The sequence below is a fragment of the Anser anser genome (assembly GCF_964211835.1).
Source record: "Anser anser genome assembly, chromosome: 16".
NCBI lineage: Eukaryota > Metazoa > Chordata > Aves > Anseriformes > Anatidae > Anser > Anser anser.
This window is the reverse complement of record NC_139737.1, coordinates 2114950-2236428: the sequence shown is the minus strand read 5'-3', so window position 1 is coordinate 2236428 and position 121479 is coordinate 2114950. Positions and strand designations below refer to the sequence as shown.

General features: G+C 50.0%; 3 protein-coding genes and 2 long non-coding RNA genes across 20 annotated transcripts; 1 reads left to right on the top strand and 4 right to left on the bottom strand.

Moving 5' to 3' along the window:
- Positions 1-6599: 6599 nt before the first annotated feature.
- On the bottom strand, positions 6600-17690 carry LOC310882518. The gene is made up of 3 exons (XR_014572997.1): positions 17631-17690; positions 15233-15342; positions 6600-14865 (listed from the first exon to the last, which is right to left on the bottom strand). It is a non-coding gene; the product is annotated as an uncharacterized lncRNA (long non-coding RNA).
- Positions 17691-21930: 4240 nt separating this feature from the next.
- LOC310882515 (uncharacterized protein) lies at positions 21931-68754 on the bottom strand. Of its 5 annotated transcripts, none has more exons than XM_083801378.1 (9): positions 68738-68754; positions 59752-60053; positions 57860-58047; positions 57719-57778; positions 57180-57488; positions 56342-56417; positions 56053-56139; positions 34366-55355; positions 21931-23712 (listed from the first exon to the last, which is right to left on the bottom strand). In XM_083801378.1, the coding sequence occupies exons 2-8, from the start codon at positions 59760-59762 to the stop codon at positions 54911-54913; spliced, it is 1176 nt and encodes a 391-aa protein (XP_083657504.1). In that variant the 5' UTR covers positions 59763-60053; positions 68738-68754; the 3' UTR covers positions 21931-23712; positions 34366-54910. The 5 variants fall into 5 exon arrangements, with proteins under 5 accessions (XP_083657504.1, XP_083657503.1, XP_083657507.1 ...); XM_083801377.1 differs by lacking the exon at positions 68738-68754 and adding an exon at positions 64813-66286; XM_083801381.1 differs by lacking the exon at positions 68738-68754 and having other exon boundaries at positions 57180-57485; positions 59873-60966.
- Positions 68755-74064: 5310 nt separating this feature from the next.
- Positions 74065-81436, bottom strand: LOC310882517. Its single transcript, XR_014572996.1, has 3 exons — positions 78608-81436; positions 77797-77926; positions 74065-75500 (listed from the first exon to the last, which is right to left on the bottom strand). It is a non-coding gene; the product is annotated as an uncharacterized lncRNA (long non-coding RNA).
- Positions 81437-81610: 174 nt separating this feature from the next.
- Positions 81611-88496, top strand: NPBWR2 (neuropeptides B and W receptor 2). Of its 4 annotated transcripts, none has more exons than XM_083801383.1 (3): positions 81611-82867; positions 82955-83659; positions 84158-88496. In XM_083801383.1, exon 3 carries the CDS (start codon positions 84781-84783, stop codon positions 85777-85779), a length of 999 nt encoding a protein of 332 aa, XP_083657509.1. In that variant the 5' UTR covers positions 81611-82867; positions 82955-83659; positions 84158-84780; the 3' UTR covers positions 85780-88496. The 4 variants fall into 4 exon arrangements, with proteins under 4 accessions (XP_083657509.1, XP_083657510.1, XP_083657511.1 ...); XM_083801384.1 differs by having other exon boundaries at positions 81611-83153; positions 83528-83659; XM_083801385.1 differs by having other exon boundaries at positions 81611-83153.
- A 6571-nt stretch (positions 88497-95067) lies between these two features.
- OPRL1 (opioid related nociceptin receptor 1) lies at positions 95068-114861 on the bottom strand. 9 transcript variants are annotated; one of them, XM_083801173.1, is made up of 5 exons: positions 114781-114861; positions 108664-110362; positions 107425-107706; positions 98357-98712; positions 95068-98094 (listed from the first exon to the last, which is right to left on the bottom strand). In XM_083801173.1, the coding sequence occupies exons 2-5, from the start codon at positions 108876-108878 to the stop codon at positions 97571-97573; spliced, it is 1377 nt and encodes a 458-aa protein (XP_083657299.1). In that variant the 5' UTR covers positions 108879-110362; positions 114781-114861; the 3' UTR covers positions 95068-97570. The 9 variants fall into 9 exon arrangements, with proteins under 9 accessions (XP_083657299.1, XP_083657300.1, XP_083657302.1 ...); XM_083801174.1 differs by having other exon boundaries at positions 107425-107678; positions 109141-110362; XM_083801176.1 differs by having other exon boundaries at positions 107425-107731; positions 110091-110362.
- Positions 114862-121479: the final 6618 nt, after the last annotated feature.

Sequence of the window (121479 nt, the reverse complement as noted above, 5' to 3'; positions counted from 1 at the left end):
GAGCCTGGGCTGGCTGGTGAAAGGAGGTCCCTGAAACGCCAGGCTGAGGTTTCACAGAGGATCAGATTTAGCGTGTGGCATCAGTCTGTCTGGCGAGGACATCTGGCTTTCCTTCCATCTGGAGTGGACAGCGCCCATTAAGATGCATCTCTGTTCCCAAGACGTTTCTGACAAGGAAGATCGGAAGGAAGATTTCATGACACGAGGAGATAAAGAGAGCCAAAATTTCTTTAGAGGAAATCATTTTTCCATCAAAGGAGAAAACAGGAGCTGAATTCATGTCTTCAGAAACGTGGTTTCTCTTTTTTTATTATTATTATTTGTTTAAAAAAATATATATTTTTTTGCTTATTTATTGGCCAAATCTCTGACAGGGACAAGAACTCAAAGTCCTCTGTCAGTTCAGGTCTCTGTGTGGTGTTAGCTGGAAAGAGAAAAAGCTGAGAAACTTGCATCAAAACAGTTCTTATGAAATGTTTCTCTTCTGCAGATTTAATAGATACAAATACTTCTACAAATACCCTGAAACTTATTCACCTCTGGTAAAACTTGGTACCTTCTCATTTCTACTGGAGATACAGAAAAAAAAGCAACACACGTTATTATGGATTTTGTGGTAATTCCTCCAATTTATCAACCAAAAAAAAAAAAAAAAAAAATTTTAAAGCAACAGAGACTTTCTCTGTAAGTTAATGTAAGTTACCCTGCTTGTTACCTGGGCTTTGCTGAGTCTGCATTCCTAACCAATGGCTTGACAACGTGGCTTCGTGACCACTTAAAGACCACAACCATGCAAAGCAATGTGTGTGACCAAGGAGAGGACACTGGGCACCTTTTCCACCAAGGCCACCTTGTGCACGTGTGGCTGCCCTGCCCAGGGACCTGCGCTGGGGTAACCCCAAACACCTTGCAAAAAAGCCGCAGAAGCAGCTGCTGGCATACCCCAGGACTCAGCCGATGCTGGAAAACTCCCAATTCCCGGGAGACCTCATTCCGTTCTGCCTCCTTCCGATCTCCCCAGGGCTGCGACGGAGCCGTGCGCCCTGCGCAGGCATTCGTCACGTCCCCGCCTCGACTCTGGCCATCTGCCACGCTGCCTCCAGAGGTGGCTGCCTCCGCTCTAGGTGAATGATGACGGCACGTCCAGAGTGTTATGGGCACTGGGCGGCTTAACACGGCTAAATAAATGTAATGAATATATATGATTTCATTTCCCCCCCCCCCCCCCCGGCCGCATCTCTACGCTGCCGTTTGATCCGATCGACGTGCCGCAGCCTCGCCGCCCGTAAGCCACACGAACGCCCCGTGTCGTGGAGCAGAGCCGGGGTTCTGGCAGGTAGGAGCTCAAGGCAAAAGAGACCCCGGTGCTGCGTATGCATGAGTGGGGAGCTGGCCGTGTCGTACATCACGCTGTGTGCCTGCCCTGACAGCTAGAGGGGCTGCGCCTTCCCATCCCAAGCCAGCCCATCCGCAGCCTCGACACCCCTGTGCACGTACATGCGCGCTCATGCTGGTGACAGCTGAGTACCCCACGGGTGCAGGCACATGAACAGGCAGAGCAGGTGTTTGCAGAGGTGTTTCTGGCTCTCGGGAGGGACAGGGGTGCTCAGGAGGGACAGGGATGCTCAGCGGACGGGTGCCGACTCCACCTCAGCGGAGGAAACTCATCCTTCACCCCGTGATGGATTTACTCCCGTGACCCAGCGGGCAGAGGTCAGGAGACCCTGGCTGAAAACCAGTGAGAAAAGGCATTTTTCAGAAATTCCTGTGGAAACATGTTCCCCCACCACCACCACCAGCTGCTGCACCTCTCCCTTTGCAGCAGAGGGGCCAGGCACAGAGATGCTCCCACAACCTGGGTGCTGCTGGGACGCCTTCCCTGGGGGTCTCCACCTCATCCCAGCTACAGACCAGGTGCTCCTCCAGCTCTACACGCTGTGGGACAACAGCCTGTAAAGCCCCCATCAGCATCCCCCGCTGCCCCTGCATGGCTTGTGCCCTCCTAACAGCTCCTTGCTGGCGGTGACTTACATCCGAAACAAAACGCACGCATTAGAAATGACTTTGACCAGAAGCACAACTTTGCACGCTCGTGTTTCTGCCCCGCTGTCAAAGCCCGTGTCCTCTCCTGTCCCTTTTGTAGGTGCACTTGAAACCACTCATCTCACAGCGAGCCCTTGCGGGTCCTCATCCTACACAAACCAGAGCCCCAAAAAGCAGGGACTGAACCCCCCTCCTCCCCCTAACCCCTCCTGCTCCCTTCCCAAAACATCCCCGGTTGTGGGGATGAGCACACGTGGGGACACGGCAATTTATTGTTTCCGTTTATACAAGGACAGTGCCCCTTCAGAAAGCAGGGGGAGAAAGGAATTAGCCGGGTGAGTTTTCTTTGCCGCTTAATTGTTCCAGCGAGGCTGAGTTCTGGGGTGGGTGATGAATCATTGTTTATGAAATATTTCTTCCAAGAAGATGATTTGAAAAAAATACATTTATAATTTATTGCAACCTCTTGCTTTCCCTGGGAACGGCAGCCAAAGGAGGAAAGTTCCTCCCTCCCCCGGCTGCCCTCCCTCAGTTCATTATCGCTATAATCTTATCTCCCGTACCCTCTCCTCACCCTTTGAATATTACATCTCCTGCTTGTGCACGGAGGTGTAGCCACGCGGGGAGGGGGGAGACTGGGAAAAATCGTCACATATTTCAGGCTGGCTCTATTTAAATGAGTTTGGGATTGTGCTTCTCGGGAGCAGATGGCCCTGGAGATAATGATGCCTGAGCAGCGGAGGCTGGAGCCCCTCTCTCCTGTTGCCATGGCAGGCCACGGGGCTGAAATGGATTCTGCTTATTAAATTTGCGAGCTCTTGTGTACTCAGGATGAATGGCGTTCAGTCATAAAGAGGCCCAGCCTCCTAACGGCGCTGGATAGTTTTATCTTGGAAAGCCAGGCACTCCAGCTCCGCCAGACGAGGGGCTCATTAACCTATTAACAGCAGCCGTGGAGGAGTTCATCCCGCGGGGCTCTGGGCGCGGGATGCTCCCAGCAGCGTGCCCAGCGCCGGCGCTGCTCGTGCCGTGAGAGCCCAGCAAGGCGGTCGATGCGCCGGGCTGGTGGGCAGCTACACGTCCCGTGTGTTTGTGTAGGGCCTAACACAACAAAGCCTCGCTGCTGCTGGGTGCCCGCGGCCCTGCTGCGGGTACTGAGAGGGGTTTGGGATCCACGGAGGGCAGCGGGGTTTGTGTGGGGTGCCAGGACCTGTGTCCTACAGGCGGCATGACCTCCGTGTTTCACAGCGAGATTACATGGAAATGAGTTTAATTCTGCACTGGAGCCATGGGGGGAACTCGGTAGGCCACAGATCATGGCTCTTGATAGAAGCTGCAGGAGGATAAAAGGGGAATATTTGAGATTTAGGGGACAAATATATTTAAAAAAAAAAATCAAAGAAAAGATTGGTCCTCCTTTCCCTTCTGATTTTCCTCTAGGACCAGCTAATGCTCGCACAGCGGTAACCCTCCTCGCACAGACTCAAAACATGGCTGGTTAAATAGAGCTGGTTGAAAAGCTTTACCTGAGAAGTTTCCTTCTGCAGAAAATGGATCTGTGCTTCAATTAAATATTTGTATATCTGCTCCAGACAAGACAGACAAATCTGTTTCTTTTGTTTTTCCAGAGCACTGGAAATGGGTGTTTCCTGACGCTCCCCCTTCCACCCAGCCCTCCCACCCAGGTTTGCTTCAAAAGATGGGGTGAAACTTCAAGTAAAGAACCAGAACTTTTTTTTAAATCAGTATAAAATCAAGTTTACTGACGAGTTGAGGTGTAGCATTGCTGGGATTTTAATTTCTGCTATTCTTCTCTGTAGAGCCACGTTTGACAAACACAGCCATGGTTTGGAAGAATGGAAATTTGATATGCAGTGAGACAACGCATGTTACATTATAATGCAGTTAACTTTGATTAACCAGAGGTTGGTAAAACAGCACTGCACTATATTTAGTTTCACATCACATTTTTTTACATGTTATTATGCAGATTTTTGCACGAGCCTTATTTCACATGCAACCCAACTCTATTTTCTCCCCTGCTTGGGGGGAATCTGGGCTCCTGCATGGCCACCACCAGCCACTTGGCCATGCTGGGTCGCGTCCTGTGCCTGCCCCGGCAGAGCTGGTGGCACCTCCCTGCCCAGAAACCTCAGGATTTGCAAGAAGCATGCCAAAGGCTGCCAGCACTGGACACTTTTTCTCTGGGACCAACACAGAGGTGCAGACCACTTGCTTTGGTGCAAGTCTTCCCGTGCCAAGAGAAGTCAGAGACCAAACGCCTGCAAGTGTACAGGAACCCAGTGATGGACTTGGTTGGGTCCATGGTAGTAAAGTAGGTGAGATATTTTCCAAGGGAAATATTCTTCCCCCATCATTAGAAAATGTTGATTTGTTGGAAAAGGAAGCATCCATAGGCCAGAAATGGGTCTGGAAATGATCTAAAACACCCTCCTTGTTTTCCAAGCCCCTCATACTTGCCTAAAAGTAAGTCATTGCATGGGGTTGGTGCAAATAATCACCCAGTGTGGGAAGACCATCCCTGCCTCTGCAAATGAAGCAGAGAAGTCTAATCCAGCCAAATCTCTTGGCATCTGATTCCCCCAACTTCAGGGGAGACCTGGAGGTTAATACACCTAATGGCAGAGGGAGGTTCGCAAGGATTTTGTTCACTTGGCAAAGCCGGCTGGATCTTTAGATTTAACGTTCCTATTCATTTCGGTGAGTGCTGAGAGGCTACATCCTGCAGTTGGCTTTGAAAATCCTGGTCTCGTCCAGGGACTCCGAACATCTCCCCCGTCAGCTGCTGGACGCACAGCAGCTTCTGCAGTTTGCTCGGCTCTAAGCTGAGCTGAAATGAAATCCCACCCTCGCTCGATACCAGCTCTTTAGAGGGCTCTGCAGACCAGAGCAGCAGAAACGTGTGCCCAGATTTTGACAGAGCTCTCAAAATACAGCCCCAGCAATATCGAACGGCGGCAATTCTGATTTCAAAAAGCTGGTTGGGAGCCCCGGGAAGGTTTTTACCCTCTTTCTCAGGTCCGGCCGTGTCCCCCAGCAGCTCTTGTGCCCAGGCTGGAGGCCAGCCACGTGGGTAGGAGGCACGAGGGCTGCTAAGCCTCCTCTGGCACCCGCACGGATAGCATCTGTGACACATATCCAGGGTCACCTTGGGAGGCTGCGTGAGAGCAGAGTGCCACAACCAGGTCTCCTGCACGCCAGGTTGGTGCCCCCACCCTGCCCCATGTCCCCTGTGGTCTGAGACCCCCCTCAATAGGGGGACAGGCAGGGGACAGGCAGCGGACGGGCAGAACGCTCCTGGGGCAGCTGCTTGCGAGCGCGAGCCGTAGAAAAGGGATTAGCTCCGTCTGCACAATGCAAATCCCCTCGATACACGCCAAGCTCCCAGGCACTCCTGGAGCAGTTTGCCCGGTCCTAACTTACAGCCTGCACCCAGGATCAAGCTTGGCAACTTCTTGTTGCAGGTACGGCCACTGGAGAATCAAAACGGAGCCTACAAATGAAAAGACAATTAGCAGATATTAGAAGGACGTTGAAAAAAGAGGCATCAGAGATGGAGAAAGGTCCCCTGGCCTCCTGGCCCTCACCTTGGGTCATATCATGAGAACAGCTCCCTCCCTTGTCCCCGTGGCTCCTTGGCTGTGTCCTAATCCCCTTGCACAGAGCCTGACCCCGGAGGGACGAGAGGCTTCTGCAGACTTCAACCCACCAAAACCCAGCCCCCAAATTGTGCAGAACCACAGGAGGAAAAGGGGACCGTAGCAGGGCCTTGCTCTTCAGAGCAGCCCCATGCCAGGCGACCATGTGCAACAGAAAGGTTCTCCACGTCCAGCAGGGGAGATTTTTCAAGGATTTATGGAGAACTGTGGCTGAGAGGCTTTCATGTGTGGTGGACACACAGGAGCTGTCAAACGGTACCTGGAAACCTGGCTGGAGCAGGGGGTAAAGCCACGTAACCCTGTACGACTGCTGTAACATTAGCATCCCTCGTGCAGCCCAGGCCTTCACATTCCTACCCTGAAATCAGCATTTACGCACATTTCCCTGAAGTGGAGACTTGTTAAATGGGAAGAGTTGGATTTCTGAATCATCGTTGTCTCTCAAGAGCTGATGCCCCATCAGACAGCTAAAGTGCTGCAAAGCTGGGGCTCCTGGCCAGAGCTGGCAGGGGCTGGGATGGCCAGGAAGGAGCTCCACCAAAGCTGCCGGTCTGGGGAGTTTGAACAAAGCCAGATGAGAGCTGAAAATCTCCTTCCCTGATCCCTGGAACGGGCTGGACATCTGGACCTCAAATGGACAAAAAGGGCAGTCGTGGCTTGTAGGAGCAGAGGGACATAGTGACTTCTCATCACCATCATTCATTATGTTCCTCTCTTTTCCATCCCTTGTCCTCTGCACAAGCAGAGCGGAGCCCAGGAGGTGCAGACACCCCGGCGGGTGCCGGACTCCTCACACTCAAGGGCTGCTGTCAGCACCAGGACCTGCAGGAGCAAGAAGGGTTTCCTGAGATTGGAGACCAAAACCCCCGTGTGCTTCCTGAGACAGTCACTTTTCTGCCCCAGGATTTATGAAGCAAACAAGGAAAAGGCACATTAGACACACTGGTAAAAGCAAGTTAAAAACACAGGGTAAAAATTGGTCTTTTCCCTCCCTTTGTTCCTAAAGAACCCATTTGGAACCCGAGATTTTTCCTGCCTGTGAATGCTTCTTGTGTCTGCCCAAAGTGGGACATACCCACAAGCAATTTTGCAAATTGAAGACAAACACTTCAGTCACGAAGCCAGCTTAACTTCACAGGGAAAACAAGAACGGCATTAACCCGGCATTCTTCAAGTAACGTTTTAGTTTTTTTTCTGTTAAAAAATAAATTACTGACTGTGGAAGGAAGAAAGGAATCATTTTGCTGTGATAATTGCAAAGCACACAAAAAAGGCAATTTTTTGCCTGACTTACATTTAGAAAATGTCTCAGCTTTTACCAAACAGCCTTGGTTACCAACAGAAAGCAAGCACTGAAATATGCAAATATTTAAAAACTCGCGAGCAAATCCCTGGAGAAGAAGGAACAAAAAGGAGCGGGGGGAAGGGGTGCCGGGAGATAAGAGATGCCGCAGGCTGGGAGCTGCCTTTCTAAAGCCTCTTGGAAGTTTTAGCTGGGGACAGCCTGGGAAAGCCATGGCACGAGGCTGTCCTCGGAGGTCCAGCTCTCACGTCAGCCTCTGCCACTCGGACCAGAAAAGCAAATTGCTGCTGCGCAGGCTGGGATGTCTGCAGCAACCTCAGCCTGTCCCTGCACTCTCTCGAAGCAGCACATTTCAGTGCTCCTTAGGCTTCGGCGGCCCCATGGCACAGAAGGGACAAAGCGCACCCCTCGGCTCTTTCCCAGCCTGGATGAAGGCTGGGCAGTCTTCATCCTATTTACACCTGGTCGGCACCGAAGGTTGCGTCACAAATCACTAGAGCTCGGGGTTTCATCTTCCCATTTAAATAATGACTTGTATTTGGAAGCTTGCATCCTGGTTGCTTTGTCTGCCCTCGGTGTCCGTGTCCAGTGGGCAGCCACCCGAGCCCCATGGGGGGGCAGTCTGCGAGCCCTGGGCCATGCCTAGGGAAATGTTCGTCTTCTTTCCTTGTTCTTTGCTTGTATATTGCTAATAGACCCCATGAACAAGGGTTTCCATTTGTAAAATGGTTTATGGGCACTTCTGGTGTTATTCTGTTGGGAAGCGACTCCTGTTGTAAATGGGAATAAACTGGGGCATGCTGGGGCCTTGCTGGGCATCAAACCTGGGCAGGCTGCAAGTTCGGAAGAGGCAAAAGGAGATATTCCTTTGCAGGATGATTAGCAGGAAGGAATCTCCTTGCACAAGGAAAAAAAAAAAAAGCAAATTCAAAAAACAACCGGAGAATTTCATGGAGGGAAAAAAAAATCCATCAGACGAGACTTTGTGGCTAATGCAGGAATCTCTGCAGCCCCGGATCCCTGTGGCCAGGTAACGGGCACGGGGGGAGGCATCCTGCTCTGCTTCCCATCGCTGCCCTGACCCGGTGCAGGTGTCCATACAGCACGTTCCTATAGGAGCGGATCCTATGGCTCCTATATGGCTCCCCTCCCGTCCTACAGCTTGCGCGTGTGCGCGGGGGGGGCCCGGCCGAGGTCTGTGGGCGGGCGCGCGTGTGCGTGCATGCGTGCGAGCCCCAGGCGCTGGGTGCATTTTCCTCCTCGCACGCTGACACGGCCTCGCTTTTGTTTGCTGAGTAAATAGAAAAGCCACGGTGGCAGGAAGGAGAAAGGCACGGCAGCGCCCAGCGAGCAGCCCCTGCTTACAATGACAAAGGGCTCTGCCACACTTCTGGGAGGAAATTTTCCTTCCAGACTTCAGGGCTCATTAAGTGAGTGGGCACAGCTAATAGGCTTTGTGTGCGAACGGCCCCAGCCTTGCAAGGTCCAGCTGTCACCGGGGCGAATGTCAAAACTAACAGCGGGCCCAGCCATTCTCCACCCCGCTCCGGCTTTAAAATTTATCTTTAAAAGGGGGAGGAGCGGGCAGGGAAAAGTAGCGAGCAATTAATGGGAGACAAAAGCAAATGGACCCGGCGGGCTGATCGCAGGGGGTGTAAGACCCTCGAGCTGGGCCGGAGGGTTGGTGGGGAAGAGAAAGGAAAACTGGGAGCCCCCCTGTCAAGCAGAAACTCGTCGCGGTGCTAAATGCAGGGGCAGGGCTGGGAGGATGCTGAGGAATTGAGGGTCCGAGTGGTCCCTCTCCGTGCCGGGCTGATGCAGCCGTCTCCCTGCCGAGCATCCTCGCTCCCCAAAATCTCGCTCACAGATGGTGACTCCGAGAAGGCGAGCACACGTCTTCCCGCGGATAAGCCGGAGGTCAGGCTCCTCCGAAGTTTAGTCTCTCGCTGCCAGCAGAAAGCTGACGAAAATATGCAGAAATAAATATGCTGCTATGTTTAACTTTTCTCTCTGTCACCCCATCCAATCTCAGCCTGCCCTGAAATAATATTTGCATGCGTTTGCTTTATCCCCCTGTCAGCTCCGTCTGGAGGGAGACGCACAAATGGCTCGTTTGAGGGTATTTGTGATTCATGTGATACATCAATGGGAAAAAGGATTTTAAATCTCCAGAACTTTTAATAGCTTACTGGGTCTTGGCACCCACAGTCCCCCAGAATGTGCCTGCTGTATATTTAGCTAACCTCGAGCTGACTTTGATTCCAGGCAGCAGCATCACACGCTCCAGAGCTTGCCAACGTTTCTTTGTTTCGCAGAACGTGCCCCTACTCCATGCCCGATTTCCCACATTCTTAAAATACCTGGGGACATCCTTTCACTTTTACTGCCGAAGACTGTTTTTCCGTGCCCCTTTGAGCCACTTGGTCTCCGCGTCAAGGAGAGATTGTGCCTGCTCAGCCTGAATTCATGACATTTACACAGCGCTTTGCTACTTCTGGGCAGAGGACATGAGGTGCAAACAGCGCGAGCTGCAAATCAGACAATTTACAAGCCAAACCCTCTCAGTTTTTCAAATGGGAAAGTGCTATCTTTGTGCAAATCCTCCAGATCTGTGTCTGAAAAAAAAAAATGGGGTTCCTGAAACGAAGGTGCTTGCAAGGGTCTGCCCTTGCATATTGGTTTAAATGGGGTCTAACCGCATTAATGCAATGCCCTGATACAACTGCAGCTCCAGGCAGTGGCTGCGCAGCTTTCCGGTGCCCTGCTGCATCCTCTGTCCTCTCAGGTGCGGAAATGCTGTGATAAAACAGAGAGAGAGACCTCTCAAGGGGAAGTTTGGGGTTAGTCTGAGGCACAAAATACAGCCACGGAAGAGGTAAAGCACTCCTGGAAGCCCTCGAGGGTCCCTGTAAACAGCACGGAAATTTTGCCTGAATGAGTCACGCGGGCGAGAGCTGGAGCTCTCAAAAGCCACAACAATACACCTTGATGGGAAGGAAGCGAGGAGAGAGAGCCTACTCCAAACACATCTGCTCAGATCCAGGGATCAGCTTGTTGCACTTGTGCGGGGAAATCTGTGCAAACAAACAGTTATTGAACGGGTCAGCTGAGCAGAGCGGCTGAAGGATGCGAACAATGCCGCGGTTGATTCGCTTAATGTATGCCAAGGCCATTCACCAGGCGAGCACCTCTCGAGGAGCCACGTGATGAACGGACCCCGTTCGCCGCTCGCCGAGGCCACGCATTTGGGATGCTGGGGGTGATTTTTGCTACCGGGAGCGACAAGGACGGCGAGGGAGCCGCGCCACTTCCAGCACCTCTGTGTCGTGGGGGTTTTGTTCTCGTTAATGCCGTGGGGGTAGGAGAGGGGGGCGCTGAGCTCCCAGCCAAGGCACGGTGCTGCGGGTCTATGCTTTGCCTCCCTGGTAAAGGACAGCCTTCAAAATTTGGGCTGTTGATGGGTTGCAATGAGCCCCAGCAGCAGAAAGTGGGCGATGGTTTCAGTGTTTCCTCCACGTGCAGCCTCAGCTCGCTACGTGCACAGCCTCCAGGTTTGACAAATTTACCCTCTCCTCTGCCCAAGGACCCTCCACGGCCACTCGCAGCTTCCCCCTGTTTAATTGCTCTTCAAGCGTGTTTGATGGATAACTTTTCTCTAAAATAAAGCGAATGGACTGTTTATGGGCCACACCAGGCTGCTGTTTGGGTTCCTTTGATGCATGCATCACAGGTTGATGCTTTTCCCCCTTGCTGATGGTTTTCTCATCCCTCCTTAGCCTGCAAAATCTGCTGCTTTTTGAACACTTGAGGTGTGAGGGTTTCATGCCCTTGGCATGGTTGGATGGTTTGTGCTCCAGGCAAGATACTAGGGAGCACACGAAGCTGCCGGGCAGCAGGTGAGCAGCATCAAAGCATCATTTTAAAGCATTACCCCCGCTCTTCAAGAACACCTGCAGGTAGGGAAAAGCAGGAGAACAGGCTGATAAAGAGGGTGAGAGGAGGAACGAGAGAAGCATCAGAAAAGGGAGAAGAGGCAGACAGACAGACAGGGCAGGATGGTGCTGCATGGCAGGGAACATCCCTCACCCCACTGCAGGGACTGTGGGGACAGCCTGGCTGATGGCCTTTGTCTGGCCACCTGGGCCCCCCCTAGCCTGGAGATTTTGGGGGCTGCAGGCTGGCCAGCCTCACCTCTTTGCCCATGCCATTGCCTCCATCCCCCTCGACGCCAGGGCCCGCCAGGATTCCCCACGCATCTGTATGCAAATCGTGGGCCGCTGGCACCAGGGGGGAACACTTTGTTCGGAGCAGCTCCGGCACAGCTGCGATGCTTCCCAGGGCCGGCCGGGCTGGAAGCAGCCCCAACATTGCCCACACTGCAGGGCTTGGGCATGGGGAAATGTCAGCGAGGGCACTGCAGGATTCCAGAGAATGAGCCCAAGATCGCCCATCCCACAGCCACCGTCTGCCGTGAGCCCCCAGTGTGTCCCCATTCACCGAGGGGTCTTGGATAGGGCCAGAAAAAAAATGCAACCTGCTTTTATAAAGCACCAGGGAAGGTCTCTGGGGAGCAGGAGATGGCACAGGACAGAGCTGAGGTTGGGAAACCAGGCTCGAATGCTTTCTGGACCGATGTGGCTCCTTGTGTCCAGCCGGGCAGCGCTGGCTGGGAGGAGACCTGCCAGGAGACACAAAGTGCAGCCTCCTGGGTAAGATAGCTTGGGTTTTCTTCACTCTCCCAGCCTTCTTCCTGAACTTTTTTTCCTGTTAGAAACACATCATATTCCAAAAAAAATCCTATTGGCTCCAAAACCTATCTATTTTCATCACAAAGTGTTTACAGGGCCCAAGTGATTAGCCAGCCCCCTCTGCAAATAGAGGAACCCACAACGCCATGGGAGCTGATTTTTCAATCTACCAAGTCCAGAGCAGCAGAAATCCCTGCTGACGCTGAAATGAGGCATTGATCCCCAAAAAAGAGAGCGGCGTCGGAGGCACTGGCCCCAAGGAGCCATCAGACAGGGGCTGGCAGGCTGAGACCCCCCCTGCCTCGCCGCGGGTTTTCGGACATGATGGGAGCCCCCAGCACAGGGTGTGCAGGGCTGGCGGGATGAGCAGGACACAGCAGTGGGCTCCTGGCAGGGCTCGGTGCCCGGCCAGCATCTGCCCTGGGCACAAACTGCTCTCGGGGAGCAAGGGGGGGGTCCCGTTTTCCAACGGAGTTGTCATTTGCAACTCAAACGGCCGCTGCCTCGGGGGATCTGTTTATTTTCTCCTTTCTGCTGGATGAGATTCTCTGGCTCAACGTTTTATAAAAGCAGATTTTATTTTTCCCTTCATCCCATGTGACACAGATGCAAATGGGGAACAGTAGGATGCCAGCTTATCTTTTATTTGTGCTTTTAGGTTATAATTGCAGTCTGAATCACTGACTTTTAAGTTACGCTACGTTCTGCCTCAGCAGAGAAAGGGAGAGGAGCGGAAACAGGGAACGATCCCTTGAAGTTCAGTAACACCAAGCAGCTTTGCCTTCAGACAAAAAGGCATTTGCAAATGTTCCTCCCGTTCGTTAAAGGCACAAACAATTTCCGTGATGAAATAATAAAGAGAGTTAATTGAGATGGAAGAAGGAAAAAAGAAAATCAAACAAGAAAGGCTGCTTTGGGTTCGGTGACCACGGTGCTCACCACTGCGGTGCCCGTTTTGCAGCTCTGATTTGGGGAGTTTGGGGTGTTTCTCCTCACCCAAAAGCAGCATTTGGGAGGCTCACAAAGCAATGCTGTCTGTCCGGATTGCCCCCCCGGCCACCAAGCAGCCCTGCCTGATGCCGGCAGTCTGTCTGTCTGTCTGTCTGTCTGCTGCCACCGCTTCCTCCCCGCTCCTGCCGGGGCTGGCGACTGCAGCCGCACCACGGCCGGCACCAGCACGGCCGCAGGAGCCACGGCTGCTGGAGGCAACGGGGGCAGCTCGGCCCCATTCCCTGCTCCAGCACTGTGTGGGGCACCTGGGCTGGGCTGGCTGCTCAGCACCTCCACCCCGACCCCTCACAGGGACGGGCAGCACCATGCTCCCCTAAATCCCCAAACAGCATCAGTTTGGCTGTGGAAAGGGGTTTTCACTCAACACAGAGCCAAGCTTCCCTTCAAAAGCTGTATGTGTTTGGTTAGCCAACCTCAGCACCCCCACAGCATCAGGTCGGGGTAATTAAAGACCTTGTGCTAATGAGGAAACCCTGGCTCAAGAGCCTAATTGATGCTTCCAAGCCCACGCCTATTGCCAATTGCCAGAGCTGGACCCACAGCCCAGGGCTCCTGAGTTAACACGTGAAATCCTTCCTGTAAATAAGAATTCCCTCCTCTATTTCCAACCTCCAGCACTGGGACAGGAGCAGACGGGCACGGGGCTGGGCCGGGTGCTGCAGGATCCAAGGGGCCGTGAGATGCAGGGGATGGGGATGGGTGCTGCGAGACGCAGGGGACAGCGACGGATGCTGCCGGCCTTTCTGCCCTGCTAAAAACCCATCCAGAGGCTCCCGGGTGGACAATAACGTCACTCGCCGCCCCGCGTGCCCCCGGCAATGACCCCGGAGGACCACCCTCCTCGGAGGTGAAGGGTAAGGCGGCCGCCCCACTAAATCAGCCCTCTCAATCTTCCCCGGACAAAGGCTGTTGGGGGGCAGCGGGTCCTGGGGGGCCGGGGCAGGGCTGGCTGGTGGGAAGCAGCACCCCAGGGTCACAGGCAGAGGGATGCGGAGGGGGAGCAGGGCTGCAGAGGGGAAGGGGCAGCTCCCCCCCGACCCCTCAGCCTCCACGGGGCTCCTTCCCCTTGGCCTTTGCTCCTCCATCGTGCTGCTCCTCCGAGCCTGGCCCTGGAAACGCGGAAACCCCAGCACGGTTCATGGAGTATTTCACTCCCGGATAATTTACGGACGCAGCATCTGCCAGGCACTGTATTTAATCTCAGCTTTCACGTCCTCCAGTCCCTTTCACAATGCGTTTGAGTGGAGGGTGGTTTTTTTTTGCTTAAAAGAACCCCCAAAAGCACTAAAAGGGCCTCTTCGTCCATTCCCAGTCTTGGGTCTGGAGCGGCTCCTCCAAGCACTGAGAAACTCGGTGCGAAGACTGCCTCGTCCCACGGGACCTCAGCCGTGGCCGAGGTGTGACGGCAGTACCGAACCAACCTTCCTTTCTCTCCTCTGCACACAGCGGGGGCTGAGACCTGCCTCATCACGTAACGCCTGCCTTGAATTAGGTTGATATTATGGACTTAAGAAGCTCCTGGTGACAGGATTGACACAGACAGGGTAAAACAGACACAGGACTTGAAAACAGAGGTGGAGGTGGGAGACAGCAAGCAATTAGGGCTTGGAAATGCCCCGGACTGCACAGCTTTGTTATCCCTGCAGATTTGCCTTCATACAGAGCAACATCAGAAGATGGAATTGGGAAGGAGATATTTCCTTCATGTCCAAAAAAAAAAAAAAAGACAAAACCCATCACCAGCAAGATCAAACCCGTTACATTTGCCAGCTAAATTTCTCATCCACACAGAGCCCGCATCTAATTGTGAAAATTAATTGTGAAGCACGCTGGCTATTTATGTGTCCTGATGCCCAGATCAGCTTTGGGCTGCACGCCTGGGCTGCGTCCCCTCTCCTCGTGTGTCCCCATCCCTGCGTGTCCCTGCGAGGTCCCTCATCCCAGGCCAGGCTTGGCACAGACCAGATGCATACTTTCATACGAGCCTCACTAATGGCCTTTCAGGTACAACATTATTATTTTCCTCTAATGGCGTGCTTTTCTCTTTCTTCCTCGCTGGCTCATAAAAGGCACATCATAACTACAGAGGGAGGGAAAAAAAAAAAAAAAAAGGCAAAAGCTTTGCAAATTACAGCAATCAGAGAGCCTGAACCATTAGGAGCATCTGGGACTGCATTTTACATAACAGTGGACACTTTCTTTGAGACAATTACAGCTAATAATGAATTAGGATTGACTGGGCTGTAAACGTTTCAAATTGCAATTCAGAGACTGTCACTCCCCGCCATCCCCTCCTCTCCGGAAAAAGCCCTCCTAATGCTCGGCACAAGCGGGCTGCCCAGGCTTTGGCACTGAGCGGCTGAGTTCCCCTCCGTGGGCTCAGCCTGGGCTCTGCCAGAGCAGGGGTGTTGTCTCCAAACATCCCGAATCCCAGTACACCTACTTACAGTGTAAACCAGGTGCTTCGTCCCCGCGTGTTCCAACTCATCCCGATTTAGGGACGCTGCTTTCCTCCAAGGACTGTATCTCCAAAGAATGAGGGAACGGTCCTAAGCACCTGGGGGAATGCTGTATTTGGGTCCTCTCTCCTCCTTCCCCAGCCCCCTGTGAGCCCAGAATCATGCCTCCAGCTCAGTTCTGTCCCAGGTTTTTGTCCCATCTGGGCTGTCATGGGGCTGGAGCCTCGTGTGTGCCCAGAGCCGAGCCAGGCAGGACCATTCCCCATCACTGGCTCAGTACCTGCCACATGTTGCAGCTTTTTATCCCCAGTTTGGGGCAGTAAGACCTTGCAGATTTAGGGAATTTAGCAGTGCACAAATTTAATACAAACTAGAAATGTTACTGCTCTTCTCACCTTGCCTCTGATGGTGGCACCGGCTCCTGCAGTGCCGCTGCTTGGGGCACAGCATTGGCATGCAGCCCCCTGCAAACCACCCGCAGAAAAACACCCCCCACACACCGCAGGAGCCGTCCCCCAGCTGGGAAGTCCCCGAGTGCCCCCGCAGAGCCAGGACAGGGTCCCCACAAAGGCACAAACCCAGCAGCTGGGTGCTGCGTGCCCGCTCTCCCGCTGCAGCTGCCCTGCGGCACAGGTAGCCGGGCACCAGCTGAGGAAGAGACATCAATCCCTTGGCTTTCACCAGAATAAAAAAACCTTTCCTGAAAAGGCAGCAAGTATAGAGAGGGAGATTGAGAGGAGGGAACACTCGCTGCTGCTCCGCTGGGCGTGCAGATGTGCTGTCAATGGGCTGCTCTCTGCCCTCTCAAAGCCCCCTTCTCTCCCGACTTGGCAGATCCTAAAAGGCCACTTGTTGGTGAGTTGGCTGCCGTCTTCACCTCAGGCTTCAAAGAGCAGTCGCCCTGGCCTGTCCTCACCCCGTCTCCATCTCGGTTTTGTCTCCCTTTCCCAGGGGGTCACCAAACAGAGGGCACGTGAAGCAAGGACCCCAAATCCTCCCGATCTCAGCCCTTCTTGGGGAAACAGGGAATATTCAGGGATAAAACAAAGCAAACTCAACCTGAAGCAAAAGAAATCCCACATTCCCCTTTCAGACAAACCCAGGAACTTTTTTATATCTAATCCTTGGTGATATCTGATTTTGAAGTGCTCGGCAAGATGCTCCACTGTCGTCAAGCCACAGAGCACAGCTGGCACCTCTTGCAGCCCGGGCCCACCTTCCCTTCCATCTAATCCTACAAGAGTTAGGACAACAGCATCTCCTTCCCTTCTTTGGGAAAGCTGAGGAGTGCATAGGAAATACAGCTGCCTATTTTATAGAGATGGCCCTCACCAGCTTTAAAACTCTAATTATAGAAGAATAACAAGGCTCTGAAGCTCAGAAGCACTTAGATATTATTTCAAGCCCACCAATGAGGAAGTTACAGCGGCTGTAATTAAACGTGACACAGAGAAGTCAAGCATTAAACGCAGGTTCATTAAAAAGCGCGGGGACTCGGTGATCCATAAAGGCAGGCCCGTGTAGTTGTGGGCCAGGCGGGGAGGAAGGCAGCACAGGGAAGCATCGCCCGTCTGCCTCCAGCACCCAGCAGGAAAACTCCGTCAGGTTGTGCGGGCCCTGAAGCCGTCTGTCTTTACTGCATGTCAAGAAAAAACACAAAACAACCCCGAAGCCTGAGAAAACAGTGTTGATACTTGGGTGCTGTCCCTCCAGCTGGTACCTTGTGCCGCCCAAGCTGCTCTCACGGAGCATCAGGCAGGATTGGGCCTGCTGGTGCTGAGCCCAGGCTGCCCGTAGGGCCTAGACTGGGGCCAGACAGCTGCCTCCTGCTTTGGGTAAGCCCAGGGTGATTTTGTAGGGGTATCACCACGGTGCATGGGGAGACAGTGGGGTGTATGCGGAGGCAGTGGGGTGCATGGGGAGGCAACGGGGTGCACGGGGTCGCAATGGGGTGCCAGCTCCCCACGCAGCATCCCAGGGCAAAAGCCGTGAGCACAACAGTAGGGCCCTAACCACCACCACCCCACCGAGACCCCGTAAGGGAGAAAAACCCACCTGGGACCTCAGCAGGAATAAAACCCCGCATAGCACAAAAAACAACCCCCGAACCCCCCGAAACCGAAGCGAACCGTCCCGAAACCCCTCAGAGACTGCTAGATTTTTCTTAAAAGCTGCGGAAGAAGGGAGGACGGCAGCGAAGAATAGAAGAAAGGAGGGATGAACAGCGCGACCCCCCCGACCCGGAGCGTGCAGCCCCGCAGCCCCGGCTTTGTGCGCGCCCCTTCCCCCAGCGCCCGGGTGTACAATCGGGGCAGCTGCCTGGAACGGGGCCGGCTGCCGCGCAGGAGAGGGCACGGGGGCAGAGAGTAATTTATTTACTCCTTACAATGTGCTGTTTGAACAGGCTCCTAAAGAAAACGGAGGAGGAAGCAACACTCTGCCAGGCGGGAGGAGGGCGGGGGGGGGGGGGGGGGGAGACGGTCCTAAATGGATTAGAAATTTACCCCGCAACTGTGGGCCTTTAATTGATACATGGGGAGGCGGGGGGGGGGAGCGGTAAAATTTCCCTCTAATTGTATTAAAGATACACTAATTAGGTTGATTAAAAACAGAAAGGCTGTTTCTTTCTTTCCCCAGAAGGCCTAAGGGATGGCAGCGGGGAGGGGGGAGAAGTGCAAACAGATTGGAGTTAAAAAAAAAAAAAAAGAGTGAAAAGAGAAGAGCTGAGCCCTGTGAGAGGGGCAGGCGTGGGGTTTCACCGCTGGCCATGATGCTGAGCCCTGGGCAGAGCGGGGACCATGTACCAGGGGTGTGAGGATGGGCAAGGCTTTGACTTGCCCCCGGGAGTGGGCACCCTCGGCAGCTCCAGCACCCTGACGTGCCAGGCTTTGCCTAGCCACCATGCCCTGAAATTGGATTTTGTGGTTATTTTGTCCCTGGTTTGTGAATTTTTGATCAGCCTTATTTACGCAAATGTCTGTAAGCCCTCGTGCATCTGGGTATGTATTATAAAGCTTGGAAATAAAGACCGCACTTTTGCCCCAAAAAGAATAAGCATAAAGCAGTGGTTTCAGCTGTTCGGTCCTCTCTTGGGCAATCCCAACTATTAAAAAATGGACATGGTGAAAGGGAGAGGATGGAAAAAATCATCTCAACCCCCAAACCTCCCTCTGTAAGAGGTGTTTTCCTTTTCCCAGTGGTTTCTGATGGGAGAAAGTCCAGTACAGCCCCAGCCCGGCAGCCTGCTGGACTTCCCTGTTACTTTCCATCTCCTTCCTGCATTTGGCAGCTTTTTGCCTGGGAATTCCTGCTTTGAGGAACAACCTGGCCTTTACTCTTCCTTTAGGAGAGACAAAAAAGTACTTTTCAGCCTGGGGAAAAGTTTCTCTGTAAAAGGTTTTCTTCTTCGTGTATAAGGCAGCAGCTAATTGATTCTTAAAAGGGCCAGGCTGGAAAACAGGAATGGCAAATAAAGAGCTGTGACTTTAAGGGAGATGAACGAGACAATGTTTTTTTTCCCCCTTCCTCTTCCAAATGACCATTTTCTCCTTAGCCTAAAACCACGGGATGAAGGGCAAAGTCAAATTGAGGAAGGAAGCTCGGTGAGTTCTGATGCTTCCATTACTGCATAATCAGAGGCTGAAACTGCAATCAACAGAAACCTCCTTTGCAACCCAGCAGCTTTCAAAAAAAAAAAAAATATGAAAGGCAGATAATTTTCTTTGTGGGACTTTATGTTCCTGAACCACCGCCTCCTTTCCGGCCTTTTTTCCTGATGTTTGTTTGGAGGGGAGAAGCGGAGGGCCCCGAGGAGCAGCGGCGAGCTGGAGGTCGGGGCAGGGCGATGCAGGACGAGGGCGTCACGGCCCCGAGAACACAGGTAGGCACCAAAGAGGCTGGAAAATGACCGTAGTTGTTCAAGAAGTGCATCCACTTGAAGGATGAGGAGAAAAGGGGCAGTTTTCTGCCTTTTCCTTTGGCTGAACCCACCTTTCAGGTTGTCCAAGCCTGGATCTGTCCCCACTCCTGAGCTTGCCCCTGTAAATCTCACCAGCATCTCATGTCTGGGAGGGTTTCAGCTGGAGACCACTACTGTAAACTGGTTATCTCACTGCAAATATAAGCTTCTGCTTGCTGGGAGAATTCAGCATCGAACGTGTCAGCATCCCCTGAAGGAGCAAAGTGGGGCACAATCAGAAATCTCTGCAGCGTCTAGACCCAGATCCAATCCCGCCATGCGGAAATTAAACATACAGCTGCAGAAAAAGAGAGGAAAAATAGTTCTTTTCCAACCCAAGAAGAGGTTTGCCATTTGTCTAGGTGGAGTTGCAAGCAGGCAGACTTTAGAGGAGGTCCTGGGCCAGTGCTCTGCCCGCCCGGGATGCCGACAGCGGAGCACTGGGACCGCAGGTCTCACGCCAGCCACAGCGCCCGCAGCTTCCCCGGCAGCCACAGGCCTGGAGATAACCGGCTTAGCTGGATTAAAACCAACTGGATCTTTCATTAGCAGATTAGGATTATTGCTGATATTTCATACTGCTGAGGCAGCCTAGAGGGCTTCCTGAAGTCCTGGAACAGCCTCCAAACAAACATTTAGAAGTCTATGGGATATCTTTTCTTGGAAATGGATGCTCACGGATTTAATCTCTTCACCTCACGTACTTCATCTAAACCTTTGGAACGGCAACAAGCTAAGCAGGGACCGGCAAAAATGGAGCCCGAGCCCCGGCACGCTCAGGGCAGGCAGGATCCAGCCTGGATCTGGGCTCAGACCTCGCTTTGCAGCAGCAAAACTTCCTTATTGTCACCCCCGTCTGCAGCCGCTCTCCTCCTGAAAGCATCTCTCAGCTTCAGAGGCTTCCCAAGCCCCTTTGACAAACACCTCGAGCCTTTGTAGGCGACTATCGCGCTCCGCCACAAGCAACGTGCCCTGCGAGCTATTCCCTCGGCCGCACAAAAAGCAACCAAACCCTTCAAAGGCAGCTTTTGATCGTCTCTGAGCCGGCCAGGATCTGAGCAGCCTGCGAGCATCGGCGGCGCGCTGCTGCTGGAGCTCGCCGTGCCCAGGGCACGCCAGGAGGGTTTGAGATGCCAGCAGCGAGTCGCCCTGCTCCCAGCCCCGCTCTGCTTCACCTTCACATTTGGGAAATTCTTGGCAGTACGACCCTAAGTGAACAGCGATTGAATAAAGTTCTTGCTACGACGCAACACGTCGCACACACCTTTGCACCGTGGAAATGGCAATGGGGGTTGCAAACCAGTGGCAACCCCAGCTGCCCAGGTTTCCCACTGCTCGCAGCTTTCAAAATACACAAGGCAGGAATTTATTTATTTTTGAGCTACTAATATGTTTGCTGGGAAATTAAGTTTCAGAAGGACTAAAAATATTAACAAATTTAGGTTGAAAAAAAAAATGGGAGGAGGAGGAGAGTGAATTTAAAAAATGTCAAAACACTCAGATGCAGCATTTTTAATGAAATGTTTCACTTCAGAAATGCCAAAACATTTTGTTTTGACATTTTCAAAATGAAACTTAATGATATTTTTCTTAGGAACAGCATGGATCGCTTTGTAATAACCTGAGCTAAAGGAAAAAGGAAAGAGGAGAAAAATGCAGAGGCTCGACAGCCACCAAGACAAAACAAACTTTTCGTCATCCTTCCAGCAACGTGTTGACATGGAAAGAGCATTTCCTTCCCTCCTCCTGCCATTTTGCCAACAAATTGAGGCATTTTCCGTTTCCCTTCGTGTTACATTAATGAGTTTCCCTGCTTTCCTGCGCTGAGAACAGCCTCGTGCCTTCACCTGCCTTCCAGGATGCTCCCGTCTGGAGCTGCTCCTCCCACCCCGGCCCTGCTGCAGGAGTGGAGCTGCCGATGAAGCCGAGGAAAATCCCCTTGCCCATGGGTGTTCTCACCCTCCTCCTGCCCCAGAGAGATTTTATTTCAAGCAGCAGTTGCTTGCCGTCCTTGGGAGAGGAGCTGCTGCTCTATTGCTTGCAGAGAAATTAAGCTTCTGCAGTATTAAGTGTACCAGAAGCATCCCTTGCCCTCGGTCTCCTGCCCTGCTTTGGAGGCAGAGGAGGAGCTGGTGCATGGAAAAAATGGGTGCAAGGGTCAGGATCGCACCCAAATCTCTGGCAGGGCAGAGGGGCGAGCGCTGGTCCACGGCTGGCCGGCAGCATCCTGATTCCCCAGCCCTCCTTCCTCTGCACACACGGAGATAAAACGAACTATGAAAGTTTATCAGCCATGAACCAAACGGCTGTTTACATGTGTTTATTATGCAGTTACTTGTGATCTGCAGCCCTTCTTGTAATGCACAGTTCATAATAGTTCATATCCTGCGCTGAGCCCGTGCAGCCTGATATCGAACACAGTGGGGTTTGGGGGTGGACGCAGTGCTGGAAGCAGCCACCCGTTCCCTGCTGTCGGTGGCTTTTATTTGCCTTTGGGCTGGGCAGGAATTTAATATTTCACGGGGGTAACGTGGAGTAAGGCAGCGTCCCCGAACCCTCTCCAGAAGGGCTGCTCGAGCCCGCTCTGTGCCTAGACTGGGAAATGAAGGGGCAGACCCCAAAGCTTTGCTTTGCAGCGTGAGTTCTGCAAGGAAACCCGAGGGCAAACAGAAGCAAGGTGATGGAAAGGAAGGGAACAAGCAGCTGAAAAGCCCTTTGGTGCTTAGGAAAGATGCAATTGTGAGCAAAAAAGTAAAACCAAAATGTGCCAGAAAGAGGCAAACCTGTGTAGGGAAAGACATGTAGACTTTGTCACTTTCTTTGTTGGAAAACACACATCCAGATACACGGGCACCCAAAGAGGCAGTGGGGACAGACAGTGGCATCTGTCCACGGGAAGCCAAAACCAGGAAGTCCAGCAAATTTGCAAGGAGTTGGGGCCCCCAGGGGCACAGCAGTGGCGTGCAAGGCAGAGGACACCCCTTGTTTTAGTCTCAGACACCCACATTTCGCTGGGGATTTGTCGCTTTGCTCTGTGCAGAAACGATCAAAACACCTAATTGCTTGCACACCCCCTGCACGCGCAGCTCCGTATTTACATAGGGAAATTAAAGCCATGGGTGTGCAAAGCCAAGCACATCCCATGGACTTACACCAGGCTCCTTGCAGCCTTGCAAGTGTCCCCACAGGCCGGCGGCAGGGACAGGGACGAGGCAGGGTGCTCGCAGCACCCCTCTGTTTGCTAACGAGAGATCCACGTCCCATTTAAAGGCCAGTTCTGCCTCTTAACCAACTCAGTCTTTTCTAATCGTAATTACGCAGCGTACGGGGTTTGGTTCTTGCAGCTGAGTCACTCTGAGCGAGAGGAGATCCAAACACCCACCCTCGGCACGGAGAGACGGCTCGTGGAGGCTCAAAACTAAAGGGAGAAGGCTGCACACCCCCAAACGTGAACTGTCCCTTTAATTTCTGTCAAGGCTAAAGCCCACAGACTACAAAAACAACATTTTAATTTAAATTCCGATTCCACATTCATTCATGGGAGCTGGCTCTGAGCGGGGATTTCATTAAAGGCTTTAATAGATTTTATAGGACTTGTCAGATCCGGAAAGGTTATGGAGCAAATGCATTTTCTCTGCTTCCAGAATTTCAACAACGGCTCGGTAAACAAATTTACCATGAAAATGCAAAGAGTCCAGCCTTGTTCAGACAAGGAGAAATGAACTTCATCTAGTGACTTAAAGGCATCAGGATGCACTGCCCATTGCCTTCGCGGCTCGCTTCTCTCCGCTCCGTTCCCTCAGTTTAGGAGGTGTTTCTTTTCTGATGGTAAAACCGAAAAGCAGAAACATCTTTTTCCACCAATAAAGTTTGAATTTGGAGTTGTTTATGTCGGAAGCTTTAGCAGCAATATATGGACAGGTGTCTCGGGAGGGAAGATGGTTGACTCGGGGCAGTGGCTTCAGCAGCTAGAAATGACTTTGTTTTTATTTGAGGCATTTTGGGGTATTTGAGACAGACGCACATCAGCTGGTGAAGGCAGTGGAGATGTGGGAGAGGCAGTGAGCAGGCAGGAGAGAGAGCAACAACCTCGGCTTTGCTCCCAGCTGGTCTAAGGTGGCATCACCATCGCTTCAGGGGCTTCTTGACCACTGCTTTCAGTTCAGCAAGGAGACCAGCAGAGATTCGGGTTGAGCAGCCCCATACGCAGAGCTGCAAAACATTATTTTGCCCCACACTTTTCCCTTTTTTGCCCTTGGTGAACCAAGCTGGAAGGCAGGTCCTGGTGTCAGGCCCTGGAAGGAGCCCACCACGGCTTGGTGGTGGAGATGGCTCTGCACCATGGGGACACCACAAGGCTCGGCCGCAGGCCAGTGCCGGGACACGGGCAGGAGCACTCAGGCACTGTGGTTAGAGCCAGAGTGCAGGAATCAAAGGCTGGTGCCTTGGCAACCGAGCGGTGGTGATGCTGAATCAAGTGAAGAAAAGGCCTCTTGTTTTTGGATGAGCTCTGTAAACAGAGATGAATGTCAGAGGAGATTTTGCTCGAGTATCGCTTACGGGCTGTATGGTGGCATCGCAGGGAGAAATCAGCTCGGAGAAAATTATAACCGATGCAAACCTCCAACCAAACCCCTTTTTTTTTTTTTCCTCTGTTGGAGGCTAAGACAAGTTGATGACTTTATTATTATTATTACTACGATGATTATTTTCCCTCCTTATGACTTTGCAGTTTGAGATTGACGGGTCCCAGCACAGCTGCTCTGGATCCCTTCCCGGCGCCACAAAGGGAGCCGCGGTGCGAGAGCAGGGGGCGAGAGCGGGGAGCAGCAGCCCTGCAACAGCGGCCCTGGAGCTGCAGGGCCCCGTGCCCAGAGGTGCCCAGCATCTGGGGGCCCTTTTACTGGGAACAGGCGCTGCAGGTGGCTCAGGACGCGCTGAGAGCTCTACTCTAATTATGGGAAGCTGGAGAGAGAAGCGGGTTTAAATCAAGAGGCTACTGAGTTAAAGCATAAGAATTCCCCACGCGATTTATGGCACATGAAGTAGCCTGAATATTCTGTCCTCGCGAGTTACTCTGGGAGTTAGTGGCTCTTATTTTGAGCAATCTTTTTCTATGATTTTCCTTAATCTTGATTTTTCTTCATAGCCAGGAGGTATTACATCAAAATTTCCTCCTCCACTGAGTAATATATACTTAAAATGACGTGTTCCTTGGGACATCAGCTCGCTAAACAACTGACAAATCAACTAAGAGGGAAGCTCTAAACCAAATCACCAAACAGAGCCTCAGAAAACACTTTAGAAAGCCTCAGTGTGGCTTGATCTGGGAGATACATGTGGCCCCAGGGTCCTGCTAACACACCTGGGACACCCTGATGGTTATTTGCAAGGTGGCAAAGGGCCAGGACAGTGCTTCTGAAGGCTCACCCATCCCTGCTCGAAGTGTTAATAGACTGTGTAATTGGCTAAAGGCACCTAAAACCTCATTACATTGACCCGGAGGGGTACAATTAGCACTTGCAGACCAGAAAGTCAAAGACCAGGCTGGCAAACACAGCAAACTCTGGAGGTCCCTGGTCCAAGCCCTGGTCTGAGCAGGGCTGAGCTCAAAGCTAACGCAGGGTGGCCGAGCCCTGCCCAGCCGAGTTCTGGGATCCTTCAGGGATGGAGGTGCCACGAGCTCCCAGCCAGCCCGATCACTGTTTCGACTCCTCTGTTTCACGGGAGGCAGCAGCCACGTTTTTCTCCTGGCCGTGATGCAGCAGCCTGGGACCAAACTTTGGGACTGCTCCGATGGGAAGTTCGGTGGCGGCATCCCCTCTCCGCTCCCCGCGGAGGCTTAGAGCCTCCTCGCTCGGAGCTGGAGCACACACGGAAAATCCTGTGCAGGTTTCGGCACAGGCCGCGGGCTGGCCTGAAGCCAAGGCAGGGCTTTGCACCGACCAGAAGCATCGGAGCCAACGGGCTCCACCAGACAGCGGCCATTAGCAGAAAAATACTAGCCAGAGCAGGAGTCACAAAGAAATAGGAAAATCTTTTTCCTGCTGCCACCTACAGCTCGGGTCGTGCCGGGAGGCTGGGCCGAGAAGAAAAGGGAGAGAAGCAGGCAAGAGAAAGGCAGAGCTGCAGAGAACTGCTCCGGCTCTTCCGAGCAAAGGCTCCTCCGGCAGCAGCCGGGAACCTGCTGCCATCTACTGATGCGAGGGGATGCAGAAAGGGTGGGAATAACTTCACCGCGTATGGTCTCCGAAACAGTTTCCAAATACCTGACTGCGCCTGCAATGATGTTTTACTCCCATTTCTGTATTGCATCAGCTTTCAAAGGGTCTTCCCCCTGCCCTTGCAGCAGTTTTTCTCTCTCCCTTACTGGTGATGCCCACGCTTATCGGCAGAACTCAGCTCCTTGCTGCCTGACCCCTGAGCTGTGCCAGGCTCCATCCTGCAGGTGCAAAGCTCACGCTGACATTCAGCTTGGCCTGGACCCAACACCCCAGCGTGATCTCCCATGTCCCCAGCAGAAGATTTCCCCACAAGCCTGGGAGAAGGGAGCTCTGCTGTGTCCCACACAAATCCTCTGGTGGACAATGGGAGAATCCCCGAGCCTGCACCTCCTCGGGCACCACACACAGCTTTCACTGCAGGGGAGGATAGAAGATGGTTTGCTTCATGGTGTGCTCTCAGGAAACTCTGTTTTGCCCGTCCTTGGCTTCCTCTGCATGGTTAAGATGCACATTCACCCTCCCCTAAGGGCTCGTAGCTTTTACTCCTGGGTAAGAACTGCGACAAGCCCAGCTGCAGGCAACAGGATTAGTGCCACAGGGCTGGAGGCACGGTGCTCAGAGAGGGTCCGAGGGACATCTGGGGGGAACGGTAACGACCAACCCCAAAGTTAATTTTGAGCTGGTTTATTTTTGGAGCACAAGAGGAAGGAGAGTAGCACAGACCCGCCTGGGGAAGATCTGTGGGGAACTTGTTCAAACAAATGCGAGCGATAACGCCTTCAGATTAATAAAGCGGAGAGAACACACACTGGTGTGTGCAGGGGGAAATGAGGTCAGGCTCCATAAACGAATCCCTCAGCAAGCAAAGACAGCTCCAAAGCACCTCGGACTTGCTCGGGAAGGTTTCCAAGGACAGAAAGGACCATCTCAGTCCGCCCCCTCCCTCAATGCAGGCTTTGTGGCACCCACACATCGAGGACAGGCAATATTCCTTCCTGCCCCGTCTTCCTCCAGCCCCGGGGCCGTAACAGAGCCAGGTTTGTTGGAAGGCACAAAGGGAGCACACAACATCTCCCCCAGATGCACGGCCTTCCTCGGCCGCCCCCGCTCGCAGCCCCCCTCCTCATCTCCTCGCTTTGATTCCGCAACGTAAAGCGCCAGGTTCCCAGCCCCAGCCCAAAACTCAGCACAACAGCACCCAGCGTCACCCACCCCTGCTCTGCCCCAGCTCCTCCGAGCCCAGAACCAGACCCCTGAGCATCCTCCAGGCTGCCAGCCCAGCACCACGCTGCTGTCCCCGCCATGGGGACAGGACCTTCCCCTCTGCACCAGCACAAGAGGAGAGCAGAGGGGTGCGCACTGCCTTATCCACCAGCGCCAGAAAGATCCTGCTGAGCAAACCCATTTCCCTCCAAGAAAAAGCCAAGTGAGGAACAGGACAGCGCGGCTTTTCCAAGGGCTATAAAAACACTTTGTTTCGGGGTGAAACCAGCTATCTTTCACCCACGCGCAGGTAGGCAGAGCTCAGCGTGCTGCAAGGCTTTCCCAGCATCGCAAAGTGCTGCAAACTAAATTATCATGTTTGACATTCCCCCCCCCCCCCCCCCCCCCCCCAAAAAAAAAAAAGGGCAAAATAATTCCTTTGCTCTGGATACAGATCAGTTGGCAAACAAGCTTTCAGACACAATTATTTTGCCCTGGGAGGATTCTGCAGCTGCTCCTCTTTTTCCCGAGATCAATACCTAGAGGATAATCCTGCAGCTTATCCTACAGTTTGGTGGTGTTAGCTCAAGCTCTCTTGTTTGCTTTATTTCCTTCATGAATTACAAGGAATTTTCTGGTTAGATGGGGGGAAAAAAAATGTTATTTTATTCTGTGCTGTCAGAAATTAGATTTGATACCACAAATTGTCTGTAGTTGGTTGGAAATTAATTTTGTTGACTTTTTAGTCAATTGGAACATTTTCTGAGAACACAGCGATTTCAGGTGGTGACTCATCCCTTTCCAAAGGAGCAAACAATAGCAACCACCTAAACAAAAAAAATCAGAGCAGCTTTCTTTCTTCCCAAGCTAGCAGCTGTATTCTTTTAAGGAAAATCAAGCCTGTAGGAGTTTATTCTCCAGCAAGTCCCGTAGGCGTGCAAGGTAGCAGAGATCAGAAACACGTTCTTTGAGACGAAATGTTATTTTTATTTGTTTTTAACCTGTCACACAGCTCTGAAACCAACCACATGCATCCAGAATAGCAGCTCATGACTATTTATTGCTGAAAAAAGCTTCCCAGGTGGCAAACTTGAAGAAATGGGAGAATAGCTCTGTCACACCCAGAGCAGACAGGCTGCAGCTAATACAAAGTTTTATCTCAGAATAATTACCACAGAGTACTTGGCTGCTGCCCAATAGATCAGATTCATAAATCTCCGTGACAGACCCTCAAAAAAAAAAAAAGAAGAGTCCGTGTTGGATAAAGAAATCTTCAAGGCCTGAGGGACTGCACGGGGGTTGCTGGAATTTGACATCTCTGACGATGCCCCTGTGACAGTGCTATGCACACAGGGAGCTCCAGCTCACCCCTCTCCATCAGCCTGCCAAGGGACACATTCTGCACACTCACTGAAAATGAAAGTCTTTCAGGCCCTGATTTAGGTGGTGCACGTGTGATTTTAAGAATTTGTTTACAGGGCTGGGGGCGGCTTCAAGGAAGAACTCTCCTGCTTTCCTGAATGTGACATTTATGAGGCAAAACTATCTTTAATGTTCTCAGAGACACACACCTTAAATACAACTGTTTGAGCAGATGTTTAGAGTAAAACAACTTGGGAGAAGAGTATTTATACACAAAGCCAGAAGGCAAACCACGCTGAGCTACCAGTCGTCCCTGCTCTGAACCTCCACCCCCCCTAGCCAGGGTCCCCCCGTCTTGCAGCAGCATGAGATGTCAGAGTTTCAAAGGGAAGAGCAGACCCAGTGATTAAGCACAGGATCCGAATGCACAATGGTGACCTGAACCTCGAAATAAAACTTCCTTGCACCAACACTGCATGCCACGCATGCCTGTCCCAGCTCCTCCTGGTGGCTGGGCATCCACCTGTCCTTCACAGGACCACAGCACTGACGCTCGGGGCGAGCAGCGATGGAGAGCCCACCACATCTGTGCAGCCTGGAGCCAGAAGCACACCGGCGCAAGGAAACGCAGCAAATCACTGACCAAAGGGCTGAGCCGTGCACGGCCACGTAGCTCCTGCCGCTTGACAATTCAATTATATCGGTGTCCAAAGCGCTGTCGCTCTGGAAGCGAGCATATGGGCGAGGGAAGGAAGTGCCAATTAGCGGATCTCAGCAGCCCTACTAGCTCATTCCCCTTTAGTCGTCTTTTCAAGGCTCAAAAAGGCAATCTGAGCATTAATGCTAATTGGTGCTCGCAGGCGGCGCTGCAGCAGGAGCTCCTCGGTGGCAGCCCCGGGGCCACGCGGTGGCAGAGCCCACCACCAAAACCTCACTCGTTGAAAGCAGCCCCTGCCATGCTGCAGGAGGGGGGGGGGTAAAACCTGGCTTCCAGCCGCCCCCCCAGCAGCCACCTGCTGCTCATGTGAGCATCCTTCCCCACCTTCTCCTTTCCCCCAGTGAAAGACCCAAGCGTGGGACTCCCCATCCTCTCTCTCTTTCCACCCTTACATCCAGATTTACGCACAGGACCACGTCCCCCATCTTCTCCCACTTGTGGTTCAGCATTCCCAGGGCAGGATCACGCTGGGACGCAGCGGCACCCGCTGCCACCCTTGTCCCATTTCACAGCAGGACCTCTCGCTGATTTTTGCCTCTGCCGTTGGAGCAGGAGCAGCGGGAGACGGAGGCGGGGAGCTGCCAGACCTGCCCACGGGCAGCGTGAGCCCCAGGCCAGCACACAGGTACCCCCCCGTACCAACAGCTGCCTCCCAAAAACAGTGAGCACCCCAAGACATCAAGCACCGATCCCTCTCACATCCCCATAGACCTGCACATACTAAAAAACCATCAAGGAAGAGCACTGCAGGCATTAAGAACATATTTCTCCCCAAAAGTTGCACTAAAATTGCAGCTTTTCAGCATCGGGCATATTCCCCATCATCCTAGAGCGGCCGTGTAAGGACTTTTAGCAATGATTTCTATTCGCTCACTTTTTCTTTTTTATTTTTTTTGGAACTTTCTGTAGGATTTCTCCGCAGCAGTAAGGCCGGGACGTGGCGGTGGCACCCCACAAGGTGGCAGGGCGCTCCCGCTCATCGGCTGCACCAAGCGATGCTGGGGCTCTGCAACCGGGGGGAGAGGGGAGAGGGGCAGGAGGGCTGGGTTTGTGTCTTTGCTGAGGTTTCCCGGTCTAAAACCTAAGGGAGATTTAAACTGGGAAAGAAAATGCAAGCACTTAAGTGAGCAAGAATGGTTGTGATAAAGCAGAAACACACTTCCAGAACTGAAGGGGGGATTTTGCCGGGTTTTCACATCGATGTTTTTTTAACATCGGGTTTTCAGATTCTTTCCTGAGCTGTTCAGAAACAGGCAATTTCTTCCTCTCTGGAGTGGGGCTGCCCCCCTACAGCCCAGTTAAAGAAATGGACGCAAACCGGCTGTGAACTCACTTCAGCAGGAGACTAACACTGCTTCTGAGCTTCAGAACAATTAAATTCCAAGAAGAGTCTGAAAAGAGGACCCACAAGCAAGATGAAAAATAAGGAAAGAAAGAAAACCACTACTTTGACATAGTTCTTGATCAGTTTAGTAAGAGCTGCTATAGCAAAGTAATTGCACCTAGAAACCCTTTGCAGTCCTACGCTGCCAGCGAGGTTAACCATCACCCGGCGCTGAGCAGAGGCAAGTTTGGTTTGGGTGAAGCAGCAAATTCCTGCAGACATCATTTTTCACTGATATCCTCAGACTTCAGAGCAGGCCTCCATGCAATCCACTCACTTTCAGCATGTGCTTTTTTTTTTTTTTAAATCATTAAGACTCATTTCAGAAGTGACTGTGGTTTTAAATAAGCATCAGGGTACAAGCCTGGAGAGAAGTCTTCAGAAGAAAAAAAAAAGATGCTTTGCAGCCCATCAAGTAAAGGGACAAAGGAAACATTTCACGCTTCGAGTGGAAACCAGAGAGATGCAATCTTCAGAACGGATGCTCTCTGAAGCGATGGGAAGCTGCAGCAGGAATTTTCCACTGGAGGAAATCGCACTCAAAGGAATGGGCTAATTTGCTGAAGCAAAATTAAACCTTCCCTCATTCAAACACCCAAACCAACAGCCTGACAAAATAGTTACCGTAGCAACCAGAGGGAAGAAAATAAACTCAGATTATTTTTTTTTTCCTGTTGAATAGAGAAAATCAACTTCTAATTGCAGCGAGCATCGCTGCAGTGTCGGCAGCGAGGTGGCCACAGCGGCGGAGCCAACGTGGGCTGCAGGGATTTGCACCACGATGCTGCGGGCAGAGCTCGCGGGACAGCAGAGCTTTCTGTGGTGCTTGGCTCAATTTGCCAACCCTTCCTCTTCATCAGCCACAGAAATGCTGAGAAACCCTGGTCGACTTGTGAAGAGATTGGTTTAGCTGCTTTCTAAGAGAAGGAGACGGCCCTGGGGGAAAACACAGTGCAAGTGCCCCGGGAAAGATAGGGAAAAGAGGTTCAAAAATCAAGTTGTGATTTATGATAGAGGGATGTGGTTCACAGGGCCAAAGAGCTCCAAGTGTGCTTGCTCCCAGCCAGGATAACACCCCAGCAGTGTATTTCCAAAGTTTCCCAAAAATGGTATTTAACAGATACATTTATCATCTTTCTAGCAGTGCAATGCCAAGGCTGCAGCCAGACATACAGCAGCCAAAAACCAAGTGTACCTCAAAAGCCCACAAACCTCAGCTGCTCAGGCATCACCTCAAGGGCTTTGGCTCCTGTACCTCGGTGCCACACGTGCATCCTCCATCCCGAGCATCACCCCCCACCTCGGGGCTCTGAAGGCCAACGAGACAGGCAGCAATAAAGGCGTGTTTGCTGCTGGTCTCAGAAAACATGCAGGAACATCTCTGCAAACATCCCAGCCCTCCAAAGAGTCCTCAGACAAACCTGGCAGCGCACTGCCTTTTAATAAAAGCAGCCTTAGCCCGGTCCAAGAGGTAATTACTTGCTGCACAGATGCTCCGTTGTACCATTTGTAGGTATTTTTATCTTGCTGATAGGAAACACAGCTTGAGCTGAGGATGCAGAAGTTGCCCACGAGCCCCTTTCCACAGGGCAGGGCTCATCCACGCACCTCTCCCCACACCACGAGCAGCCTCTCCTGCTTGGGTCCAAGCCCCTCTTGTGCTTTTCCTTAACAAAGTAGCTTTTAATTGTGCTCTGGTGCTTCCAGTTCTGAGAAATGGCATGGAAAGGACATTGCAGTCCCCTCAGGTTTATGTAAACAGAGCCTGTTTATTATCCTGCACAGCGACTGTCTGAGCTAAAATGCTAGCATTTAGTTTAAAAAAAAAAAAGAGAAATTGAATCTTTCTTTTACTGTGCTTGCATGAGGCTGCAAACACAGTTTGGGCAGCTGTTAAGGAGGTCAGTGATGCCCTTATTAAGGGAAGAGTTTTTTAATGGCTGCAAATACACTTCGGTGACTTGTTTTCCTCTTCCCAGTCTCCCTGCTTGCTCAAGCCATCGCCCTTCACAGCACCCAAAGAGCAGGCACCCAGCCCCTGCCTGCACCCAGCCACATGGTGCTGGTCCCCATCCCAGGGGAAAGAGACCCCCAGGCAAGGGGTGAGAGCCAACACAGATCCAGTGCTTCCCTTCTCCCTTGTTTGTGTCCCTTCGCCAATCCATCAAGTAAACACTTGTTGTTGTTTTGCAAAACTATCATTTCCAGCCTGTGATTCCGGCTAATTTACAACCCGGCACTGCCGAGCAACAATGAATTATGGAGAAAGATTATGGGAAGGTCTGACATCGTTCATGTTTGGAGGAATAAATGGGAGCAGACTGTTAAATATGATTATTCTCATTCATGTCTGCCTTTCCTTAGGGTGCCTATCACTAGAGCACAAGTGCCACGTGCATTAATTAATTGAAACAACACATTTACATGATTAGGGATTAACTCCTGTACTTCTCCTTTGGCTAATTAGTGTATCTATAGATCTATTTAGAAAGAAAATACCTTGGGGAAGGCAGGAGCCTTCGGAGCTTATTTCATATAAACTAGCTGTCAAATTCAGGGATTAGAAAAATGCTCACTTCTCCCTTCCCTCCCATGGCACCTAATGTTTGCTTGTTTTATCTCTCTTGACTCCTATGCAGCATCTGCATTGAGTTTTACCACAAAAACACTGTTCTTTTCCCTACCCCCTCATTTTGCTCCCCAGTTTCCATCATCCTTAGGCTGCTCAAAGGCTCTACAAGAAATATGCCCAGGTGGAGAAGTGTTTTACAACAGGGATTTCAGCCTGGTGGATTAATTAGTTTCTCCTGTGCAGGATGGTCCTCCAGGTCCCTGCTCAGCTCAGAGGGAGCTGAAATCTGCTGTCTGAATGCAAGGAGCCTTGGAACTGTATCTCTGGGCTTCCTGGCTGGCCACACATCACCTGGTGTCGCGTTTTCGGGTGTAGCTGCCCTGCTCATCCCCAAAATCCAGCTGCTGGTTTCCGTAGCAAGTAAATGGGGTTGCCCTGCTTCCCTAGGGGCTCCATGTAGCATTGGTACCCAGGCTCCTGGCCAGCTTCCAGTCCACTTACTTGCCTCCCCTCCTACCTTGCTCACATCTCTCTCAGCCCCCAAATTGTATTTGTATTAATGCTCTGCATCCCATGCAGCTGGAGGTGCCCTGGTGGTGCACAGCTAGAGGGATGCTGCTTTCCATCCCCGAACCAAGCATGTTTCGGTGATGGGTGAAATTGTCCTTGTAATCTCCATCACCTGCTTTACAGCTTGTAAGGAGTTCTGACACATTCACTGAGCTGTTTGGAAAGGCTGCTGAAGTGGAGGCTTTTAGAAAATGCATAAGACACAGGAGGATTGTTTAGAGAAATGAGAGAATTTAAGAGAATTAAGCATTTTCACTGCTGGAACAATGCACACATCCATCAAATTAAAGTTTAGGAATCAAAGACTTTTATACTGAGAAAAAAAATATAGTGAATAATTTTCTATGAACTTCTGTGTGAAAAACTTTTCCAGCTTACTTCCCTTGCATCTGGACAACCCCTGGGAAGATACCAAGCATTAGCCAGCATCAACAGAACCAAGGCCAAGAGCATGTTTGAACACACTGCCCTGTAACAAGTGTTGTGCAAACAGGCCGCGGAGACCCAAATCCCTGCAAATCCCTGCTCACTTCAAGGGCACTTTGGTTAGCTGATCAGACACTGAATTCCAGAGAAACCCTAAAGAAAAGGGGGCACTCTCACACTTCTCTCCACCAGGATGAATGGGCCCCATTGAGCTTTCTTTATGTAGGAAAATGGATCAGGCAAGAGGAGATCAACCCAACTCGAGATGCAAGCACATGGCTTTGTCTATACCAGTTCAGGGCTGCAGCTCAGAAAGCATTTCTTCACCCAGCAAAAAAGACAACCCACAGATTCTGGGCTTTTAACACCAAGTAACCCTTTAAAACGTTACCTGATTGCACAATAACACCCTGCCACCACATACAAGAGCAAAAGGCTGCACCTTCCCTGCTCTCCCAGGCTTTTTGAGAGCTTACTGATGGCTTAAATACTTCTAAATAGAAAAATAATAACAAAAAAAAAACTCCATTCCTTCAGAACCCAGCTTTTACTCACTTAAACAAGGCCTGCCAAAAAATTTGCTAAATAATTACCTTTACCTTCACCCCCTCCAGCTCTTCCAGAAGCAGCTTTGCTCCTTCCCTGGCCTTTGCTATTTGTAGGCTGGGGAGGAGGAGGGCAAGGGGTGTTAATTCATTAATCACCTGCAACTGAACCAGGCTTATTTTCTTTCCCCAGCTCTGTGCTGCAGATTCCCCTGCTCATTGCAGGCTGCTGTGGCTGAGCACCATCCTCCTGTTCAGCTTCCTTGTGATAAAGCACAACAACCTCCAGGGAATAATCTCCTCTGCCCCATTTAAAGCTTTCACTTTAGAGTGGCAGGAGATGTTCGCTGGGGTTTCACTGCAGCATAAACACATGTTGGTGATATCGCTCACTGCGAGTTTTATTCTGCTTATCTTTGTTAGCGTACTTGCATAAACACCAGTCCTATTGCATATTTTGCTTATGCTGTAAATATTGCAGCCAGTCCTGTGCATCTCGACATCTGAATGTGTGTGGATGTTGCATCTTGGTTATAAAATTAGTAATAAACTGCACAAACGCGGAGTCTCATAACTGGGTTTCTGCAGCTGCTCCCAGCTCCCTCCCCAGATCCCACCCAGGGGTGTTTGGGGACAGGAGCTGTGGTGTGTTCCCAAAAGACTTTCTTGACCGCACAGCCACAAGGAAATTCAAATAGAAATATGAGCATCATGCTGCTTCTGGCTAGAACGACATGGGGAACATCCCCTATGGTTGGAAATCCCTAGGGACAAGCTGTAAAACCTCCTCAGGGAGCTTTTGGGAGAAACCTCGCAATGCTGCTGGGTTGACAACGCAGCTCCCCACGGAGCAAATTCCTCCTCTGGGGCCGAGGAAATGGCATTTCAGCAACCAGCACAAAACACCCTGTAGCAGATCTTATCAACCTGTTGGTCGCGAATCAGATTTAAGAGGCTTTTTCCAAGGTCCTTGTTGCCACCTCCTCAAGCAGCGGGCAGGAGGAGCGCTAAGACTGAGCCTTATCACCTCCCTGTTCGCTCAGTCCACGATGGAGACTCATCAGCAAATATTATGTGTTAGTGACTCACACTGTTTTCCTTATTGAAGACTCATGAACTCATTTTGGAAACCCGAGGAAAGAGCAAGGTTCATTGCTGTGTAAAACGCTTTCTTCTAACTGAGAAGAAATCCAGCCACTGTTGCAAATTGAAATCCCAAATGAGCTTTTTCATTCGCTCTGGCACAGCGACCCTTGCTTGTGACCTTTAGGTGCCTACTCATGCAGAAGGTACCTACAAGATTAGGTTTGTGCAGGACTCCTCTTTTTCATTATTTTTGTAATGTCTTGGCCTCCTCGAGTATTTTGAACAAAGGATTCCTACCAAACAAAATATCAGACCTATGCAAACACTTGTTGATTTTTAGTCTCAAATTCTTGTCTTCTGTTCTCTACCACCACTGATACCCAAATGTATCGTTCCCCTTCATTCACACTGACTCTCACAAAGACAACTGAGATGTAAACAAGCTAAATGGTTCTTTATCTTTCTTAAACTTGTTTTGAATTTAAATCTCTGCTAGATAAGCTTTGATGGTTGAAACCATTTAAAACAATGCTTCAATTTAAAGGGAAAAATCATATAGCTGAACATAAAAATTATTATTTGTTCCCCTTGATTTTGACAGGCTTTTAAGCAAATAACGCAAGCTTAAAATGAAGAGGTTCAAGAAACCCCCTCTTATTTTTTTTCTGTATTTAGAAAGAAAAAGGGGAAAACCTGCTACAGAAGTGTTTCACTTGGCACCCCCTTAGCAGCCGGTCCTTCTGTGCGTTTTAATTAGCAGCCGCTGGCCGTGGCCATGCGTGCTGCTAAAAGCCTTTCCTCACAAGTCCAAAGCTGTCCATGTGTTTACACTGACACCACCAACGAAGCTGGAGCAGAAGCAGACGCGCCGGTGCTTGGGGTGTGTGGAGCAGGCGCTTACACCGCTCCAAGACGATAAATATTTCCCTCTCAGAAGCTGTGCTGTGACTCACGGGGCTAAAATTAGGCGGGTGCCGTCCCTGGCTGGAGGACCGAGGCGGTTAAAAAAGGCAATGCTGACGGGGGGTGATTCACCCAAGAAAGACGCCTCTTGGAATGTCTTTTGGTGCAGGTGGGTATGGTCGGGAGGTGGGGGGCTCACAGCTGGAGCACGGAGGGGCTCTGCTGGAGATGCATTGCTCAGGATGGTCCGGGTCCTCTCCAAGGTCTGCGCTGCTCCTGTGGGGCTGCCGAGTGCATGTTGAGCAAGGACAGGAAAGAGGGGACATGTGGAGGAATAAACTTGGTGTCACGGTGAGCACAGAAGCCGATTTCCCCCCCCTACGTGAGACCAGAGCACCCAGGCAGCAGCCCCTCACCTTCCCAGGGACCTGCCCCATCCCTCAGCATCCCCTGTTGCCGCAGCAGATCCCAGGTGCTATTCACCCAGCAGCAGTCCCAGGGGTGATGTTCTTCCAGCAGGCCGAGTACGGAAAGAAACTCAAATTTAAAACCCAACTCGTTTATGTTCCTTTACCTGAAGGGCTTAGCAGTATCATGTACAGACCAGCAGTCTGGGGTTGGTAAAAAGACACCTGAGGATTGTTCGAGTCTGTCTGCCAGTCTATTATTAATAACAAAGCGCTGTATTTGTGTCTGGGTGCCCAAGTGATGTTAACATATTCCTGACATCTTCCGAACAAAGGAGGAACTGAACCGGAAAATACAAGCTACGTTTATTTTTAGCTTCTGCAAACTATTTTTGGCATCTTCGAACCACTTCTGCTGCTGGCTGCCAGGCCCTGGTCCAGGTCCTGGCTCTCTGGCATCACCCAGCTGGGGGCTCTCACCGAGGCCATATGCTCAGGAGGGATTCTTTTCAGGTGGATCAGAGCACCCATGGAAGAAGAGTCCATGGTTTCTCTCATCTGAATCGAGTTTGCCATAGCTCACCCCTTGCAATCCCTCAGCTCAGCAGCCCCTCTGCATGCCCCCAGGCTCAGCTGGACACAAGGGGTGGATCAGCCATCCCTGTGCTAGCGCAAGATGAGATTTCTTTTCCTTTTAATGACTGCCTTTGGTTTCTCCTCCCTGCCCGAGTCAGGCAGTTCAAGCAGCTGACACTTCTTCCTTTTGGCGAGACGTCCTCATTACCCGCAACGTTGATTGCGGCTCCCTGTGCTGAGCCGGGCAGGGGGGTTGTAACCACAGATTAACATTAGAGATGAACACACTGCTCTTTTTCATGATGAGCAAGAGAGAATGAATGAGGAGGAGGACAGCAGTTCCTGATGAGCTCTAACCAACAAAACTCCAGCCACAGACAGCGCAAAGGCTGCCGTGCTCCAGCCTCTTGGGCTGAAGTACTCAACTAATCCTCAACTAAATCTCAGCACTTGTTAGTGGTGCTGCAAACAGGCATGTGAAATGGCAGAAGCAATGTGTGTACATGAAGGAAGGGCATTATTCCTAAAGGATATGTCCAGATTTACACTGGAGTAAGAAAAAAATATATATATATATTCACATGATATCCTAGCTCCTCTACCTGACAAGAGCTGATGGTGAGGCCCTGGGGAGAACTGGTACACGTATGGCAGGAAGGGGGGATCATACCAAGAGAAATAAACCCTAAATTTCTAATAAAATTCTCAAATTCTCCAAAGAAGGCTATCTCTACAAAACTATGTAATCAAATAATTCGTTTCCCTAATAAAATGAACACAAAAATAAATAAATAAGAAGCACAGGTGGAAAATGTTGATCCCTTTACTACTATAAGATTTATTGCGTGTTGCTATTGAGCCAGCTGCAGAGCTGGCTAGCTGCCTGCCCCCCTCATTGCAATGCAATGCACACTGTGGCATGTCTGGCAAAATGCAATTTTCCAAGTAGCAAGAAGAAAGGTGTTACTGGCGCGTCATCACTTCCCCTCCTCACTGAAGGCAGCATAGGAAGCAGGGAGTACACTGACTGCTGTTTTCTCCCCATTCAAAACTGCTGCTGTTCTTTAAAAAGAATTTTTCTTAATTTGAAAATACTTTAAAAAATGGAGAAAATTCTGCTTAAAATATTTATTATAATTGATAGAACATTTTCCAAAAGTCTCAGAACAACAAGTTGAAGTTGGCTTGTACCTTAGCAAGGATTTTTCACTTCTTTATTTCCTTTCTAAGGAAAAGAACAGTTTGGCATGAACTGTTGCTGAACTACCTCTGCCTATCATGAAAACATTCACGTACTGAAAACAAGCTGCAAAACGAACTTAGATAAACCGGTTTCTTTTTTTGGAAGGTAAATGTCTCAGAAGAAGATCCTGAAAGCAACAGTAGGTTAAAAGCAGCTTCTTTTTTAATTTTTTTTTCCTCTTTCCCAGGACAAGGAATATTTTGCCCCTCTGAGCTGCTTAAGCCACTTATCTCACCCTGCTGAGGACTATTTCCCTGTGACAAACTCATCCTGGTTCAGAAACCTCATCCAAAACTATCCTGGGACTATGATCGTGCAAACAGGGGTTTGAGGTTCTGCAAGAACCAAGATCCCACATGTGCATTTATTTTTAAAGAACAATTACTTCTCCAAAACTGCAAACATGCTCTGCTCCTTTCTACCCGTGACTGGCTCTGTCTCCTGCGATCCCGCGTGGGCACAGCGTTCCTGCAGGAGCATCCCCCTCCTGCCTGGGAGGACACAAAGCTGCCAACGAAGACAAGCAAACCATGAGGACATAGAGCAGGGCAGGAACAAACAGGCTGCAGCGTCCCTGCAGCCACCTCCACGTCCCAGCTCCTTCCCTGTGCAAGGAGAGATGCAGGGTCTGCTGCGGGAATCCCTCGTTAGATCTCTCTGCCCATTTTTGTTAGGTAATCAAAAGCTCCATCTAATTCACTCAACGTGGTCATCCAAGAACTCCCACGCCTATAGATTAAACGTATGGTGAAACGCTTGTTTTTGTCAAGTTTCTTAAAGTCTGTTGTTCTTCTTTTTTACTGAAAACTAAAGGAAAGTGCAGCTATGTAAAGATTAACTGTGAATCCACGATCCGCAAGAAGTACTAGAGAGTCTCACAAACTTAGCCCACGTGTTCCTTAACTTGATCTGAGAGCACAGCCCCACTTTGACAGACTTTGAATTATTTCGTAACGTTTGCGACATTCTCAGCGTCAGCTCTGAAGCTGTCCCCGAAGCTTGTTTTTCCCGTCTCAGCGTGGATTTATAATCACCTGCCAGCATCTGCTTGGAGCCTGAGCTATGGAGGGAGCCTGGCGCTTTGAAGCGCCGATGCATCACAGCCGAAACGCCGCGCGATCGATGCCGCCCCTGCAGTACCTGGAGTCAAATATCGACACACGAGGAGGTTCCACTTCCAGCTTCCTCTAATCATGTCACTTCACTGTAGACAGCCAATGTTTTGTTGTCTATCTTTCCCAGGTCTTGGCGGGATTAGGAACAGCACAAGAGGAAAAAAGCCCCATCAGCCCTTCTTCCTGGGTGTAATGCCTCGGAGGGCTCTCCTGCCTGAATTTGTCAGATGCATTCAATAATGCTCCCTCGTGTAAAACAAAGCTGTCATCGCCAACAAATAACGTTCTTGAACCAGCGTGATGAGACTGAAATATCTCCTGGCTTCTAGAAGCACGGTGCTTCAGCGTCCTTAAAGGGTTGCACTGCTCCAAAGCTCCTCTGACCCTGTAATCCCAAACGAGCCCTGTGCTTCCTCCCTCTGCAGATTTTGGGGCTCCAAATTTCCTGGGCAGTTTGGGGTGGGAAAGCTGGGGATGGAGCATTGCACAGCCCGGGGCTCGAGCCTGCAGGCATCACCACCCAGAAAGATGTTGGGACGTAGCTGCCCTCGTTTCCTTACAGACTGTACGGGGTCTCAGAGGAAAAGAGGAGATGTAAGATGGGATTTAAAACAAAACCATCCACACAAACATCTTCGGTTTCTTTTTCTCACCTCACCCCGCTGTTCCTCCTGCCTTCCTGGCACAGGGAACATCTCACGTGGCAGAGGAGCAAACACCTAAACCTTCAGGGTTAGGGAAGGGAAGGCCCCGGGGAAAGGTGCCTGAAGGTTTGCAGTGCAGGTTTCACAGCTAATTGCAGCTGGCCGGCAGCTCGGCACACGTATGCAACAACACACACACACACTTATGGGCAAAAATGCAGGCACGGGACCCAGGCAGCCAGAGCAAAGCACATCATGGCCAGCCTTGCATGTGGCTACACATATTTTCCTAAGCAAAGCAGCTCTGATTAGCCAATAAATGCTAACCAGCAGAACTGTAGGCTGGAGCTAGACAGCCTGCCCTTCGTTATCAGCTCTGGGAAGCAGATGGCTTGAATAATGAGTGACAGGGCTTCAATCTGGGGGATTTCCAAAAAGAAACATTGAAAGAAAAAAAAAAGTTCAGTCCTTCACTTCTTTGGTTAATTCACAGTATCCTTGGGCTTCTCAGCAAGTACTTTGAGTCCATGGAGAAAGCCTTGTATTTTATATGAGCTTAATATTATTTAGTGGTCACACAGGTGGACCAGTGTTTGCTTTTGCAGACATAATATATGGTGACTTATAAACAAGCCTGAGAGAAGAATAATGTTTCTCTACTTCATGGTGAAGGACTTATTGTTGATTTCCCTCTTGTTTGTACAAGAAACAGTTCAAAGTGATACTGGTCTGAACAGCTGAAAATAAAGCAAAGGCGATGTGAAGATCCAAGCACCCAGGCACACGCTCACCCTCAGCTCTCCCAGGGCAATTAAACGGGCTCGTGTTAATTTTCCAAGAACAAGAAATCATTGTGCTACTCTCCTACCTAGTAAGAACCATCTGTCAAACTTTTCCTTGCTAGGTTTTTATCTCCTAATCCTTGCGTTAATTGAATTGTCAGAACTGCTCTCCTCCCTCGTGGTGCAAGCAGACCTTTTGGCCTGGCTGTCCTGCTGCTGATGTCCTGCTGCATTACGTGCCCTCTCCATGCCAGCTGGGGCAGTACCAGGCTTCGTGCAGGGGAGATGCTCAATAAAACTGGTCCCACACATCCCTGCCCTGCTGCAGCAGGCACCGCGCAAAACCAGCCAGCGTCCTTAGCGTGTGTCATCGGCGCCTGTTGCACGGGATGCCAGCTCATTTACTGCGTGCTAATTAGCAATGCAAATCCTGTGCCAGCGTTTATCTCATTTCCCAGAATACGGGAGGCGCAGTCAAGCAGAGCGCAGCCGCTCAGGAGCTCGGCCTGTGAGTCAAAGCTCACCAAAGCACTTGGAAAATAAAAATAAAATAAAATAAAATAAAATAATAATTAAAAAAAACCTGCTCCGAGGGCAGCAGCCAGGAGGGGCTCACGGCGATAATGAGCCAGGAGCATCTGAGAGTCTCCCAGTAAGTTTGACATGAAGCCGTTCATCATCCAGCCGGTGATTTTAGCACCTATTAGGAAAGTAGTCTTGCCTCTGAGGCTGGAGGGCTCACTCCTTGCGGGAACAGTCCTTAACAAGGAGACTGACGGCAGTGTTCGTCCACGGCCAGGGCAGGGGCCCTGCAGGTCCCTGCTGAGCACAGCCCGAGAGCAGCTGCTTGCCCCGGCACAGGGAAGGGGGAGAAAGGATTAATGAGCTTCTCTTCAGTCCAGACAGTTGCTCTGACCTCTTTTTACAAAGTACGCCTATAAATAACTGGTTTCCTTCCGAAAAGTCCCTTCAAAATGACATTTCGCTCCCTAATAACACAATCGGATGTTGCGATGTTAGAGAGATCTTTTAATTTTTTTTTCGCAAATCATTATTTTGTCTCAAATAATCCTGCCTTGTAAAATAGCTGCATATTGCTAGGAAAGGCTTTTTCATTAACAAGCCCAGCTGTTCCACCCCACAATGCTGACGAGCTCTAATCAAATGACATTCACAAGCATCCCCCGGTAGGAACTATTTGTGGCATCAGTTGCGGATGAATCCTCTCCCTGCGCTTTCAACATCCTCGCAAACGGATTTTTATCCTGGTTTCCAAAGGAGATGAGGCTCCTGCAGATGTGCTGCTTGGTCTGCCTTCTCCCCATGTTCCCTTCACTGCCATTTTACAAAATCATTCAGTTACGTGTGGAAGGAGAGCTACAGGAAAAGAAGGAAGGGTGTCACATTTAAGTTCAGTGAAAACAATGGCCCAAGGGAAGCAAATGGAGCGAAACAAAAAATCTCATCCATTGCATGCCCAGCTGGCAACGTCCTGCTGGCCAGCCAGCACGTGCTCTGCTAGGTCAGCAGGGTGGCGAGGGGCAGGGCAAGGGGATCCAAGTCACTGAAAAAAAAAGGGGGCAGAGAGGGGATAATGGATAAAAACCCACGGGACATAAGAACTCGTTAGTCTGCACGCCGTGTGCGAGGCTGCAGAGTGAACCCTGGGAAAGCAGAGCTGGCAGTAATGGGAGCAGGATGCTATCAAACATGAATCACAGGCTCCAAATGAGGCAGTGGAAGTCAGGGACACACTCTTCTAATATTCCTTCCTGACTGCAATAGGAACACTTAGGGGAAAGATTCAAGGAGCACTCGTATTCAGAGCTCCAAAAAACAGTGCAGAGCTCTTCAGGGGCGATGTTTAACAAAATTGCAATCATTACAAAACAAATAAGTACAGCAATCCCCATGAGAGTTGGGTCAGAACACAGATGCACGTGTATGTGGGGACAAGAAGAGAGACAGGGGCCCGGAGGTGCGTATCACAAGGGGCTTGCACTGGCTGGAGCTGCTCGCCTCCATCGGCAGCTCCTTTGGAGCACTGCTGTGTCACAGGTCAAATCGGAGCATGGCTATGTAGAAATTTGGGCTGATGGACAGAAAACTGGCAGGTAGCCCAACGGTGTGTTTTATGAAAAAAATAGAGTAATAATAAAAAAAATAAAAATATAAAATAAAATAAAATAAAATAAATAGAATAAAATAAAATAAAATAAAATAAAATAAAATAAAATAAAATAAATAAAAAATAATCCACTCAACTACTACTGAAATATCAGGCAGGGTTATCTGTGCTCTGAACTCACCCCTGGATCTCCCCTGAGCCATGCCAGCAACACCTGTCAGCTTGGCGTTGCAAAAATATCCGGCAGCTTCAAGCCTCAGGAGCCAGCTTAAGACTTCTGCATGAAAGCCAACACCGTGAGTGGAAGAAGCGGCAGCTTCAGGCTTCAGGAGGGGAAATTCAGATTGGGTGCTGGAGAAACCTCCCCCGGTATGACAGGTACCAAAGCAATGGAGCTGATTGCTCAGGGAACAGCGGAGTCCACAAGTTTATGAGATTTGTGGAAACAGGGTCGGAAGTGAGAGGTCAGGTACGGGTAGATGGAGGAGTGGATTATCATCCTGGTGCCTTCTCCCTACCCCATTTTCTATGACTCCATGACTGTATTAAAATATACCTTAGAGCGCTAAGAGAATTTCGTGCTGACGTCCCAGCCCTGTTGAGTTCAGCGAGTTTTGCAACCATTCCAAACTGCTTCTGTAGGGGTACTTTGGTCAGCTCTGCTCAGATCAGTCCAAGGCAAGGGGAGCTCCCTCGGCAGGAGTCCCTCTGTTGCCCAGTGCTTTCCCCGAGGAGCACGGGGCTGTGCCAGACGGCAAAAGGCAGTTGCCCTTGATCCTGTATATTGGTCTCCTTACCCAGGCAGTTCTCAGAGTCTGGAAGCTGAGTATTCGTTCTCTCTCTGGCTGCTTCAATCTGATATTTCAGTCCTGCCCGGTCCCATTGGTCTCAAATTGCCTGCACTGCACCAGATGAAGGACAGAGCTGCTGCTGTTGCTGTTTGGGGTCTTTCCTCCACTGTCGTCTCAGTGTTAGGAACAGATAAAAAATGAAAGCAGAAGAGATTACGGGAGCATTATTGCCTGGCTTTGAAAATAAATCAAAGGAAGGGACTGTGGAAATAGTGTTTGATGACATGGCTTTCGGGGGAGGAGAATTTTTTCAAGATTAGTTGTTTGAATCCCCCATGAAATCCACTAGTACATTGTTGTGCCTCAGAAATTGGTGGTAATTTAATTCCACTTACTCTTTCGTTCTCCTGAACTGCTGTCTCCTCATGCCCTATTCTTCCTTTTCCGTCCACTGGTCTGCTTTCATAGCTCATTAAGACGTAACTAAGGCTCTAAGGCTGAACAAACAAAGCCAGAAATAGGACTATGGTGTGGTTTTTTTTGTTGTTGTTGTTTTTTTCTTTAACATGCAAAGGTTACATCATGGTCCTGCTTCCACACATCACAACTGGTTAGCTAATCCAGTGACAGAACCAAGGAGCTGATTATTTTTAGCAGAAAGGCCCTGGTTTTGCTAAGGTCTTGCTCAGCTCTATATCTTGCTGACATCTTGTGGCAGCAAGGTCCCCGAGTTGTTTGTGCTCAAGAACAGCCTCTAGAGCTTCGCCTTCAGTAGTCTGCACTTGCCAAAGCCAAAAGGGAGCAAGAAGGATTCAAAGAGGGACTCGACAGCCAAAGAGAACTGTTCGTGTAGAGACACGGGTGAGTCACTGACGTCCGTGACACAGGGTCCCTTGGCTGTTGAATGAAGGACACTTTGCCTAAATGAGAGTTAGTATCTTCACCAGGCCAGCACCGAGATTCAAAGTGGATTTTCCCATCTTCAGCTCTGAAGAGTCCTTTTAGGCTCAGGTTCAAGCAGCTCTCCAGTGACAGCCAGCTGGAGCCCATTGGCTTTGAAGGACGTGAAGCGCTGCTCGGTGTCAGACATCAGCTGCTGGCCCCGGCCCCGCTTCTCAGCGAGGGCAACCTCTGAGCCCTTTTGGCAACCATATTATGCAATTAACCCCTGCAGGCAATGGGGGGAGGCACATCAGCTGCGTTTTTGTAGCATTAGTTCAGGGATGCTCTCCTTCATGCTGTTCTGGAGATGCTCCTGCGAGCAGCGTGGCACCCACTCCCCTCTCGGTGTTTCTTTTGCAGGCATGCACAGCAATGATTTTTTTTTTTTTTCCCTTTGCTTGCTTACCCACTAGAGAAAATTTCATTTCCTGAATTCACCCTCCCCATTTTGTTCATTAAATTGTCTTTTCTTATTTACAGTGATGAGGCTGTTAGGATGACACTTGTGGATGTGTGCAGCTAGTTGAAATGTACCCACTTCAAACACTGCTCCTGTGAGGAGTGGGTAGCTACGTTCAGACCCGGCATGAAAAATAATATGCCAGGCCCAAATGTCAAATATAATGATGGGTGATATTAACCTCCCCAGTGAAAGGAATACATCCCTTTGTGCAATAACCTGGCTTTAATGTTCAAGATTGCTACAACAGATTAAACGGTAGTCCTTGATAAGTTGCCTACACTAAAAGCATCATGGAAATTGAAAACATAATGTACCTCACTTAAGTGATTCACACTATTAATATGTAGAGTTTTCTAAGCTATAGTTTTATCAAAGTTGAACTGTGGGAATAAGTGAAGGTTTGTTTCCTCATTTTTTTCTAAAGAACAAAAGAAAACAGGCGCATTTATGTCCAGCGAAGAAAAAAGAAGTTAAATTGTTTCTGAGAAATAAGGGTTGGCACCTTGAGCTATTCTATTCCGAGCAGATGAAAAAGGAGAGCACTTGCTGTTGCCCTGCCCTTTTCCTGAAGAATGGCTACGCAGTGATATTTCCAATCATACTTACACATCCAGCATGTGTATCCACTCCTTCTGCAGTTACTGGGGTGCACCCCTCATTGGTCTTCTGCCCAGCTGGCTGCAAGTAATAAGCTCTTTTTTTTTCTTTTTTCTTTTTTTCTTTTTTTTCTTTTTTTTTTCTTTTTTTTTTCTTTTTTTCTCTTTCCTTTGGATGGAAACCATTACTAATTTTTGAACAAGAGGACCTGTGGATGTTCACAAGGAAGGCTGTGTTCGTGGCAGATGGACATGCACACACAGTGTACACACACCGTCTCTCTGCCTGTGTCCATCTGCAGCTTCCAAATCTTGTGAGATTTAGAAATATCAGATAGCCTTTCAATTACGGTCTCTCATAATCAATTTCTGTGGCAAGCCCCAGGCTGGATATCTCAGCACTAAGAGATAAATGTTACTGTTTAATCTACTTGTTGACTTTTCAGACTCAGCGCAGCCAGAGCTGTACCTTTGGTCTACAAAAAACATTTTGCAGCTGTTCCTGTTCCCTTGCAGGCTATTTAATATCCAGAGCTCCTATCTCTTCAGAAATGGTACGCCGTGAGTCTAGAAATCCCTGGTGCCACCCACGCCCTGCATCCCAGCACAGCGAACGCCTCCGAAGTTTGGGATGTAGCTGCCTTGAACCGTCCTTCCGAATGCACCACTACACCTCGCCCACGGGCTGGATGGCTCTTGTTCTGCTTTTGCAGAGCTGCGAAACACCTGCAGCCAGCCCCCTTGGGAGACGCTGGAGGACAGGAGAGGCCAAATGCATTTGCTCAGTGCCAAACTGGGAAGGGGAATGTCTGCACTCAGCCGTACGACCTCTGCTTCTCACTGCTTTGAGCACCTTTCTTTTTTAGCACTTAGAGGACAGCAGCTGCAAAGAATGCTTCAGGTCTGAGTCTGGCTCCAACGTACCACTGGTGCATCCACTCCTCTTCTGAGTCCCCCAGGGGACTACGAAAACTGGGGGAATGAAGTCAGTGCAATAAGCACTGGGGACAGTGAGGGGGAGCATGGGGGACTTGGTTTTGTATCAAAAGGCAAGAGGATTTCAGAAGTTCTCTTCCTCGTCTCCCTGCACAGGTCCAGGTGGTCAGCTCCTGACCTTGGTGATGCCCAGTTTAGGGGCAAGGCGGCCGCCTGTGAGTCAGGCTCCTTTGGTACAGCCTCGAGGAGAGGCAGGGGTTTGCTCCGTCGCAGACTCATCACAGACAAATGATTCAGTACATCAGAAAGCCTTTCCCATTTCTCCTGGCTGCATTAATGCTTCAGCTACCACCATTTCAAAAGAAATATCGTTTATCCAAATCCCACAGAGCCCCCCGGTACCCAGAGCCAGATGCACTCACAGCAGCAGCGAGGAGGCGACAGGGACAGGGTCCCAGAGCTGCCTCAGCCTCTCTTCACCACTCATTTCACCCCAGGTAATACACTCCCCAGCATTTTATCTTCTAGATCTAAGCTTCATTAATCACAAAAAGCTGGCTGTGGTCCATCTCCCAGAGTCTCTTCGATTTGGATGGGAATTGTTGCCTTGTGGATACGTGTAGCACCGTGCGCTGTGCAAGGGAGGGAGCTCTGCTGCTGCTCCGTAACGCGCCCGGCAAGGTGGGACAGGAGCCACTCGGTAAAAGCTGATCCTGAGACAAGATAAAGGTCAGGCCAGCATAGGATTTCTAGTTACAACACTTCCTTGGTCTTTCTTCCTCTGCTTTGTAAAAAGCTCTTGTTATACCCAGTGAATAAGAGTCCCAGTGCACCAAAGCAATTTTCAGCAGCAATAGCCTGTGAAAAAATCTGGAAGCATTATCACTCGTTAACATTACAAGACGGGGAAGGATAGGGTAGGGGGGAAAGCTGAAACCTCTTTGATTCTTTTACCATGGTGAAGTGGATTGCTCAATGACAAGTACACAGGGTAAATCCACAGATGAGCCAGAAGAAATCTAGCCCTTGCTTTAAGCACATAAACATGAAGGTTTGGAGGAGGATGTTCCAAGCTGAGGAAGGTTTACTCATCTCCTTTACATGCCTGCAAAAGCATCCGGCATATTTCAAGCAGAATTTGGCCAATTCACTTTCTGCACTCAAAGCTTTAATGTGAGCAAAGAACATGAGGCTCTCAACAGCCTCTCTCATTTCGCTATGCAGGAAAAATCATATTTGCATTTTGCCTATGGATCGTTGTTTTCAGTTTGAAATCCAGGGACTATAAACTAAATCCAATTGAGTTATCATAATTTTATTTTATTTTATTTGAAGATGAACTCCTGCAGGTTGAAGGTATTGAATAAAACTCACCCTGACTTCAGCAATGAAAATCAGACCTTGCACTGGCATTCTGTGAAGGTGATGGGAAGAGATAGCATTTCAGTGGCTTTCCAAAAACATCACCCCTATTTTCAGTCCCAGAAAGGAAAAACCAATTTCTGTGCTCAATTATGTCTCAGTCTGTCATCTGGGGACCCGTTCACTTGTCCATGTTGTTATTCATAAAGACGGAGCTCTCTGAAGCTGGAGCTGCACCATATGGGTATCACGTGTGACTTTTTGCTATGTGATACTCTTAATAACCAGGCATTACAAATTCAAAATGAGCCTAAATGGAGGCTTCCCTTCTACGTATTTATTCTCTTTACAAGTTTCTGGCATGTAAGCCCTAGAGACCACAAAACACAATAAAACATATTCTGTAGCTAATTTATGGTAACTGGAACTGTTAGGCATTTAATTTTAATAAGAAACGGCAGGATAATATCCATGCCACTGGAAATGCCTCCATTTGCTGTCTTCCCTAATCAAGAACTAACTTATCTTTCTTCTCACAGAAGAGCATGGGTTCCCCACTTCCCCACTTTTCAGGCCATTTGTCACCACAGATTACTGCAGATTTATGGTACGGTCTCGCATGGGCAGGCAGGGTTAGTGGGTTATTTCTAAAGAGAACAGCGGGTAGATACAGCTTGGAATTGCTCCCTCAGACCAGGCATCAAAATCAGTTAAAGTGAAGAGGTTTAACGTTGCTAACATTGGCATCACCTGCCTTTGCACAGGGCCTGCAAGCACACTTCAGGAGCCGCAACCAAAATTCACAGGTAGCTGCTGAGCTCAGCGCCTGTTTCATGTTACTGCTGAGCCCTTCCGAGCACCAGCCTCCCTCTGCAGAGTCAGAAATAAACCTTCGCCCCGGCACTGTCTGCAAACAAGGTAGCTCCCTATTGATTGTTTCTTCTCCACTCCTCCTTACCCTCTGTGCTCGCTTAATGAGCATGGGACCAGATCTCAACCTGCTGCAAATTCAGGATAAAAATGGGCAAACCATCTGAGTCTGCAAATTAACATTTTTTTCTATTAGCAATATGGACTTTGCCAAATCCAAGGGGTATTCAAGAGCATTTGGGAGCAAAACAGTAAAGCCAGGTGCTGAGCGAGCTTTGCAGGTGCAGCTAGGCACCTGCCCCGGATTTGTGTTTTGGAAATGCCCCCCCTTGCTCAGGTCTGTATTTCTGGCTCCCGAGTGACCTTGTAAATGCAGCCCTCTGAATCCAGCAAGCACAAAAGGGTGAGTTATGGCCTGTACACGACACAGGGGGAAAAAAAAGCACAGGACAGACATTCAGCTTTCAAATCATGCACCAGAAAGCAGGTCTGTCCCTGGTGCTGCAGGGTCTCTTGGGGATGGTTTTCCCTTCCGAAAACACAAGCTCCTAGCACACTCCTTGGAGTATAAACTAAACCAGCGGTGTATATTATACAAATAGGAATTAGCTGAGTTAATGGCAAGTTTACAATAAGCTGTAAAATTCCTCTACCAAAACAACTCATTAAACTGGCTGATTTCATTTTTCACCCTGATGGCCCCATTGGAAGTGTCGTGAGAACAGTGATGCCAGTCTGAGGCAAGGAAGGCAGGGACAGGCTGAACAGAAAGGCAGGGCTTCCAGAAAATGCGAACCCAACGACTTTTCGGTTCAGCTCAAGAATTAGTAAACATGCTGTGCAAAGACCTTTTGCAGCTGGTTTTGCTGGGAAATCCTGCCTGCAAACGAAGGCATGGATGCAGGACTGCGATGAAAGCATCACTCCTGTCTCCTAGAAACAGGGCAAACTCGTACACTTAAGACATACAGAAGAGGGGCTTGACCCTTCCCCAGCACTTTTCCAGTGAACGTATTGAAAATATAATAGCGATGATGTTGCTCCACTGAAGTCAGTGATTTTATCAGTCTTCTCACTTAAGAAATGATTGATTTTCTCATATTACCGGGATAAATTCTAGCCTGTAATATGTAGGTCACGAACTCATCCATCTCCACCTTCTGCATCTCTGGGCATGGTACTACTAGAATTAATGGCAATAATAATAAACTCCTATCTCCTTCGGATCATAAGAGTTTAACGATTATTCGTTAGCAGGAGTGCATTGCATCCGCAGCCTCCTCTTCCCTCACACACCTGACGCTCTGGGCTATGCCGCTTGTATTTATGAGGAGCAGTCAATAAACCCCATGCGGCCGTTGGCCTTGTCGGGTGCTAATTTCTCCCTTTCTGAGCTAGGCACACAGTCCCCATGCCTCCAGCTAAGTCCATTTGCCAAACAAACAACAAAAAAAAGCAACACCCAGTACAACATACCATTAAAGGAGAGCGCGCCTCCAAGCTGCATCATGCAGCGAGAGGGTGCCAGAGGATTGGGATGCGCTGGGACAGGAGGTGCAAGTCATTGACCAGGGGTTGCTGGGGCTTTATAAAGAAGACGAACAGGAGCACGGTCCCACCAGCCCTCTTATTCCTGCACTGAGGGGAAGAAGCTGAGAAGCCACTTCCATGCCCCAAATCCTCACTGGGAGGATGGGATTGGGGTAAGCACAGGGTTGTGATGCCACCGCTCCCCTGCAGGGTCCTTCCTCCTCCATCCAGGCACTTGGGCAAGGACCGAAGTGACGTCTGTGCTCCTGAAGCTCGCTGTCTGAGCAGAAGATGGCACCTGGCTCTGAAGATTTTATGGCATCTTTCCATGCGCTGCACACCAAGGCAACAAGAACTGACATCCCGCAGTCGGAGGGCACCGAGCTCTTTTTGGCCTCAGAATATAATTCACTTAAGCTCTTATGAAGTAATTCATATCCAGATTTTATTAGAAGTGGAAGACCTTTTTATTTCCTCGGTGTATTCAGCACACAGAGAACTGGTGCTATGGTTAATTTTATTTCTGTGCTTTCTGTGTTTTAATAATGATCTCCCCAGCTCCATTTGACTCTGAATAGATGGAGGAGATAGAGAGAGATGAGGATGAATAATGTAATCATGCACTGCAGACCGAGAAATACTGGTAAAAATCATGTGTAATGAATATATGACTGAAGCAGAGAGATGAAAGTTATAAAATCTGATGTATTTGCACACCTACCAGGTTTGTGGCTACACTCTCCAAAACACACAGTTATGCTTTCAAGAAAAATGCAAAATGATGAAAAGTGACTTTCAGATTTGAAAAATATTTCAAAAGTGCCAATGTCATATACATGTATAGCTGGGGGGACACAGCTCTACGTGCATTTTCTGTCTTTCACTTGTTTTAAAAGCCATATAAGATAAAGACAGACCAGAACAACAAAAATAAATAAAATCCTGTGACACTATTTATGTGCTGAATGCCACTAGGACATGAGAGCTTCAAGACCAAGGCTTGGCATTTTGTATTCCACTGGCCCTGCAGCTGAGCTCTCCCCAAGACACGTCCCAGTTCCTTGGGCTGGGTGATGAAGCATCTCAAACCAGATGAAGCCACGAGCACAAAACGCTTCCACCTCCAATTCTGCATCAGAAGATTTTTCCAAGTGCATTGAGCAAGCTGCCTGGGCCTCCTGGAAATGCAGCCAGCTTCTGTAACTCTTGATTAAAAACCAAGAAAGGATTTAGTTATGTTTTAACATCATTCCTTTAACCGATACTCACAGTTTGCATGATTTCAATAAACTGTGTTACATTTTCTGGGGGATTCACACAGTGCAGATATTGAGAGATTTAGCGGTGTGCGTTTCTTATGAGCCCAGAAACAGGCAAATTAAAATCTGCCTGTGCCATACGCTGGAATCCCCCGGGCAGCGTCAAGGAGATAAAATTGAAATAAATAGGGTTGTGCTCCAGAGAATTTCCCTCTTGTTTTGGCTGTTTGTCTTCTTTTCCCTTGTGAGCTCCCATCAGCTGCATCTCTCCTGGCTGCTCTTGCCTTGCCAATGCCCATCCGGGCTTGCTCTGGGAGCAAGCAGTGGAGGAGCAGGACCTCTGTGTCCTGCTGACAGGAGCAAGACCTGGACAGTTCAGGCCTGCCGTGTATTTTGCAGAGGTGGACAAATCCCATTCCTTTTTGCTTCTGCACCAACTGCGAAATTCCCTTGAAGCCCAGCCTGCGTTTTGAGCCCAGCTTTCCCTGCTCATGCCCTGCTGCCCCCATAGCGCCCAGAACAGGAGGGGAGCCTTGCTTTTAACGGGATGCCATGGTTTCACCCACATGATTCATCTCAACAGAAAGACCTGTCCAGCTTCTGCCAGCGATCCTTTTAGAAGTGAGAGGTTAACACAATTCAGTCAGGCTGCCCTTCGTCATTCAGAGAGTCAGGCTTTGAACATCCCCAGGTGAAGTGGCTCTGGCATAAACCCTCCTCCTCCTCCTCCATCTTCCCTGACCCCTTCATCCCTGAAGGGACGTCACATCCCTGTGCTCTGATCTTCTCTCTCGAGGCCGATTAGCAGGAGCTGGAGTTCAGGGAGTTGTGAGCATCGGCTCCCTCGTGGCACCGCTTGATCATCGGTCTCTGCGAGTGCTCCCAATTAGCCTGCAAATGCTGCCACCACTTCACAAATACCTTAAAAATGAAGTTTAACGAAAAGCCACCTGCGTATCCTTTCTTCAGCGCACTCCGCCATATCAAAGCCCTTGAAAGCGGCTAAGGACAAGGTTTATTGCCTGGAAGGGTCCATCTGAGCATCAGCTCCTTTGTGCAGAGGCTGCTGCACGGAGTCAGGGAGCAGCCACCAGCCCGTGCTGCCAGCCCTGCTTTTGGGGAGCTCTGGCTGAACATCAGTGAGGGCATCGGGCTGTGAAGTTCACCTCCCAGGGAGCCACCGAAGGAACTTTCAAGCAGAAAGGTCACCTGGCTCGGCTGCTTCCAGAGGAGCTGATTAAAGACTTGTTTCAGGAGCCGTCGGTAGCCGCAGTAAGCCCGTCCCTGCAGTCTGCTTCTCCCTCCTCATGCAGTAATGATCTGCAGCTCATCAGAGGGGGCTCGCTGGGGGAGGAAGGCAGCAGCATGTTTCACTAAATGACATTTGTGAGGCTGCAGCTTGGTGATGGATCTGATCAAGAGCCAGAAGTTGGATGAAGGCGAAACAAGTGCCCAGGGAAGTGGCTTGGAGGAGGAAGATGTGGTCCAAGGCAGTATCCCCACCATCATGCCCCACTGCGAGGGCACAGCTGGGGAAACTGGAAACGGACCCTGCAGGGAAGGTCTGCAAAGCCCCTGCAGAGGTCTGCAAAGCCCCAGGGGCTGACACCAAAGCCAGCACAGCAGAATTAAGCCACCTGTGCCTCCACAACCTTTCCTGTGACAAGTCACCATCCAAAGCAACCCCTGGGCGCTTCCCTGATAACAAACAAGACCAGCGCCGATACTTCTGCATGGTAGAGAGTTAGGAGGGGCATTTGCACTGGGAAAACAGAAGGAATATTTCAGTTACTGGCTCCAGTAATTCAGCATGAGTGTTGAACACACCTGATGAAAACAGCGCCAAAAACATTGGCAAGCACATCTGCCACCAAAATCAACATGCTGCATGGTGTTAACCCTACTTAATGGTTTTGTTTTTCCATTAGAAAAAAAGGGGGCAGGGAGAAAAACTCTGAAAATCACGCTTTTCTTTTTGCTTTTCCAAAGTAGCTCTGTGTTTTTCAGTACATCCATTTTTCACTATTATTTCTCCTGTAATTGTAAAGAAATTAATTACTTGAAAACAGAGCAAAACATATGAATTAAACCAAATGTTTTGATTAACTCAAAACCAGTGACATTTCCTTTCCTGAATAATTTCAAAATTAAACTTAAAAAAATCTTATCTGAGAAGCCTCATTTAAAAGGGAATGTTTGGTATTTTGTGGCACTTATGTTAGGTGGACAGCTGCCAGCATGTTACTCTTTCAATGTTAAAAATACTTTTAATGGACCCAAACTCCAGCTCTAAGCTATTTAGAAAGGGAAAAAAAAAAAAAAAAAAGAAACGACAAACAAACATTTTTCTAGTCCTTCTCCTTAGCCTCTCATACAGAAAAAAAACACAACACCCTGATTGTACCTGGAATTTCTTAACTAGGATACAAATACTGTATTTAAATTATAATGACTGCATTCATAATATGTCTGCTCTTTGAAGGAAAGGTGGAAAGGTGTAGCTGCACTGGGACAAACTTTGTTCTCCCCCTCCTCCCCACCTGAAAATGTGCAGGATTTCTCCATGGAAATAATCTAGTGTTGAAAGGAAAATTCATGTCATGTAATTTCCACGGGAGACTTCTTCTCTTGTTCAGCAGATTTCGTCAATGCAAACGCTTCAACACTTCTTCCATACAACCACATTAAAAGGGGGGTGGGGGGGGGAGAGAAATAATCCTTCTCTGCAGGTTTTATGGCATTGCTTTAATGTGTCTGCCCTTCTGTTACCCTCAAGCTTTTAAGTGTGTCCACCCAAAAGTCCCGGAGACCATCACGCAGACAGCACCCTGAGGCTTGCACGCAGACTGCAGGGGGTAAGGGGCTTGTAAAGTGCTCGCAGATGTGCAGAACTCTAGCCAAGCTGGGCAAAATTCCCTCCGGATTAATGCAGACAGACATTTGGGAAAGGGCTGTGCTGTGCTGAGAGCCCAGATCCGCTGGGTGGGTTCCTCCAAGGGAATCAGGGCAGCCCTGCAGCCACGTCTTCCCTGGGAGTGCTCCTCATGACCAGAGACACCAATCCCCCCGTGTCAGAGACATTCTGTCTTAAACTTCTGCCTCAGGGCTTTCTGCACGTTCTGTATCTTCTCCGTGATCACCGTGTCGCTGAGGTGATCGCCAAACTTCTGTTTCAACAGCACCCGGATGATCTTGATGCAGCGTTCGTCCATCATGGGCTTCGCCTCCCGGAAAGTGTTGCCCCTCCGCCCCGTGATGGAGTGGCTCTGGATGTAGTCGGAGGTGAAGAGCTTGTAGAGCAGAGTCTTGCAGGCTGTGCTGATTTTCTGGTCGAAACGGATGGCCTCTCTGAGCTGCTCCTTGGTGTAGCCGTTGAAGAGCTCCACCACCTCGCAGGGCGGCCGGTGGGGCTCCTCCTGGAAGGACAGGGATTCCAGCCGCTGCACCTTCTTCTTCAGAGAGAGGACGTCCTGCTGCAGGTCCAAGACCATCCTCTCCAGCTGCTCTACCTTCTCCCTGAAAAATTAAAGCCAGAGTATAAGACGGGCAGAGGGAAGACAGCTCCACGGCTCTTGCTAAACCCAAGCAGAGCAAGCGGGCCCAGGACAAGTTCTCTGCCAGAATACCTGGGTGAGGAGCAAAGCAGGAGCAAAAAACGACATGGTCAGGGCTTTTCAGAAGCTCTGAAACAGAGTTTAACTCTCAACCCCACCTTGTCACGCATGCCTGGTGACTTTGATGGTCAATTTTCTTTTTAGTTTTAAGGAAGATACAAGCCCAGCGAGTCCCAGGAGGCACCTACCCATGGTATGAAACAATGGGCATGCAAGAAATGACAAGACAAGTGCCGTAACGTGATTTTTGGCACCCGTTTCTTCGCAGTAAAATTGTCCCTAGTAGCTACCTCGTCACTGGGTACTTGTCGTTAAAGTAATGGACAATAAAGCAAGCAACACGCAACCATGTTCAAACACGATAGGTGGCATTTTGATGGTTATAGGCAAGAGCTTTGTGGTTTCTGCACTGTTTTAGAGCCTTCCTGCATCTCTAGCACTGAGCCCTACAATCAGAAACACCTGGCTCTGATTACATTGAGATTCAGCAGCTCTTGGCTCTAAAATTGCACCATTTTGTCACCCAGCTGTGGTCTCAGTGTTCATTTCTGTAGCGAGGAAAATACAGTTAAGAACAAGTGCCTCCTTTTGCTAATTACCTTTCCATTTCACCAGGACAGATTTTTTTCTGAACTCTCTCAAAGTCATCCATCTCTTGCAAAGCATCCAGCTTTCGTTCTTCACAGCTGGAAGAAACAAGCAAGCTAAGAAGCACTACCACCAGCTCCACGTTCCTGTTGCATTCATTCCTGCTGAGAATTATCTGGAATTTAAGGGCTGGCAGCAAAGTCAGCTCTGGTTTCATTTACAGCAAACCCAAAACATCGCATGAAATGAATTTATACGGCATGAGGCAGTCAGGGTCCTCACCGTGCCGCCAGGTGTTACCTGTTCAGACAGACGTGCTGCTGGCATTGGGACAAGATGCCATCTGACTTCCTCTTCATTGCCAGGGCAACGTAATCTGGAGGCAGAAATGGGGGAGAAGCTGAACAAGCCTGCTGTTGACCAGGCCAGCACCTGAATCCCTTTGCCTCCAGGACAAATTATCTTAGCACTCGTGCCGGATTGCACGGCGACACGTGATTCCTTTTGCATAACCAGAATGACCAAACGTGCTTTCCAGGACTGAACAATGGGGATTTTGTTTTTAGAAAAGGTGGTATCTCAAGGGCTGCTTCTGCTTCCATCACACACACAAAAAAAATTAAAAAAAAAAAATTAAATTTAAAAAAAAAAAAAAAACAGAAAACAGTGGGCAAGGCAGGAGGAACCAAAGTGTCTCTGGACCCTGCTGTTAGTCAGCATGTAGAGAATGCACCCGTGCATTTCTAGAACTGCTCAGCACATGCACTGGTGGATGGAAAATTGGGCAGAGAGGCAAACCTGAAGAAGGCTTGGCTAACCGAGGGACAGGCCTTGTGGGTGTCACGGTTATTCAGGCAGGCTGGATTGGTTTTTTGGCTTGCAGGGAAAGAGCTGCTAGCCCAGGAGAAAGAGTTGGTGCCTGGCTGAGCAGATACCATATGCTGTTACACATGCATCTCCCTGTAGACAGCCCTCCTGGTGGAGATCTCACAGGTGGAAAGAACCAGAAAATTTCATCTCTGACCCTCACAGACCTGGAGCAAAGCGGAGGTATCCTGGCAGCCACAAAAGTTCCCAGCCCAGCCCACCCATCAGGAGATGGCTACAAGTCAAGGTCCTCATTTACAGCCCCATTTACCTCTGGTAGCGGTGCCAGCCTTGTCCTCTTCACCCTGGGACATCCCCGGCACGGCCAGGGTGACGAAAGGGGCCGGGGGGGTGAAGGCGCTGGCTGGGTGGGGTGGCCCCAGGGCACGTCTCTCCTTGATGATGGAGGAGCTGCCAACATCACCGGGCAGGCCGGCCCCGGCTGCCCGCAGCAGCGGCTTGCCGGGGTAACTCTGGTCACCGTACTTCCTGGGGGCATTCCCCAGGGTCCATTTTGGGAAGGTTTTCCTGGATTTTTTTGCCTGGGGAGGCATCATGCTGTGGTTGGCCGGCTCATCTTCTGAAAGCAAGGCGGACACTCAAGACGTGCAATTTGGGGTCAGCGCTGTGTATCTCCCACCTCCCGCTCGCCGCTGCTCACCCTGATGGTAGGGCTGGGAAGTTTGTGACGGGACAGCACCGCACCCGGAAAGCCCCAGGGAAGGTAAAAAGGTGCCATCTTCAATTCCTTTCTCACCAAACCCATCATCCCACTGTACTAAAAGCTCCAAAAGCCGGGACACTACTCACTTAACGTCTCCAGGAGCTGTCTGTCTTCCTGCAGCTTCTTCTCCAGAACATCTTTGTGCTCTGCAAGAAGAGAGGAGAGGACTTTTCAGCACCGACCTTGCTCCCCAGGTCGCAGCCTCCAAGGACGGGGCGCTCACTCACCACTGATGCCCTCCACCATGCCCCAGTAGAGCCCGCTGAAGCCGGGGCAGCGGGCCAGCACCTGCTCGCCCACCGCGTAGAGGTGGAAGGGCTTGCGGGGCTCCTTGATGTTCTCGATGTTGATGACACGGCTGCCGTCAGGCCAGCTGATGAGGACGTAGAGCTTGGCCGACATCGGGGCTGCCCACCTGGAGCAGGAGAGCGGGAGGGGAGCATCGCAGCACGGCTTTGTGCTCGGGAGGATTCACAAAGGGGGCTCAGTCTGAGGCTGCGAGCCCCGTAGGTACAAAATATTTCCCCCTGTATCTTTTCTACCTGTTGTTTCCCTTTCCCCATCCCTCCCCTGCTGTGCTTGTCTTGTCCTAAATACCTCCCCTGTGGGGTTGTCCTGATCGGGGCACAGCCCCACAAGCTTTTATTGTCCCTTAGTTTAATTTGAAGAACTCCAGCCATGTGTTGTGTCACCTGGGGTCAGGCAGGAGCTGCTCGAACTTGGGATGTGTTGGGCAGACCCTGGGCAAGGCACCGAGCAGGCACGGGCTGGTTCCTCTGCTGGGGTGAACCAACACAGCTCAGTTGACATCAATGGGGCTACGGCAATTTGCTGCAGAGGGGGATCAGATCTGTGCGATACCAGGGCAGGACAGAGAAGAGACTCGAAAAGACCCAGGTGTGTTCCAGGAAATGATCTTCCCTTTGCCTGTACAGCTGTTTCCTTCAGTAAATGTCAAACTGCTTTGCTAAGGAGGGCATCAATTTACCTCTGTTTCACACAAAGGGAAACTGAGGCATGGAGCAGCAAAGGAGACATCTAAGGCAGCCAAATCAAGGAGCTGGACCCCTGGGTTCTGGCCCATAGCTCTGCCCACCAAGGCATCCTGCTTGTCCCCTTAGAGCAGCAGCTGAAATCAGGGGAGAAATGGGAGTGCTCAGCCCCCAGACAGCAACCAGGCTCGCAGCAGCTTTCAAACCTTCCCGAGGCAGAGGGGCAGCTGAGGACCAGGCTCAGTGAGGATTTCTTTCCAGGTTTCATCCCACACATCACAGACGAGCACAAAACCAGGCAGGGACCTGCCACCCAAGCTCCTAAGGGCCCTGGCAGAGCATCCCCTCAGCCTGTCCTGCTCTGCTCTGCGGCAGCGCTTGGCAGAAGGGTTCTGCGGACTGGGGCTCAGCCCTTGTGCCAGGCAGTGCACGGAGGATGGCCGCGGTGCCCGAAGCCAATGGCAGGGCACTGGGGCAGGGAGAGGAGCAATGGAGCAGGGACAAGCTGACCAGACAGGCAGCTATGACCCAATTTATTGCTATCTCTCATTTTGCATTCACATCCCCATTAAAGTTGAGCCTGGACGTGATCCCCTCACCTGGGAGGTTCGGTTCACCCTGCACAACTTTCTCCTTCTCCTTCCCCCCTCCACCATCCAGCAGCCGCAGCGAAGCTGCTTGCAGGAGCTGTAACACTCCCTGAACCTGCCAGCCTGCCCTGCTGGCACAGACTTACGTCTGGCTCGCTCCAATCATTTTCCCCTGACCGAGACACGCCGTGCCATTTATTTTTATAAGGCAGCACCATGCAGCAGCTCGCCATGTGCTGACGGCTTGCTCCCCACGTCCCCCTGCCAGCCACAGAGGCTGGATGCTCTGCAGCAGGCGGCTGCACCCAGCCCTCTGCGTAGCCCCAGGAAAGGTACAGAGACCAAGCAAAGTGGGATATACAGAGAGCTGAGACTTCTCCCTCCCCAAAACACAGCAGTTTTAAAGAGCTCCGTATTCTAAACAGCAAACAACCCCAACCCCCAAAATCTCCCTACAGGGGTTTTCCTTTCCAAAACATTTAAAGCAGAAAAGCACTGATCTTCACAGCTGCTGCTGCTCCTTCCTGCCCCACTTACCAGGTGCTCATTTACCTTACCGAACACAACAAAACTACACAAATGCACAAACAGAGAAAGAGAGAAAGAGAGAGAGAGAGAGAGAGATCAAAATCCTGATAGCAACAGAGCTCGTCCTTGCCTGGTTAGCACTGCTCCAGGTGTTGAGTCTTGCAAAATGTCTCCTGGCTATGCAGATCTCAGCTGCCTGCTCCAGGAGAGGAGGTGGCCGGACAGTCCTTTGCCTTGGGCTTGTCCCTTCACCACAGTTCCTTCTCAGGTCTCCTTTGTCTGGCTTAGAAAGCTCCCACCTGCTGTCCCCACTGCATTACAAAAAGAAGGAAAGAAAAAAAAAAAGGCAAAAAAAAAAAGCCCCTTTGCTTTCTTTTTTCTTGATTGTTTCGTTTCAGCATTATTTTTCCTGTTATTTTTCCATATACATATATATTTTTTTCCTTAGCTTGTTTCAGGTCTGTTTCTTACAGGGAGAGAAAGCAGAAGAGAAGAGAAAAAGCCTTGGATTTTTTGGAGCATGAATAAACCTTGCATTTCCATGAGTTATTCATGAATAATTCATGAAAATGCATGATTAATTCAGGTTCATGAATTATTCAGGAATAATTCTCGAACATTCCTGGTTAATTCATGCTCACACAGCGAGTGAGTCAGGCTCTAGGGCTTGGCAAATTCCTTTCTCCCCGAGACAGGAGAAGAGAGGCTTAGAGACGGCTGCATTGTGCACTTCCCATTTGCTGAGCCTGAGAAGCAAACATTCTGCAGGCCCTTTTTTGAAACATGGGCTTGAGGAAGAGATCTGAAATGCCTGCAGCCTCCTGGCCATGGAGGAATAACACGGCACCAAGAGGGAGAGAGAAAGGGAAAGAGAGAGAGAAATTGCTCTTGGAAGGAAGCCTGGCAGCAAGTTTTTCTCCCTTTCAAAGCATCTTTTGGACTGGCTGTGCCTTTCCTTCTCCCCCTGCCTCCGGATCTCTCCCTGGTTAAGACGCATGCCAGCTGCTTCATTTGTTACCTGCTAGGTACAGAAAAGGACAATATAAGCAATCTCTGCTTGAGGAAGCAGAGGGACTCCCCTTGCCACTTGCCCATCTGTCCCCACACGTGTGCGCACAAACACACTCAGCCCCTTGGCTGCTGCAGCCCACACACACACGCTGGTGGCAGTCAGCTTGGGGGGGCACCGTTTTCCCCCACGGTTCAGCACAGACATCAAGCTGGACAGGCACAGCTCAGTCTTTGTGAATTTCTCCCCAAAATGCCACCCCTGCAACACCTAGGCTTTGCTTCCGCAGGGTTTTTTTTGTCACTGGTGCCTGCAGGGTTGCAGCCACTGGTGGGGGTCACGAGCATCCCCCTGCTGGGGTGGTCCCAGGGCTGGTGAGGGCAACTGAGGCATTGCTGGGGGCTGAGGACAGAGCCCCAGGGCAGCCCGGATACTTTGCTAGGATGCTTATTAACAATCAGTTATCTCAGTAACCAGGAGACAGCCACCACAGCAACCCCAAATCCCACAGACTAGCTCAGCCAGTGGTTTAGTGACACAGGTTTTCAATACCTTGAGCTGCCAGTTCCCAGAAACCCAGCTAAAATACAAGGCATCAGCTTTGTCAGAGCCTGCAGTGAAGAGAAACTGCTGCGTGGCACCTAGCCTGCCATGGTCTGGGCTGAACCCCTTCAGGAAAAGGCACAGGGGGCTGGAGCCACCTCAGCCCAGTCCTCAAAAGCTGCCCCAGCCCCTGCACGATGTGGAAATACAGCACAGGAGTGAATAATCCAGCAGGGCTGTCTGTCTTGTCTTAGCCAAAAGCAGCTCTGGATGCTGTGGAGACTTCAGATGTTCAGTGAGATATCAGAAAAGGACCTCATACAGAACCACAGGGCAAGAAAACGTCTTTATCCCTGAATGGCAATATTCACAGCTCAAAGAATACAGCTGTCAGCCCAGGAAAACAAGATATTAAATAGAGATCCAAGATAAGGAAACATATCACTGCAGATACAAGTGTAAAAGCAGTGGTATTTGAATTCTATGAAGTTTTGAATGATGTTGCTGAAGGAGAATTATACATGAAGAAGAATTGAAAAAGCAATGATGAGCAGAAAAATAATAGGCACATGACAATGGATATGAGATTGGATTTCTGTTTTTACGCAGGATGTGGTCCAATAAAATCTGCTTGCAAAGTGGCCTTGCTGAAGAAAACATTGTTTGGTTTGCTTTGAAAATCCATCAGTGTGCAAAGCCCAGTGGATGAGTAGTCCTGGGGGCAGGAGTGGGCAGGGGCTCGGCTGCAAGCAGTGGGAGAGGAAAGGTTGCGGTGGCCACAAGAGGAAGACAAACTGTGGTCTCAGCAGATAAACCAAGAGTCCATTTGTACACCCAGTGTTATTGTTGAGTTATTCCAGGAAAATGCAAGTCTGAGTGAATCTCAAGCGTATGACTTCACGAAAATTAGCAAGTCCTGATTAGCTTTGCTGTGCTGTTTGACTATGAAATCTATTGCCAGACCCTGGCTGGGGGCTGTACCAGAGCTGCTGTGTTGGGAGCCTCCAGCTCTGCATTTCCTGGCTCCTTGAAAACAAATCCCATTCTGGCCCCCCCAGCACCACCACATTTCCACGCTGTAAGCCATATGTGCTGAGATTTACATTTCAGCTGTGACTAAAGGACAGCGATCTTGTCTTTGTAATCTTGTCTAGAGAGGCACTGAAGTAACCGTGTTCAGCATTTTACAACATCAAGACCAGTGGCTGTTTGAATGTTGCCCTGTCTTTATCAGAACGATCATAATTGATGTTTAATGGGATTTAAATAGCAAATGTAGGTGTCTTTAATCTCCCATTGTGTTTTACCTCTGCAGTGTTCCTCTTCCTTCAGCGTGCACTCTTCACCATCTCAAGACACAGCCATAGCTGGATAATTGAGGGACAAGAGCTGCACAGTTTATGATTCCTATTGCCACGACGCAACGATTTAGGAACCACAAAGCAGTGGGGTTTGGTGGGAGCAGACCCGAGCACCACCAGGGCACAAGCTGCAAGAAGGACACAGGCATTTAGTGAAGCCCCCTTGTCCCCAGTCCCGCTTGGGATGGCTGCAGGAGTCATTAGAATGGATCTGGGACGTGATTTTGTGGCCATCTGTGTGACAAACGCTGTGGCATAAGTCACTGCCTGTACCAGAGAGAGACCACCTGGTGGCATTTTGCATTTTTAATGACGATAAGTACAAGTCCTGTCTCTGCTGGTGGTACGAGAACATCGAAACATGATCCAGGCTAATGAGGCTGGAATTAAATGCATTTTAATTAGGGACTTGTCTCTTTCTTAATAGACTAGAAACAAGTTAAGTCACTCAGAAATGGGGAGCAAGGCAAGTCCCAGGTCAGCAGTCACCTAGTCTGGTACACATAAGTCCTACCCACTGCAGTTTGTCAAATGTTTTTCTGGACTCAAGCATTTCCATATTATTCATCATGTGGCAGAGCACAGCAAACAGTGAAAAAAGCAGAATGTGCAAGGCACAGGTCTGGCTGCAGGGCTGCAGAGGCTGTGTGCGCTCCTGCAAGTCCACAGGCCTGGCAGAGTATCTTGCAATTTGGTAAATGTAAAGCCCTTTCTTCTCTTTGTTGCCTTGAATTCATCGGAATATTTTTTTTTCTCTGCAGAAAAGAGATTCCCCTTTGTAATTCCATTCAAAAAAGCCTTTCTTTTCACCTATTCAGCTTTGCATCATTCTGCAATGCCTATTTCCTGAGCTGTCTGTATTTATTTGACCTTTGCACTCTACAACATCTGTTTCCTTATCTGTTTGGCTGGCTGGTTCCTTGGGCTTCTTTTGTGAGCTCGACAGGGAGATAACACAAGTACAGCCTGGCGGGGGGGCACACAGGGCACTAGCACTCAGGAGGAGGGCAGGGTGCTGACTCCAGCCCCCTCCATGGGGTCCAGACAGAAGAGAGCTCTTGGCCACAGCTTTGCTCCATTGGAGTGGTTTTCCCCCATTTCTTCCCCTTTCTGGCAGAAAGCACAAAGTGGGCTCCAAAGAGCAGTTATTTTCGCCAGGGGGCACAGACACAGCACCACACTGAGGTGCCACGGGGACATCTCACCCCCCACCTCTACGTCCCCTGGCACAGCAACCTGAACACCAAAACATGTGAAATCCTCTGCTTTCACCTTACATAACCACAGCAGCTAATTATTCCTCGCAGGGTGCTTAACATTGTTGAATAATTCATCAGATCCCCTCCAACACGTCACAGCGCCGAGTGAAACAGCCCCGAGGCCTTGCAGGCCCCGCGCGGTTGGCACGACACAGGCCCCAGAGGTGCCACCACAAAGGGGCCCAGGGGTTCCCACCGAGCACCCCAGACACAGGGGCACAAAGGGAAAGGAAAATGCTGAACAGGTTTGCAGCAACACACTGTAAAAATCAGGCAAACAGAGAAATTGTCCTCGGCCAGGTGATTCTCTGGGCCTCTTGTGTGAAAAATCTGTCAAAATTCATGGCTCTGCTTAGCAGGGAGAACAACCCCACCCCAGCCCTGCCTACTCAGTGACATTATTTTGGTACCTGACTACTTAAAAGGTGCAAGCATACTCTCTCTAATTTGCTAAACTGACAAATTTACTCCTCTCAGGAGACATCCTCATCTCCATCTTCACCCTCTTCAGCCTTATACACTCGGTTCAAAACATGAAAAGGTTTTTCCCTAATTTCTTCTCCAGGAAGAGGGAATTGATCTTTTATTTTTAGCATGACAGCCACAGTTTAAATTGACACGTTGACTGCAAAAATCCACTGCTCGTCACATCAAAGGCTGATTCAATAGTACCTATTACTCTGGTAATGGAGGTCTTCTCAGGGAAGAGTGACTTAGTACAAAGAGAAGCACGGGGGGGAGAGAGGAGCTGACAGGACCAAAATGGATGGGGCCTTCTCTCTAGAGATGCGCATCTGTGCAAGGAGGCAGAGGAAGGAGCAGAAGCTGAGAAGACAGAAGTGGTTTAAATTAGGATATTTCTTGCAAGGAGCAAGACAAAACATGACACACTTCTCACCTTGTCAATGGATGCAATTCAATCCTCTCAGCTCCAGCTGGGGAAATGTGGGGCAGAGTCCAGCCCTCACTTGCCTGGTGAAGGACAGAGTCGATCAGAGCTCAGCCCAGCTTCCACTGCATGAACTTCACGGCCTTCCACAGGATGTAACTCATGTGTTTGCAACAAGAACAGCATCACCAGTGGCAGGGGAAGGTTTTCCTCTTCATCCTTCCTGTCGTGCAGGTAGTTGTCTAGTAAAACACTGCACTCTGCTCTGCGACCAAAGCAGAGGTGTAGAACTTTGTGTGCCCCAACAAACCAGCAATCAACTCATCCCATGGCTCTGCTGCTCAACACCATCAGCTCCGCACAGAGCAGGCAGCAAACTGGTCTCTCTTTGCATTGCCCATCATTTCTGGAGTGGGAACTACAGATCACCATCAAGTATTTTCTAGTGTTAAGTGCTCCACGTAGCCCCATCCAAATTCTGGATGTTGGTTTTGGGCTAATCCAACGCTGGATTTTTGGCCCCGTCCATCAGAGCTCAGGTCAACAGGCACCCATCAGCCCGGGGCTTAGCCTCCTTCCAACCAACAGTAAATGAAAAAATCTACCAGGGGTGTCATGGAAAACCTACACAAAGTCTCAGGTGCTTGCTAAGGAAAAGCTCACTTCTCGTTTTTTGGGAACAAGGAAGGTCTTGTTTGCTCAGCTGGGAAGTGAGACAGTTTGTTTCTCATACCTACTCCACGTGGCATCACTGATGCACTTTTGACTCAGAGAAATCTGCTGATTGTCTTCTCCTAAATAAAGAGCTGTTCCTGTGAGTGACACCATGGTGCGGGAAATGCAAATAGGCTGTTATTCAAATGCCATTTCTGAAGGCATTGTGCTCTGCTTTCAGATAAGATTAGGAGCTCAGTTACAGTACAGAAAAGGTCTTTCATTAAAAATTCTTTCATTAAATCAAACATAGAACATGATAAGGACAAGTTGCAAAGCTCTTCAGAAGCACATCTGTGCCAGACTGCTGGGTAGCGAGGCCTGACAGAGGGAGCCTCAGCTGTTCCTCCTCGCCTTCTTTCAAAGAAATGAGCCCCACATACCTCATCTAACTATGTTTTTGAGGAAAACACATAACCAAATACCTCTGGGGCACCGAGTTCATTGAATGCATATCTTACATTGATGGAGAGGACCAGTATAAGCAACTATCCACTCGTTTTAGAAGTGCAATAGCACGTTCAGCTAAGTCGAGTAAAGCCCAGGAGCTCTGTTTCCAGTTTCAGCCAGGTAGCAGGAGATCAGGTATAGATTTTAAAGATTTGTTTAAGCCCAGCATCTAAGGGGAGATGCTGGATAATAACTGCATAATAAACCTAACTGGATAATAAGCAGGTGTTGGTGAAAAAATGACCATTCCAATTTGGAGCCCAAAACAGAGATTCATTGAAATTCCCTTTCAAAAGAAATCCCCAAAGCTCGTAATCTGTTGAAGAAAACAGTCACCTGGAAGGGAAGGAACAGCATTTTTCAGCAGGTTTCACAACTCAGGCAATGGCCACCCCCGTCAATCATTAGGGTTGTAATTCCCACGCCAAAAACCCTTTCCCGCACCAAAAACCCTTCAAAGATCTCAAAAAACTTTCTTGGGACAAGTCTGAAAAGTGATCCATGAAGGCCTAATGTTCCCATCAAGGACAGCACAAGATGAATAGGAGAGCATGTGCAGAGCACTTCAAAATTCAGACCTCGCAGATGAGAAGGGATTAAATCCCGACAACTGATTATTCAGGAAAGGGATTAAGCCATGAGCAAGGGCTCAGCAAACAAGAGTGTTCATAACAAACCTTTAGTAAGTGTACAGGGAGGAAGAGACAAGACAGCTGAACACATCCTGAAGTTACTCTTTAGGCTGACTTGGTGCCTAGTGCATGGCGCAGTGAGTCCCAGACACCTGGCTCAAAACATGCCTGGCAGAACCCAAAAGTCTACTGATAAGCAGTGGAAACAATTAAAAGCACACATAGAAATGAGCATGCTGTTTAAGACCGACGAAGAAAGAAAAAGAGGCTAGACATCATATAATAATTTGTATAATAAAAGTAAAATAGATTCTGCTGTTCATTATGTACCAAAAGACTGACAGACCATTCAAAGAAACCAGAAAACAATGCACTGCTGTCAGTGGAAAGCTGTATCAAAAACAACCAGAAATTATAACCAGCACAGCAGCTTTCAGAGCATCTTTGATCTAAAGATTTATCAGCTTACACGTAAAGGGTTAGCTATCCATACAGGTACTACAATATCCCCATTGAACTGGGACAGTAAAGGATGCAAACTTATGCTTTTAGGGCTACAGAAACCAGAAACAAAATAGGAGAGGGACAGCAGAGAGCCAGAGCTCATGCTGGCAGTCTCCTTGCCCACCTCTGCTGGGCTCGGAGGGCATCCAAGAGGACAAGCAGCCTGAGCCCCCTTGCCAGCGCTGCGCTGAGCCCCAGAGGAGAAAATCAGCATCGGTCCCAGGGGCAGAGCAGCCCCTGCCTGCCTGCTGGCTGCCTGCCAGGCTCTGCTGTGTAATTACCCTGGCACAGATGGCTAATGACTTCGTCCTCTCCTCGCTGATGAGCCGGAGAAGGACTGAACAAGTTTGCTTGTTAGCAGCGTGACCCTTCAGGCTGCCTCGTACAAAGGAAAAGAGGCTCCGGGCACTCCAGCAGCACAAAAAAGGTGGACACTTTCCAAAAAAACATCACTTTGGGGAGCAGGCAGGGCACGTTGGGCATCTGTGGTTAGTAGCAAGCCGTGGTTTGAGCTCTGCATCCATCTCCTGTTCACTGACGCATCCTGCCCTCAGCCCTCCACTGCCCTGTTGTGACACCAACACGCTGTGTTGGGAGGGGAGATTTCTGCCTTGCTCAGAGGGAACTGCCAAAAAATAAAATAAAAATCACTCTGCTCTTCCCATGCTGTGTTAGCACACAGCTCCCTGCTTGCCAGCTCCTGCAGAAACACTGACTCTGTGCTGTAGCATCTGGGCACGCACGTGCAAAACTCCGCTACAAAAAACATGCATCACCACTCCTCCAAAATGAGGCTGTTTATTTCTTTTTACCAGCTCTAAACTCCTCCAGAAAACACACAGTGCAGGGCAGCCAGGGAGAGCAGAGTGATGCCTCTGCGGAACAGTGGGCTGGTTTAAATTCTTCTCATTAGGTCGTTAACTGCTGGTTTCATTAGGCTGCCTACAGACAAAACATAATTGCTTAGTGGCTACTGCACAGTAAATAGCCAGTTGGGTTTATTAACGTTCTCACAGCTGTGAACCTGCCAGAGAAATTCTTTTAACTATGCCTTGTAAAGTTTGTTCCTTCCCAAAGAACACGGCAGGTGACCGGTGTTGGGAACAAACCCCCCCATAAAGGTGTTTTGATGCAGTTTGATGGCATGTGTTATGTGCTCTGCACTGAGATCCTGTCCCCAAAATCCAGGTAGACCTTTCTCATCTGGGGCTCTTAGAACTCTCTGGGGAGTTATAACTTTAGTGTTCATTTCACAGGAGCTTTTATAGCCCAAGAGTCAAGGCCAAGGCCATAAAACGCTGCTTAAGCCCTGAGCGGCCTCAAGCTTCTGGATGCTTGGCTCTGAAGGTCTGTTTGGAGCCAGGTCTACGAAGTCCTCTTTAGTAGAAGCCTGTTTTAAACCTTGGCTCGTGCTAAAGACAGCCCCTTAGCTTAATTTACTTAAATGTTCCCCTTAAACTGACATAATTTATAATTGCTCTGCTCAAACTCATGGCTCATCCACTCTTAATTTACTCTGCCTACTTGCAGGCGAGCGAGTTATAGCAGCCCTCAGCACATCCGCACTCCTGCAACACTGTGATAGCCCCCATTTAACTTATGACTATGCAGGCACACATTAGATTCAAGTTTACCTGAATGAGAGCTTTATCCAGATCCTGCAGGAGCTAATAGAGGAGATATTTCAGTATATTCAGTGTGGCTATTATCTCAGGAAAAAAAAAAAAAAAAAGATCTTGCTTAAATAAGAAGAAAACTTCTGCCAGAATGAGTATAAGAGTATTCCTTTGTTTCACCTAACCATTCAGTAAAAACCCCCACTCAACATCTTATATTATTTCTAGCATTCACTACACAGCCTATTATTAGAAGAGCTGTGGACCTGTGCTGCAGTTAATAATGATCTCTGGCACTTTTTTTAATGCCTTTTTTTTTTTTCTCCCCTCTCCACATTTCCTTCAACAATAGCTGACCAGGTGCCCTCCTATCTTTTTATCTCCTGTTTAATCTATTTGCTCTCGTCTTCCCATGGCACAGCACACGATGTTTCTCCAGCACACCCTGCTCAGGAGCAGGCACTGGTTGCTATTCCATGATTCACCCACCGCAGCCTCTGGCTTCCCATCTCTTCAGCTTCCCCTGGGTAGAGGAGAGCCAAGGTCAGCCAGATGCAAATGACGTATTTGAAGCTGAAGTGTGACTGGGGAGTGGGGGGGTGTTTTGCTTGATGAGCAGAAGATGAGAGAAAGGTCCTGGCTGTGCCTCATTTATTAAATCACCCTCGGTTGTGCAGGGAAAATTAAGGACAGAGCAATGATGTACCTTTGACCAGCTTCCCGCTGTCATCGTTACTGTCATTAAGGCAAAGGCAGGCACATCCTCTTAGCCCGACTCCTGCTGTGATGAAAACATTGCAAAAAATAATAATAATAAATCCGGGATTTTCATCACATGAGCTCTGCCTTTCCAGCCCTCATACAAAGGGGGCAAAGAAACGAGAAGGATCCTCAAATTCTCCAAAATACCATTAAAATTTTCTTTTTTCTGTATAAGCTTTGGCAACCTAAGCGAAGCAGGTTGGCTCTTCAGACCCTTTCCCTGCACACATCTCACAGGGGCGCCTGATCCCACTGCCCGAGCACCCCAAAGCAACACCCTGTGGTGCAGCAGACCCAGCCCCAAATCCCAAGGAGCTGCTGCCATCCTACCAAGCCTGTGTGCCTCCAGCAGGCACCTCTTTGCCAATCTGAGCCAGATCTTCCCCAAACTGGAGTGATCGATTTGTCGTGGAAATGGAGGAGAACCATATTCCTGTCCTTGCAAGGAGAGTCGTCGCTTCACACCTATAACCTCTGCGTCAAGGCTTTTTCCCACCAGAGTTGTCCAAGCACAGGGGCAGCTTAAAGGCATCTCCGTGAAATGGGATTGACCCAAGAGAGCTACTCAGCCCCTTAAAAGAGCTGGCTGAGGCAGGCAGTAGAGAATTAATTGATACGCATGTAATTGACACATAACAGCCACAAGGCAAGTGGAAAGTTGAATTCAGAGAATGAAAGGAATAAGAGAAAAAAAACGTCAAATAATAAAAGGTAAGGAAAGCACGTCACTCCAACAGGGTAAACAATTTAAAGAAACATGGGGAAAACAAAACAACAACAAAAACACCAACAACTAACAAATAGTAAGCATGATGCCCAGAGCAGAAACAAGCCCAGGGAGATGATGAAAGAGCTGAACATGTGCTGCAAGCAACAAGAGAAGTGAAGGGGGCTTGTGTGAGAGGGGAACAAGCCTAAGGAATACCTCCACTTCTTTTCCTAAGTACCTAATCCATTCCCTGCCCATTGTTTTTGTAGGTTTTGTTTTATTACACATTCTTGTATTACGAGATAGAAATCAAGAAGCATAAGAGTAAAGGTGAGGAGAGGTGTGGCTGATTAAGAATAATCCTGCTCGGTACACAAGGCGCAACCTTGTGCATCAGCAGGGCTGCACCTGAGAGATAGGGTATCTCAGAGATGACATAGAAAAAAAAATGGAAATAGAAAGAAAATAAGTCTCAAAAAACAGGTAAAACCTCCAAAACCCGGGAAGGGGAGAGCCAGTGACTGGAATGGGGTCAATTTGCTGCCCACTGGCTCAGCCCTTGGTGCTCGCGGCAGGTCAGGGACACGCTGCGCTCCGAGGCTCTCAAGGCAGCAGCCTCGTCTCCAAGTGCTGAGGCTAATGACGGAAATAATCCCAAGCAGAGCTCATGTCTTTAATTGCTTCTTTCCCTCTTCCCGGGAAGTCCAGTCACCCTGGTTACTACAAGCCCTATTTCCTTCCCCTCCCTGCCAAAGAACAAGCCCCCTCTTGGCGAGCGCTCCCGGGGTAACCTCGCGCTCATCACACCCATGCTCAGAGGAAGGCAGCAAGTTCATTTGTCAGTAATTACACTGATTAACTTCCACAGCCGCCGAGTTCAAGAGCCCTGGAGTGCCTCGGGTTACAAATGTGACTACAGGAGGAAAAAGCTCCGCTGGATTATGCTGCGGCTGCGGTGGTCCTGGCAAAGGCACCCAGCTGCTCCTTGCCTGCCCTGTGCCAACATCCCAAACTTGGGACAATCACGGCCCAGCACCATTAGATCCACCGTACAAAACAACCCGGGATATTTGCAATTCTCCTCTCAAAGGCAGCATCTCAGGAAAACAGCGTTTGTTCCTCCCAGACCTAAAAGCGTACCGCGCTTACCAACAGCCTCAAAAATATATTTCTATTAAACACCTGCATTTTTCACGGAAAGGAGCACACTGAGCCTTTTTTTGTTCTCTTCAAAATCAACCGGAGCTCTTCGGAAAAGGCTGCCACCCCAACTTCTTATTTTTCCCCATTTGGTGGAACATTTTCTTTCTGTTGTTGTTTGTACCAGTGTATTTATACATCTGGCTGAGGCTGCTTAAAATAGTACGACGAGATACCAGGGTGGCAGGGCTGGCAAACTCTGCGCTCGCGCATCCAGCGTTTCTGTTGTTGGAAGCCTTAAATCCACCCCTCTGGTGGGATGAAATAGATGCTACTAATCCAATTTCTAAAATATCAGGCATCAAGCTGACACTATTTTAAGACCGAAAAAAGCCAGTTTAATCAAACCTCTGCTATTTTCTCTTTTTTCTGTTTCACAATTTACGATGGCACGCAGGAGGGGGAGATTGTTTTGGGAACGATGTTTTCAGACCTCTAAAAATAATATAAAACTGCTCTGCCACGTTCTGAGCTGTTACACCCACAGCCCTAAAACACACTCCATCACCTCGTGCTCCTGTTTGCTCGAAGCACTGCAGCATAAGGTTTGTCCTTTTTCTTTTATTTGTCCTTTTGTGTTTATTCGGCTATACCACGCTGTTTGTATAGCTGCAGGGACAGAGGCAACCAGAAGCCAGATGCAGGGTGGGGACAAAGCAGAAAATAAATTGTGAGTGGTGACTGATTATGTTATTATTTTAATTATAAGTATTATTATTATAATTATTTCAGCTGGTTTTATTACTGACTATGAGACTGGTGTTTCTAATACATGGAATTGGAAGCCGGCTGAAAGCACAGTCCTGAGTCTGTGATCTGTGAGGGAGCGTTCGCATCCCTCCCAGGAGGATGGATTGGTTTGACACCCTCTGTTCTCCAGCCTTTTCACATGCCTTTGTCCCAGTGCTCATCCTGCACACACCGACTCCATGCACACAGCAGTGCTGGGAGCATCACAGCAGCTTTCAGACCCTGGGTCTGATCCTCCTCAAGGGAGGATCGTGCTTATCTGAGTGACAGGGAGGTAGAAAGGCAATCCAGGAATACGATTTCCCTACGCCCAACTTCATCCACTGGCATGAGCAATTGCACACAGGAATGAGGGAGCTGAAGGAACCCAAAATGCTTCACCGTACACAAATAAAATCCTGTTTGTGGGCAGAAAAAATCTTACAGACTGAAAACCTACACTGAGGCCTGAGGGCGACCCTGAGCTGTTTCACAGTGTTGGGGATGAAGATGCTCAGGACCTTCCAGGAATACTCAGCAGCCAAAAGGATTGGGCCTGAATCCACCTCAGGAAACAACATCGGTGCTGTGGGGATGATTTATAAAGCAGCAAGGTTGTGTGAGAGGCTTCCAGCAGGATCTAATGGTGTGCAGGAGCAGGGGAATGCCAGATCCAGCCACCCCACACGCCTTTTTCACCCCAACAGAGCTGCAGCTCGCTGCTGTTCATCACTTTTTATATTTCTCCTGTCAGGTTTATTTTTGAGCAGCTGGTAAATGTGGCTTTCACGATGATCCCACAGGAATCATCCGTACAGTCTGCAATGCCCACACAGCTAGTGCTAACAAACACCTCCTTTTTATTTTTATTTTTTAAAGAAACAACTGGTGAAGTTTACAACGCCAAACTCAAGAAAACATAAACCAGGCCTGACTGACCAGAGGTGACTTTTGGAAGGGTTTAGCTGCACCCCCAGCACGGGTGGGTTCAGGACCACCAGTACACTTGCAGCTCACATAGGCTGCAGCAGGAGGAGCGTGGCCCCAGCCCCGTGCTCCTCTTCAAATACAGAAACGTGGGTCAGCGTACAGACAAAGGCAGCAAGAAAAATGAGACAGCGTTAATCAGCTCAGTGAGCAACGAGAGATCGCCACACCATCTGCCCCTCTGCTTTTATTAATCTTAGGCACCGTGACACAGACAAACCTGGGCTGTCATTTCCCCTCTGATTGTCTTATGCTAGTTGCCATCCTCCGGCTTCATTTCCTGCTTATCTAGCTCGCTGCCATTCAGCCTGAGCAGAAAGGATTTTCTCCTCTTCGCAAGGTGCCAGGACACCCACTTTATGGCCCTGTGAAACGTGGCTTTCCACCAAAAAATGTCCCTGCACCCACCTGGCTCAGCCACCATTTCCCACCCATGCAGCAACCTGGGCACCCTCTGTACAGAGCAGAAATCAACCCAAAATGAAAGCTTTAGGTCTTCTCATCCACAACAAACATGGGTCGCAAAGGTTTGCTCCTGGATTATGGGTGTGACTTTTATTAGTAGGTTCAGGACTTCAATATTGTTCCCAGCTAAGCTGCACAGATAATATTTCAGAGCAGAGGAGATCAGCACAGCTCCTGTAACGCGCAGCAAAAATTATCAGATCTGGTTATTCAGGCCACACGAACTGATGCTTTTTCACCTTTGTGCAAAGATAATTATTAGTCTGTCACTGACACGGCCAACAGCCCCTCCTGCCTGGCCCTTGTGGGTCACCCCCCAGTCCTGGCTCCCAGTCGGGCCTTGGCAGCAGGGGGTGGCACGTGGCACCTCATCCCGGTTCTCCTGAGCCTTCTCCTCCCCAGCTGTCTCCAGACAGGCTGTGTGGGCACTGCCTGACGAGCCGACAGCAGCAGCGTTAAAGTGTCACCTTGTTGACACCGAGGTGCATGTCACGTCAAGTCCCACGCAGCCTCACAGGGATGCACGGGGCTGTGGCACCAGCACGAGCGAACCCAACCGGGGGCACCCAAAGGGGTGAGGTGGGACCCGTGGGACCCAGCCCGAGGTTGGGGCAGGAGCTGGGATGTGGGGTCCCTGCCCCGCTGCCACTTCTCCTGCTGGGTCCTCAGGAGCTGCTCCTGGGCTGCTCCGAGCACAAGACATGCTTCTCCCAGGAAATATTATCAAGCATCCGAATGGATGCAAGGAATTTGTGAACGGATTAAAGAGACCAAATCCACAAGTTTTTCATTATGAGCTGTTTGCCCAGAGGCGCAGCTCCTTCCTGAGCCTTGCAACAGCACAGCACAACGAACAGCCAGTGAATTACTTCACTTTGTGCTTTTCTTCCACATCGCTGCTGCAGGGTAGCTCACGGGTGATAAATGCCCACTGGCCAGAGAAGAGCATCCATTCACTGCTGAGCCCCGTGTGCTGCTACCGAGAACAAATAAGAGGGCAAAGGTTTGTTGGCACTGGGCAATGCTGTGTCCTCAGTCCCTGTGAGGCAGGGAGGTGGCATCTGCTGGGGACAATGCTGTAGCTTAACACTGACTTAAATACTGGAATATTGAATTCTTTTGATTTTCTGTATAAGGCAGTGGACGTTTCTAAGAATATGTAAATTGAAGACTGGATTTTGCAACCACTGGACAAAATTCCATAAGTTATCATTGGCAAACTCCTTTGTTTTTACCTGTATGCCATCAATGAACACACTCACAGGTGAGGCAGTGTCTGCAGCTGAAAATTGGAGCTAGCGAGCCGCTGGATGCACAGCAGCTCTCCATCCTCCTCCTCTTGCTGATGGCCAGGAGTTCCTCCTCATTCCCAGCCTGAACAGCCAGCTATTCCCAGTCATCCTTCAGCAAACAGTGCTTTTCATGCTTAATTTGCTCTCTCTCTCTGGTATGCATCTGTATACACAGAGTGCCAAGGCACAGACACTTTCATGGCTGTGAGTTATGCCATTTCTCCATGCTATTTCCCTCCAAGATCATTGCACGGTTTGGTTCTGGCTCAGTACTTGAAGCCTTGATACCACAGAGTCAACAGCAGCTTTCCTATCAATTTCCAGAGGCTTTGGATTGAGGCCATAGAAAGGAAAATACAGCAAAGATATTCCAAGCAGAGGCTCTAGGAAAGTTAATAAAACGCCTCATGCCTGTGCTTGCTGCAGGGAAGGATCAGCTTTCCTGTTTAGTGCTGCTTATTAAGTCATTACAAACAATTAAAGCAGCAGAGAGGAGGAAGACAGAGCTGTCGTCTCCAGCTCCCCAGCCTGCCTCTCTGCCACCGGCATGAATTTCATGAGACAAATCTCCCAGCGGGAACCTCTCAGCAATTGATTTCCTGCTTGTGAAATCCAGCAGGAAGACATCCTGGTTTTCCTGACAAAAAAAAAGGAGATGAAAGGGGAAAATTTGCCTCGATTTATTCTTTCCAAGCAGCACAGCTGCAGTGACAAACCTGCCCAGCCAGGAGGCCCCGGCAGGAACAAACCACGGCACCCATGGGACCCCAGAGGGCAGGAGCTCAGCCAGGCATGTCTTTTCTCTGCCGTTTCCCCCAAACAGGTGATCTCCCAGCCCATTTTTCTCTTTAGCTATTCCGCCTCCCTCAAAAGCTGCGTGCCTGGGATTGCTTGGGAGCGAGTCAACAGCTCCATCACAGCTCGGAGCCTCGGGAAGCAGCAATTTGAGCAAAACACCCACCAGCCAAGGCAAGGCAGGGCCACTTATCAACCCATTCCGACATCTCCTGGACTCACTTGAATGCTCAAGAGAGTTAAAAAAAGCCAACCTGTTTTCTAGGAACAGGCTGCACGACAGCAACGTAGCAGCCAGGGATGCGCAGTGGCGATAAAAGCCCGGTGCGCGGGGAAGGAGCCGGCACAGCAGCACATCAGAGCAGCTCCATTACTGACAATGCTGCCAGCTCAATTGCTGCTGGCTCGCCATTTGGGTCACTTTTGTTGCTTTTACGTTAACTATGTGTCTCACGCACTGTAATTGTGTTTTCCCTCCCTGCGACCACATGAAAAACATCTGCTGATTGCCTGTCTTTCTCTTACCTTATGTTTTCCCCCTATAAAATGGGTAAAATTGAGATTGCTTTCACACTGGAAACAAGCCCATAAGCTTCTCTGTGGATTTCAATACAGACCAAATGATGAAGTTTCCATTATTCAGGTGCCCCAGGGCAGCAAGGCAAGGAAAAGCAGGGACGCGAACACCAGGAGCAGCGGCCCCACAGAGCAGCACGATGGAAAATGCAGGGTGATAGAAAGCCCTGAGGCTTATTTTCCTTCATCACCGTGGAGTGAGAGACCAGAAATAATTATTGAGGAAGGCCTTAGTGCTTGTCCCCAGACACGGCCTGTGTGCAATTGCTCCCTGCGATCAGGTGCGTGGCACTTCCCTGAGTTTTTTTCCTCCTCTCCCTTCCTGCAGAATTGCTGCAGGGCCAAAGGGCTGCTGCAGAGAGCAAATACCAGAGAACCAATTGCACCACGAAATGAGAGGACAGCTCCCTTCGAGGAGCTTCCTACAGCAGTGTTTTCCTCTTAACTGTTTGACAAGTGGCTGCTGGCAGTCTCCCAGACAAACATGTCCCCGTGCTGCAGCTGAGCTTTACCACTTAAGTTTCCTTGCATCAGCTGAGCCTCCTGGGTGCTAACTCCAAGCACACATGGGACAAGACATGCCATTGTAAGCTTTTTTACCATGGTTTGCATGAGTTTGCCTTCCCTTGTGCTTGGAGGGAGCAGCACACAAACTGGTAGCCCAGCTGCTAAGCCTGCAGCCCAGTCAAGCTGGCATTCGCACCACAAGGACCAATGGTTTGCCTCTCACACCAGTTTCCCTCCAGCCCAGGATACCTCCCAGCCCTTTCAGGGCTGTAGCAGGATCCTACCAGCTCCACGTCATATGGAGCAGACCAAGGAGCGCTGCAAAGCTACTCAGGAAAGAGAGATGTTATTGCAGACCTACAGCTTCCTCACCTTCACCCTCTTGGCCATATGTCGAGGATGCTCAGCCTTAACCCCCCAAAAGGCAGCACACAGAGGTTGCAAAAACCTCTATTCCTGCTCACTCCCAGCTGCTGCACGGTTCTGCTGAGCCCACGAACCTGCCAGGGAGCAGCACTGCCAGCCCCTGATTGCAGTGAGGAGTTCATCGCATCCTCCCGGTAAATTAGGATGTTCTGGAGGACAGACGAGTAATTGATTGCTAAGTAACCTGCAGAGACATGAAACCACTCAGCAGTTATCTAGTACTCACTAAGCAACACAAAAAGGTTATTGATGCAGTTGGGGAGTGTTTCTGTACGGCGTGCGCTCCCGTAACTCCTGACATCCGAGGCAGAGAAACGCATCACTTAGCATTTACAAGCAGCAAGCAATTCTTATTACAAAAATCAGCCTCCTGGCAAGGAGCCTCGGTGAGAGCCTGCAGGAACCAGTGGGAACGGACCGCTTACAAGGAAACCCTTTTTGTCCACCTTCAAGTGAAATTGAGGAGCCAGATCTCACAAAGCCCACACGTGGTCTGTGCCAGTATGATGACACTCTGATATTACTGAGGATCACTGGTATTGTGAGTGGAAAGATTTATTCGGTCCTAACACAGCCCTCCAACACAGAATGCCTCCTCCTGCTCCATCAGCTTGTCTGGAATTACTCACCTGGCAGGAGGCCTGGCCCCAGGGAGCTCCATGCTTCAGAAACTGTTCTCTATGGAAGAGAGATTTGGTGTTTTCTTCCCCCCTGCTTCGCCTCCACAAGAATCTGAAACACCTTCTGTGATTTGATTGCCTAGAATTGAAGTTGCATCAATAGGATTTCAGTCTGGGAGCAGCTTTCCCCGCACACATACAGTGTGCAAACACCACGCTGTGACCTGGCAGCTTCATTTCCCCAGGGAATTTGATTTTAGGGGGGGGTTGCTTTATGGCTGCCTGGGATTTGGGGTCCAAATTAAGCTTAAAGGGAGATGAATCAGGTCCTACTGATTTATGTTTGCTGCTCTTTTGGTTATTTCTGGCACACATACTAAAACTATCCCTACCTTCATTTGCTTGGAGCCAAATGCCTGTTACATCCATGCCCATAGAGTGCAGGTGCGGAGGGTCCAGAAGCTTGAAGCCTCAGTCCACAGCAATGCCTTTGGGTGTATATATATATATATTTTTTTTTGTCATTTCACAACACACCATTTCCTACTGAGGCTCGCCTCTGTTATGCAACTTTCATTTGCTCCATCTCATGCTGAAACTCAGCAAGGATCATGCTTTCAAAAACTGAATTATCATTAGCAGGTATTTGGCTACACAGATTGCGATGACCTAGTCAGGCAGGCACAAGCTGCAAAAGTGAGCCGTAATAAATGATTTTAGTTCAAAGCCATAGAGTAACATTTGGCTACACTCAAATCCAGCCTCCTACTTTTCCCTTCCCCCCCCCCAGGTATAACTGATGATATCATAAACTCATAACCTGCTATCTTGGTTCGCCTGAAGAGCATTCGTAGAAAGGTGCCAGCTCTGTGCAATCACCCTAGAATGCATTGTGCCAGAAGACAGATTTCACACTTTTAAAAAAAATCTAAACAATGAACATTGTACAAAATATTAAAACATTTTTCTAAGACATGGTATTAACATGGAGATGAGTCATTTCACTGTCATAACACCAGTGGGGAAGGGGAGCTGGAGTGAACAAAGCAAATTCATTCAGCAGCAATTTGCACTCCATAACCCTCCGATGATTAGCCTTTTAGGCCAGACGAGCTCCGCTACTTAAGCAGAAGAGGTGACACATTTAGCTGTTGCTTAGAGATATTGGAATATATTGCACAGAGCCTGCTCCCCAGCAAGCATCCCCAAAGAGCTCTGTGCTGGCTTTCTGCGGATGCATTAACCCCGTTGCAACGCCTTGGTTTGCAGTCACGCAGCTCTCAAAGCAAGACCAGGAGTGACAGGGGGTGACCTCCCAGAAGTGACATTTTAGATGTGTTTAGAAAAAGTCAAGGCAGCAACTTGTACCACCTGAAAGCGGCTCAGAGGCTCCAAGGGCCATTAGCAGCTCTGCAATAAGCAGTTTAATAGCAAGTAAATGAGGTACAGTTCCTGCACGGGGTGCTGGTGTGCAGCGTGGTACTGGCCAGCACACGTGTCCTGCAGAACCCCAGGGCTGCCAGCAGCAGGTCACCAGAAAGCGCCTCGTGGATGAGGAGCCAGGAGAAGAACAGCAAAACTCTACCTGCTCACACCCATTTCTTTTCCACACATCAGTTAGAATAGTTAACTTGCTTTTATTTCTCCTTTTGAAGTAGGATTCTGGTCGTTTTAAAGTAGGGCTGCTTAAAGTAGGGTCCCTATGCCTTGCTTGCTACCTCTGCAAACCAAAGGACTGTGCTGGAGAATCCCCAGATATCTACGTTGTGCATATCTGCTCTAACAGCTGGGAGGAAAACGTAATCCTGTTAACATTTCAGTGGTAATTGGTAGGTTCGAGGGTTAACAGCATTCCAAGATGACTGCGAAAGCAAGCAATTAGCTGTACCCTGGAGCACCCCAGCACAAGGCACTGTCACACGATGTTTTTTTACCTCGCAGGTACAGGTCCTGAAGCCAGCTTGCATGACAGCCGTGACTCACATGGGCTGACGGAAGAAACCTGAGATAGGGAACAGCGAGAGCTCAAAGCCCGGAAGATAACTCCCGTCCCGCAGAAGATTTGGGGTTTATCAAGAGCCGTGAGGAAGCTCCTGGCCATGGCAGCTCCGCAGGAAGGAGCAGGCAGCTCCAGCCACCCACCACCTCCCGCTTCTGTGCCTTTCATCCCCCATCACCGCTGGCCTGAGGAAATTACTCACACAGCATTTATCTTAATCGCTCCCCTGCAGAGGCAGCTATGGAGCAGTTATTGATATATCCCTCACCTGACAAGAACAGGCCATTTATAGGACTCATTACTCCTTTTCTTTTTTCAAAGCACCTCCAGCAGCACTTTGCCTTCACTCCAGCTTGCGGCAGGCTGGATGTCAGCAGCTGCTGGATCCATCACAATCGGTATTCACCATTCAGAGGCGCTTTCTTGACCCCCAGCTCACCAGTTTCCCACTGGAGATGTCTGCTCCATCCCCCAGCAAAACCAGCACCCTCCACCTGGCTCCTAGGGACGTCCCACGAGGTGGGCACCATCTCCCACCCAAGCCAACCTGTCTCGTTTTGGCCCAGAAGGGTTGGGAAGCTGCTGCAGATGTCCTGGATCATGGTCAAGGGCAGAAACACCCAGCACGTGGGTGACAAATAAGCCTGGATTTCTCCTTTTCAGCTCACCTGGACACTCACCAACTGCTCCTTTGCCAAGCCAGTGCCACACCGAGGAGGAGCAGGAGGTTACTGGGAATAATGGTGTCCAAATCTCACAAACACCCAGGCAGGAACCAGTGCAGCTCAGGACAAGCAGCTCCAAGGTGTCCTACCATAAATAACCTCACACTGTCATGGCTCACCAGAAGCCATCGCTTACAGATGGTTTGACATAGTCGGTTTGGGATGTCAACCTGCAGCGCCACAGCACCTCATACAAATAAATCACCCTAATAACCAGCGTCTGCAAGACAGTCAGCAGAGAACATTTTGTTTTGGTGAGCAGCGTATTGATCGCACATTTGTGTCCTGGAGATGAACTTGACTCTTTGAAAGCAGCCGGAGCCCAGTGGAACAGGATCCTGCCCCCAACAGTCCCTCAGAGGGGAACTGAATCCATCTTATCAGGTCGGGAACAACCCCAGGACTCCTGGTGGCTGCAGGAGCTCCAGTCTCACCCCAGCGCTGCTGCTGGGCAGAGGCCGAGCCCAGCACTGCACAAGTCCTCCTCTTCCAGAGCTGGGAAGTGAAGCTGTCCCTTCAGGCATCCAGGAAAGCAGGAGTAATCCAAATCCACACCTGGTCTGTGTGACTGCACCCTCCCTGCAAGCCCCATCTTTTCAGACACTTTCTTCATCATTTCTTCATCGCTTTCTTCCCCTTTGCACCACTGACTCAAGCTGCACGCTATCAACATGGGTTACAAGAATTAAAACCATCTCCATCACATGGATCTGACAGGGCAGAAACCCTGTCCCTCTTGCACCGTGCTGGTGACAGGGCTCTTTGCACAAGGACACGTGCAAATAGCTCAGAGGGAAGACGCAGCTTGTACCCTTTGTAGCAGCAACTTGAAATTGGTGCTCGGTTTCAGGGCTTCGTGCAAAAGCCAGTTCCAAGGTAAGAAGGAGGGGAGTGAAAGGACAGCCTCTCAGCTCTCCCAGATCCCTGTGCTTTATGCGGGAATATACAAGGATTTTTATTGCAAACACAATCTTCTGCCCTGAGGAACAGATCAGGATCACAATACTTCTACCTTTCAATAGCAACAAGCAATACCTCTGTCCTCACACCTCTCCACATCACCTTAAGGTACAATTTGCAAGAAAGAAAGAAGGAAATTTCACTGGCCTCTTCCCCCCGTGAGATGTGGTCTGCGTGCAAGGGACACCCTGACTGTTCACACTGAAAACAGCTGCTCTAAGGTCAGACGGGTAGCGTGCGCAAGATCCGCCGTATGGATTTTGCTTTGAAAGGCTTGTTCAGGCTGCCAGCCTCTTTTCTGGGAATTAATTTGGAGGCAAACAAGTCACGCCCTGTAAGAAGAGACGGTGACACTGTCAGAGCTGCGTCAGCTCCTCCGCTCCCCTCCGTCTCCCAGCACTAATGGGGCTCCCCCTTGTCTTCATCCAGAGAGAATTATTCCTCAAAGCGCTGGAAACGAAGTGAGCTGTAACCCGTAAGGCAGCAGCAGGTGCTCCCTAATGAGGGCACCGCGTATCACAAGGAAGATCAAGGTCAGAGTCCAAGGAGTGGGACCAGGCTCACCCAAGCTCATCCCCAGGATGCTCCCAAGCAGCCTCGCAGTGTGGGTAGATCCAGCCCCCAGGTGATATTCCCACAGTGATGGGCTCACCTGAACATCAGCTGCACCTGCAGGAGCCCTGGGCATCCAGCCCTTGCCTGCCTGCACACACTGAGCTCGGATCTGGGCAAGTTTGACAAGCTCAGGTTCCTCCTGTTAGAAATATTTTTCCCCAGAGAACCTCTGTGCAAACAGTAAATTTGACATTTCGTTCTCCTGAAATTTTCTGTCTTCCAGTATTTCTTTTTCCTTGACAATGACAACTGATTCCCCCAAAAAAATGCCTTCCCACTGCAGACCCATCCAAACCCAGCTTCCCTTACAACTACTTAAAAAAACTTCCCCAAGAGAACACGAGGGCAGCTCTAGGGGTCTATGATCTGAAGTAACACCCCCATCATTGCTATGGATATTCTGCGGGCAAACTTCACTTTGTTTAATTTCGCCAAGGTCTAACAGCTGGTGGGATTTTGGTAGAGATACAGAAAACATCTGCAAGAGCTGTACACCAGGCAAGGAAAAAAAAATCCCTGTCTGCTGAAAAGTCAGCTATACCCACGGCCTTTAAGGAGGTACTTCTGAGTGCAAAGCGTTTTGTTCATCCCAGTTACTGGTGCACAGGAGCCTTGCCAGAAGAGGGTAAACACCCACGGAAAAAGGAACAAAGTCAAACGCAGCCCTTGGCTGCGGGGCTCATTGAACCAGTGACCGCCTGGTTCAGGAATGACACCGCGCGCTGGCAGGCAGAGCCCTGCTGGATGCCTGCATTTCCTCTCCCCTGGTTCTAAAACAAAGGTCAGGCAACCTCCAGCTGGGTGCTGCGTTTAAAAGACTAAAGGAGAGCCAAGATGACCCTCGATTTCCTTTTTCCTCTTTTTACAGGGACATGAAAAGGAAGGGATCTCATGCTGTTCCTGGCTTTGTTATTTAACCTGAGTGTGTTTCTGCCAGGCTTCGCAGGACCCCTGCACCTCACCAAGCACATCCCAGGATTTAGCTGCATTTCCAAGAGATGGACCCAGCTGCGGGGAAGTCAGCTGAGCTCCCCCGGAGCAGCTGAAGCCTGCAGGGATCTGGCAAGGTATGTCTGTTTATTTGTTCATTACGAGCTCTGTAATGGTGTGTACCCTCCTCCCACTCCCTCCCTCCACACACATTTGTGCATCTTCCCTGGTTAAAAACAGCCGGTGCTCCCCGGTGAAACATTTTAACACACACACACCAGCACTTCACACATCCCTCACTCAAACAGCCACAGCGTGACAGCCCTGGGTGCTGCCTGTGCACCCCAACCTCTCCCCCATTCCCGAAGAGAGCTGCCCTGGTGCAACAGCCGCTCGCCAGCATCTCCCTCCTTCCCTATTTAAATAGCCCAGCACGGACAGAACTTTCTCCCCCCCTTTTTTCCCTGGTGAGAAGGAGTGCTAATTACTCCGACGTGCGATGCACACACAGGCACCATGCTGATATGATTGCAAGGACCGGTAACGTCAGCATCCCGGGGACCCTCCTCCGGCTGGGAGCAGAGGGAAGAGGCTCAGCCGTGCGGAGCAGCAGGTGCCGGAGGCAGCCGGAGCCACTCGCCAGGTAAGGGGCACTCCAAGCCCAACGCTGCTCTTCCAGCTCAGTTTCTTGGCGTGCCACCGCTAGCGGAGCGAGGCACTTCTCTCTGCAGAGCCTGGGGACCAGTTGCCAAACCTTTGATCTTGGCAGGGGGTCGGCTGCTTGCTCGCTTCCCTGCGGAGGAATTCTCGGAAGCATGGGTCAGGCAATAGCGGTGGAGGTGGAAGCTGCGAGGGAGGTGTAAACAGACAGGGGGATTCTTGCTTTGACTCTAAAGCAGATTTGCTTTCAGGGTACTCCCCCCCTTTTTCAGTCTGGATAGCCCTGAACTTTGGAGATTCACAGGTTTTTCTGTCTGTGACAAGTTTTGTGTACTGCCACAAATGCATGCAGTGAGCATGGTCTGATACCATAACCTATACACAATTTAAAAAGTTACTTTACATGTGGGTTAAGCCTCTTTAACTGCGTTTTAGAAATATTCCTTCAACTCTGTTTTTTCACCCTTCCTTCTCTTGATAGGGGACCCCTGGTGTGAGGAGCAGCCGCACCAGAAACTCCCTCCCTGTGCGTGCAGTCTCAGCCGGAGAAACAAGTTTGAAGTCCCCAGCACAAAGAAAGGCATTAATTAAATACAACAACGCTTCTGCTCTGACATGGAAAAAAAAAGCCCTGCAAGTGGGAGAGCAGCCAGCCCTCAAGTACTCTGAGAGCTGAGAGAAGCCGGCTGGGCACAAAGCTCCCTCCCTGCCCTCCTCACTCCTGCAGCCCCCAGGACTTGTGCTGCAGATGGCTGAACAGGAGCCACTTCACCTCCCCAGCAGAGAAAAGCCACGGCTCACCTACATCCTCTCCAAGAGAGGAGAGGTTCAACTTGCATAGGGAGATACAATCCGTATTTGCTTTGTTCATGGAGCTTTCTGCATCATTCAATTTTTTTTTTTCCTGCTCATTTCAAAAATCTGACTTCTCCCATGGTAGCAAACAGAGGTAAGTGACATTACCCATGCTGCCTCAACTCACTCTTCGGAAATAACCTGATTCTAGATGATAGAGCAGCTTTGTACCATACAGGATAAAAGGTTCTCCCTCCTGGGCTAGCAAGGCTTTCAGTGACTTCGGAGGGCAGCCTGTGACCAGCAGGCATGGGGAACAGCTCTCTCTGGGATGGTCTGAACAGCACCTGCAGCAGTGCAGGCAACAGCTGCTACCCAGACAGCAGCATGAGGTTCAACTTCTCCTTCCAAGAGCAAGCAGCCGATTTCTATGTTGTCCTCCCTGTGATTTACTCCGTGATTTGCGCTGTTGGGCTCACAGGCAACACCGCTGTTATCTATGTGATCCTCAAGGCTCCTAAGATGAAGACTGTGACAAACATGTTCATCCTGAACCTTGCCATAGCTGACGACTTGTTCACACTTGTCTTACCCATTAATATTGCTGAGCACCTCCTGCACTACTGGCCCTTTGGAGAAGTCCTCTGCAAGGTCATCTTGTCCATAGACCACTACAACATCTTCTCCAGTATTTATTTCTTAACTGTCATGAGCATAGACCGGTATCTGGTCGTACTGGCCACAGTAAAGTCCAAGAGGATGCCACATCGTACGTACCGAGCAGCCAGGATCGTCAGTTTGTGCATCTGGATCCTAGTCACCATCATAGTTCTCCCCTTCATTGTCTTTGCTAACGTCTATGTGGATGACCTGGAGATCAAGAGTTGTGGTCTAAATTTCCCCAAGCCCGAAAGGTTTTGGTTCAAAGCCAGCAGGATCTATACCCTCATCCTTGGCTTCGCCATTCCAGTATCCACCATCTGCATCCTCTACACCATGATGCTGTACAAGCTGAGGAACATGCACTTGAACTCTAACGCTAAAGCCCTGGACAAAGCCAAGAAGAAAGTCACTATCATGGTCTTCATCGTCCTGGCCGTGTGTCTCTTCTGCTGGACCCCCTTCCACTTGGCCACCATCGTGGCTTTGACCACTGACTTGCCCCAGACCTCCATGGTCATTGGCATATCCTACTTCATCACCAGCCTAAGCTATGCCAATTCCTGCTTGAATCCCTTCTTGTATGCCTTCCTGGATGACAGCTTTCGGAAAAGTTTCCGGAAGATGCTGGAATGCAGAACTTCTTAAGCACGGGGCCAGGGCTCGCAGATCCCTTCCCTCCCACAGCTCTGCAGGGGCAACTTTGCAAACTTAGGGGAACACTTAATGAATGCACAACCCGTCTCTTTAGTTTACATGTATGTGTATGTCTATCATCATTCCCAAATTTTGTCCTGCTTACTTGCCAGTCTTGCATTTTCCCCTCTCCGCATCCCTAAACATCTCAGAATCGCATCACTACGTTCTTATTTTTAATCACACACCCCAAAGCACTAAGGACAGAACTTCCCTTTTAACAGTTTGCTTCTGCTCCATGGCAGTCCTTTATTGCCACCTGCTGTACAGCACAGAGAAGCTGAAGAGCAGCTTTCAGATTAAGGGGTTGTTCAGCTCTCAACAGCTGTGTTATCTGGGGGATGGTTTGATGCAGCAGAGCCAACACGCACTTTGTGTCATAACAAAACAGAGGATGCAAGATGAGTATTTGGAAGAATATTTCATGTTCACATGTGCACAGGTGTTATGGCCTTGTTTTTGACTGAGGGATGTTTATTGCACTCCCACAGCCAGATTTCTTCTTTCCTGAACTGGTAACACAAGTTAAATTTAAACCAAAAAGCAAAACCTGTGTCTTAAAAGTGATATCCAACACCGTATAAATATTTCAGCAACTGTAGTATTTTGTGTTAGAAATTATTTTTAACTAATTGTTTCTGTTAAATGTCAAATATATATTTATTTAAGAGTGACTGATGAAATAAACTTCATGGGGAAAAAACTGGTCCCTCTTTCTCTGAAGAAACCCTGTGCTACTTGTCCCACGTCATTGCTATATGCATTGCATTTTATCTACTGTAAAATCAGAAGTCACCAATTTGTAACAGATCAGGTGTTTTGTAAGCCACAAACGAATCAGGTGTTTTGCTGCCCTCACCATGGCTTTCCCCCGACCAGCTCAAAGCACAGGTGAATATCTACGCATATAACATTAAATACTTATAAATAGGTACCTCGTTTGCCCCAAAATACCTGTAAGCTCTTATCTATGCTACTAGACCCATGCGCTAGCTTACAGAAAAGTTTTTTACAGAAAAGTTTTTATGCACATTTGTGACCAGCTTGCAGCACTCGAGCTGTTTCAGTGTTTCCCCCGTTTGCAGGTCAGGGAGGCAACCTGCAGGACACGGTACAACAGGAGCAGTGGTGTAGCCACCAGAGCGCCTTGCTAAGTGTGAGGGGAAATTTTCAACCGAAGCAATACTGAAAACCCACTGCAGTCATCGTCACCCTAAAAAACACCTGATACCAGCCCTTGTGTTAGGGCAGCAGGCCCAGCTGAGCACAGCACTCGTTGTCCTGGAGGGCTGTGGTGAGGGGCCTGCCTGGGGCAAGATTGGTCTCACACCCCTTAACCTCCCTAGGGGTCTATATTAACTGTTTTAAGTTAAAATTTACAAAATATGTTTTTCTCAAAAAAACTCAGGTCTCATTTACAATGAGACACACTTAAGCTTTTTTTCCCTGTCTTTTCCTCACTTTCCCTTCTTCAGCTTGGGACAGGGAAAGCTCCCTGGCCCTAAAGGCACCAAGCTGGGCCCTGACCTGTCCGTCCCCCCGCCAGGAAGGCGCAGAATGGGTGAATCAAAAGAATAGGGGATAGAGACAAGCTACAGCGCACCTACCTGAGCCCATCCATGAGACAAGATACCAAGAACGTAGGTTCTCCCAGAAAACAAGGATTAAGAGGAGGGTGCATGCCAAGGTCCATCCAGGAGACCACACTAGGAGGGGAGGGCTCTGGTGGCAGCACCCAGCTTAAATGGGTTCCTGGAGAGGGTGGGGGCCTGGGGCAGCCCCCAGGTGAGGCCGCTCAGGGTGATTCAGGCCTGTGAGTGCCCTCAGGGCTCTGGCACCATAATTAGCAGCCTTTGATACATCATAAAGGCAATTCCACATTTCCCTTTTAGAGAACCGAAAGGGATTTGTGAACATAAAGTCATTTGTATTGCCTTCTCTATAATAAAAGTGTTAATTTTGGAAAAATTTGGAGGGTTGGGGTGATGCGGGTGGTTGATTCTGGGCAGAAAGCTGGGGGCCGTGTCCCGACCACCTCCCGAGGGCAGGAGGCGGGTGCTGGCAGCAGCAGGGTGCTGGGGTGCTCCGAGGCCCCTGGGAGCAGAGACAGGGCACCACAAGCACCCGGGCTGCGACAGGCACCCACCGCTTCAGCACGGCTGCCATCTGCTGGCAACAGGCTCCGGAGGGGGGGAAAAAAACCTCGGGGTCCCCAAAGCTGGCTCCTGGGGTGCCACCGAGCACCCGGCTTCTCCGCTTAGGTCCAACGCCAACGCTCGTCGGCGTCAGGTCTGCAGGAAAGGCAGCAAAGCCCCTGTCGAGCTGAAATCACCCTCGTTCAGAGCCAAGTGTCATTGATGGAGCTTTTTCCCTTTCAGTCCTGTTTCACGACAGCCACAAAATCAGCATGGCTGAGGTTGGGGGCACCTCTGGAGATCGCCCAGCCCGACATCCCCCGCTCAAGCAGCCCCTGCTGCAGGTTGCCCTGACCGTGCCCACTCCAGTTTTAAATATCTCCAAGCACGCAGAAGCCACAGCCTCTCTGGGTACTGCACCACCCTCGCAGCAGTATTTTTTTTTCCCCACATTTGAACAGAATTTCCTGTATTTCAGTTTGCACCTTAGCCTCCTGTCTGAGCACAGCCGAGAAAGGTGTGATCCCATTTTCTCCGCATCCTCCAGCAGATATTTGGCCGGGGGGTCCCAGCGGTCCCATGCTGTTGTCAGCATCCTGCCTGCAGCCCTGCTTTTCTCTGTCAAACGCTCGAGGCAGGAGCCCCAGCTCCTCTTTGCTTCCATGGGGTGCCCAAGGAGAGGAAGGGGTTGCTCTGACCGAGGTCTCCCCCGTGTGCGGAGGATGTCCTGCTGCCACGGGTGCAGGAGATGGTGGCGTGCATGCCGAACGGCGCCCTGTGCTGCAGCAGCCCCGCGGCACTAAGCGGCACTCTCCGCTTTTCTTTGCAGCTCCGCAGCACTGCTGGGCTGCACGCAAGGGAGCCTGCGAGGCTGCGTGCTTGGGCAGAGCCTCTGAGCACGCACCCGGAGCCTGGCTGCTGCTGCTGCTGCTGCTGCTGGGAGGGCAAAAATCAGGGCGGAGGGGACACTTCCCTGCTCTTTGCACAAGTTCACCCTGCAGAAAACCCTGCACGCCTGCTCATCCGTCTGAATCGGGCTGGTTTGCTGCAGACAAGCATTAGCCGTGCCTTGAACACCGGAGGCAGGGAAATAAATGCCCTTAACGAGTCACCTAATAAATCCCCTGCTATCACTCTGCTAACCCAAGCATCTCTCCCAGGGTCCCCAGGGTTGCAGGGGGCTCCACCAGCAACCCTCCCTCCCTTCCAGCCCCTTCCAGCTGGCCGTGCATCAAGCAGGGAAGCCGGCTCAGCCCCAAAGCCGAAGATGAGCTTCCTTCTGGAATGCCTGAATGAGTGCAAAGGTGCTGGGCAACCTCGCAGCTCCCTGGCTACAGCAGGAGCTGGGGGCTTTCGGGTTCCTCCTGCGTGCTGCAGCAGGTGGGGGAAGGCAGGGACTCCTGCCTGCCCCCTGCCAGGCAGGACATCAGGACATCACCTGCCCCTTGGGGACTGGGGGACTGTGCTTTGTCAGCCTCAGGAGATGGAAAAAGATGCATTTTGCACCCCAGAAACAGGAATGAGGGCTCATATTCCCACCACAGACTTTAAATGCAGGCACCTGAGACATGGAGCAGGGATCCGAAATCACTGTTGCTTTTTAAGCCTTCATGCTGCAGCAAGAAATTCTGTTTGTCTCGGTCAATTGGGCTCGCTGGAGTTGTGCCGTAGCTCGTTCCCCCGCGAAGCTGTAATCCCCTGGTACCTGAGCAGTCTCACACCGTCTCCTGCTGCTGGTCACGATTTTGGGTGAGAAATTAAATAATTCTCCAGCGAGGAATGAAGGCCCAGCTCTCAAGCATATTTAGATTTAAAAAAAAAAAAAAAACTGAGAAGAGAAATTAAAAATGGATGAGCAAAAACTCTATATAGAGGAATACAGTAGATATGAAGCAGAAGAGTCTGTAGCTGATATTGTTAAAAGCCATCCAAGGGAGATAATTTGTACAGCCTGGCTTGTCCATAGCATTTGCATTGTCGCCCATGGGATGCTGGGGGCCCCTGGGTGTCATCTGGATAGGGACAAAAGGTGCTGATGTGCCACCAGCCCCCGATGCTCCCACTGCAAACCCAAGGAACCAGTGAGCCCCCCACGTCTGCTGCTAGTTTGGGGAGAAACGAGCCCAGTTTGATGCCTTCAGAGGGTCTCAGCTCCTCGAAGCTCGGCGTTCCCACCCTCGGCTCACTTGTGCTGGGAGGACAGGAGGGAAAAGGAAAACACCAAGTGCAGTGGCAGTAAATATTGCCAGGAGTTTCTCGATGGCATTTGCTTTTGGTAAGTAAAGATGCAGAGAGAAAGATCAAAGCTGTCTGAATAGCTTTTAATTACGAGCCTCAATTGCTCTATTTTCTCTCAGAAAAGTATTACAATTATCTAACAAAGCTCTTCGAGTGGAATTAGGCACTAGCCCGAAGCTTCAAGAGCTGTTTAGCGGCTATTTTCCCTTTAAAAAAAATAATATTTGATGTCTAGATAAAAAACAGGCACTCCTATAAGTGCCTAAAGCCAAATCCAGTGCTCGCTGCATAAAGAGGCAGCTGGAAAGCTTTCCCAGAGCGGAGGTGACCGTGGCTCTGGTAAGCCACCACCCCCGGCCTGTGTCCCCTCGGCACCTCCCGCATGGGGACAGGGAGTCCCCAAGGAGGGCAAAATAAACCGCAGCTTTGTTCCAGCAAAAGACCTTTGACAGCTCCCAGCAGGGACATGTCCCCATCTTCAGTTCCTCGAGCTGTAATTCATCTCTCGCTCTTTCACCAGGGCTTCTGTACATCATCATCTGCCCCTGCTCTGCAGCTTTCCCTGGACAGCTCACGGCTGAAGAACAAGGCAGCTCGGGAGTTTCTAAAGCCCAAAACATCCCCTGGACAAAATTCAATAAGGCAGATGAACAAGGAACGCAGAAAAAATAAGGATTCGGTTTCATAAACTTAACCTTCAAATGAGATCAGAGGCCGGTAATTAATAAAGTCAGATTTCAATGCGATGAAGTGTCCCAAGAGACCCAGCCTGCTGCTGCCTCATATCGATGCGATGGATGCGGGTGTAATTACATTTCTCTGCGCTGTGCGGTGGAGAAGGAGGGCAGCCCTGTGCTGTGGGCTGGGTTCAGCAAAGCTCCTTCCTTCCAGGCTGAGCAGGAGCCAGGCAGAGGAGGCTGGTGGCTGCTGCGGGAGGAGCAGGGATGAGACAGGTCAGAGCCTCGCCAGGCTCACTTCCATCCCTAACACACAAGGCGCTTTTCCAGGAAAATGCATGGAAGCTAAACCCCAGGGAAGATGCCAAAGCAAACTGTGGGGAGAGCAGCCCTGCTCGGCTTGCCATCCCCTCCGCCCCACCGCCGCAGGAATGCAGGGAGCAGGGATAAATGCTAGCGCCAGAGGTTGGGCTCGTTTTCTGCTCTTTTAAGCTTAATCCCCGGAGGCGAGTGATTATCTCCAGGAATTTTCTCTGTGGTTAAGCAAAGCAAGAGCAGTGCGATGCCAGACGAGGGGAAGTCCAAAATGCGTGAACAAATGACCTGTGCATGTGGAGAAGTTGCCATTAATGCCTTAAAATTGAGCAAACGTTAAACAGCCAAGTCACAACGCAGGATTCATTTCATGGGGGAAAGTAGGCTGAAAAGCCATTAATCTTGATTACCCATCGACTGCATGGCTTGTGTTTTTGTTCCTCATCACTGAGTGAATCAGCGTGGCATGGTCCTTTCAGAGCACTTACAGCACATGGCAGACTGAAAACACACACAAAAATCGATGTTCATAGCCTGGGTAGAGCTGCTGCAAACTTTGTCGGGTCTCCTCTCTGCTGCCAGCAGAAAGGTGAGCTGATGCAACAAAAAAAAAATAAAATAAAATGTGGAAACATGCTAATTCTGCCAGCGGTTTCCTTGGGAAAAAATAAAAATAAAAAAAAATTAAAAAATCAAGCTTCCTGTTTAGATTCTTGCCAATTCATCCTTCACCTCACCGTGTTCAAAATCTGCTGTTTGGCAGGGCTGGTGCTGCTCGGCTCTTGGCTCCCGAGCACGCTGCCAGGCTGGATGCCAGTGGTGGATGCATGCAGGCAGGAGGGCTCCTCGCAGCTCCCCAGCCCCACGGGAGCTACGGCCCCTTGCACCAGTAACATGCACTGGAGGAAAAACGCCTTTTGCTGCATTAATGGACAGGCTGAGTGCTCCCAGAAATTGGTGCCGGCATGGTCTCTGCAGGCCGGATTTGCCACCCAGCTCCTAATACTGCAGGAGGAGGCAAGGACTGGGGAGTAAAGCAGGAACGAGCAGCGAGGACATGCATAACACCATAATGGAGCCACAAATGATCCAACCTGCACTTTACTCAGGAGCATCCCAAGCAGCGCCAGCAAGGAGCAAGGGGATTTGCTTCCAGTGGCCCAACCAGCAGCTCAAGGACAGAGGAGCAAATACCCTGAAAGCTAAACAGGAGAGGCATTCTCCTAGGGTGAAGGTGTCGTAGCTGGTTTGGGGTATTATTGTGCATTTTCTACTCCAGGGAATAAGTTTTTTTGGTCACTGAAGCAGAAACCCTGACTGCAGTAGGAGAGGGAGCGGCTGCTCGCAGAGCAAGGCAGGGGAAAAGGCGGTCTGGGTGCCCCAGGCTGCAGAGAGCCCACATCACTCCTTCGCTGCAGACAGCTGGGACTGCGCTGCTTTAAGGGAGAGAGAGAGCAAAGTCAGTTTACATGGCTGATTAGCATCATCGTTGCCAAGATACATAACCATGTTGTTCTATTTATTGATCATTTCATTCTGTCATGCAATATATCCAGGTTCAGGGCAGTGAGAAAAGGAACAAAGGGAGTTCAGGAGCTGTGGGGCTCTTTCTGAAGTGTACCGACCCCGTTAGCAGTCCCTTCGCATGTCTCCTCAGTGCTCAGGAAAATCCTGAAAGTCCTTCTTTTGGAATGAGTCGTGGCCTTAACATGTATGTTATTATGCGCTTTAAGCAAAGGAGGCATGTAGCACTGGTGTAAATGGGCAAGGCAGGGGCATGCAGCCACTCAAAATGGATGTGCATCAGCTCAGATGTGGCAAGGAGGGGCTACAGATCCTCTGACATCACCTTCCACCCCCAAAAACCCTATGCCAAACACCAGTTGGCATCACAGCTCTTATTTCTTATAGCCCTTATATCTCTGTTCCTCACACAGCACCATGACTCTCGGGTTACCGTCCGATGCTGAAACCTCCGGACCTCATTTCATTTTCTCGCCCTTATTCCAGCCTCGGGGCACAGCTCAGAAGGTTTGGGTCAGGGATGTGAAGCACCCCGGAGGAGCAGGGGCGAGCCCTGCAGCGCTGAGTGCCAGCGCTGCTCGTTCTGCACAGTCACGGTGATGGATCCACACGGAAACCCGGCGTGGTGGGGAATGCACCATCAGGGTACAGCCCGGGAGCCTTCCATACGAGGTTCTCCTTGCCGGGGGAAGGAGAATTCTGCTCAGACACAAATACCCACAAAAATAGCCGAAGGGAAGCACGGGGAAATGAGTGGGAAAGCAAAGCAGAGCGTTTCTGGCGCAGCTTGCCTTGCTGCCAGGCTTCTCTTCTGAGCAGGTAGCAAGGGCTGCGCCAGCACCGGCTGCTTCTGCAGACCCCCTGCATTAAAACGAGGCGGCTGCAGCAGCGCAGCACGCCCACCTCCCTGCAAAGCGGCACGGGACGGGAGGCATCCTGCTCCCAGCACCCTGCGCCGCCCAGCCACAGCACCCCAAGTACCCAGCGAGAGAGCAGAGCCCAGCTCCAGCTCCTTAAGGAGCTAACAAATCTTCCTCTGGATGGGAAAATAAATAAATAAATAAATAAATAAATAAATAAATAAATAAATAAATAAATAAATAGAGAGACATATTTACAGCCTAGCTCCTCACAAAAACACTTTGGAAATATAGCCTTGGCAACCTCTCAGCATTAGATAACGTCTTTATCAGGGCAAGAGTGGCAGGTGGTGAAGGGCTTTGCTGCTCCCAAGGGCAGCGGGCATTGGGAGGGTGACTTCAGCTGAAAATTCACCTGGCCCAGAGACCCTCAGTCTAATCTGCAGCTCAGTAAAAGATAGCTCTGCCCCTCCCCAGGTAAATCCTTCCCATGGCATAAAACCACCTGAACTGCAGCGAGGCGCAGATTCGGCAACTTATTGCTGCTATTAGAAATTGTGGTTCGTACTGGGGGAAAGTTCTCAGCAGAGCAGCCTGGGCAGAGGCAAAAGGAGACGTGGCGCCGGCAGAGCGAAGCATCCCTCAAAAGCCAGAGCTTTGCCCGGAGGTGCCGGTGCTGTGAGCCAAGGGGAGTCCTTGGGGAGAGCTCAGCTCATCCCTCCCTGGGCCTCCACAGCCAGCAGCAGCAGGGAGAATGTTTAGGACGTTAATAAATTCCACAATACTGAGTAAAGTGTTTTATTTTATGGCTTTGCCATAAGAACTCACCCCTGGGTACTTATAATTAACTGAACTAGAAAAGCAATAAAGATTTCAGTGTGTTTTTTTTTTTCTCACCAATTTTCTCTCCTTTTTTTTTTTTAGAAAAAAAATTCCCCACTGTTAATAAAGAAACCTCTGCTGATATTTACCTGCCTGGGTAGGAATATTGATCTCCATGCAGAGAGAAGACACTTTCCTTATTGCACATCTCACTAGATAATCCGTCTTTTCAGGCTGCAGAATATTGCTTTGGCTTTGTTTTCAGAGCAGTGCTGTAATTCCCCGTCCTGCACGGTCCTGCCCAGCCCTGTAAACCCAGAGAAGAGGCAGCAGGGGGTTGGGAAGGGCTTTTTCCAGGCCTGCACCCCAGCAACTGGTGCCCCACGGGACCCAGAGGCCGTGGGGTGCGGGCAGCTCGTGTCCCTCTCCAACCACCCATTTTGTAGCTTCTTCACACCTTCTGCTTCCAGGCTGCCTCCAGACAAAGCCAGAGTAATAAACGTCCCCCCTGACCTCAGTAAAAAGGGACTGGGTGCTTCGGTGGTGTTGCATGCCCTCAGCAGTGGTTTGGGTGGAGAAATAAGCCTACGTGCAGGCACCCCAGCAAACAGCCCGCTGATCCGTGCGCTTCAGGCTTCCCGACTCCGCATCATTCCAAGTACATGGGGTTTTTATTTTCCTTTATTAAAGCACACAAGTAGCCACCCAGGAAATTGTCACTTACACTGCAGTAATTGTAAAATCATATCAACACAACCATTTCAGAGGAGAATTAAAGAGCCTGTGCTCCAGCCGGCCAGCCGATCACAAGCCTTTAACTCTGTAGGCACAGTACAATAAAGCTTTTGCTTCCAGGTTTTGTTGTTCTTCTCATAACAAACTCCACTGAGCATTGAACAGAATGCCTAAACACGTTCACTGCAAGGGCCACAGAATTACCCAAAAGCTCAGTAAACACACATTTATTGGGTACTTGATTACGCGAGATTGTTGCAGCATAGTCATTATAACAAAATCCTTATAAAAAATGCCAAACACTGGGATATCTTCAGAGGACATAAATCTATTTAAAAACGCAACCAGGAATTACAAAGGGAGCGTGGCTGCTGCTTAGCCTGAACTAAGGGGCTCCCTCCTGCTCCTTCGCAGCTCTGCAGGCGGAGCCCAGCAGCCGTGTCCCAGCTCCACGTGCACCCAGCACCCCGTGCCCAGGTGATGCTCGATGCTCATTTTATCACAGGCACGGATGCAGCCTGCCAGCAGCGTGGTCCTGGGCAGTCTCCTTTGCATGCCCGGGGGCTGTACGAGATTTCCTGGTGAGTGCAAGGGAACAAACATCCATCGCAAAGTGCTTAAAGTGCCCAGAGCTCCTCCTCTCCCTCGGTTATTCAGGGGAAGTGCTACTTGTAAAGTTCTCTCTGGTACCCCTCCAGATTCCCAATCAAACGCTAAACAGCGTGAAAATCCTTCCAGCTTGCACAGTTTGCAAGGGGTCTGGGTCCTATACATGGGACACTGGAATTGCATCTATATTTTATATTTTAAGCCCAACCATAGGGGAAACACTCTACATAGAAATATAACATTGGATTCTTTTGTACAGCATATATAAAGAACATGACAGCATCAAAATATTGGTGAATCAATACATTAAAAATACAGAATCTCATAGACCAGAGCACAATAAATATATATTCAGGTGAAATCTGTACAGTTTGGCCGATGCCGCTGTTTCACGCGTTGGGGCTGACCTCCCCTCTCCATGCAGAGGTTGCTGCTTCACTCCCCCATCAGCACCACCAGCCACCCCTCCCCAAGGCTTCCTGGGGCTGTTGTGCTACAAAAACACTAGTCTGCTGTCCCTGCCAGAGCAGAGGGTGTTCAGTGGTTAAACTCTTGGGGAATACTTCCCGAATTTCATTTTACATCAGGCTTTGGGAGAGGAAAATCAGTCAGGTCGGCAGGAGGGGTGGTGCCTCAGCAGCGTTTCCCCAGCTCTCTCGGCATCACGTGTGTCATTTCGATAAAAAAAATAAACTGCTTTTTGTATGGTCTGTACACTGTTTATCTGTCATGGAGCAGGTGGGACTGTTTTAGGCTGCCCTTCACACCAGAAACACCCGTGTCTCCTGGAGGAGCCGTCGGTCTGATGCTCTGAGCTGGCTTTCCGCTATACATAAGTACACGTGTACACAGGCCACTTCATTCCTTCCCCCTCTCAGCGAGGAGGGTCACCAAGGCATGCTTGGCAAGCCAAAATCCTATGCCATAGCTGTACCCATAGCAATATAGAGATGCTTACGCGTATATACAGACATTCTGTCCATTATTACAATGGAAATACAGTGCTAAAAAAAAAAAAGCAATAGCAGCATGTAAACGAAGGTTTGTTCATTTCATCTGTCTTTTCTTCCTCCTTTTTCTGAGCTGTGCTCACAGGCTTTGACAGCCCCTCCTCATCGCCCTGCTCGGGCGGAGGATTTTGCCGCAGAGCTCCGTCCCCAGGAGCTGCCCTTGTCCGCCCGAGGCTTCGAGCCCCGGCTCGCAGCCAGGCGCTCGCCTGGCTCCCGGCAGCTTGAATTTCCCTTTCCGCCAGCTCTGCTCCCTCCTCTCCCTCCCCGCAGCCTTCCCTTCGCGATGACTCATCCTGGAGACGATCTTGGGTTTGCTCCGACGGCCGTTTTACCACTTTGGCTTCAGCGAAGTCTAATTTCAGAGCAGTGCCGCAGGAATAAAACCGTACGCGAGCTACCTGGCGAGCCACACGAGCTGATAGTCTTAACTCAGGGAGGAGAAAAAGAAACGGAATAGTCTGCATTTTGTCTGTCTCCCAGCAGCAGAAGCGTAAGATGCAGGAGCAATGCCTGTTTTAAACCCTTAAATCCTGAATTCTCCATAGCGTTGCAAACCGTCAGGGTTTCACAGGAATCAAAAGGCTGATTTTAAAGATGTTCCTCAGTGCAGCGTGCACCGGAATTAAAAATACATCAAACTGCCTTTTTTTTTGCATGCTCTTGCGGTGTCCAATTTTCCCAACCCCCAAAATTATTTCCTTGGTTTCTTGCCTCTCAGTTCCGAGGCCCTGCTAAAGGGCCGTTATCTGAGTTAGCTCTGACGTGGGGGTGGTTGGACTCTGCTGGGCGACAGCCACCATGGGAATTTCCATGCCTAGTCAGGCCGGATTGTTAGTCCCCTCCGAGTTCTTGCAGGCATAAGCCACATCCTTGGCGATGCTGCACATCCTGTTGGACATCTGCAGCTCCGTCCTGAAGGCGCTGGGGAAGCAGAACTTCTTGAAGCACGCCTTGAAGTTCTCATCCAAAAAGGCGTAGAGGACGGGGTTCAGGCTGCTGTTGGCGTACCCCAGCGCCGTGCAGAAGCAGGAGATGGCCAGCTCGAGCTCGCTCTCTGCCTTGGCGCCCAAGCACTGGACCAGCACAAAAATCTGGATGGGAGTCCAGCAAATTATGAAGACGGCCACCACCACCAGGACCATTCGGGTGATGCGCCTCAGGTTTCGGTCCTTCTCCTTGGAGCCTGAGAGCACGCGGACGTTCTTGAGCCGTCGGATCATGAGGCTGTAGCAAATGGTAATGATCAACACGGGGATCATAAAGGAGAAGAGAAAGACACAGATGCCAAACACTGGATCCCAGTAATCCACGGGTGAAGGGAGCTTAATTAAACAATCGATTTCTGCAAGGGAAAAATAGAAAGGAGAGGAAGTTCAGCAAACCCATATCAGGAACAGAAACATCTGCACTTTCTCTTTGGTTAGGTATGCTTAATACAGAAAAAAAAAATAGCAATGAGGCAAAGACAAAGAGGCCAGGGATAAAATGTCTGTACGGCAAGGAGCTCAACCCACTGACTGCCCCTCTCAAATGGCTCCCCAAGCCCGTGGCATCTCCTGCCCACCGCCATCAAACTCTCCCACCCCGGATGCCTTTTGACTGACCGTTGTTTTCATTCTCTGCAGATCCCATCACCATCGCCGGGATGCCGAAGACAGAAGCCAGCGCCCAGATGCAGACGTTCACCACCTTGGCCTTGTGGGGAGTGCGGATGTCCAGGGCTTTGATCGGGTGGCAGATCGCGATGTAGCGGTCAACGCTCATCATTGTCAGGGTGAAGGTGCTGGTGAACATGTTGTAGTAGTCTATAGAGATGGCAATCTTGCAGAGGACATTGCCAAAGGGCCAGAAGCCCAGGAATGTGTCCGTACCCTGGAAGGGTAAGGTCATCAGACACAAGGTATCGGCCAGAGCGAGGTTAAAGATGTAAATGTTGGTTGCTGTCTTCATCTTGGTGAACCTGAAATGTAGAAGTGAGCAATGGTTAGAGCTCCAGCTGCCCTTGATGAGCAATGGGTAAGGCACTGCAGTCGGATGAAGAGGGCATTCTGTCATGGTAGGAAGGAGACGCTGTATTTTTCTAACCAAAAAGAAAAATATAAAAAAAAAAAGGAAGAGAGATTGAACACTGCCCCTTCCTTTCTACCTCCCATGTGCTCATTCCCAGTTCCTGCAGTGATGAAAAAGGTGCTTCCACGCACAGTCTTACGGACAGGAAAAGCTTATTCCCATAGACTGCACGGAAGGACAATGAAAGCCTGAGGCTGTCAACTCTTATCATGCTATTTGAAAAATGACTTCAATAAGACTAATCTAGAATTTCATCACATATGGCTTCATTATCTTAAATACTGGTGAGAGCTTTAGCCAGTAAGCTGATTTGAAAGGCATCATATGGTCCAGGGGTAAGTTGATCAGCCACTTTCTATAGGCTCATAGCCAAAGACGATGGCTAACGTGAGCTGTAAGACCTGGGTGAGATGGCCAGTCCTGGTGAGGAATGAGATTTGTATCAGACATCAAAATATCACAGTGGATCTTCCTAAGGAAAGAGACAATTTGGAGATAAAGACATGAGCCAAACTCCAAAGGGCTTTTGTCATTATTATATTGCTTCTATCACATGAACCGACTGCCCCAAAAGATTCACCTTGCTCTAATGTTGGTCATCTCCTTTTCACACATGGGAAGTGATGCTGGGAAAGATGTGATCAGCTGCCCAAGGATGCATGCAGAGCGTGCAGAAATGGAAACTCAGCTGTGACTGAGCCTAACCTTTCAGCTCCAGGATGCTCCTCTCATGGACACAGAGAGCTAAAACATTAGCATTATTTTAAATCTTCAGTTCATCTATCATTTACTATACTAATGGCCTTTGCAGAAGCGTTGCCAGACATGGCAGGCAATGATATGTTATTAATCGAGGGCAAGTTCATTCGGGAGCAACACTGAAACCCATAAACTACTGCACTATTTCCACTTTGCTAGGCACTAGAATATTATGGGTTCTGATTTGACCTGAAATGCTTTAGGTCAAATTAAGTGAGGACAGCAAAGCCATGGAGCAAAGGAGCCCACCTTTGACCTTGAAAGCCAAGGGAAGCCTTTGGAGTGAGTGAACATTGGCAGAAGCACCTGAGGGTCCCACGTGAGCCTGAATCAGGCTCCTCCTGGCCCAGAAATCACAGCCACCAAGCAAGTGGTGGGTTCTTAGAAAGCCTCCTCAGATCGGATTAATTTATATAACCAAAAGCAGTAAAGGAAAAATACCAGCGTCTTTCCTCTTGCAAAGGGATGACCGAGCAATACACTTCGCAAAACCAATTCCACCTGGAAGCTGCAAAGGTTTTAACACCTCGGGATTTCCTGTGCAATTCTGCTTTAGGAAGAAAGGAGCCTCCAGTGCCACCTACGCCAGAGCAGCAGCACCGCAGGGTGGGGTGGTTTTGCTTTCTCATTTTTGGCATAAATGAGGTAATTTAAGTAGTGGAAGTGTGGTGGATCTGTGAGTGGATTCAGACATTTTCCCTTCTGGGTCAGCAGCTTGTGTCAGTGGTGGGGGGGAAAGAAATTAAATCATTTTTCTGTATCAGCACATAAAAATACATAAAAGTATTGTCAGCTCAGGCTTCAGGAAATTACTCAGTCACCTAAGACTGTCTTAGCAAATGACCCCTGGGAGCCGTAGACTGCCTCTTTGCCCTCGGACCAGGCTGATCCTGCCTTCCTGCAAGCTTGTTCCAGTCCATCCTTCCAGGATGCAAGGACGGAGGCAATTCATCACCATGCCTCTAACTATGGCTTCTTTTAATGATGTTATAACTTCTGGGAATAACAACTGCATTTTTTTTTTTAAAGATGGCCCACTTTACCACTTGGGGGAAAAAAGAAAAAAAAAAAAAGGAATTTGATGTGAAAACAGGCAACAATCCCCTTGCATCTACCACTATGGCTGGACCCATCCTGCATCCACAGAGGACAACACTGTCCCCATCGATGCGTGCCCCTGTCCCCAGCACAACGAGAAGTCTGGGACATCTCAGCTAGCCATGACCAGGCTGTGAACCTCAGCTCTCCATCCCGATCCCTCCACCCAGGAGACTTCGCTGTCCCCTCCCTGCTGTCCCTGTTGTCACCCCCTCCTTGAGGTGACAGCGGAGCCACCTCCCCTCGCTCCCTCCCACGCAGGGAGGATGTGCTGGGGGCAGCTGGCCCACCGCTTGCCTCCTTCAGCTGACCTTCAGGTGGATTCTGAGCCTGAATTTTTTGCTTTTAACAGGTGGAGAAATTCATTTACACCTAATTAATTACTTCTAGCTCCGCTTCTCTCTGCACGCTGAGAGCCAACAGCCATCATCCCAACAAACCAATGTTCCCAAACATTTCCAGAATGTTCAGTACAAACAAAAATCAATTAATCATTTCTCTGTGGATTAACCTTCCTTTTCTTTTCCCCCGGGAACTGAGAGTGTTCTCTTTCTTAATCTGCACAAAAAAAAAAAAAAAAAAAAAAAGACAAATTAAACTCTTAGGCTGTAGGAGGCACCTAAGACCCCCCCCCTCCCCAAGCCCAGCTCCGACTCAGATAAGCCTCTGGCCCCCCTGGAGGACATCACCTCCCTGCTGAGCCGCTTTCTTGCTCTTGGTCGCAGAGGCAATTTCCTAATGGAGCATCTCCCGCAGGGCAGCCCTGCCAGTTCTCAGCTCCCCATCCTGCTCCACCTTTGCCACAGACGTAATCCTTTTGCTCTGCTCTCGTGTTCTCCCAGCTATCGAAGCCGAAGAGGAAAAGCATGGGGATAGCAGCTCTGCGCTTGGCTTCCCCCTCCTTTTTGCTAAGTGGGCCCCAAGCAGCGTGACACGGGGCAGATCCTTCAGGGGAGGGAACCTGCAGCTTGGGAGAGAAGGAGGTGGGAAGGCAGCAGCTCTTCTACCTGCTGGGCTTTGAGGTCCTGTTTTTGGCAGGGATGGATGGATTCTGCCCCTGGCTGAGCCTCAGGGCAAGCTGCAAAGCTGTTGTTTTGGCATCACTTCTCCTGTCCACCCAGCTACCACAGAACAAGCCGCTCCAAATGCCCCAGGGGTAAGCACCAGCTGGTTGCAGCAACCCCAGAAGCTGAAACGGGGCTGCAGACACCAGGGTAGAGGGGACAGAGCAAAGCCTTCAAGCCCAGGGGAGCCATGAGCATCACCTCCAGGCGCCCTCTGCCTCTTCGAGCCTTTTGGTGACGATGCTTTAACTCCAGCTCATTGGGATGCAGACAGTGCTGTTCCCTCGAGCAGCTCCCTCTGTCCCCACCAGCCTTCGCTGCCCTTCCTGGACAAGCAGAGGTCTGCAGAGAAACAGGGAAGCAAAACACAGCAGAAGAGGCTCGGGAGGGTTTTTGCAGAGCTGCTCCAACCGTGACGGTGGAAAACAGCACCGGTCCAGTGACATCTCTGCTCCCAGCCTGCCCGTAGCCCATAGGTTGTACAAAGCTGGTATTTGATCTGGCACGGACCATCCTGGTTTGTGTCACCCCTGCTGCACACCCACACGGTGCCCTGCACGTCCCTGCCGCTCCGATCGCTGCTTCAGAGCCAGCTCATCCTGAAATTCCTCCCCAGCCTAAGCCTGATTGTTCCTACTGGTTCAACAGGCCACAAACAGACAGCAAATTTATGAAGCGAGCTTAAAGCATTTTGGACTACGAAGCCAGATGCTCCCACAAAAGCAGCCTGCATCACTGGCACATAAAAGCCTATTAATTACCTGGCAGGATGGTGACTGACGAGCAGGGGTTAAGGAGGCTGCCGCCAGCACCACGGCTTTGGGACAGGCAATTTTCTTGCCCTTTGAGTCTCAGCTCAGTGTCTGGGTGACAGCTTTGACAAATGAGTGGTGCTCCCCTCCAGGAGCCTCTGGGGAATGGTGTCAGGAGCCAGCACAGACAGGGACAGGGACACTGCGTGGCCCCAACTGGTGCCATGCCGAGGGCAGAGGCTGGGCTGCTGCTGCAAAAACCTCTGCAGCTCACCCAGGGTCTCGCAGGGGGGCTTGGGGCTGCCTGCGGTTTCAGGAGGGTGTTTGCCAGTGCCTGCTCTGCAGCAGGATGCACTTATCCCCATACACACGCCGGAGCTGCCTCTGCTGAATTGCTCCAGCCCTAAATGCCGCCCCTGTTCCTGGGAGTTGCTCAGTCCCTAAAAGTGCTAGGAACCAAGTCCCAAATTAAGCATCACTCAATTACTGTTGCACATGGGTGACTCCCTTCATCTCATCCCACCAAAGCCAGGGGAAAACAACAGCATGGGCCTCGGAGCTGCGAGCAGGAGGCAGGCAGGGCTGCCACAAGCCTTGTGGTCAAGTCCCTGGCCTGGGGGGCAGCTTGCCCAGGTCCGTGGGGACCTGCAAAGTAGAGGGCTACACATCCACCCCCCGCAGCGCCTGCCACAGGGACTCTCCCTCCCACTCTTATCATTCTGTACAGACCCCTTGGCACGGGTTTCCCTTCTCTACAAAGTGCAATGATTGTCTTTGTTTTGTTTAACCAGGGAAAACTAAAAAGAGGCAGATCCAGAGCGAGCGGAGGTCTCAGATGGCCTCGCTGGCATCCGCTGGCTCCGCACCGCATTAAACACTCACTCAATTTCAGCTCCGAGACATGCAGCTGGTCAACGTTCTCCCATTAGAAAGCTTTCTATTAAGAAAGCAGCATCTCTGAAACCTCCTAATTAACTCCATTTTCCCTGGCTCATCACAGCCAGCTGCCCTCACCCCCCATTCGCAGGGATCGATGCAGGTTGCCAGCAGAAGGATGGATGGCGCAGCCCTGCCCGTGCTCCTCAGCATCCTGCAGCATCCCGGCCCTCCTCCTACAGCCTCACCTGCAAGCAGTGAATAAAGGGTAGGGGTCTGCAGCCCCAACCTGCCTAAAGAGCTGCCTGAACTGCTCTGCAACCATGTTCATCAACAAGGAGAGCTGAGCAGCCCCAGTGCTTTGCTGAGTGCTCTGGGCCCCGCTGCAACAGGGGACAGCCCTGGCACAGAGGAAGGCAGTTGTCTTCCTCCACCCCATGAAGCCCCCATGGCAAAGAGCCCTCGAAATGAGGCGTCACTCCCAGGGAGGCTGACCCAGCTGAGCAGATCCGGCACTGAGGAAGGGAGTCCTCCAGACGATCGCTGCTGAGCATCGCAGCAATGGGATGGAGAGGGGACAAGAGGGCTTCCCAGGCCAGCAGCTGCGTGGTGGCCCTGCTCCTTTTCCCCGGCACACCAGGGGCTGTGGAAGTTTGGGGTCTTAGTCCCTGCACTGCAATGCTGTGGCTGTCCTTGCACCCCTCAAGGTGCTGGGCAGCTGGGTCTGCATCACCCCCAACCCGTGGCCCAGCCTCAGCAGCACCACTGTGAGAACAACGCATCTCCCTCTTTCGGAGTCATCTCCATCTTTTCTTCCTGAAAACAAAGATCTCGGGCATCCAGCATGGCACAGTTCAGTTATGAGGGATCCCAGCAGCCTGTTTTCCCCCACTCTCTCCCCAAAACCCTCCCCGTGTCGTGCTGTTCAACTCCTCGTTGCACGTTCATTAAAAGCAGCACAGGAAATATATGCAGAAGAGAGCAGACAAACAGCAGAAGGGAGGGAGGGGAGGCATTATCTCAACTGGCAAGGAGCTCCACAATGAGCGAGCAGAACAAAGCCGCAGACGAGGCAGATTTCCACAATAGGCCCTTTACTGTCCAGGAAATTGTGCTCCTGACAAGGGCCCTTCTCGGTCTTATCCAATTAGTTCTTCAAGCACTAGGAGGCGATTGGCAGTCACATGGTGACTGTCACTACAAATTAATCATTCCAAATGTTAAACGACTCCAAATATAATAGAGATGTAGGTTGGCTTCTACAACAGAGGGGAAAACCCAGAGGAGGCTTGGAGTTCTTATTTTTGTCTGAAATACCAAGAGATTTTAAACTTTTCCCTGAGCTGCAAAAATCTCATTCAAGAGGAACAAACAAGCCTTCCTGAAGGCTCCAATTTTCTCGAGTGCTGATATTAGACTCTGTGTTTCCCTACTCCATGAAAAACAGGAAACGATTACTGTCTACATCACCAAATCATTCCTTTTTTTGTGGAAGATAACACACCAGTTTCTTGCAGCTTGGGTAGCGTGTCGAAGTCTCGTTGTCCCTGGTGAAAGGAAGGATGAAAACAGTTTTTGAAGGATCCACCGTAGTGGGTTTGCCAGTTTTGTCCATTAATGGAAGAGAAGATATTTTTGAGAATCCCCAAATCCCACGTTGGCTTGCCAGCAACCAACTTTCAAGCCCACCGAAAAAGATGTAGTTTAAAGCATGAAGCCCAGGAGCACTTAGGCTCCAGTCCTGGGAGAAAACCTGTGCTTGAGAAGTCAGCCAGGCCAGCAGAAGCAGCCCCACATGTCTGCTAATTTGGCAGCTACGTACGAATTTACATACTTGACCATGGTCGGGTTTGAGATACATGGTTTGGTTTATCATATCCAATCCAAGGGTAAGGGCAAGGAAAGCCAGGAAAAGTTTTTTCCTGAAACCAAGTAAATCCTTGGCAGGGATGACTAGAGGTTGCAGTTACTGAGCCAAGAAGGGTCATTTTCCTGGGGGCAATTCAGTGTTAGTCTCAGCCAGTGGGGTTGAGCTCCAGGAGATACTGATGGGGAGAACCAGAGGGAAACAGCAGCTTCACCTACACATGCTTTAGTTTAGTTATAACCTCTCCAGTACATTATTTAAGTGGTCCTTCAAGGACCACATAGAAATATTGGGGGAAAAAAAAGACTGATCAATACCAAAAAAAAAAAAAAAGACTGAATGAATAGTTGTCTTTATATATAGGATTGTACTGGGTAAAATGGAACAGAGAGAAGGGGAAGAGGCCTAGGTGGACGGGGGGTGATGCTTGTCTTGAGCTTTCTATTGTTTAAAATGAGTAAAAACTGAGGACAGAAGTTCCAGGGGAAATTCCAGAGCTAAATCCCCCTTTCTTTTCTTGGTTCCTTTTATCCACCTGCAAGGTATCCAAGCCAAAAGGATCAAACCTGAAGCCACCATTTTGAAAGCGTGGCCCTGCACAGGCACAGCACGCGTCCACCCTGACCAAGGTGCTGGTTTGGGACATTTACGTTCCTGGCAAGAGCAAGCACAGCCCCGGGCAGCAGACAGCAAGGTCCTGCCGTGGGGACCCTGTTCCTTAGGGGAAGAAGGGACTCTTCTCGCCAGGGGCCAACACTTGCCCATGTTCACAGCCAGCAACGTGACATTGACATTTGTGAACAGAAACCATCGCCCGGCCCACTTCTGTGAGGATGAAATGATGGTGGCTGTTCACGTCCCGTGAGACCTCTGCAGGCTGTGAATAAATTTCTGCCAGAGCTTCTCCTTCTGACACACACCTAAGGTTTGTACGTGCTCTGGGCGAGGACTCCCTTCCCCTGCCTGCACACCAGCTCAGGCACCCCTGGGGGCTGCATGCCGTGGACAGGGACTTTTCCCTCGCCCGTTCCCTACCGACTGCTCTCACGCGTGCCCACAAACACTGTGCCTACTCAGATGACTTTACTACAGTAAACAACTACAAACTACCCAGACGTGGCACTGCCGCACTGCCAGCCTCCTCTGTGCTGATGTGAGCCCTTCTCCCTGCCATGAACTCGTCCCCAGGAAGAGCTGACAGGCACCCTGATGAACAGGAACGTCCCTTTGCCCTTGTAGCAGTGATTTAGCCTCCATCCGCTGACCTGTGATAATCTTTGTGAAGGAGAAAACAAGTTTACCGTGTCTTTTCTGTGCTGACAGCATCCACCTGCACCAGGAACCTGCTAAGATATGTGCACATACGATGGAAGCTCGCTCCTTAGCATATAGGGCATGGAGATCAGGGAAGGGCTGCTGGCGTTTGACATAATCATAGCCCTGGCAGTTGCAGGAACTCATTTTGTACTTACAGAGGGGAACAGGGTTTCTGATCCAGGGGCAGGGAGAGTTAAGATGCCAGGAGCATGCAGGGAGGTCAGAGAGTGCTGCTGGTGCCCCTTGCTCCATCCCTCTGCAAAGGTCCCTGCTCTCCCAGCTCTGGAGCAAGGAGTTGTCCTCATCTCCGCAGCATCCTGACACATCTTATTTATTTCCCCAAACACTTGGAAGAGCTACACCTATTGTTTTCTCCCCTGTAAAAGTAAGACTGAGCCTCCCAGCAAGTCCTTTCCCTTGGAATTCGATTCAGCTTTGGGAAAGGGCAGCTCCCAGACGGAGCAGCACCTGCAGCTGGGTGCTGGACACCGTGCAGGAGGGAAATGTCCCGCTGAGGACCAGGCACATCCCGGCAGCTGGATGCTCCCAGCACTTTGCCCTCCCCAGGGACGTGCAACTCCCCGCCTGGCAGCTTGCAAAAAGCCCCACTTTTTGAGCAGATCTGAACGCTCTGTTCCATTCTCTGGCTTAAACTTTAGGAGGCACCAAAGGGCAGCTGAAAGCTGGTGGGAACCTTCATCGCGCCTAGGAAGGGAGAAAAACAAAATAAAACCAAAACAATGCAACAAACGCCACACCATTGCCCCTGAAGCACATTGCAATTACCGGGGAAGCACCTGTCTGCTTCTCCCCCAGCACGGATTCAGAGGGGGAAGAGATGCGCCCCGGCGGCTCCCTGCGGGTCCTACCTGACGATCACGTACATGACGGAGCAGTTGCCCACCAGCCCCACGATGCACACGATGGAGTAGACGACCACGATGGTGATCTTGATGCTCAGCGGCAGGAAGCTGTCCCCCGTGCTGTTGTTGAACCAGTTCGTGGGGAGGAAGCTCAGGTTCAGCATGGAGGAGTCATTCAGCAGCTTTCGCAGGTCGGGGTCTTCCAAAATGTGGGCAGGGAAGAGCGGGTCCATCCTGAGCCTCCAGCCTGCGCCGAGGTCCTGGAGCACCGGAGAGACGGCGTGAAGTCTGCGGATGAAACGCGGGATCACAGCTACGGGAGAGGGATGATGTATTTATCGCTGGGGAGGGCACGGCCCCCCTCTCACCTCCCCAAGAGCGTTTTAAGGGGATGCAGCCCCCGGAGCTCGGCGCACCCCCAGCACCCCGAGGCTCCCGCGTACCTCCACACCGCCGGCGCAGGGGACTGCACCACGCCAGCCCTCCCAGCTCTGCTCGCTCCAAACCTGCCTCCCCCAAACCAATTGGGGCTGGGAGACCCCACAGGCAGCTTCGTGCCCCCCACACCTCCCCCCTTTGAGCCACCGCAGCCTCCGGCCGGGGCTGGGGGCTCCCCCCAGCATCCCCCCGACCCCTGCCTGCTGCAGCCCTGCGGCATCCCCCGCAAAGCGGCAGGAAAAGCTCAAAGTTGGGGAAAAATAAAAAATAAAAAAGAATACCAAGCCCCCGCTGGCTGCTTACCTGCGTGCGGGTTTCCCCTCTACTGCATCCAGGCACCCCGGGGGGGTTTTGGGGGGGGGGAGGGGGGGGGGGACAAAGCCGGGCTGGGCACAGCCGCAGGGGCAGGGGGTGTTCGGGGCAGGCAGGGCTGCTGCCAGCGCAGGGGGCTGCACCCCCGGAGCCCCCGTTTTTAAGGAAAAGGGAGGGATGGGGGGAGAGAAAGAGGGAGGGAAGGAGGGAGGACGGCGGCTGGGCAGAGCCAGCCCCGGCTGCCTGGCTGCTGCCACTGCGTAAAACCTAATGCGGGGGGGGGGGTGGGGGGGGTGGAAGGAGGGGAAAAAAAGGAAATTAAAAAAAAAAAAAGGAAAAAGCCAAACCCACCAAAGGCAAAGCGAGCCCACACCTGCGTCCTCCCCCTGCCGCTCGGAGCTGCGGGCTCCCGGCCCCCCCCCCGCAGCCGGGGTTGGGGGGGGGCTCCAGCGCCGGCTCTCGCCTCCCCCCCCCCGCAGGACCCCGCAGCCTTACCTGGGGTGGGATCCCGCAGCGGGGCGACCCGGCAAATTGCCCCCTGCCCTGCCCCCTGAGTGCTGTGCTAAGGGGGGGGGGGAGGCAGAACGGGGAATTGGACCTAAAATCTGACAAAAATGCGAAGAGGGCTGGGAACCGGGGGGGGGGGAGCGCGTTAGGATCCTGCATCCCGCGAGCAGGGTTCGCTGAAGGGCGTTTGTAACCCGCAGCATCCTGCTCGTGGGATCCCGGCTCTGAAGGATGCGGTCCTGAGGAAGCTGCAGCGGTGGGATCAGCGTGTAAGGGTTGGGGGGGGGGAAGCCATGCGGACCCTGCCCCCAAATCTGGCCCTGGGGGATCGGCACCGACAGCCTCAGGTCTGAGCTAAGCTCTGCCAACCCCACAAGCAGGGCACAAAAGGGGGGTTTTTGGTCTGGTCCCAGCGCAGGGACAGGCTGACCGCAAGGACTAGAGCCTCCCGGTCTGGTGCCTCACCCTCTGGTTCGGTCAGCAGATTTTCTTGCAGAAGCCATTTCCCAGCAGTTTATTTTGGGGGTGCAGTGACACAGGGGTCAGACCCGATTCAGGGCACGTTGCTACCGCCCACAAGGAGATGGAGAAAAGGAAAATGAGCTCCTGGGGAACGCTGCTTCTATTCCAGAGCCCACAGAGAGCCCAACACAGAGTTGCTTGTGCCCAGCAGACACCACGGATTGCCCTTCCTGCTCTAATTCCACTTTAAAGCTTGTCTGGGGATATTTAGCACAGAAGCTGCACCTTCCTTACAAGTAATGTAATGGTGAGGGACCGCATGGTAATTTTCCTGACTGCTTCCATAAAAGCAGGTCCCTGCTCTGACAAGGAACAAGGGGGAAAAGCATGAACCGGAGATACAGCCCCCCTGTGAGATACAGGAGTGCTTGAAGAAGGGCTTTTTGGTCAGTCCATTAATGAGAGTGTGAAATAAATACTAGACCAGACATTACTTTAATTGTTAATGGATTGATTCTCAGAGGCTGAAGGAAGGACAGCAGTAAATCAGTGCGAGCGCCTGGCTGGACAGTCCAGGAATCTGTGGGAAACAAGTGCTCGTAAATTCAGCTCTGCTCTGCTGGCTCCCTCCCCAACAAGTGCACTTAGCCCTTCTCATTTTATGCTAATCCAGCGCAGCAAAGACAGCATGTTTATTTGTCGTAGGGCTTACTTTGACCTCACAAGCCTTGTGTTTCAGAATAAGGGCTGTAAAAGAGGATCAGGATTGCTACCTCAGACTACAGAGAGCCAAGACGAGTTTTGTCCCAGACACAAGACACTTCCGAAAATCCTCCTCCTCCTCCCATCCTCCCCCACACTGCTCAGCCATGTCCTCTCACGCAGGAAAGCTCAGGATATTTGTGCTGCACCTCCAGTCCCAACCCCTCTGTTCCACTTGATTTGACCCCAACCTTAATTCAGTCCTGAAGAGTGAGATTTCCAAACGCCTCACTCTATCTTGCCTCCTGCTCTTCTCAGCACCCCAGGGATGAGGGGGGCAGGCACCATCTCAAGAGCAGGAGACTCGACGGATTTCTTCCTCATCAGAAATCTTCCCCACACCCGCTTGGGACTCCGCACCAGGGCTGAGAAGGGAGGCCACCAGGATTTCATCTGCGACCCAAAAGGACTTCTCCCAGCCTGTTTCTTGGAAAAAGCCATCGGCTCTTCTGCTTGAGGGTTTCTGTGCAGACAGGAAGGTAACAAAAGCCAGAAAAATAACAAGCCAAAAATGCAACCCTTCTTCCAGGTGATAATTACCCAGAAAGTGCACATGAAGGCAGCAGATGACGCTAGGAACAGATGCTGGATTTACAGAAAGCATCCAGAGCATCAACATGCAATTCAAAAACACATTCACACTGCAAATACTGATTTACCCCTCCAAATTTCCACTGAATATCTGCAAAATAAGATTCAAACCAAGAGTATACATAAACTTGGTGATGAAATGGGTAAATAATTTGAATATCCATAGCAGATTAGAACTGTTCTGGAAGTGACCTTTGTGCATATTCAGTTTGTTTGCTGAATTTCCAGAGGATTATAAATGCACAGCCAGGGCCCAGGCATATTTTTTCCCTGCTTGTTTGGTGGACACGTGCTGGCGGAGGCAAAACCGCAGGTTTTCCCTGCATACCTACATCACCTGCCTCAAAACTCCCAGCCCACCCATAGCCTACCCAGTCGTGGGCAAACAAATCTCATCTATTCCAACCTAATCTAGTTCAAGTGCCAATATTTGCAGTCACTGTTGTTTCAACTAGGTTAACTTTGCACGCTGTTCCTCATCACGGAGGATTTTTGCTGCTTTTGCACAAAACAGCCCACAGCCACCTGCACTTCGTAATAGCAACAGCCCACAGCTTTTTGCTTTTCCTTTCAGGAGGTGAAGATATCTGTGCCAAAGCTGTTTTGCCACCTTCAGCACAGTTTGCTGATCTGTTTAATCAAGGCCGTCATGAGCAGAGAATTAATTTTGCAAGAAGTGAAATCATTTCTCACAGAAAAGTGCCTAAGCTGGAGAGGCGAGGCAGGAAGGCAGGGGGCACGCAGAATGCCCTGGACCAGCCCGAAAGCAGAGGTTCAGAAATCCATCCATGAATCCCAGGATGCTGGGCATGTGCCAGATGTTAATTTGTAAACGTTTGCACCCTAACCATCAATGGTGGGTGAAATTTGTCCTTTGGACATGAATCATTACATAGAAATCCAGCAACCACCACCAGCATGCACATACAAGGAGACAGCCTCATTTCTCCCACTGCTGCCCATACCATGAGCACCAAACACATCTCCGGTCCACAAGCACGCCCTTCTCCCACCAGAAGGGACGGCACTAGCAGCACATCTCCCTTGGTCAAGCCACTTGCTTCAATCATCATAAAACTGGGCTCGAGCTTTTTGGTGGGATGAGAAGCAGAAGCGAAAGGCAGGTAGATTTCTTCTCCGCCATTAAACATTTGTAAGACTAAAAGGTCTTATTTTGTGGATCAACTATTCATGTTTTTCAGTAGTCAGCTGCTCATAAGTCCCAAATTCACCCCTCCAGCAAGAATTGCATCCCAGAAGCATTCCCTCTTGCTCCTTATCCCACCCTCATCAGCACTGGCCTTGCAAGTGCTTCCCTGAGCTCTCTGCTCACCCCCTGCTGCTTTTTGCTGTTCCTGAACAAAAGATGAGCCCAGGAAAGCCCTGCAGCAGCTCAGGCTGGCTGTGACCTCCCCAAGGCCAACGTCACCAGGGAGCACTGGAAGGTCTCTGAGCATCGCTGCTCCCTTCGCATGGTCAGTCCTGAGCAGGGACATCGCTGTGCCTGCAGCTGAGCAGGGAGAGCAGCTCCAGCAGGCACCGCAGCTTTCAGCGAAACATCCAACACCAACGGAAAAAAACAGGCCAGGTACTGGGGTTTAGTATAAAAAAAGATTGTGTGACAGCTAGAAGTTAGAGCAAGAATTTTCCAGAGCAGGAAAACCTGCAAGCAAATATGGAAAATACCTACGGTGGCCGAGCCATGGGAGAGCACAGGGAAGTCACTGCTCGCCCCTGCATAGGTTGCGCAAGAAATGCTGGGTTCAGTTATGAACAGACTGCTTTACATAATGTTACAGATCTATGGCAAACAGAGCACCAGAGATGCTGGCAGGAAGTAATGAATGAAAAGTCAGGGCAGAATGAAAAAAATTGCCTCAGGCCCCAGAACACCTCCCCAGAGTCCCTTCTACAAGGGGACTCAGCATCACTTCAGAGGTGGTGCTGACAAATTCTCTTCCTTTGGCTATGCTATAAATCATGTAACAATGCGAGGCGAGAAAGATTCCAGAAGTGGATTATCTACCTTCCATTGCTGATAGACTAGTCTGAAGCATGAGAAATAACATCTATTAAAATAGGGGGACATTGACTTCTTCAATATTTGCAATCATATGTATTCATTGCAGCTTCTGTACTTGCTCCATCAGACTCCTTTTGGAGGTGGCAGAAGCCTCTGCAGATCCTTTTTAGCAATGCTAAGCATCAGAACTACTACATTAAAAAGAAATAACTTTTTGCAAGGAGCAAACAGGGGTCTGGAAACAAACACCATGGGAAAAAAATGTTCCTCCTGACCAGCTTGCATTGGGATGCTCCTTAAAGCCCACCAAGGGGAACGGAACCAGCAGGATGTCCCTGGCCATGCCCCCACCTCCTCCTCTTCCATGACAGATTCTCAGGGAGAGCACATTTGAGGTGATCTCAGGACACACAGTGGGATGATGGTGGGGGTTCAGTCCATTGCATGGACAACTGATCCCAGTACATCCCACCTACTCTTGGACCTAGCCATAAACAGCCCATATTTTGAAGCCTAGCAGCCACCTCTATTTTGAAGAATAGCATGTGTAGTGGGGAGCCTGATCCTCGCTGCTTACAAATAATTCGAGTGGATCACGCTTTTACCAAAAATTCATTTAGAGCAAAATCCCCGAAGCTCTAACAGAAAAAAGAATACATGATGCTACCCACTTCACTGATATTTTATTGTTTGCTATCATTATTTGCAATTTTCCAGGGACTGATCATTTCAGGTGATTGTGAATGAGGCCATTAACAATCCTCTCTGCAACATTATATTCCTTTTTACAGCCTCATTCCTTTTTCCATCTCAGACCCATCAACTTTAAAGTGAGCAAACCCCTCCGCTCTTGTAACAGAAACCCTCCTTCCTCCTGCTGTTCCCTCACCTGGGAGATGGCTGATGTTTCTCACCATTCTGGGTATGGGCACCCAGCCTCCAGGGCTCACTGTTGTGGTCCACAGCCCAGATGCCAGTAGCGGAAGGGTTTAGGAAAAGGAAATGGCCCCTGTATGATTTACACAGGTGCACAGTAAGTCAGAAGCAGATGACAAATGCAGATCCTCCAAACCCCATCCCAGCATTTTAGCCTCTTGTCCCTTAGGGAGGAATACATCTCTGTGCTCAGGTGGCAATCTTCACAAAGTCCTTCTGAGTAAGGACCTGCTTGTCACCTCTGCACTGAAGTCATTTTACACAGTGAGCAACAAATTGACCAAAAAAAAAAAGTCTAGCATCAAGGTATTCAGTGTCCATTTGCTTCCTTCTGAGTTTGCTTTCCTCAAGGTGGTGTCACTCAGGTTCTTGCTGTTATTTGGATCAATAGCAAGAGATGCCTGATAACTTGCTTTTGGGCACTTTGCTTTCACAGTTCTGACCCACCTGAGCACAGTGTCAGAAGTGCTCCCCTGCCCCTTTTTCTAGCAAGAGGAAGCTATGGATGTTTACTGAAAATTCCGAGCAACTGCAGAGGGAAGTACATTCTCATCAGCTTTTGAGAGGTTTGAATTTTCTGCCTTGAAAACACTCCAGTCTCTAACAAATCTATAACTAAGAAGGAAAAAAACAGGGGAAGACAAATGCCTTTGAACCATCAGCTAGGTAAAAAATATGTATGTAAATAATATGCAACAAGCAGCAGCTCCGCAATGCCTTGTCCCATATGCTATTTATGTGACTGTCATGCTCGCTCTGAGGATGTCATGCAAAGAGCCATGCCAGCAGTGCTGTGCATATGCTCCAGCTCCCCATAATTTTATGTGGGATTGAGAGGCAACTGCTCTGCCGGGATAAGTTGGTTCCAGCAGAGCCGTGCTGCTTTGCAGAAGCCAAAAACACAGGGCCTGAAGGTTTGACAGAAGAGGAAAGCGCTTCTGAATTGTGTCACAGAGACACCAGCGATGGCACCAGGCACACATGGCAGCAGGACCCACGCACTGAGTGGGCAGAGGCACAGCACTGGAGCAGGGCCACGGCTGGGTGGGCCCCCAGGATCAAGCAGGGCCCCCCCCAAAGCAAACAGGCCCCCATGCTTGGGAGCCACACGAGCCGCACGCTCACAGCACCGTGAGGCCTACTCCCCTGCATAGCCAAGGCTAGGCCAATTTCTGAGAAATAATCATCTGCTTTTTGGCAAACAACCTCCCCATTGATCTACCATTGCCTGCTGCTCAGGCACCTCTCCCAGAAAAATTATATTGCTACCCAAAAAAAGCGATACCCTCCAGCAAGAGCCTCTTCTGCCTTCGCCCCAGCCAAAAGCTTACCTAGAAATGGCTTGGTCCCACTACAGCTGACTCACTTCTACACATCTCTCACCCACCAAACCTCCTTTCCCCACCCCACACAGCCTTTTTATCCCTCACCTGCCCAACCCAGTGCTGGGACCAAGTGGTGGCACCTGGGGCCGCTCTTCCCCAGGGGCTCCCCCAGCCTCAGAGGGCTTCTTGTGCAAGGGAGAGGTTTGGGATCTGGTTCAGCAGAAGCACCAATGCTGGGACCAAGTGCTGTGATTAAGCCAGGCCTTTGAATGTGAAAAACTGTGTGAAAAGTCCGGGAGAAACAGATATCCTACTACAATTTCCACTTCCGAATGTGAAAAATAGTGTGAAAAGTCTGTAAGAAATAGATGCCCTACAGCAGTTTTCACTGTTGGGCTCTCAGGCACACAACGGGAAGACATTAACAACAGCCCTTAAATAACAGGACAGTTCTTTGTTTTCCAACCAGGAGGCATAAGGCTCCTGACAGGCCCCTGGCATGGGGCAGGCCTCGGGGCAGCGTGGTCCAGGTCAGGCTGGGGAGAAAATCATGGAAGCAGAGGGTGTCACGGGAACCCCTCAGTGCTGGTGCCCCTCAGCCCGAGTTTCTGGGCCCCTTGTCACATCCCACAGAGCACCCACAAGATCATTTAGCTTCATCTTCTCTCCTTTTTCCAGGCCTGCGGCCTCCATCACCTTCGATGAGGCGGTGAGCAGCGCCACGAGCTTCCTGCTCCCCGTTCATCGCAGCCCCTCGCAGCACAACCTCTCCTGGCATTTCGTTTGCTCTGTTCCAGACGGTCCAGCTCCAGTCCAAACCAGATCAGATTTCGCCTGGAAACCAGCCCAGGTTGCTGAGAAATTCGGATAGCATCAGCAAATGCTAACGCCTTCTCAGCCCACGGCTGTGCCCAGCTATCGTGTTGCTGAGCTCTCAGCAGCATCAAGGAGTGGTACCGCTGTGACACAGGAAACTGGGAAATTTCACACGCTTTTGTGAAATCTTCCTATTATTTAGGTTACTTTACACTACCTGGAAGTGTAAAGTAAGGAATTTTTTCTAAAGTAAGTAAGGGAGTTTTTTAAAGGGAGTTTTTCTAACCATTCGGCAATTTATGTGGGACAGGAAAATTATTTCTTCCCCACATTTCATCTAGTCATCTGAACTCCAAACCTCTGTGCTTTGGAGTGATGAAGTAATGACAGAGCTGCCCTGGAGAACTTAGAAATAGCCGCAGACATCTAATTCCTCTGGGAGCTCACTGAACTATTTCTGAGGACACTTTGGGAGACCTTTGCCACATCTCTCGTTGTCGTTGTTTTTGTTATTACTGTATATGTTGACCACTTCCAGCTACCAGCCCTGATATGTGATTAAAGCTTTCCAGTTCTAATGTAATAAAAACTGCAGAAGTCAGGGACAACCCTGGGAGCAATTTCTCCTCTCTGACCCAACACCCTTTGTCTGATGGCTTCTGAGCTGCCTGAGCTTTCACTGCACATTCATATATCTCAGTATTTCCCCAAGACTGGCTATTCCAGGAAAATGTTCCTAAGAGTTCTTCCCAAGGTTTCCCCATGGCTGAGGTTTGGTACAGATGGATTAGATCCCTGTTCTGCATTGAGGGTCAATCCAGGCGAGAGGACAGGCTCAGGTGCAAAAGAATCTCCCAATTGGTCTTTAAATTAAAAAATATTAGCAATAAAGTAATAATTTTAAAAATGCCCCAAAATTATAGGGCTCTGTTGAGAGCTTTTCTTTGTATGAGATGAACTGATGAGTTGGAGCAGCACCTCATGTTATCAACTGGTTTTATGAAAATCTAAATGAGGGCTGAGGAAAGGGGAGGGAAAGAGAAGGGAAACGGCATTTTTAATATTGCTCCTGGAGCTCAGGGTCAGTCATGCTTCTGGAGGTTTGGGTGTGTGCTTTCCTTCAGACTTGTACCTTTCACAGAAGATAGACTAGGTTATACAATGTATTTGGAGTTGCCTCTGCTAACTTTAAACTAAATACTGCAGCAGTTCGGTGCCACAGTCACCAAGGGTGGGGTTCGGTTTTGCACAGGGATGCTTTTTATTGCCTCCTCATTGTGAATCTAGCAGTAACATTTAAATGATTTAACAGTTCTGCCTTATTCCGGTCCTCCTTGACCTTGTTTCTGTCATTTATGCCTTCAGGTGATGAGCCATTATGGAGCAGCACCTACACATCCCATTAAAAATCCCCAAACCTGCAAAATAGGTTACTTTGTTCCTCCTGCCCAACACCTCATGAGCGCTTTCATCAGTTTTGCAAATCCCATTGGAACCAGCAGGTGATGCTGAAGCAGAAAACATGGAGTTCATTCTGCCTTCTATTAGGCTTTTATTTTCCTTCCATAAAACTCAAAAGTGAGAAAAACACTGTGATCTTGGTGGGGGATTTAGAAAGTGTAGGATATAAACGATGACATGTAGCATATGGCTTTGTTCTCACTATCTAGTCAACTGCAATCCCTGCAAATACACATGGGAATTTTCACACCTACCATGGAGTGAGGACACCTGAAAGAAAACAGGGAGATTCCTCTCGTGGAAGGTTAGTGGGGTCTAAGGTTTCCTTGAGCTGATGTTCTCACAGCACTTGCACTTCCCTGACCTCGCTGTGACATTCCCGGTGCAGGACAGACACCACATTTCCCCTTGCAAGTCTGCAGGTGTTGGAACAGTCATTGCATAAAGCAGCTGTGTTGGGGAAAGAGGCTCGTGTTCAGCATCTTCCTAGTTTCTAGTGCACTCCTCTGCAAACATAAAGCAGCACAGCAGATGACCCTGTCTCAGGCAAGAAGCAGTGGCTTTTTCTTTTCCAAGGCATGCATCATCGGCAGTTTGTGGGGGTCAGCTGATCTGCAAGAGTCACTGGAAAATCGTCCTGATGGTCCTCCCTGAACATAGCAAGGGTTGGCAGCGCTAAAGATGCATCTCTCTGGGACTTTCTTTCGCTTTTACGGCTTGAGTTAATTCTGCATCTAAATATTTCAGTTGAGATCTGCCTGTGCATGAGGTTGTATGTATTAGATAAAAGGAGAAGAGATGCCATCAATAAATATCAGCAAAAGCTCCTGCTATTGCCAGCATCCCCTGAGCGATAGAAATGCTCCAACATCCCTCTCCAGCACCCACACCTAGGGGCACCCACACACGCTGGCACACACAGCTGGTCAGTCCTGGCCACCTCCAGACATCCAGCCGCCACATTTCCCAGCTGGTTTACAGCCACCAGCTGCCACCAAGGGCAGCACAGCCCAGCTGATGTGGTAGCACCTTGCCCTGCAGACAATCACTGCTGAAATTGGGGCAGTCCCCGTCCCAATGCCCCGCTTGTCATTTGCTGTCACGTGCAAAGTGGGAACACCTGGACTAAACGGCTTTTGCCTAGAGTTGGTCTGCCAAAGTAGCCCCAGGGGGAATAACTTGTTCTATTCCCTTGCCCGTGCCTTGGTTTTTCCTTCGCTGGCAGCTCAGGCGTGTGACGTGTGCTAATTTTGTTCAGACAAAATCAAAAAATCAAATCAGTAGATTTACCAGAAACATTACACTGTGGGGAAGAGACACTTGATAGGCAGCTTCCACTCCAGGGGATGGGAAACGCAAAAGATCTTCCTGACAGGCAATGACATTTGCAAGCGTTGCCAAACTTCAGTAGCTGAAGGGGAAGCAATAATCTTTGGTATTTCAAGGGAACATTTAGACACCTTCAGTCCTGCTCCATTCGCTGCCAGGACCAAGATCCAAATGCTCAAGGGAGCGTGGAGGTGGGCACCAGCAAAGCGGCCGGTGGCTCCCAGCACCCCGGTTTCTGTGTATTTGCCACATTGCTTGTAAATTGGGAATTGGGGGCTGCAATGCACTGGTTCGAGCATGAGTATGCACACAGATGGGTGTGCAAAGAGTGTGCACACATGTCTTCATCCAGTCGTGCCGGATCTGATGGACAGGGCATGTTTTGCTCCCTGCATTCCTCATTGACTTTCCTGCCCAAATCCCAAATGCCCTCTGTTAAGGAAGTTCATCACTGTACCCAGCCACTTTCCACATAACTCTGACAGTAAAATCTGGTAGTTGGGGTCTGTAGGATACTTTTATTTCTAGCATTGAAATGTACTGGGCTTAATGGTTTTGCCTGATGAATATATTTGTGAAGGTTTTAGTTCCTTTTATTTTCCTTCCTCTGAGGATTTAGTTCAGTTGAAGTGCACTGATTTCTCTGAAAACACGCACATCGTGAGGATACAAACAGAACAAAGAAAGACCCCAAGTTCAAAGAGAATTTTCACATCCCCTTTTCATCTCTCGGTCAATCCTAGATGAATTCCACCCAAATTTATATGTAGTTTCAGTCAAACTTATGCAGCCTTTTTCCTAGAAAGACGTGATGCCACTAGCATTTTCTTGAAAGCCCCAACTAATAAGAACCAAAACATGGGTAAGAGACACGGTGACCTTGATGGAAAGCGAAAAAAAGGAATGTGAAACAGAAACATCCAAAGTCCTCTGTGGCATCCTTCTGTGACGCTGGCTATCTCAGCTGCGGAAAGTGTCACCTCCGGCAAGCAGATGGCGTGATGGAAAACTAATTTCCAGGAAAAAGAGAGAGAGAGAGAGAGAGAAGAAAAGAAAAAAGAGAAGAGAAGAGAAGAGAAGAGAAGAGAAGAGAAGAGAAGAGAAGAGAAGAGAAGAGAAGAGAAGAGAAGAGAAGAGAAGAGAAGAGAAGAGAAGAGAAGAAACAAGAGAAGAGAAGAAACAAGAGAAGAAAAAAAAAGGAAAGGAAAGGAAAGGAAAGGAAAGGAAAGGAAAGGAAAGGAAAGGAAAGGAAAGGAAAGGAAAGGAAAGGAAAGGAAAGGAAAGGAAAGGAAAGGAAAGGAAAGGAAAGGAAAGGAAAGGAAAGGAAAGGAAAGGAAAGGAAAGGAAAGGAAAGGAAAGGAAAGGAAAGGAAAGGAAAGGAAAGGAAAGGAAAGGAAAGGAAAGGAAAGGAAAGGAAAGGAAAGGAAAGGAAAGGAAAGGAAAGGAAAGGAAAGGAAAGGAAAGGAAGGAAGCACACCATGGCCCCACACAACGGCTGAGGGCTCTCGAGAGGCAGCCACAGGGTCGGGAGTGCTGAAACCATTTCTGGCAGCTGCAGAGGCCGGCAGTAAACACGTGCTGCGTTAAAAATGAGCCCTGCTAGCACTGCAATAAACACGCACAGCAGTGACCTCCAGCTTCTTCCCCCTGCAAGTCCACACTCATCCACCTCTTCCCAGCCCGCGTGCAGCCACCGCTCGCTTTGTGCAGCGGGGTTATCCCTCTGCGCGGGCCTGCCAGCACCATCCTGCCTCTTCCTCCCACCCCAAAATGACACAAGGGCCTTTGTCATCCCCAGCAGTCCCCCTGCCACTTCTGAGCCTCCACCAGCGGTGCACCCACGTGCCAGCCGGCTCTCTGCTTCTCCGCAGCTCTCGGTGACGGGGTGTACTTAAAAGGCACGGGAAACCTGGAGGAAGGCAAATCGGTAACACACAACCACGAGCCCTCTCGCTGGGCCAGGCTCACCTGTTCTGACATCCTTAAGCCTGCCCTAAGAAGCAAGCTCCAAATCTTGGAGCTCCCCCTTAAAATTTTGCAAGGGCAGAATCTACTCATTAGCCCCAACTTGCCACCCCGGAGCTCACCTACCCTTAGAGAAGAGCACCAATTTACCTGGGACTCCTCTGAGGGCTCCAGAAAGGGTTGCAGACACCCAGAATCACACCTTGGGGTCACACACTGCCCCCAGCCCTGCTGAGGGACATCTCCAAGCTTTTCCCACCCCAGCCAGGCAGCCGCTGCTCTCCCTCACCTTGTTATCCTTCCCCTCAAGGGCATTATGTGCTTGAAAAGTGCCACGCATCTTTTTTTCTTTTCTTTTCTTTTTTTTTCTTTTTTCTGGGTAACTCCAGATTTTGTCTTTTATGTGTGAAGTGAATCTTGCCCAGCTCTGAATCATAGACTCCTGCTCTCCCTCCCAAATTCCCGTCTTTCAGCAAGAGCAGTGCACATGTCTCAAGGTTATTCTTCAGATCACGCATTCGTTTGGCTATGGGCTGAATATCTAGATGGACTGTTCAGAGGATTTCATCCTTAGTTTTTTACATGCAATTGCATAAATACAGCTCCTAATTTTTCTTCTTCTTTTTTTTTTTTTTAATGAAAAACATAATTTCTGGGGACAGCTGTTGTCCCTACGACTGAACCGTTTTGAGAGAACAGCTGTATTTTTCTGGCCTGAGTTCTTTTTTTCCTCCCCATGCAATATTTGTTTCCTGAGAGAAAACAACAGATCAATTTTGCTTCATTATGTTCACTGCACATTTTTAGAGATTTCTCACAAAATTCACCACGCTGTTCCACCCTGTTTATCTGAAAGGTTGCAGGAACTTTCAGCATCATTAGATCCTTGACAGGAATTATTTTTTGCCTGCAATTTACCAGCCCTGCTTGGAGAAAAGCCTGGAATCAAAGGCAGATGAGCTGCCCTGGAGCTCGTTAGCGGTATGAGCCTAAGCCCTTTGTGCACATCACATCACCGAGGGCTTCTGAAACCTCCTGGTGTGCTGTGAAAGAAGCCCCCAGCCCAAGCCGTGCTACAGGACAGTCCTCGCTTTGCTGCCCACAGTCTGCTCCAGACCATGCTTCCCAGCTCAC

Excerpts from the sequence above, each read along its gene's own strand:
- LOC310882515 (XM_083801378.1), bottom strand. Across the intron at positions 57,489-57,718 it reads ACAGCTCCTGGAGACGTTAA|AAGATGAGCCGGCCAACCAC; the intron begins GTGAGTAGTGTC and ends CCTTGCTTTCAG. Across the intron at positions 56,140-56,341 it reads CAGCACGTCTGTCTGAACAG|CTGTGAAGAACGAAAGCTGG; the intron begins GTAACACCTGGC and ends TGTTTCTTCCAG.
- NPBWR2 (XM_083801383.1), top strand. The coding sequence starts at position 84,781 with ATGGGGAACAGCTCTCTCTGGGATGGTCTGAACAGCACCTGCAGCAGT.
- OPRL1 (XM_083801173.1), bottom strand. The coding sequence starts at position 108,878 with ATGCTGCGGGTTACAAACGCCCTTCAGCGAACCCTGCTCGCGGGATGC. Across the intron at positions 107,707-108,663 it reads GCTGCGGGATCCCACCCCAG|ACTTCACGCCGTCTCTCCGG; the intron begins GTAAGGCTGCGG and ends TTTCATCCGCAG. Across the intron at positions 98,713-107,424 it reads GTCATGTACGTGATCGTCAG|GTTCACCAAGATGAAGACAG; the intron begins GTAGGACCCGCA and ends TCTACATTTCAG.